The sequence below is a fragment of the Falco cherrug genome, chromosome 8 (genome assembly GCF_023634085.1).
Source record: "Falco cherrug isolate bFalChe1 chromosome 8, bFalChe1.pri, whole genome shotgun sequence".
Lineage (NCBI taxonomy): Eukaryota > Metazoa > Chordata > Aves > Falconiformes > Falconidae > Falco > Falco cherrug.
In genome coordinates this window covers 13052664-13196842 of record NC_073704.1, presented here as the reverse complement: position 1 = coordinate 13196842, position 144179 = coordinate 13052664, and the positions used below count along the sequence as shown (strand labels likewise).

The 144179-nt window shown below is 38.1% G+C and overlaps 3 protein-coding genes across 4 annotated transcripts in view; all 3 read right to left on the bottom strand.

Annotated features, from left to right (window-relative positions):
- Window positions 1–39687: 39687 nt before the first annotated feature.
- FAM171B (family with sequence similarity 171 member B) lies at window positions 39688–74908 on the bottom strand. 2 transcript variants are annotated; one of them, XM_055719101.1, is made up of 9 exons: window positions 74602–74908; window positions 55050–55118; window positions 52410–52643; window positions 51595–51687; window positions 51144–51302; window positions 49864–50031; window positions 46014–46130; window positions 45101–45224; window positions 39688–44859 (listed from the first exon to the last, which is right to left on the bottom strand). In XM_055719101.1, the coding sequence occupies exons 1-9, from the start codon at window positions 74759–74761 to the stop codon at window positions 43524–43526; spliced, it is 2460 nt and encodes an 819-aa protein (XP_055575076.1). In that variant the 5' UTR covers window positions 74762–74908; the 3' UTR covers window positions 39688–43523. The 2 variants fall into 2 exon arrangements, with proteins under 2 accessions (XP_055575076.1, XP_055575077.1); XM_055719102.1 differs by lacking the exon at window positions 55050–55118.
- A 3296-nt stretch (window positions 74909–78204) lies between these two features.
- Window positions 78205–128930, bottom strand: ITGAV (integrin subunit alpha V). Its single transcript, XM_055718252.1, has 30 exons — window positions 128627–128930; window positions 124051–124178; window positions 111999–112090; window positions 111407–111521; window positions 110050–110111; window positions 108414–108459; window positions 106720–106845; window positions 106267–106311; window positions 106035–106078; window positions 105891–105947; window positions 105369–105421; window positions 104753–104955; window positions 102460–102651; window positions 102306–102351; window positions 101631–101732; window positions 100810–100868; window positions 99637–99791; window positions 97962–98099; window positions 97145–97212; window positions 95798–95945; window positions 94527–94619; window positions 93410–93489; window positions 91150–91230; window positions 89994–90099; window positions 88922–89080; window positions 87384–87497; window positions 85723–85836; window positions 85519–85626; window positions 84359–84481; window positions 78205–83988 (listed from the first exon to the last, which is right to left on the bottom strand). Exons 1-30 carry the CDS (start codon window positions 128776–128778, stop codon window positions 83893–83895), a joined length of 3105 nt encoding a protein of 1034 aa, XP_055574227.1. The 5' UTR covers window positions 128779–128930; the 3' UTR covers window positions 78205–83892.
- Window positions 128931–141920: 12990 nt separating this feature from the next.
- Window positions 141921–144179, bottom strand: part of ZC3H15 (zinc finger CCCH-type containing 15) — an 11802-nt gene continuing 9543 nt past the window's right edge. Inside the window, exons 7-10 of the mRNA XM_055718899.1 lie at window positions 143912–144058; window positions 143649–143753; window positions 143281–143407; window positions 141921–142730 (exon numbers count right to left, since the gene is read on the bottom strand). Of these exons, the coding sequence (XP_055574874.1) occupies window positions 142537–142730; window positions 143281–143407; window positions 143649–143753; window positions 143912–144058 (573 nt within the window). The 3' untranslated portion in view covers window positions 141921–142536. The remainder of the gene's footprint in view (window positions 142731–143280; window positions 143408–143648; window positions 143754–143911; window positions 144059–144179) is intronic.

The following is a 144179-nucleotide window of genomic DNA, read 5'->3' as shown; positions in this document are numbered from 1 at the left end:
TTCCACCTTGAGTGGTTAGATCTTCGTTTCCTAAAGCTAAATATGAATCTAAGAATCTAAGAAACCTGCATTACTACCCAGGTTCTATAAAAGGAACGGAAGGAGTTCCAGTCTGTCAAAGTGCCATAAGTACTTTAATCTTCATTATGAAAAAAGTGAAATTGAAAATTGATTGACTATTCCATTTCTTAATAATCTGATGACAATTTTCTGTATTCCTTTGCATTAGCAATTTAACATAAGATATGCTTGAATTTTTCTGTTTTTAAACTATGCAAGGTAAGAAAACTTGGAGAAACAGATTGGATTTAGCACTTCTACGCTATCAGTAATCTCTTCCTTCTGAAAGCTAACATATAGCTGAGAAACCAGCTTACTGGTTATTTTAAATTGAAACTGATAGTATTTAAAGACTTCCAGAGAAACAGATATGGGTAAAAGGTTTAGTGAGGAAATATTTAATCAGCAGATATTTGGCAAATTAACCTGTAAATGAATCCTTGCATGTGTGATCTTTTCATTAAGGAAAGCAATATCCCTTCTGCCTATCATTTTCCAGCATTTTTGGTGCCAAAGTGCACCTTATCACACATTGCCCAAACAGACTTAACTGTTTTAGCAACAGCCTCCTATACTTACAGGCCAGATAACACAACCTTTTACATTAAAAAAACCCCAAACAAACAAACAAGCCAAAACAAAACAGACTTCCTGTTTTGACGCCCCATGAGGATCCCAGAGCAAGGCTCTAGTTCTGGAGATTGTCGGTTGGACAAATTCAGAAGCGGAATAACACGTTACCTAAGCAGGGATTTGGAGTGTGACTTTGATGCTCCAGAGACAAATGATTTGGGGATATGCGTCTAATCTTGCAATTCAGTGAAGTGAGCAAGGAAAAGGAATAAATGCCAGCTTTTCACTGACCCTACTGTTTTCCAAAAAAACCCACCAAACTGGTTTTCTCAAACCAGTTTTCTAATGGTCTGAATTCACATAATAGTAATACCTTACAAGCCCTCTCCATTATATTAGCTTTCAACTATTTATAGCTCACACTCTTTATATCACAGGAAAAGTATGCAGGGTCTTATACTCTGGAAAGCAGAGATCACAGTGTCAGGAAACTCAATAGTCACTTTGTTATAATGCAGTAGCTTCAACAAATAATAAAACATAAGCCTTAATAAGGCAAAGCGTCTAGTATGTGAAACCTTTTAAACTACTTTAGAAGAATTATACACCTAAGAGGTAATTATTTCACGTTGGCAGCTCATTTTTCTTATTGGCTTCCAGCCAGTCATAATTTATATGTAATTCTTGACAGAAATATATGCCGAAATGTCTGCTGAAACCCTATACAGCTTTTCTTTCCAGCTCTTACTGAGCTTATAAAATGCAACAGGTGTTATAGTAACTGTATTTGTTCCTTTCCCCTTGAGGTAACCATGTGCCACAAAGAAACTGAGAAGCTCTTGCCTGCATTTTTCCAAGCATATTAAAGGAGGCTTTGTTGTGCACATATTCATCAGAAATAAAAAAACTAATTTACTTCCATTTACCACAGCTGCCTTCCATCTATTTCACGTTAAACCATAATTATCCCTGTGATCTCCCTTTAGGGAAACCACCACTCACCATACCTGTAGCATTAAACCAACAGATTTCGGGAAGTTACAACATGACTATTGCAAAGATTAGCAAGTAGTTAATATGTCTAAGACAGGATATTACATTTTACATTATTTGTTACACAGATACCGTTTAAGAAAACTCCAGGCAACAGGGTACCCTGTAATAACAGATATGTGATCTTACAGACCCTAGCAATATGAAAAAAACCCTAATTATTGAAATTATTTGACATGTTGATCCTTGCTTATGCTTCTGTTAGCTTCAAACAACCTGAATAGAAATGGTGTACTCACGATTATACTCAACAACACACAAATGCTTGGACTTTACAGTAGTTTCCATCCAGATGACTGCTGAAAGAACAAACTGAAGTTCATAAATATTTGAGGAAAGCAGATTTTGATTTTAATGTGTGAGCTCACTGAAGTCCACAGGTCTCTGCTACAAATTCTATGCTAGAATTTATTGCATGAAATTATAGCAGATGAAGCCACCAGCTGCAGTCTCACCAACTCTGGCCCATGACACAAGGGCAATGCATTGACTTCTACTTTTTCTACCACACATCAATTTAGGAAAAAAGTATTTAATGTTGTTTTATGTTCAAAAAGCTAATGAGGAATTTTCTCCCTTATAACAGTCTACATATTCTAATATTTCTAATATTACAACGTCTACGGAAATTAGCTTTAAGGTGTGGAACATTGGCTGTTCTATAGAGCAAGATGCTGGGGTTATTCAAGACATAAAAATGAGGTTCTCGTATAGCTGTCGAAGAAACATATCCTCTACTGGGATAGAGTAATAAAAAAACAATACACTGTGATTTTTGAATGGGATAATGGTAGCCATTCTGATATGTTTCTACAAAACAAAACACAACTAGATGCCATTAACCACACGAACTCCATAGTACTAGATATGAAAGACTGGCTCTCTACAGAAGGATTAAGAATGCTTTCATCAACAGAAGATAGTGATCACAGAGGTGAGACTGACACTACAATAGCAAAGGAAACATTACCTTTGGTCGGCCAGTCACTGTTCTTTTAGCGTTCTATACAGTATGTTCACAGCTAAAGCTGTGTTTAGCCTACATTCTGCCACAGACTCTGGAAAAAAAAGAGGTGAAATTTTCATTCCAGGCTTATGTTTTACCTCTAGGCAAAAAAGCAATGCAGAAATGTTTCTAAAGTTGAGCAAATCTAGAAAACAGCAACTCTAGAAGATGCGACATTTTGATAAAACTAGGCTCCCCTAACCATTGCCAAAGCCAAAATTTTTTTTAAAAAAAAAAAACATCTAAGAGTAAAAGAGAGAAAATGCTGATGAAAGAAGGGGATAGGACTTCATACTAATCCATATGCCTCTAGGATAAGTTGCAACACCCATCTCTCTTTTCCAAGACTTCAAAATGCAGTATTAAAACTGTAGGGTTATGAACAGATCGATACCACTCTGCTGGGATTGATTACACTGTGTAAATACACTGAAATATATCAGAACCTCCTTGCACTTCAAGAGGTATTTCTCTGTGGTGTAGACAGTTCTAATAAGTAAAGCAGCCCATCCCAGCCTACATCCTTCAGAGATTCTAAACCACAATTATCCTTTTGTGTTATCATTAGGTGCATAAAGTATCTTTTTATAAAACTGTTGAAAGACACAGAATACTTCTTAACGGATGGGAAACTGTATGGTCAGATCATCTCATTGCTTTTAGAAGGAAGATAATTATGAATAACATGATGGGAACTTTCAGAACATACTGCATCAATCAGGTTCTGCATGAGTAATTATAATAATGTTTTCTAACATTATTAACTTTGCCTACAGAACATGTCTCATATTTCTGAAATACAAGATTTCTTCCTCGAAGGACATTAGCCCTCAGCATAAGTTCTGGGTAAATTACAATGACTCTGCTGAGAACATCTGAGTAGCAAAGAAACGTTTGCTTTCTGGACTAGTATTTGGATGCTGAAGTCACAGAAGTTATTGTTTGCAAGCTAGCTATTTTCCTTCTGTGGCAATCGGTGTTTTGGCAGATTTTACAAATGTGTACAAGCTGTTAGGTGTAGGAAGGTTTATGTCAGTAAGCATTAAAATTCTTTTTCCTTCCAGTGGGAAAGCAGGCTCTCTTCTTTCTCTTTATAGCTACTTGAACAAGAATCTATCCATTTCTTAAGGCTATATCTTCAGATTTCAAGGTGGTTTGTTGGTTTTTTGTTTGTTTGGTTTGGTTTTGGGGTTTTTTGTTTGGTTTTTGGGTTTTGTCTTTGTTTTTTTTTTAATGTAAGTAACATAAAGAAAGGAATTAGTAATTTCTCTGCAGAAGTCAACCAGTTGAGAATAGCTTTACTGTTATAAAAATTAACATTCATTATAAGTAAGGCTTACTTTCAAAGGGCAGAAATAGGCAAAATGAGCCAAAGAACTAGTTTGTTACAGATCACATAAACGTACAGTAGATTCAGAAATTATTACAGAGGTTCATATAAACAGTGATCCCTCAAGCGTTTCATAATAATAGTGAGAAGGAACAGATAAACTTTACAGAAAGTCCAGAAGTTGCACAGGTAAGACATACACAGGAAAACACGCAGAACCAAAATGGAGGAGAGGACTAGAAAGGAGAAAAGGAACTAATTACTTGAGCTGACGACAGGCCAACCATGGGGAGATACCAGAAATGTGAGATTACTGCCAGTAACAATATGACCTTAAGATTGGTTTTAAGCAAGACAGTCATATAATGAAACCCTCAGATTTTTTAAAGAAAGCTGCTTCTGCTTACTTTATGCAGATCTGTTTTACCACACAAGAAGTATGGTCAGGCTGACTAATATGCACTCAGGATATTTGTGAAATTAAATTCAATTTTAATGATGTGTCATATGAAGACTTTGGTAAATTATGCCATTTTCAGTTAAATCAGCTCTGAATTAACAATTTCACCAGAGTTAATAAACAACAGTTTACAAACCAATAAACTTTTTTTTCTTATTTTTCATAAGGCACTGATCTGATTTGAATGCAAACAAGACAGATATGATAGTAAGAGCCAGACCTGTTACCAAGGAATTCAGTTCAAATACAAAATTTGCTCCCTTGAAGAAAAACAAAATAACATAAAGGTTTATTCTTTTTCTCAAACTTGTATTATTTACTTCCCTTCCCATCCATTCATAATTATTTCCTTGTTTCCCCCCTACCATTGCAATACATCCCAAAGATATAAGAAGGTGTACATATTTAATTGGTAGTGCATTAGTATGAGAGTGAAAATTTTGATACATTTTTAACTTTATTCATTTCAGCCATAAATTTTGCTGATGGTCATCTTGATGATTTATTTGGCGTTTCTCTACTAATTATAACTTCTATTGCTATCTTTCTACTTGTTGTGTTTCACTGTAGTCCACATCTTTCTTGAAATCCTCGGAAGGCAATAAAGAAAAGTATCCTTCCATACTGTATTCCTTCAATTCCTCTATGTATCACAGAGGAATTAAGAAAATAACGCTCCTATGCAGGTGTAAAAAAACTACATTCTTCTAATAAATCCTAGTGACATGAAACCAATTTCTGATGACATGTAAAGTCTCCTACATTCCATGTTCATAGGGAGTTCAGCTGCCTGCCTTTCTTAGGTATGTTTAAGTTGTATGATTACCAGTGCAGTGTCGTAAAATTATATAAAGGTGCTCTCCTGAATGCAGTTAGCCTCTGTAATTCAGAATGCCCTTCAATTGCTCTCACTTGGAAAAATGGAATCAATAAACTTGGTAAATATTACAGTATTTAGGTGCTTCTAACCATTATTCTTCTCTTGCTCTGTTTATTGTTGACCATATTACACCAAAATAAGATATTTTACTCAAACTTTTAGACATCAATGAAAGAGAAAAGTTTCTTAAATATTCAGTTTTCAGGTTTTTCATGTCCCACCTGACCATGAAGTAAAATGTATTTTTATTTCTGCAAGTCACACTATTTTCACATTGTCTAGCTGTGATATCTGAGTATGTGTAGATGTGGCAAAGTAAAACAAGTAAAAAAAGTAAAACACAGGTGTGTTTGTACCACTGTACTGCCCAATTTTCAGATTACAATCTCTACAAGCATGTGATCTTCATATAAAATAGTTCTTCTAGAATCCAGACTGGAAGGCTATACCAAGATATTCAAGTGATACTCATTGGATGTAGGCCTAATGTTTTCCTTAAGATAACATATAGCTGAAAAATCCTTTCCTAGACAGGGTGAACTTCAACCTGATGGAATGAGCTGAATAGGAGCCTCAGAATGTTTACTTCTCAGTATTAGCCTCCAATAACAATTCCCTTAGGATAAAAGAAATTAGAGGGGTTTTTGAGGATTCTTTTCTAATTTTGGCATTTATTGCCTAAATTTTGACTGAAAAATGCCACATCAAGTTTTTAAAATTAAATTAAAAATTTTAAATAAAACTGTCATTTGCAGCAATTCCAGTGATAATCTACATTCCAGTTTGTAAGCACCTCTTGCAGTAGTTTGACTGCAATTGTCTATGAGACATCTTCTGACTCAGAAATATTTATCCATGTTGTATGCTATTACCAGAATAATTTAAGAAGAAATAACATATTTTCAAAAAGAGAAAATAAAATTTCATATGCTCCTCACCATTTAGCCTGGAAGATGCAGTCTCAGATCTGTATGCAGAACACGGTAAAACATTTAATCTTATATAAAAATTTATGTGAGAGTGACATTTTAAAATTATTATTATTTTTTGGTGCCTTGGTTTTATAAAATTAATTGGAGGGGGGGTTTATCTCTAAAGCAGCTCATAAATCTCTGCGAGGACACAAGAAATAATAAAGGTAAACAGTCATAGGTTTAGGACATTTAAGTTTGTAGAACATGACTCACCAGTGCAAGGGGCATGCTGCCTCTCATACAAAGCAGTCACACGCCTAAACATTGCAAGCAACCCTGTGTTTCTTTGAAAGAAATTTCCTGTGTTCCCATACAGTCCACTGGAGTTTTAGAAGAAAAAGGCATCATATGGGCCCTTTTGGTGAAGTCTGACAAAGTTTCCGTAAACCTGTATCGGTAGCCAGCTAAGGCTACAAGGAATTGGTAGCTGTAGGGTCAGGCCTGGGATGGGTACTGAGGATAACATCAGTGACCTCAAAATGCATGAAACTGCAGAGAGAAAAGGCACTCCACACTATTTGGAGGAAAAAGATGTGAAGGATGACCTGAGACTTTATTATCCCTTTAGTCCTTAGTGGAGTTGGGCATCCCATCTGGTTAGCCATTGACTAGGCTACTCTGCTGAGCACAGAACCATGCTCAGGATCTCATCCTCCAACTCACTCCATTAGAGTGGGAGGGATGCCTGGAAATCATCTGGTTCAACCTTGGGTTGAAAATGGGGCTTTAGATTAGGTTATTCAGGGCTCTGGACAGCTAAATCTTAAGTATTTCCTGTGAGAGACACTCCCCCAGTTCTCTGGGTAACCTGCTCCTATGTCAGTTTGTTCTCATGATGAAGAATGACAAGGGAACCTCTGTCTTGTCTATAAATACCTTCCAGTATTGCAAGACTGTCATTAGATTCCCCTAAGCATTATTTTCTCTAGGCTGAACAAACCGACTTCCTTCAGTCTTTCTTTTTTTCAAGTTTTTGAAAATTTTTTCAAAAGTTTTCAAGTTTTAGAACCCTCTGATCATCTTGGTAGTTCACTGCTAGATCCTTTCCAGCTTGTCAATATTTCTTGAAGTGAGGAGACCAAAACTGGACACAGTGTTCCATGTGTGGACTAACAACTAAGTGAGTATAATAATCACATCCTTTGATATGATGGTTATACTTTTGTTGATACAGCCCAGGCCATGGATGTATGAATGTGTACTCCAGAGAGTTAATGTGAAGATATAACACAAGATCATGCAACAAGACATGGGCAATGCTGGTCATGCCAAATATCCTATGTGGTTTTCCACCACTGAACTTCTCCTGTGGACTCAGGTCATCTAGCTGACCACAGCCTAGAGGGTTGGAACAGGAAGGATTTCCAGACAGACATTCTGCCTCTGTTCTGCCTCAGCAAATAGAAGACCCAGGGCAACAGGCAGCTGTTCATTCAAGGTGTCCCTCCAGCATAGAAACACAATCTTCAGATCTAACAATCCTAAGCCTAATTTCTGCATTCTGCCTAAAATAATAGGAAGGAAAACATCTGTAAAATTGTAAACCATCCCACAGATAAACAAAAGTCAACCACACAGCTTGGAATGTTGTTCATTCTTTTCTAGGTTACTTGAAAAGTATACTAGTCAGACATTTAAAATTACATATAACTATGTTTACGTATATAAATTTTCCAGAAATGGTACCTTGACATTCCCATTCTGGCTTATTCCTTACTTGGTCTGTGGAAAGCACCTCAATTTTTTGGTCTCCATGGCAATTCAGGTTTTTTTTAATTACAAGATTGAGACAGTATTTCCAGCTTGAAGTGTGCAATAGAAAAGGAAATCAACTTTGAAAATAGAAAATGCTTGTGCTGAGTAGATTAAACAAATAGATCTTATTTACAAAAAATAACGTTCTTCCTGTCCTCCTTTGTAGTTGCTTTGGTTCTACTAAATTGCTCTGTAAGAATTTTAGCTCTCAGTTTTGTAGGCAAATCACAAAGAAAATTACTTGTATATTGAAAAACTTGCCCAAGGTTTGAATAAAACATATCCACAAAATCAGGGGAAATGCTTTCACCCTTTTAGAACTCTAAGTTTTGAATCACTTGTAAGCAATAAACCAATGCTAATTTCACAAAATACACTGGGAAGTGAGAGAAGTAGGCCACATTGTCCTGTCCAAAGTAGTATTAATACTACCATGGTAGTCCTAAGTCATTGTCAGCTGTCAGTGATTAGTTACTGATGTTGTACAAAATGGTACGGCAACAGCAAAGAAAATATAAGAGACTTAGACCAGAATTCGGTACAGGATGATGGTTAGGATATTAAATCAGAAGGTGATCACAAATGGAATTTCTAGTAATTTCTTAGACTAACAGATTTCTAGAAATCTACTGTCAGTCTAGAAAAGAATTCACTTCACATAGCACAGTTAAAAGTATGTACAATTCTGTCCTTGGAACATGCAATCCTTTCAGTTTCAGTACATCCTGAAGCAGATGGAAGGTCTCCTGATGAGACTTTTCCTTCCTCTGCGTAGGAGTCCCTCACATCAAAATAGAGTTGCTTCTTTCCTGTCACTCATTGTTCCAATCCAGCGGGGTTAGGAGATCATTTTACATAGCAGGGCACCTCTTTAATTAAAGATATCCTCTTAAGAGATAGATCTACAGCATCTTCACAGCGGCTAGACTGGGTGGGGTTTGATTAGATATGGCTGATTTTAAAGAAGCATTTCCCCTTCAGAACAGCACTATGGCATGTGAAAGGAATGTATTTCAAGCTATTGCAGCTTTTGTAGGCATGCGGTTAGTAAAACTACTGACTTGCAAAAGTTTTATTTTGCTGATATCCATACAAATATTTACTGTAAGTCACATACTTTGACAGGAGGAATCCATGGCTTGCTTAAAGATCTGGATTACAATAAACATAAAAACTGGAACTGTAAATCTAATAAAAACTCTACAGATATTTTAATATCTGGTTTTTTATAGTACTTGCTCAATCTTTGGCTGTAATATTTGTGCTTAAACCTGTCCTCCACAACTTCATAACTATGTCTTTTTCCTATAAATAATTAACAGATTTCCTTTTAAATTATTTAACATTAAATGGAAGGTAGATTATATTCATTCACTGGTTCACACTTTTCTGAATTTAAACGACTGGTTTAAAAAGCAGCTGTCTCAGCTACAGAAACAGATCAAAGAGAACTTTAACATGTACTGCAAAAGACTGATTTTTTTATGACTTTACTGGAGCTTCTCTGAATACTTGGTCAAATTCATAATACCAATATGTTCCCACATTTAGTTTCTTGTTGCTGGAGTTTGATGCAGAATCATGAATTACTCATGGATTACTTGGAAGATTTCTCACATGCCAAGAAATCTGCTTTTAAATTTTGTGACTGTGTAAAAAAAAAAACAAAACACCAAAGCAAAAGTTAGCTAGTTTTGGTTGTGGTTGCAAGTATTTTGCAAAGCTGCATTATTTAATTAGGACATTTAATCAAAAAGAGATTGTGTGGTTTAATGTCTAGTTGTGCAATAAATAATACAGCCAATTTTTTTTGTTATGTTTTGACAAAAAAGTGGCTTGAAAGTGCTGAAGTTTTGCTAAAAAACCCAGTTGTATGCCTTTAATAGGGTATGCTAGTTTTATAATATAGGTCCTCAGGACAAAACCTGTCTTGAAAAAGAAACATATTTGTATCCTTTATTGAAAATGCTTCTCTGCCATGTAAGAAATATGCACAGGATTTAACATTTAAAATAATGCCGTCTAATGACATCTAATATTTGGTACAGTGAAATATACTGACAGCCACATTTAAGAAGCAGGATGCTATTATAGAAATGATAGACATTATCAAGATAAAATGAGAAAAAAAGTTAAAAGTATTCTGATTCTATTAACTGCTAGGCATAATTTTCAGTACAATACAAGAGAGAAGGCAGTGAACTTACTGGTGGAAAAGCAAAATGCAGACATTTAGGTCAAAGGTAATACCTCATTGACTGGCTTTCATAAGCAGTATAAACCTATATAGCTAAATAATACACAGTTCAGTATAAGAGACATTTAAAATTGGCTGTTGTGAGTTAAATTTTAAATCCTGGTATCCTTGGGGATGGCTTTGCATGTCTAGCTTTGATTTTAAAACACAACTGTGCTTCAAAAAAGCTAGAAGGGCATGGGGGAAACCACCTGGCACTAGTGCTACCGGAACAAATCACTTCAATGACCAACACAAATACACTGAAATAACAATCCCCACAAAGCGAGCAGAGAGCAGTACTTGAGCAATACTGTAACCTTCTCTACCTGCAATTGTTTCACATACAGCTGTAGGTATTTTCTTTGGATCAGCTGAGAGGCAGTTCTCAGTGTGCTCCTGTCTCTGCTCCTCAGTCATTTCAAAAATGTTTATACTATTCTACTTTTTCTCGGGAGAGTGCAAAGAAAAACCCTATATTCTTCTCTCATTCACAACAGTAAATCATACACCTACTGTAGATTCTTACTAATGCCTTGGTGAAAATGAAAGCAAAATTACGGCCCTACATAATAATGAGAACATACACACAAGGTTCCCATGAACTAGCATTCTGGATGCATGGCCAAAGACGGGTGTAAGAAGAGGCTGATGAAGAGCCACATTCTGAACCAGTCAGCCATGCAGGACCAAATTCTTGGAACTGTAAAACATGGTATGAACCCAGAGGCCACCAAGGGATTTTGAAGACTCAGACACTTCAAAGAGTTGCACTCACAGCTTGCAGAACCACACTCTGAATGCATCACTCCTTTCAGAATTCTCTGAAAGAATGGACCTGGGAAATCCTTTTACTGTGGTTCTAACTTACTTTGCAAATTGCATTTTACTGAACAACAGCTCCAGACCATGGAGGAACAATGGTGCCATTTCCAATCCCTAATTTAGAAAAAAAAGGATCTCCAGGAAACATAATCAAAAGATAAGCATGATGATAAGTAGCAATGATTTTGCTACATGTTTTTGTGCCTTTGGTACAAATATCGTAAGGTTGCTTAATAAACTGCAGGCCAAAAAACACTACAAAGATTTCCAGTATTAACATTAGACAATCTCTTAACCTCAAATTGTAACAGAATTTTTTTAAACACTCCAGATGTGCATATGTCTGCAGGGAAGAAAAGAGGGGCAAACATAATCTATGCCTTTTTTTTTTTTTTGATCCTGGAATATCACAATAAAAATGAACATTAAGAAAACAGTGCGTGTGTCTGGATTATTTCAAAATGTAATTAACCAAGCTTGAATCTCATGGGGGTATATTTTCTACTCCCTTTGAAAAATAAGCCAAAGGCTTTAGTGGATACTGTTAAAAACAGCCAACAACTAATGAGAACAACATTTTTTTTCCATTCATAAAGCTCATCAAACTCATAAATTAGAATAGAGGAATAAATTATTCCTTGTGTATTGGTTTAGAGAAACTTCAGCTGTTACTTACTGTAAACTTTACATGATAAGCATTATTTTAATATAAATCATTATTAGCTTCCTGGAAATGCCACAAAGTTTACATTTTCTCTCTAGTTTAAGAGAAGGTGCTAAGGAAGCTGAAGAGAAGATAGATACAATATTAAGTATAATTAACTATGACAGACATACTCTGTTATTATGGAGATACATTTTTGTAGGGCACATTAGGGAATTAAAGGAAAGCTTTGGGGTACATAATTAGTGTGTGAACTTCACAATAGCAAAGAAAAATTGAAATAAGTTAGCCAATACAATTATACAATTACTACACATAGCTGATATAATTATTTACAGGCATGGTTCATTAATCAAACAACTTGAAATATTAGCAGCTAAGTTATCAGGCAGGAAAACAATCCATCAGAAGCAATGCCTTTGAGCGAAATTCACCAAACTTACATTGCACTGTATTCGATTTAGGGGCAGACGATCTCCATTGGTGCTGATAAATACAACATTTAAAACACAGGATAGACAATTTCTGCATTTTTATAAAGCTAAATAATTATTTTCAGAAGCCAGCACTTTCTCAGACCATTACTGGTTTCTGGCACATCTAGCTGCAGTTAAAAGCAAAAGGCAAGTACCCTGGAGCATTTATGCTCCAAGGGACTCCCAGCCTCCCATACAAGGCATGAACAATCGACTCAAGACTCTGGACAGCCTTCAAGGTTTCAAGGACCTTTTATTCCAAAATTCATACTTCAAGTCAATACAAGTCAGTCTGCTGATGCTGTTTCCTCTGCATTACATACTCTTTTGATGCAGAAGCATACTTTAATAAGTTAGGTGGGGTGGGGTTTTTTTATCAGTCATTTTGAATCACCAACCAAAATAATCGTTACTTTCAAAGAGATGTTTGAGACTATGCAGGATGTGCATTGCAAAATCTTATATTACCTGTTCAGCCATTTTCAACATGTCTACTTCAATATGTTGAGGACCAATAGAGAAAAAGGTGCTAGACTAGGGAGAACATAAGAGCAAGCAAGTGTGGTATCATCTCTGTTCTGCCTAGTCAGATGCGCTGTTAGATACAAGTGGCTTTCCAGCAGCAGGGATACTATGTTTGCTTGTATCCACTGGAGGTAACACGCTAGCTGCAAAACTAATTGTGTGTGAGATCTAATGGCCATTACATATAACAGTCCTAATTTATGAAAATATATTATTTACCCCATTTAAAAAAATATCTGATATCATTTGCCTGCCTTGTAGGATTAGCTATCTTTGAGGAAAATTCATACAAGCCAGTGGAAAAGAATTCCACCATCACATCCCAAATCAACTGGCTGAACCACTATTTGGCTGATTGTGAGGCAGTTTTTAAGCTGCTGTAGTAGCCCTTGAACAAGAATGTTTGCATTTTCTGTTTTTTTCTTACTGTGGAATACTGATATATTCTTACGACACTTGCATTCCCTTTGTGGACTGCTCTTTCTGTTAGTTAGTACTCTAATGAACAAACATTAGAACGAAGAGCTGCCAGTAATCAGGATATTAGAGATTTATATATCTAGTATTATAATTCAATTGTGGTATTATGAAGAAAAAGTTTAATAAAAAAATCTGTTTAGAACTTGATGTTTTGCAGTTATATCTAAAAATTCAAAAAACAATGCACATGTAGAATTGACAGAAAATGGCAGTTTAGAAATTACTTTATGTTCTTACACTGACAATCAATAGCCTGTTACAAATCAGCTTTAAAAGTTCCTTGAACTTCTTAGGAAGTATAATGCAATAACTCTATGTGAAAGACACCCAAACTCATGTCGTCCAACTGGCTTCCATCCAGAATTCCGATTTTTCCTTAGGGAAAATCAGGAACAGCTGCTTCGGCAAAGAAAGCTCTTCCAAAAGTCAAAAGCCTCCTCTTGTGTCTGCTGTAGCCTAATGCAAACAGTTGCTGCCAACTGTTAGTTGGTGAGGGGAGAAGCAGGTGCTTCTGTGAGAGTGAGATATTGAGTCTTCCTTCAGAAAATTATATGAAGAAATAAAAAATACCCCGGGGAGATGGAAGCAAAATCTAGATTTGCCTTTCACTGTGTGATATTCAACCACCTTTGTCTAGATGGTTGCAGGGCTTGGTCAAATGAGTGTTTAGTCTGAAAATAATTTCTGAGGTGTCTCTCATGACTGTAATGCAGATGCCAGTTTTGTATCATGTATTATGTCAGGAATCACAGTCTTCATGTAGAAAAGTGAACACTAATAGTGAAGTGACAAACCTAAAAAATATATTCCTTAATACTCTTCATTCCATGTTTCCAGGAGAGAGATGAAATTGAACCTAATAATAATTTATTCATTTGGACCTCATCTGTTATATAATTTATTGAAATTTACAGGAAGTTTTTTATCTTAAGAGAAACTGTTCTTGATCTTTGCTTAAATTTGCATTGTAGGCAAAATAGAGGCCTTTTAACACTCATAAATTGTAACTGTGCTAATAAAGATATAATTAATATTCACTTGCCTTGGACCCAAATATCGCTGCACTGAAATAATGTAACTAACAACAGTATTTCTAATACTGTGACAGCATAACTGGATATAAAGTACAAAAATTTTGTACAAGTACGTGATCAGTCTAATGACCAAACAGGTAAAGACAGTTGAGCGCATATGTGTACTAGGAATTCAAGTAACCAAAGCTATCAAACAAAATAGACAGCACAACCTCGTTACCACACAAGGAGGATGACCAGCAAAGCCAAAACCAAGGTGAATGGTGTGACCGAGAAGGTGTGACACCTCTTTTGGAAAGGAGTGTGCAACAGCATAAGAACACACACAGAGTCAAGGAAAATCAGAGAAGAAATTACCACCTTGATCTCAGAGACTAAGAACCACCAAGGATTTTATCATCAGTCCTGACTATATAGCATCAGCTCTGTAGTATTTTATGCTCAGTGCGAATACAAGTGTTATGAACCAACAATTTTGTACAATTAATAAAGATAAGAATTAATCCTTATCAAGAAGTGTATTATCAATGAATATTTTAGTAAGGTTAGTCTTCTGAACTCTCATTACAGCAATCTGTATGATTCCCTTCTCTATCTGTATATATTACCTGCAACAGCAAATAAAGAAGCATTAGGTAAGATTAAAGTATCATTGGCTAGTCCTCAGTAAATCACTTAATTGTAAATCAAGCTGTAAATAACATGGCTAGTCCCACTACATGCAGTAGAACTGCTTATTGTAACAGGTGCGGCCTTAGGAAGTTTTGTTTAGCATGGGAAGTTTTGATATCGGATCTTAAATTCTAACTTTTTAATGTTTTGAATAATAATAAAAAAAAATCACTAGGACCACAAAATCCTGACAGTGACATAGCAAAATTCTAGCATGGACCCATCTTTCCATAGCCAGCAGAGAAATACAAGACCTATTTATTTTATTATCCTGGATACCTTATGCTACCATGATCTGTGAGGGCATACCTCGACGTCTCGGAAGTCTCATAACTGTAGAAGATTTATTTAAATCCAAGGTAAAAATTAAGGGATCCATTTCCGAAATTTTCCAAAAGGAAACTTTCCTCCTAATCCCTTCAGAATATATTTGCAATTTAGATTAGCTCTTTTGACTTAATTTTTGAAACAATATCTTGTTCTAAGCAGGGCCACCATCATGAACTGATTTGGAGACAAAGCAGGCCATGAACGGGCAAGAGCAAAAGTTATGGTAGCAATGGAGAGAAAACCACCAAGCCCAACACAATCTGGTCTGCACAGGTCACAGTCTTCTTTAGAATTGGGGAGGAAAGCAAGGAGAGTGGAGACTACGGCTTGATGCATATATTTTCTTTCTTATTTGTCAGGCCTGTTGTCTAGGTGAGCTGGCACAACATTAAAAGGAGCTGGGAAACAGGGGCTGCAGAGGCATGAACAGAGAGAGTCACTAACTACAGCCTTAAATATTTCTCAGTCTGCAGTAGCTGAAAAATATCGAAACGATAACAGTATGATTTTACAAGAAAGTTGAAACAGTAGTTGTGTTCTAAAATTTAGGACAGAAAATTAAAGACACTATTTTCATTTCTATTTCTTATTGCTTTGCTTTTTTTGGAAATTATCCCAGGACATTTCGTGTTGGTCTTTTTACACTTCCTCAATTGCTCTATGGGGACTTCTAAAATCCAAGCTACAAATGAAGATGTGTATTTTATAATCACATCTAACACTGGGCACTATTAATAAAGGAAAAATTGATGTGCTTATATTAGTCAGAATCACATAATTTAGAGAGGCAGGCGTAGCAGTCTGGGTAGACTGAAAAACTGTATTCTCTGTAGACAGTACATAGGTTAAAACACTGAACACTTCTTACATCCTTTCATAGTATTAGGCAGAGGCCTGACATCATGATTTGAAGACTAAGCAGCAAAGTCAATAAAAACTGTGCTCATTCCTTCATATTCCCTCATGCCATAGTTAAACAGAGAAAACTAAACTGGTAAGAAGTCACATGAAGTCATCTAGCTTATTGTTGACTGGCCACGACAACCTGTTTAAGCGATTTGATTTAAAAATAAATTACTTATTTCACCAAAATGCTGAGGCTTAACAATTTTCTGTTCCTGGGAAAATGGGATAAAAGGCACTCTAGGGTTCAAGAACAAGTTTCTTTATATGTACTTTTACGGGATTTTTTCATGTCATCTTGACCATGTAATTGATTCCTCATCTGTCTATTAGCTTCTCTCTTATGTGTAGATTACAAACTTTCTAACACAGGGCCAATCACTTGTAGTGTATGCTCCCCTGCATAACACAGTGGATACAGGGCCCAAGAATAAAATTCCTAAACACTACAATATCATGAAATACTATTGACAGTCATCAGTTTAGCTGTATTCCATTGATGACCACACTACATCAATTTAGCTTATAATGAACGACAGAACACAAACTGAAGATTATGGCCCACCTTCAGTGTAGTGCTTTGGGCCTTGATTTAAAAGCTGTGTTGGGTTCCAGCATTTTAATGAAGCAGAGCAATTACGTACAAGTTTCAGCAGCTTTGCTCTTGCTGAAAATCCATTTACAAACTGAGTAGCTATATTGTAATTTTATGGTTCCCCATCAAGAAAGGCATCTTAGCCAGAATTACAGACTATCACCAAATATCCTACAGTTGGAGGAGTAGGCAGGAAGGAGAAAGTCCTTTCCTTTGTCTGGTAATTAAAACGTAAAGCCTTCAGAGCCTGCTCAGCCTTTTCATTATGCATTTGGACAGTGCCCAGCAAAGTGAGCCCCAGAGTCCCCAATTAAAGTGTCTATGGTCCATTGCAGCAGGAATGAATATGCATTGAATACCTTCAATAGACAGTCATTCTTCAGACAGCTTAGGGTGATTTTTGTGTTTCCTAAAGGAGGAGGGCTTGAAAGGAAGTCACTCCAGCTGTAAACAGGAGTTTATCATATTCCACTTCCTTCTGAATTGTGTAACGATTTTTCTTTTTATGGCTATCTGATTTATGGCACCATACAAAGCTCAGCTGCTTACTAAAAGTGAATCTTAGCAGCACCAGAGGCTCCTTTCCCAGATTTTAACTCCATTCCCACTATGCCCCACAGCATCCATCTAGCAAATGTTTGCTGAAAGCAAACTGGTCTATAGATCAAGTAAAGATAATCACAGCACTCAAGTCTGCATTCAAGAGAAAGACATTAGTTTCCCACATTCTGAGGGTGTTCCTTTGCAATGAAACAGGAACAACCTACAGAACCAACACCTCTAATCCTTTTCTTGCTCAATTCTATGGTAGGAAGGAAGATACGGCTTATGCCAGTGTATCTAATATCTGAACTTTAAACTCACATGGACATTAAGGCACCTCTAGTCTGATCATCTGTATTTTTGTCAGATTACAAGAACAGATGGTGATATTTGATACAAAATAATCAGCTAATTTAGCAAGGAGTTGGGTATACATTTTCATAACAAGACATCTGATGAGGCTGATAAATAAAACTTCCCACGGGAACAGAATACTGGAAATACCACCCTTATAATAGAAAAATATAACTAATTAAAAAAAGAGCAAGTGAAGGTACACTTAATTATAGAAACCAGTGTTTACAACCTTTAGGCTACTAGAATTACATTTGCAAAATAGAATTGTGAAAAGGTGACTTTCCCACAGCTAATATATGCCAGTGCACAAACTGCTTTTCAATGTCACGCTCTTTACCTAGAGAATCATTTTGCAGTATATACAGGTATTATCAAATAAAATAATTGGAAATAAAGCTGGTCAGGAAATTTTTATTAATTGTTCTTCAAAAAACATTAATTTTTATTACCATTAATACTGATTTTTTGGCAGAGAAGTCTTGATTGATTTCTTTGCCCCACAAAATTTTCCTGAAGTGTCTATTTCTATGTAATTTTTCACAAACAAAATTAACCCGCTTTTTCATTACTTTTTTGTATCAGAAGAATTGTCATTTTAAAAGTTTTAGGCTAATAATTGTGAGCTTTGCTTGCTGATTTTGCTCTATTAATTTTCAGAACTGAAATATATGACAGATTATTTTTACCATTCCTTCAGATTGTATTTTTACTTGGGAAGAGTATTATAGCTATTATAATGAAGCATCTCACCTGTGCTGAAAATGAGGAAAGAAGTTTATTTAACAGAACAGGACACAATACAACTTAACTTCGTCTGATGTCGTGTATGAGAAAACACCCATTATCGACAATGAGTCAACAATGAGTTCAGCTATAAATTGAGTTAGCTGCTGCCTCTGCACATCTCAGAGAAATAAGCATAATACTCTGTGCAGTCTTTAAATGGGCTTTCTTAAACACACAGTAAATCTGCATCATTCGTATTGCATATGCTACTCATATTATACTCCACAGTTCTTACCAAAGGATATTCAAGATCACGGGATAACACTGCTTTGGCGTCAATGCAAAATCACTGGGGCTTGGTATTCCAGAGCTGAATGCTTCATTGTGCCACTATCACTCTGTTTGGTTCATTGCCCAGATTGTACACAAATTTCACCTGAGATTAACAGGATTCCACAATGCAAGAGCTCTGCCTGTATGCAGACTAACGAAAAGCAACATGAAAACAGTAACTACATACCAGGAGCAACAGCTGATGGGCCATCTGGTCTTTTATCAGGCTAACCTGTACAGGTTAAATGGGTTACTCATATCATAGAGTAACTGTCTCCAGCATAGAATAATGAAGTTATTCAGGCTGGAAGGAGCTTAGAGTTGTTGTGTAGGCCAACCTCCTGCTCAAAACAGGGTCAACAGAAAAATAATTGTACCCTGCAAATATATGTCTTAAAAGATATACAAATATAGTAAGATCCCCTGTTAACTGTCGCCCTTGTAAGTTCTGTAGAACTTGATATCTTTAATATTAAAAGACAATAAGTAAAACTAACAGCATCAGTAGGCAGGTCTTCCACACAAAATGATATTCTGCTTGGTAGTATAGTATGAAACCTGTTTCTTTGAGCTTATGTACTGATTTCTCAGCAGGAAGACAAGAAGCAGAGGTATGTTTATTTGAACAGCTGAAAACAGAGCAAACCATTTATGACAGGAAGACTGTGACCTACAAGAATCTTCCTTATTAGCAGCTGTTTTTAAAAGCTGTATAAATCTGAAACTCTATCACATGTAACAAAGAACTAGGAATTTCTTAGTAAAGCAAAAGATCTAAACTCTCTAGCTGATGTCTCAAACAGAAATTAAAAAAATTATAAAAATGGGGTTTTTTTCTTTTGTGTCTACATGTCTTGTTCTTAGAGACAGTAATCCCTGCCAAAACAATAAGATTTTGTTAGTCTTCTTCACATCTTTCAGCTGGGTACCAAGGTCAGAACAAATAATAAGCTAGGAAGAGGTAAATTGCATGCAGTCTACAGTTCATGGCGCACAGGTAGTGCCTACCCTCACATTTTGAATTCTGGGTCACAAGAAAGTAGTGCTGAAGCACATGTGCATGTTCAGGCTGCATTGTAAAGAAAAAGTGGTGTGAGGAAAAGAAAGAAAAAAAAAGAATTTGAAAAATTCTTCAGTGGAGAATCAATTGCAAATGTAAGGAAAAGCATTTCTGACTTGAAAACAAGAGGAAAGGGTCCTCGTTTTATTGACAGAAAACGGGACAGAGTTAATGACAGTATCTCATAAACTCCAGTAATGAATTTGCATCATATTTGGGTTAAAAAATATGTGTCACATTTTAAATATAAAACACCATGATGATCATAAGCAAGCATTATATAGATTCGTTCAAGTGTGGGAAAAAGAAAAGTGTGGGAAAACACAAATGGGAGGGGTAATGAAACTTGTGCTGACCTTTCTAAAAAGTTCCCAAGAGTAAATACAAAGCAAATTGTAGCTCACATTGTGGCAAGTTTTTATGATGCCCTACATTTGATTTGTGAACTCAATAACAACAGTAGAAAACAGTGAGGAAATAATCCTTCTTTAATTCTTCAGTAATTCTAAGACAAAACCCACTTAAGTGTAAGCTATTTTTTTCACCCATACAATGCCCAAGAGATTTTTTCTTCTGTTCTTTTTTTCCCCCTCTTTTTTCCTTTTTTGGATGAGATTTTCAACAGAATATCAAAGTAAACTAAACAAAGCTGAAAGGAAAAAGCTGTGTTCCTTCTCAGGAGCAAAAAATGGGCTTCCATTATGCTGTTCCTCACAAGTGATGCACAGTCTTCTGACTATATGCTTTTATATGTGTTAACAGTGTTTAAAAATTATTCTTCCTGACTTTGCATTTATTAAAGTAATATTTTTCAAAGTATATGTACTGTTACCTGGAAATAATTTCTTTCCTAAAAATACTGCATTTTTTTGCATTCTATTAGTGTAATTCTAAGAAAACTCACGTAATAAAAGTTCTCAGACACTGGAAACATTAAGGCATAAAACAAAAAAGCCACTGCCACAGCCCTGCAAAGCCACTCAGCTGTGTACAGAGATCTTTCAGGAGCATTGCTGATGTTTTAAAAATCTTGAATTGCTGCCAGACTGCAAAATATGAAAGTAGTTTATTACTGCGAGGTGAGGTTTTCTAAAGGTCCAACTCTCATAATGCTTACAGGCAGTTAATACAGACAACACAATAGAAGCACAGAACGTGGCTAATGTAGATAGGAGTGGAAAAGTTTTTCTAAGAATTAGGGGCATATAAAAAATACTTCAAAGAGAAATGACTAAGTTCTTCCCAGAATTATAACAAGGAGATTTAGATTTCCCCACAGACAGAAACAGGATTTCTGCATTATCTTTGTTGCATCATAATGATTCCCTAATGCTTGAAACAAAGTCTTTGCCATCATTTACCATTTGAGACAGCAGTTTTCTTCTCTGAACCTGGAGAATAAACCTTTCCACACCTTTTCTTCACCAAATGTGAAAGACATCACCTCCACAGTCACATCATCCTATTCCATTATGAGAAATGGAAGCTTAGTCATTTTCATATCACTGTCTGTGCTTTTTCCCAAGAGTTTTCAAGAATGCACTTCTCCTCCTAGATCTGCATATTTAGAAGTGAATGAATGAGCCAAGGATGTACAGAATCCTCTAACCTGTCAGTTTCTTCAGAGATTATCCAGGAAAAAAAACAAATGGACCTAGAGTTCTATTGTTACTTTTTCCAAAATCTGTTCACAGTGAGGATTCCGAAATAGGGCACTGTTATTTGCCACTCTACCACAAAAAAAGAGGATAGCCATTATACAGGATGCTGGCATAAACAGGTGCACAAAACATCATTCTTTCATTTACTTTAGCCTGGTTAGCTCATACTTGGATTCACCTTGTAATGATTCCCTAAAGAAATGCAGTTTCTATCAGAGATTTCCACCCAACTTCTATTCTGTGAATCTCACTGCTTAACAGTATGACCATGCCCAAGAACGCTTTTTACATCCTAATTTTTACAATTATGTATTTGCCATTGAAGTACAAAATAAAAAGCAGTATGGAATAATTGTTTTCTTACTAACTGCTCATTGTTTTGACCTAAGCTTTTCAACTATTTTATAGTCTATTATTTAAAAACAGTACAATCCAACAATAAGTCCACAATGGGAAGGGCTGCTTTTATTCTGAAAAACCCCAAAACAGCCACCAAAGCACGCTCTCCTAGTTAAAGCTGACATCAGCTTGTACAAATTACAAAGAACTCCACCGCCCTCTTGTGATAAACGATCAGAAAACAAGCACAGTGTCACGGGATGAAGCAGCTTCCATCGAAATAAAATTCCTTTAGAAAGATCGTGAGACTGGAATGAAATAACTTAGATGGAATTATTTTTTTCTGCATTCTTCCCAACATCAGAACAGATATCATATGAAGAAAAGCAACACAGTACACTGAGCGTATTCTGTTTCTGCTTGCTCTCTAGGTAATAGTTGTTTGGCTTCCTGTAGTCATGATTCTATCATAACTTACACAGAGAGGTAGCCATCAGATAAAATTGCACAAGATAAAAACAAAAAGCGTTTACCAGTCAGTATGAATTCCTACCACTTCTGTCACTTAAGGACTGTTTCTATGCCTACTATCCCTCCAAACAGAGGATACCCAAAAAAGCTCCAGTGGCTTTATATCATCTAGGAATTTTTCCATGCCACAAAAATCCTCAGGTATAACCCAAGTGATTCATGGATATAAAAAGCAATTTCAGTATAACTCCTTGTGCTGGTGTTGCACAATAAACATAGCTTTCAGGACCACTATAATATCAGCAACTTCTCTTTAATCAGAGCACTTTTAGCTTAAATTCTTCACAAACATGGTTTGCAGAAGGGCAAGTGACTAAAATGGAGGAACATATGTGGCAAAATGCCCATTAAAATTTGACCTGGTCTGACATATCTCTCTCTGTATCTGCATCTATCTACACACATACATGAAACTACTCACAGACCTTGTATCTCAGAAATCTCATTTCAACAGTGAACAGAATACCATCTTATACTACACCAGCTTACTGACTCTACAAATGGCTAAATTCAGTGCCTATGTAATATCGGTGTATTGGGAAACCACCAGCATCAATTTTCACTGCTGTTAATAGAAATTCTTCATAGACCTATGGAAGGTATGAGAAAGCTAATTACTTTCAGAACTCAAGCAGGATGCCAAGCACAGGGTAAATTATCATGGTTCAAAAGGATTAGATTGACTCTTCCTTCCTATACAATATAATTTCTAACCCAGGATTTTATCCACAGGTAGATAAAATACATTGTAGATATTCTCAGTATGCAATCTCTATACAATGTAAATTCATCCAGTTTATTGTTCATTCCTTCCCTCTTGTTGCTTGGTTTTGAAAACCAGCACAGTAGCACACAATTGCCTGTCCAAATTATAGCCTACTTCTCACCCCTTGACATTTAGCTCTCAGTCGAGGGGAGCTGTTGTCTGGTAGCATCTCCCCTTAGCTCCCTAGCAATCTGACTTTATCTCTTGGTAGGTGTCCCTTCCTTCAGCTGATTATGCTAGCAGCAGACTCACCCTTGTCTCAGCAAGTGTCATGATTCTAGAAGAAGTCCTGGAAGTGGTTTCTTTCTGCTCTGGAAGTGGTTTCTTTCTGCTATGCAGACTGAAAAAGTATTTGGGGTCCAGAACATGATCATAGTTCAGAGCTCTGATGGGCTGACAACTCTGTACAGACATACTGGTCCAAGCTAACAAGCCTCCTATTGAGCATAACTACGAAAGAGCCTATTGTTTCCAACATGCACAGCAACATTTGAAGTGCTTGTGCAAACCACTTTCTGAAAATTTTCAAGATACAAATGCTCTGAACTACCCCCTGATGCACTGATGGTATTGCAAATTTTTCATTCTAAACCTTCATAGAGATAAGTCCATTGAGACACAAAAGCTCTCTTAGTTGTTTCCCAAATAGTTAGGAAAGTGCATTGTCATCAGATGTGTTTGAAAACCTTTTTGTTCTTCAGAGCATCTCCAGTACCTCCAGTCTGCATATATAGTTCAGAGTTGTTTCACTGGAGGCTACAGACATCTGTACTAAGCAATACAAAGCTTTGAATAGAATTGCTAAGAATCAGTCTAGATTATCAGAACTTGACATGTTTAATGCCATTTCTATGAACTGCAGATAGACAAAGATCAAAAGGTTCAAAGTAATTAAGATGATCAATTGTACATTCAAACAGCTTGCCTACTCAGACCTTATCTGAACCAAATTACTGGATCTCAACAGTTCAACTCAAATTAGTCCACTGACTATCTTTGTTCAAAAGGTTGAGTGTTCAAAGCAATTCAATAATTACAGAAGAAAAATAATACCAGTCATATGTCCTGTAGAACCACAAGCACACATCCTCCAAGTATATCTTCTTTGGGTGGGCTATTGTCTCCAAATGAGCAGTTTAGATGTTCACTGAATAAAAGATCCCACTTAGCCTCAGCTCTTCTTTTTCTAGTTTCACCACATGTCTAATTTTGGACATTTCCTCACTGACTCCTTTTATCTTTTACTCTATTGGTGAGCGTAGGTTTTTCAGCATTTGGATTTTAGTTAACAAGAAGGGAGGCTGAGTATGACTTACAAATTGCTGTAGTGATGAATATCTCAGTTCGAAATCATGGAAAGGTATATTGTTTTTAGCCAAGCTTAAAGCAGATGTAGAATGGTATGGCCATACTGTTAGCTAAAACCATAACTCTCATTTAATTTTTCATTCAACATCCTATCTTCCATTCTGTTGCCTGCCCTTGCTCCTACCTTTAGCCATGCTTGACACTACATATCTACTCATCCTGCCTACACAGGCACGAGCTCTGCCATGTCATGTGGTCACACATCTCTTTTCCAGCTGGTAGATAATATTTTACTGTTAACGATCCACTTCCTCTCCCTTTTCTATCACCCCAGCAAAATCCCAACAAACTTTTCTGATGTATTGTAAAAACAGACATTTACACATCCACAAATTAAGTCTGCAGTAATGATACAGACTATAATATAAAACCACGTTCAAGCACTTTCACTCATGAGTAAAACAGAAGAGACTGACAGGACCATAGTAGGATGATGAGCAGAGGCTAGCTGTTTATACCTACAGTAGCACCTCTATAATGGAGCAGCAACAGCTACTTGCCATGATGGCCTGTTTCTCATAGGTCATGACCGAAAGCTCAAGTAACTATTATTGCTACTGTTACTCTCTACCTCAGGGCAGTGACCTAAAATAGTTTAACACCAGTAGTCTTTAGGGACAACCTCTGACTCCAGGTGGTGCCATCCCTTGGGTTAGGTGAAGAGTTTGACCGTGGTCTCTGAGCTTCAGTTGCTGTGAATGTACCGTTTCTTGCTCTTGGTGTCCCCTGCTAGACTTACAGGTGGACTAGGAACTCAGAAGGTTAGGTCTGAGTCCTATTTACTCGTCTATCGTATCTCTTCACAAGACATTCATATCAGCTTACTGCTTCCATCCACAGAGCAATCCACAGTGGCAGGACACTGGCACTGGATGCTGGATCTATACCTCTGGAAGTCTAAATCCCAACTACTGTTTTCACATTTAAAGTAATCTAACAAGCTCAGCACAGGAAGCAATTTTAAGGCCTTTCTGAAAGTATATTAAGCTCTTGGCATAGCCATTGAAAGTGTGAAAACAAAGACATAGCAGGTAGAGAGTTGGGACAAATTGCAGTAAGACAGTTCACTGATGCAGTGCTGGCAGTGCTGCACACACTGGCACTGTCACTAGAACAAAGACGCCATTCCTCACTTCCCTAAAGGTGTGGGCAAGTAGTGGGCTTAACTCTATTTCTGTAGTCCTCGATTCCCACAAACATCTGTATGTGTTGTTTATGGTGTGGCCTAGAACTTCCAGGTAGTAGCAGCACTTCTTAGTAGAGCTTCAACTGGTCCTTAGAGACAGGAGTTGGAACTCAGTGTGCTTGACCTGATTTGTTCTGTGCTGAGCAAAAGCCAGAGAATAGGAACTCATATAATATATTGGGAAGACTTTCCTGAAGCAGTAAACAATGTACCGGAAGCAGAAGACAAGCTGCAAACAGTTCCAAATTTAGCACTAATGAACATGGTTCCAAACTACTAGCTATCAGTGCTAAAAACCTAGAGCTCCTGTTAAGCCAATTTTGCATTCCAAAATTACAGAGAAGTGGAAAACCTACTTTTACCAATGCTAAGATGTCATGACCCACAGCATTTCATTACATGAACTCACTAATATATTGTACATCATTTTGATCTCATTATCAACATACTGTATGTTTAAATGAGGGAATTTAGAACAAATATAAGGCAATTCACATTCTGTTTGTTAATTGGCAGTGTGAAACTGTATCTGTTCAGATGAACTTCATCTTCAATTCATTATCGCGTAATCCCACTGCAGCTTTACTTTTTATGGAGTAAGTAACTACTCTTTTAACATTATGGAGCCCCATGTCAGATGATACCACCTGTAAAAGGTTTGAAATGGATACCTGTACTTAGGCTATAGTAATATTAAACTGATCAACAATAGATAACAGTAGATAACCACCCTTCCCCGATACTGAAACATACAAAGCATATAGAATAGCCCTATTGGTTTATAGTATTATTAGCTATATACTACCTTAGCAGAGCTCCATCAGCTTTTAACTAACCTGACGCTCTTCCTGTATTTGTACTTTGTTGAACACAAGCAGGCTCAGAGCTTCCTGTGTGATGGTGATAACATATGTCTGACTTTGTTGCTGGCAGCTGGAGTGAAGGGGAAGACAATGCCCTTTGACCTGTGAAAAGCAGTATAAAGCTTATCAGATCCTCTCCAGATATCACCGAAGGAAATGGGCTGGAAGAGTTGGCCCCACATAGGAAATATATATAAAAAAACTGTCAGTACTAATCTTTTTTTAATGTCATTAAAAACACACTTTTGCAAATCTGAGTCCCTGCTAGACAATGTCATTTGTAAAAACTGAACTGAAGCAAAAGTGGAGAGGAAGAATTATATACCACACATTAAACTTAGGTTCATATCACTTGACATGACTCAGTAGTATTAAGACTGCTTCACTTTATGGTGCCAAAATAAATTTTTCTTAGTGATTATTCCTCTGTTCCACTTCTGAAGTAGACCTTTAAAGGTCACGTATTGTATAAAACATTATACACAACTTTGCCCACTAAACAGTTCATTTGGGGGTTTTGTTTATCTGCAAGGCCTTCTAGGTGAACTGGGGTAAAGTAAGATCATGGACCAGCTCCCACAAAAACCCCATACCTAATGAAAAACATATTGGTAAGTTATCATTAAGATAACATCCTTACTGCCCTGCCAGATACTGTAAGCACCATATTAAGCATTTAACAAAGATCATGCTATTAAAAATTGCTAAAACACCTATCTGATTTACCTTGCACTACATAGTTACAAAACCAGTTAAACAACATCAACACATCAGTTGAAAAAAGAAAAAAATACTACTTGGACTTTTTTTTTCATATAATCATTGAAAAAACCAAAACCTAAACGGAACAATGACAATGAACACAAGATTGAAAAGGTTATGAGCAGAGATTCAGGAAACCAAATTCTTCCTTTGATATGCTCAATTTGTGGCTATGACAACACCAGTTAAAAAGTCATTTTTCAGCATGTCCACTGACATAACAGGGAACATTACCAGCCATTTCAACTGGAGATGGATGCAAGGAGAAAAAAAAAAAAAAAATGTAATCCATCAACTTTACATTAGGTAACTGAGAGAAAAAAAAAACAAAACAAATCTGCAGTTGCCTTACCTGGCAAGCAACTGTAGCACTCAAAAATCTTTTCAAGGAAAATAGTTTAATTTGTTGGGGTTTTTCATTGCCCCTGTACCAGCATTAATACACAGTCGCATATAATAAAGTTTCGTGTTTCACACTCAGAACCCTAGTCCTCTTAAACAAAAGTATATTAAGAATGTATCATTTATCCTAAATCATTTAGGAGTCAGGAAATCACACTGGAGATGATGCTGATGGCATCAATATAAGAATAAGTAAATATTATTTCCATATTATTTTAAAATATATTTTAAAATAACATCCATGCAAGATTATTGACAAGACTGAACACGCAATGTTCCACCGCAGATCTGCCCCAGTTTATCAATGCTGTGCTCCGTTCCAGGTATCTGTCAGAACCTAAGCGTCATACTTCTGGTAGTGAGAAAGAGGCAAAGTAGGTTTTTCTGATCTGGGGTCTTTGTTGCATTTTCTTATATTTACAGCTTCTGAAATTACATGGGAAGAATACGGCTAGCTGATGTGTGCCAGAGTTTGTTACCTGTATGGCTTTACTCAGAAAGTACTGTTCAGTTCCAGGAGCTCACAGAAGTTTGTGTTCTATTGAACAAATTCAAATCCCAAACTTATGATCTAAACAGACAAGGCAGGGAAAAGGAGAAAGGAAACATTCCAGATAGAAAACTGAGGCACTTAGCAATTTTGCTCAAGGTCACTCAGGAAGTCTACAAAAGAAGCAGGATGATTAGTCTCTCCTCAGTCCTGGTCTATCGTTAAGCCACAAAGTCTTCCTACCTTTTAAGCCTTTCAATACTTTGGTTTTTTACCACTAAGCTAGTATCTCTGACAGGAGGTATATCTTCTATTTTCGTGATTACCAGGATATTGCAGAAATTTAGTAATTCTTTTTGATTTCCAAAATTTTTGATCCTATGCATCAGTCAATATTTAATATTGTGTATCTGTCTTCTACTTACTCATATTGTGTTCAATAAAGTTTAATACCGAGAGATTATGCAAAAAACATGTGCATAGACCAGTATATAAACTAGCAAGATAAAAAGTCACCTTCCTGCTCTCTGGCGCAATCAATCTTGATTTACAACAGCACAATTTCAACAAGAGAGGGGCAGAGTTCCCTTTCCTGTATGATTTCATGTAGCTTAAATTCTGGAAATCAGACACTTGCCAAGTAGATAGAAAACAGAGAATTGATCTTCCACAGAGGTGGGAACTGAAATTTTCTTCAACTTTCCACTTCAAAATTAAATTCAGAACTGGGCTGTAGCAGTATTCAGAACTGCATCCCATAAGGGTGAAATAACCCACCATTATCTGGACACTTCCTGGTAACAGTTTAGATAGATGGATAATACCACCTATCTGTACCTCTTGCAGTCAACAAAACTTAGGAGTTCAAGAAGCTGTTATGCACTGACATTAAAGATGAAGCTCTCATTGCCTTAAAATACAATAAAATAAACCAAGAGGCACATGCCGTCCCAAAGAACGGTAGAAAAAAAAGGCACTGTTACACAAAAGTTATTTCTAAAGACCATTAATACAGCTGGATCTTGCCACATTGTGTGAGGGTTCTTGTACTAGGAATATGCTATTCAAGCTGCTAGGCATGCTGGCAAAGATATGTATCAGGTGATCTGCTTTGATGGTGAAGAAAACAGTGTCATTTTGCATTCAGTAACATTTCAAGAGGATGAGGGTTAAGAACGCTTGTACTCTGAGGCTAGTAAGCCAGACAGAACAAAAGGTGAATCAATACCAGACAAGCTCTAGAACAGGAACACTTCAAAAGCCAATTAATTTGTAAGAGAAAAATTACACATCTTGTGTCATGTTGTGGTACAGTTTGTGGCTGTAAATAGGAACTGTCTATCACATGTTATACATAATAAACAAATAGAACAACATGCCCCATGTGCTCAGTGAAAGGACTCCCTGTGCCACAACTTGGGAAAATTGTGTGTCCAAAATATATACCATGTAGCTGTTAATCTGTAACATTAACTGCAACAGTTTCTTTGCAAAATCTGAAACTTCGTCCCTTATGTATGTTCATAATCCTATCCTTCAGAAGTACAGCAACGCACATGGATTGCTAGGTATCTTTCTCAAACCTAGCATTGATAATTGCAGAAATCACAAGACCGTGGATTGGTCTTAGCTACTCTTAAAATTCCTCTTTGGTCAGAGCAGATACGTTTCTGTATGGCTGTTAACGTTATGACATCAAAAAGCGAAATGTATTTTTTTACTAAAACATCATTCATGAGAGTTGGCACAGTGGTGAAGAGAAAGAAAAGGACATGAACAAGCTGGCCCAGGAGATTTTGTAGAAAGTCTGTGATACCTAGCTAAAAATTGTACTCCAAGGACTTTGCTTAAGAATGTTGCACCAGGGGACACTGCCTATTGATCCTCTTCCAGCTCCCTACCCTTTAGCCTCAGACAGCTGGCAGGTGCCCTTAGAAATTTGTTGAAAGAATAAACTCTGAGGATTGACACATCACTCTAAGAAAAAAGTTAAAACCAGCCACTTGAGTCCTTCCAGTTCTACTTGTCTACTTGAGTCGACTCAAGTCACACTTGTGGCCAGCTTACCTACTTGCTGTGTCATATGACTATCAAGTCCCTGTGTACTTAGTGCCTTCCACAGCAGACAGTTCTTTCTGCCCCAGGCCCTAGGGTCCCCAGCTGTTTCTTTTGTGAACCTAGCACTCAAAACCAACTTTCTCTCTAACCTTGTTCTCACCTCTGCACTGATCTGAGTCAGGGTCCCGCAGCTAGATCAGTTTTTCTCTGACACTCCTGGTCTGCCGTGGTGGGTGGCATCCATTTTGCGGTGGCGCGGTGCCAGGCCCCAGGCTCCTGCTGCCTTCCCATAACCTCAGCTCAACTCCTCCGCCATCCCTGGGGGCCCCTCTGCTGACTCTTCCTGCCTTTCTGGGAGCTCTGTCACTTCCCAGCAGGGCTTAGTCACTTCTGTAATAAAAAAGCATCTCAGAGAAGGTAGCACAGGACAAGAAAAGACTTTCTTACGCCTTTGAAAAAGGTAAATGGGAGTTAGAGCCCCCATCACCACGTTATATCTGCTTATATGCCAGTAAAAACTATACAAATTACTCTGATATTATCAAAGGACTAGTAACGATTAATTGTTTGAAGAATCGGGACAACTTTTAACGTAAAGGTGAAACAAACGCATGTTTAGTCTATAGGGAGTGCAACAGTCCCCCCTAGCGACCGCGACACAAAATGGAGGCCGGCCCGCCCTCCTGGTACGTGCTTCCCGCCCTGTTCTGCTTTACGGAACGCACACGTCAAACCACGGGTATTACAAGCGCACTAAAAAGAACCGACGGGTGCCGAGGAAAGAGAGCAAAACCGGGTGAGGCGGCGGCCCTTCACTTTCGGAAAAGATCCCGCCGATAACGGAAAGCACAAGCTCGCACCACACACCGAGGGCGGTCGCGGCTTTAAGAGACCACGGCTGCCACACGCCGCAGGCAGCCGGGGGAGCAAGGGCGAGGCCCGCAGGTGCCCGGGCTGGGCACGACGACCGCCGCAGGGACCGCCTCAGGCAGCGGCGCCGCTGAGGGGAGCGGCGGCCCGCGGAGGCCGGCAGCCCGCCGGGCGGGCGCTGAGGAGCCCCTGGTAACGGTGGCCAAGCGCTGCCACGGGGACCGGCGGGCGAGGCGGGAGCGGGCCGGGGCGCTGAGCAGCGCGGCCTGGCAGCGCGGCGCCACCGCCCACCTGCACGGAGCTGCTCGGGTTCAGCACGGAAGAGGCGGAGAGGGGCGGGAGGTATGTTTCTGTCGGGGCAAAGATAAAGCTGGTGTTAAAACCAGCCGGGCCAGATCCGTGTCAGACTCGCGAAGATAGCGACGCGGCTCCCGCCAACAGCCCGCGCAGGCCGCGCGGCACCTGCCCCCACGGGTCCCGCCGACGCTCCTGCTGGCCCAGTCTTCGCCCCGTTCCCCCTCGCCCGCAGAACTGGCCCTGCACTGGGGCAGGCTGAACCAAACCCCACTTCATCAACATAAAGTTACTAGAGTTTGGGCTAGGCTATTTTTTTTTGCAGTCTAATAGAGTGGAAGGAAGTGAGCCAAAGGTAATCGTGGAGTGGGACTATGCCCTTGATTTAAATTAATTTCATTGAATTGCTTTAAATGCATTAAACCAATTTTACTACAGCAAGATTACTCAGTTCTCTCATCACACAATGTAAGAACGGGTAAAACTGTTATAAGGCTGCTCCATTTAAATTGTCAAGTTAAACAACTACCTTTAAATTGATATTTTTACGTATCAGGTATTTTGATTACAAATATAGGGCACTACTGAAAAAGCATTGATGACCAAGAGATCATAAATGCAAGTACAAGCCTCTCTGTTATGGCTTGCATGTAGAGCTTAGGCACCTCAAATGCACAAAGCACGTCCTCGCAAGTTTTCATAAAATTTCTTTACAGATCACTATCTTGTTCCTCCTCCCCTTCTTCCACTTGAAAAAAAGTTTAGTACTCCCAGTCATTTTCCAATTTGTTTCATTTTTTCCGATACAGAAGACCTTGTGTTTTATCACTGACGACAACTGCAGTTTCAAGAAAACAATAATATGCAGGAAAAGCAACAATTTAAAATATATACAGCAAAAGCTCCTGGTTTATAAAAGCATCTTGTATTGAAATTAATCTAGTGCTCTTAAGGTAGTGGGTAGCCACTTACAAATTCACTGCTTCATTTAAGAAATTAGCTATAGAACTACAATTCATCTTTTATCAGTTTTGTGTAAGCAAGTCCTTCAGCATAAACTAATACAGCTGCAATGACTTTCCTAGTTTAGGGTGATGTTTTTACTTTCACATCATGTAAACTTCAGTATTTCATGAATGCTGCAGATGTCATGGAGACTCGCCCTCAAAGCTATGGGTATCTGAAGTAAGCGAGCTGTGCAAAATGGAATCCTTTACTTATTTGACATTTGTGGCTTTCTGTCACCAAAACCACAAAGTTTACTAGTCCAGTGGGCATAATCTTTATAGCCAGGTTAGCTTTCTGGCATGAGTCAGGCTACTATGATCCAGATTCTCAACTGGCTTGTTAGATTTCATTTCCTAGAACCTTAGGAACTCAAACAACACAGAGAATAAACATCCCACAAAATAATTAGTCTAGAGGTCTTTTCCCAAGTAGTAACAAATGAGCTAAACACAAACAAACCCTAAAGAATAACCACCACTCAAGAAGTCACTTATTAAAAAAGTTACATACAAACCCAAACATAGTCAGTTGCACGTAGTCAGAACCTAGCTTGTATTTTTCTATCTGAACTAGATTTCAGAACATTTTACTTTTGGAAGTTCTGTATAGGCAAAATAAGTTCAGCAGAAACCAGCAAGTTGGCTTTCATCTTCGCTCATCACTAGAATTTGTAACTAGTTTCTGGCTACAGAATATAGTGATGTGTGGTACCATAACTGTTCCCCGTCCGAGTTTCAGAGAACAGACTTATTTGCCAAAGCTGACTGTTATAGCAGAGAAATTTCCTACCTTGCATCATCTTCTCCTTGTGAAAATAGGAAGCTTCAAGGAAGGCCCTTCAGTGTTTTACTAAAGCACTAGCATTTACGAGATTAGCCTCCTGAATCTTGAATGAGAAGCAAAACACATTCAATTCACAAGCGTCGTGAATTATATTACAGAAATTTTTACTTCTTTATTCCATGTTTCAAATGATGGTCTAGGGCGTAATTATTTGGGGTTTGAAAAGCATTTTTAATGTTTGTTTTTAACAGAGGTGACTAGAGAGAAAAACACTATGCTGTTTATCTTTCCAAGAAACAGTATTTCTAGAAAATCCTCCATAGTTGTTCATTTCCAGTACTTAGAAGCAAAAACTTTTTTACTCTGACAAACCTATTTACAAAGGCCTCTTAGGATTAAATGCTGCTTTCATCAATACATTTAATGAACCAAATTTAACTTACTGAAAAATTACTGAAAACTTCACAGTTTAGAAACATTTTTGATTTAATTTTCCCTTGGACACTATTTTAGGTAAGAACTTGCATAAGTAATATTGTTAACAGTTTCTGTGCAAGTTATTAAAAAGAGTTTATTATTTTTTGGGCTGAAATGTACTGCAAATATTTGTTAGAGAGTACTTACTGCATTTCATAAATGGCAAATTATTACAAGTGAGGTAAGTGTGGAGTTCTGCCAAAATGCTTTTAATTTTTCTGTTTACTTTTGCTAGATGCTTTTTAAGTTGGGTCTTCTGGAAAGAAATGGGAGGATAGGCTCCAGCGATTGCATCAAGAATGAACACAACCTCGAGGAAACTCTTCTCACAAACACTATACCGGGAGAATGATAGATGCATTGATCAGAAAGAAACTGATGAAGAGGATGTTTGCCCCACTTGTTGGGAGAAGTTATTAAAGAAAATGCTTCTCATCACTTCCTGCAGATTAAGTACACAATTTGTTCTTTGTCTTGCTACATTTTTAATGATAGAATAAATGTTACAAGATCTGCTAATATAGCTAGCTTCTATATGCAAGGAAAAATACCTAACAAGTGTTATAGGCCTTTTCCAATCCGGAAAAATTCAGCAGTCCTACAAGTTGAAGTGTGGGTGGAGGGGAATGAAGAAAAGGGAAGACTACTTAGCATTGCTATGTGATTTTTCTTATATGCTTCTGGAGATTAAAGAAATTGGTATTCTGTTTTGGTAGATACAGCCATGGTAACAACGTTCACATAACATGTATGAAAACTTGGCCTGACCACCAAGACCAACTGGAGAATGACTGTAGTGAAACACCCACTTTGAGAAGAAAAATTTGCACCTCTGAGGATCATTGCAGAAGAATTTAGAAACTCTAAGTAACATGTGACTGCAACAAACAAGACTTGATAGGCACCTTGGAATCCCTCCTAGTAACTGTAGAGTGTTTCCAATGTTATGTGCTACAAGTATTTTTAAGCAAGTATTTTGACAGTGATACGCCTTTGAGTATATCTTACAGCTTGTTGCCTATTTCTCTGCCTTTATTGTAAGTAACTGTTTTCACCTACAGACTAGACAATATGTGCTTTGTAAACAAATAAAAACCCATGGAAAACAAAGCAAAGGGTTTTTTTTATTTTTAAACTTGCTTTTAGCGCGACACATCTCCAAACAGTTCTGTAGTAGGTATTTGGGATTGTCCTTTTCCAAATAAATTTAACTACTACTTTATCATAACATGTTAACTGCTTGTTACCCTAGCTCCTTATTCTGTTGATGTGGGTTTGGTTTTCCTTTTAGGTGTACTCTGTGTGTTGAGTATCACCTATGACATGAACGTTTCACTGGCTTTTGCCATTCTCCAAATTTTATTTTTAGAGATTTTGCTTAAGATGTTTAATTGTATTTGCTACATCAAAACGTTAGGAAACAGATTTGTTGAATTGTTCTCAGCCTCTCTTATCATCATTTAAAAGAGTGTTTATCATCTCCAAGTTCAATTTGTCTCAATTACTTTTGCACATTACAGAAAAGAAATAAGAAATGGGGAGCTCTTCAACAGTGTTCAGAATTATTAGCCCAAGAAAGAACATTTAAAAGCTTTAACTCAGGAAATAATGCTGAAAAAGAGACATTATATCTTCAGGAGAAGGAAGATACTTACTTTTTTCCATGCTACCTATCATGACAAACATAAAATATTCTTTTAACAGTTTCTTTAACAGTATCTGTAGAAAGGGCAAAAAAAAGATTTTAAAGCACATACAGTAATTAATACTGCTAATGAAGCAACAAGTAATCTTAACATAGTTAAAATTAAATATACCTAGAAAACTAAATAATTCTCTCCATGTCGTTTAGAAATACATAGCAAAATTACTGAAAAAATATTTTAGATTTTCATAGTGAAACTATTCCGTGGCTAACAGTGTTTTTAAGAATGTTATTTTTTCACTTATATATATTTGATACAACAAATTATCAGAACCTAACTGACAGCTTTATTGCACAAAAATGGGAGATGATACGCAGAGAAACAAACTGTTGGCTACTGCAGCAAAGAAACGCATCCGATTGATGAATATGTCATATACAATCCTCTGACTTGGAAGGATATGCCAGCCAAACATTGAAACTACCCAACAGGCTCTCATGCAAATCTTAGCAAACCTGCAAAGCAAGTGGAACCAGTGGATCTACCTATCTGGAAATGTATTATTTCTCAGGGAAATATAATCTGAAAATTCTCAGAGTCGCTCCAGAAAACTTTCTAGCAAAGATGTGCCAAAGTCCCAGAAGGATTTAAGATTTTTTTAGCAACCTCCATTTAGGAGAATCTGATAAGAACAGCAGTAGAAATCAAAGTGATTTTTCCAGGCATATTAATGATTACACTCTAAGCTCTTTTGAAACAGCCTTCCTTGCAAAGTCCCGTACCATTAAAAAGGATGACATTCATAATGCTTTGAGACGCCAGCACCAGTTTGACTGTGGCAATACAAAGTAGCTATTTTCAAAAGAGATAGCTGTAATAATTCCACAACTCTAAGATATCCGAGGAAGTTGAATTTTGAAATCAATTTGTTCACAGGAAGCCATTCCTCAAAAACGGACAGTATGTGGGAAACGTCAGCCATCAATGGAGGCTCATAACAAGACCACCACCTAAACATAATAATCTGAACATTAAAACAAGAAAAATACATTTATTATTGGAAGGAATTACACTGCATACCAGTTCATGGTTGTCTTGTTTTAGATAACATTCTTAGTTTAATACTCCACATCCAGTTTTCTTAGAGACCAAGAAACAGTAAGTGACTAATAAAGTGTCATGAACTGCAAGTACTGTAAAAATTAACTCAGTGCTGCTCAATGCTGTGAGAAATGCTCATATATTAAATCTTCTCAAATAAATGGAGCAACTGATTTGGCTGGTGTAGATGTAATTTCAGAAAATAGCCACATACATGTAAAATTATCACTATTTCTTATTTGCAAGTTTTAAACCTTCAGTCAAGTAAATTACTCAAATGTAAAATGTAGAAAGCTTTTATATCCCTGAAAGACCAGTTAGGTAATGGTTCTTATTCAGAGGTATAATAAATCCAGACTCATTTCAACATTACCGCTGAAAACAATGGAGTCAGATATCCCATTTTCAAATGCGCAATAGTAAAAGTAAGATGGAAACCCACCTATTTATAGCATCAGGTACATTCTGTAAGATCTGATATGGTTTCCTGGTAGTTAATACTCAAAAGAGAAGCTAAGCCTCCAAGGAGTATACAGGAACCACCCACTTGGCCATTTTCAATCATGTACAGATGGAAAAACCAAAGAATTCCTCGAGTCTAACAATTATTCCCTAAATGGTAATATAATAAAATTTAAATTTTAGTAATTTTGGTTTTAAGGTTGACATTACCAATAATCTGGAATGAAGATTTAAACCTCAATACCTGCAACAAATGTAAAGCCTGACTGAATGAGAAATGCTTTTATTTCAACCCAGTTGCCAGCTGTTGATTAAACAGAACAAAGAGACATATATAAGAACCTGCCATTTTTAAGTTTTAGTCTAAGAATCTAAGAAAAACAGGAAATTCTTGTAGCTTAGTCAGATTTACAACTTGATTTTTTCAATTTTTTTTTAAATAGAAATCAAAATTTGATAGCACATTTTACAACTTATTTAGAACAAAAAACCCAGTATCACCTAGTCACATGTACTTTAATTCTTATTTAAATAAGTAATCTGTATAGTTTGGATTTTGCATTTTCTATGATGACACAGAACAAGTTAAACTACAGTCAATTTCGACATAAATATCTGTATTTACAGATTAGCCAATGACTAAGATGTAAGTGGAGTATGCCAGAAAATACTGTTCTCTTTTGTTCAATTGGAAATAAAATTCCTGTGATTTCTTCAGCTCCCTGTAGTAATTTCACTCCATCTATTTTGAACTATCTAATGGATTTGCAATGGTTAAAAAAACCCAATTACTTCTCAGGATGGCTGAAAATACAAAAAAAAAAAGCTGTGAAAGTAAAAAGAAAACCAATAGTTTATTAGAAGACTGTAGTTTCTCAGAGCATTAAAGGAGTGATCACACAACTCATGCAAGTGCCCCCCATGGTAGGAAAACCTTTGCAATGTGCTTGCCTGCAGTCTTGCAGGCTTTCTGAACAATGGTGAAAACACTGAAATGTGGCTTTTGTGAAGCTTAGAAAAAAAAAATGCTTGAGAAATACTACTGTCAGACACAACTAAGAATAGGACATTACACCCTGCAGTTTAGCTTAAGATCTTCTATCTCACAATATTGTCTTCTTCCACCCGTAATTAAGTACTTTGAGCTTATTTATAGCTGGAATTGATGCCTCCATCTCATGCACTGTGCAGACATACAGAAACAGTATTTTATTTGTTCTTGGAGCCACAAAAAGTCTCTAAATGAAAGAATGGAAAATAGAGAGATTAGACATAAGAACAAAACCTGAGAAAATATTCTTCTCTGGGTTCTTCTTACCAATTGCAAAAAAATCAATTTACACAAGGAATAATCTTAGCTGCACTAACCAAGAAAGAGGAATCTGATTTAATGTGGCTGCAGAAGTCTTTCTTCAGCAGAAATGGAACAGAGAATGTGACAATTAGGACTGGTAAACTTAAGGATAACAACTTTCTTTTGTCATCGGAATTATGGTGATGGAAGCAATACACAATTTTAGTAACATTTAGCAAAAAAAGTTTAAGTGAGAAGGGTATGTTCCTAAAAAAGTATGACTTCAAAGACATTAGAAAAGGCACTGATGACTTTTTAAAATCTTTATTATATTGCATAAGCTATAACATTTTACAAATCTTAGTTATAATTTCAGCAACAGATACACTGATACTGTAGTAAATACAGAGATGAAACACCACCTCCGAAAAAAGTAGAAAAAAAAAAAAGGTAGAAATACTTAAAACCGGGATGCAGAATATCAAGAATGTTTTACATGAACAATATCCATACTAGAGTGTTTTTGAAAATGATTGCCAAGGTAATGAACTGTTTGTGAAATATAAGGCTCCAACGTGCAAGGCGGTGAGCACAGTCAGTGCCATCAGTTCACCTACCTTTCAGCATCTCAGAGCCAGGCTTCTTATGAATTCCATGCTCTAACAAGCACTGAAAAGAGACTTTCTACACAGTAAGAGGTTGTAACTACTGCTCTAACATGGACTGAAGTGCAACAAGTGCTTCAAGGGAACTGAATCAGTTACCTGGGGAATAAAGTACCAGTACATTTTGGGGAGGGGGAATATAGGAACGTTCACTAGGTCTTAAAGAGACTGGAAAAAAAAAATAATTTTGTAAAATAATTTTCAAGCTGAGAGTGCCGATAATGACATTGTTGGGGTTTTTTAAGACTGGCAGGGGAAAACTACCTGAAGCTTTTTTTTTTTTTTGGTAATCAGAACACTGCTTTTAAAAGAAAATGAAGCTCAGATTAAAGTAATTTAAACCACCTTTCATATCAATTCATTAACACAAAGGCAGCTGCCTACTCTTAGAAATGTGGCACAAATTAGTGCAAACTACTATAAAAGAATGCTTATTTTTAACTCTGTAGGCTTATTACTGTGTTTTTATAATTCCACTGAATTAAAAAAAATTAAAGAGGAAAAGCTTGGGTTATATAAACAATACAAGTTAGGCTCCAAATTGAGGTAAAAATTGTTTCTAGAAAGTAAGAATTAAATACCTATCTCCATATGTTCCTTGCCATAGATGCAGAAAGTGTTAGCAGCTGAAAAAAAGGATTTTTATCATTATAATAGTTTTATATACAAACACATAGAAATTTCATTTTTGAAGTTTAAATGCCCATCAGATTCATACCTGTAAATCCAGTGGCTTCAAGACACTCTTGATTTATGAAGCTGAATCAGGTCCCATATGTGCATTTTTAAAAGATACTACTGTTCAGATTGCTAAAGATATATTTTTTTAATTTCTTTTTAAACATAAAATACAAAAAACAGGGTTTACAACAATTACCATCATCATCAACATGCAGGAGTCAGTATTCCAACATAAAAAACACTTGATCCACCTTTTAAAATATAAAAGCTAATTCTAACTATGAATTGAGGTTTATTTGGCTAACAGAAAGATGCCATAATGTGCTTTTCAGATAGTTAGGTGTCCCACTGATAAAATAAGTCTGATGAAAGAGAAAGGCACTTCAGCAGGCTAATTAATCTCCAGATTTTCCTAATATGCAGTACTAGACAACAAATGTAATATACTTTCTTTTAATTTGCACAATATTACATCAGTAATATTGTTAACCTGTTTTACTTTTTAACTAATGACAAGAGTTTAGACTCAAGCCCATTAATTTCATCCTCTTTGGTACAAATTACTGCATAAAACCAAAGCAGACAACTAAACATTCCTACAATACTGGATTATTTTCTATGCATTATCTCTAGCTCTATGTTGGTAAATAATATCCCTAATCATCAAATCAGTTTTGCTTTCAGGCTTATCAGGTACCAGAGTTCTTTTATTTTCCGACAGTAGTATAATTTTCCTGTTAATCAAATGGAATTTTCTCATATTCTGACACAGAAAAGAAGTCATGTATTTATTTTCAGTATAAAATTCTGCTTTAGAAAAGCCTTTTCAAGTGTAACCAGCAGCATAAGACATTATGTGATGCATGCTAGCAAGTTACAGACAGAAAAGTTGGTGTATGGGATCTACAAAGCAAGCAAAGACGGCTGTTGCTTGACTGGCATGGACAGAAGCAACAGCCAAAGACAGTCCCGGAAACGGTATTACCAGAACCGCAGCGTGCACACTCCAGAAAAGAACTTAAATACTCCACTACAAGAAATGTCCACATCCTCCTTAAGCAAAGGAAGAAGCTACTATCTAGTAGAGATACCAATCCTACGTATGACGAGATGCCTATTTTTCAGAAAACTTTGTTCTATCTTTCCTCCTAGTACTGAGAAGCCCAGCAGAAAGAAACTCTTGCAAGAAGATCTGTTGCACTCCGACCTGCTTTGCTGGCTAAAAGCTCAACTGGATGCACAGCCTTTAAAGGGGCCATTTTGCACTACCATAGGTGCAGGGTAAAATTGTGACTAATCCAGACAGCCAAAGGCTCCTCTAGAAGGATGGTACGGAACCCAGCTCCACTCTTGGCCCTTGATCAGCTAGCAGAACAGAAAAGAATCTGCATTACATCACTACACCTTTTGGCACCATTGCCTTGAAGTTCCAAAGTTCTAACTGATCTTTCCAACACTTCTAATCTTTTTTCTTTGGTGACCAGATACCTACTCTGGTGCACAACAAGAACAGTGGAGCGCAAAACTTCATTCCTTTGAACTCATATGAATAAAGCCATTTACAGTAGTCTGTGTTTTTTAACAATACAAGCAAGTTTGAGGAATTAGGTCTTTTTGGTACATACAATGAAAAAAATACATTAAAATCTGCAATATATTTTAAGTTACTGTAGGTGAACAAAATTACAAAGAGAGACATATCAATTTAATATCAACTCCTCAAAACCATTGGCTTGTCAGGGATTTTCTGTTATGTTCAACAGAACAGAATATTCTTTTTGAAAAGGGAACCATTCAAACTGATGCAACTCTAAGAGCAGGGCAATATTAAACCTCAAAAGTCAAAGCAGCTTTCAGAAGAAATGTGCATCTACACAAAATATAGGAATTGATTCCTACTAATTATATAACAAAGCAAAGGATGAAAATATCAGTATTTGGGACTAGATTTTTGTCACCTACAAAATCCAGTGCAACTGCATATAGAAAAAAAGTATTGTGGAAATGTATTAGGTATAAGAAAACTGAATTACAGTTACCTAAAAAGACTACCAAAGGCATCTTCACCCCTGAAGTCGATGAATCATACAATTAAACTAGTTCTTTTGGCCAATTTAATTGTAGACTTATTTGCACACCTATCTCAAAAAACTTATTTTGCACTTTCATGCTTGTGAACTCAACAAGAACATCCTATTTTGTTCACAAAGCAACTGCACACCAGAAGTTGGACTGACGTACTGCTAGTACCGTTTTGGTTACTTTGCATATTCTTCTAGAAAGTGGACCAGACAACCGACAACCCCAATGCAACAGAGATACTTCACAGTAAGGTTTCCTGAGTAAATATTCACAGAAGCCCAGCTGCACAGGGAATTTCCCAACTCTTGAGTGTACTACAGGGCAGACAACTTAGTGCATCTCACCCCACAAATCAGATACAGGCAGTGTATGTTTGGGTCTTGGTACAGAACCTTAACCAAGCTCTAAGGGAAATATTAATAAAGCTTTTTTAGGATGATTTATAATCAAACTGCCAAAGCCAAAATGCTGTAGCTTATTTCATCAGGGAAACAGCTTCAAAGCCATGGAAAGACATTCTATATACTATATGAAGCACATTTAGGGATGCATCTACTTTTCTGTTAGCCAAAGTTGAAACTATCACTTTGACAAGATGAACATTAAAAATAAAGGATAATCCGATGGCCTTTTCTTTCCTCTATACATATCTTAGTTACATTTCATGCATTCATGACTTTTGGTAAATTTAAGAGGAGTCATAAGTAGTAGTTATATTGCATTATAGACCAAATTTTGTGATCTGCTTGCTCATGCTCATAAACCTCCCCAACTTTTAAAGCCTGCTGAACCCCCTCTGTGATCCACAACCTAGACAAAAGCAGCTCAGGCTGGCAAAATGTAGGCACATAAACCTCTGATGATCTTCCATTTGTTTTAAAACATAAAATCAAAACCAACAGTGCTGAACTTTCTTGCTAAATGAAACTATTTCAAAGGTATAATTTGCCTAAACTTGCATACTTTTTCATTATGGGCCAAACTCTAATTTACAAATAGGCAGGTACTCGGGACTACATTGTGGAGCACTACGGGCTCAACAGCATGCAGAACAGAAGATTTTAACTGACAACGAAGCCAAAACAAGACATGGCGATTACAAGTAGCAGCAGCTTTGACTGCTACCAGAACCAGTCTTTTTCTACTGGATGTGGACACTTGATAGCAGGTGTCAGTCTTCAGCGTCCACAGTTCATAACAAAGCAGATTAAAACAAAGCAGATGGGTAACATCTTAAGACAGCAGGGACGACGAACTGCAGCGGCCACAGAGCTTGTACGCTTCTCTGTTCTGTCACTGCTATATGACACGCCAACCTTTTGCACATGGATGGGCACACAGGGAGGGCAGTAACGCTACAGAGCTCTGCTGATAAATCCCACAGAGCTCATCTGCTGGTGTTGTGGGACTGACGAAACATTTTACATTATACAAAGAAGTAGTAACAGATCCCTAGAAAAGTTCACATATAAAACACTGTACAGATGGTCACATTGATTAGGAACAAGGCTGAGGAATGGCTTTAACTAGTCTATCAACACATTAACATGTATGAAAAAAATTAAAATATGTGCCTACATTTCTCACCGTGCATTCCCAGAGGTGCGTCCAAGAATGACAGTCTAATTAAAATGTGGGCCTTCCCTATATTGCCAGCAAAATTAGAAACTGGAAAATCTTAATAATAGCATTTCCCTGTTTTCAATTCACATTGAATATAAATTGCCCAGTTGAAGTTTAGTAACTCAATCTGTATTTAAAAAAAACGTAACTTTTCTTGATACTAGAAAACAACATTTCCCTTGTAAACCCAACACTGCAGAATTACAGAAGCAGCCAAGAGGTCAATAACCAGCAGGGAGAGCAACACCACAAAGAACACTTTTAATTTATAGGAATAAGTGGCCTCTCCTCTCTTTTCTTCCAGATATTGGTTTTGCTATCTCTTTTGGTGATAGACAGTCTATCTCTTTTTTTAGCAGAAGAGACAGCCGGTTCATGACCTCCCGAAATAGTTTTTCTTCTTAGACCTTCTTCATCGCGCTGTTCTATGACTGGCCCATTCCCTCCATCCATAATGTGCCTCACAGCCTGGTCCTCTGGAGTGCAAACAGTGGTCCCACTTTCACTGCTACTCAGATCCAGATCTTCCAAGTAAAGGATCTTAGAATGCAGCATATTTTTAATGAAAGTTTTCTCTCTCTCCAGTTTCCTACTAGGATGATGCTCATTCATGTCCACACCAGAGTCCAGACTGGTATCATTGCTCTCTGTTTTTCTGCCCTTCTTCAGATCTATGAAAGAATGCCTCACTTGAGCGATTGGCTTTCCATCCAGGGACACAAACCATGCTCGAGGATGCGGAGATGGTTTTCCTTTAGAGAGTTCCAATAATGTTTGTTCTGAAATACCTTGAAGTTCAGATGAAAATGGAGTCATTACAACTGCTTCATTCAATGTCCCAGGAACGGAGACAGATTCCAGTAAGCTATTAGTGTACCGGCCCCAGTTTGACGTTTGAGAAGGTAAGCCCTCTTCACTATCTAAGGTACTGTTTTCATCTCTGCAGACAGAAGGCTGCGGATGACAGTGCACTGGCATTTTCGGTAATGTTTGCATGTAACCATCACGATTCATGGGTTCCATCATGGGATTATATACTAACTGCCCTTTTCTTGGCAGAGTTGCTGATTTAGCAGGATGTAATTGTTCTGGGGAGTGGAAAAGGTCAGAGGTTTGAAGAATAGCAATAGGTTGATTGTAAATATGCATTAGATGTTCTGGGATATGGGAAAGCCCATACATCTCCTCTTTCAGTGAAAGGTATCTATTTTGGTCTTGGATGTCCCTAGGAGCCTGGGAAATAGCAGTGTTACTATGCATCGGCTGCTGTAAATGCCTAACTCCAGCACTGGGCTCCAACGAATGGGCTGAATTTCTTGGCTGACCAGTTTGACAGGATGACTGATAAGGAGCATCCTCTGTGTAGATTTTAAAATTGTCTCGTGATTTTCCATCTTCTGTGTCTATGGACATCCTTCTTTGAGGGCTGTATGAAGAAGTCTTCGGTGTATATAACTGTGACTTCTCCTTCAACTTGAAAGATTCTTTGACAGCATTGATGTGATTTATGTGAGTTGTTGATGTTGTCTGGTCTTTTTTTATGACCTCCAGCTTAGTTGTATTCTTCTCCTTCTTTTGTGTCCGACCACATTTATCCCTATGCAAAAGAGATGCAAGGTGACTGCAGAGCATACTAGACTGAAGATTATATTTTGGTTAAGAAGTTGTAGTGTAATACGACGTCACAAAGTTCAGTACAGCAGTAACTGTAATTTTTGAAGAAATATTAAACTACACATTATAGTTTAGCTGAGGGAACATGTCTCAACCTCAAAAGACTATTTGATCAATCAAATTTCATTCATGCTGAGATTATTAGAGCTTCTGGTTTTGCTTACCTGCAGTAACAAAGAAGAACAGCAAAAAATCCAATGATAATGACAACAGTACCTCCCAGTATGGCTGTAAGGAACACTGTATGATAGGCTGTTATGTCCTTGGAAACCGCACTAATAATGGATTCTAAACAATCAAACAAAATCAGAACAGAATTAGTTCTCAAAAACAAGTCATTCCACTTGATATGCAGGGCTGTAGCTAATAAACCGTACTTTTCCTGTGATTTTGTGTTCTATGACACTATGTTCATCCTTCCCAGTTAACCTTGCTATTTCAGCAAACCAGAAAATACACAAATAGTGGCTACAATGGTTCATCTCAAGTACTAAAGCCTTACCATCCACTTAATTACAGTCAAATTACATTTGTATTAGTTGCCCAGGCTGACTTAGAAACATGGTCTAAATTTCCTATTTAATGCTTCTGACAGAAAGAGTTATCTGTTTTTAAATGCTGAATTCATATGAAGAATCCATATTCACCCTTCATATGAATTTACAAAACATGCAACATGTCTACGGAAAACAGAATCCACTGGGACTGTTCTGCCCAGGACTAATTTTCTTGCTGTATTTCCTCCTGTCATACATGAGCGTCAACAGTAAGGGCTATAGTCCCACTAATTTTTAGATTTTCATAATCACAGTTCCCTTGCAGGCTTCTTCCAAAAGATGGCTATAGTATAAACATACAAGTTCAAATACAGTCTGGACTTGTCCCCTATAGCATTTTAAGTTCTGTGGTTATATGCACAAAGGCACACTATCAGGATTCAAGCAGAAGTTATCCAACTGTTGAAATTATTGTGTCATTTTTCCCCTTCTGTTGTTAAATAAAACAATCAGGCTGACAGCCTTGTAATACATTGTTACTTAGGTTACTCAGTAATTTCTTTGCCAGTAGTTGCAATACCTCTTGTTCCAGGCAGTGGAGCTGCTATCCAGTAGCCTAAGTGTTGAGCAGTGTATGTCCATACTAATTGACCATCTGCTTCCTTTACCATTCCTAGCCCACGGCTTACCCAAGCACCTGGGGGAAAAAAAAAAGAAAAAAAAGAAAAAAAAGGACAAAATATTGCACATGCTGTGCAGGATTCCTCCATACCTCAAATCTAAACTATTAACAAAAATACACAAGGTCACAAGGAAAACTGAAACTTCTGGCCCATACACTATTATTACACAGCTTTAGCTAAACATGCAAACTTTGTGTCTTGACAATTTCATTGCAAATATCCCTGTGTGAACATTCACTTTGAAACAAAGCATCAACATTACTTACCAGAATTAGTTTAATATAATACTTTTTCTGTTAACAAATGTCTTTCATAGATATGCACACAAATAATTTAAAAAATCCTATTATATGAACGTAAGCATGTATGAAGGCAAAGACTGAAAAAAATCAAAATCAAGAAGCAGGTAATTAAAGCATACGAATACCAGTTTAACATTAGCTAGCAGCACTTAGTGGGAAAGCATTTTCATCTAATAGGCTACAACAGGATAATCAATGTTTGTCTTTAATGTTTCTGTCCTCCTTCCTGCCCCCAGGCAGGAACAGTTCAGTTAGCACAAGGAAGGTCTATTGCGAGGACACAGATTCCACACCATCTGTTTGGCTGTGCAAAGGTATTATGGTATGCCAGTCTCTACAATTAATAAAGCATGCAGTAGAAGAGACAGAATTATACTTAATGCACTTGAACACATTTATTGTGGGCCATCTGTGAAATTGTAACAACAGAAAACAACCCATATAAACAACCTTACATTTTCAAACTGCAAGTATTGAGGAGGGAGAACCACCAGCTTTTTTAAAACAATAATCAAAGCATACAAAAAGTATAATTCATATAAGCCCTATAATTTCAACTTTCCTCCAGGACCCTTCTTACAGCAAATCAAAGGAAATATCAATAAGACAGGAGATAAAGATGAGAACTGACATATGCCACACGTGCACACGCACAGACATACACAAAATATCATCTGCAGTAAAACTTGCAGCCTTCTCCTGGTACTTGTGATGGCTGGCAGAGGGCAATAGCAGCAGGAAACCACCTAGAGCCCTGAAAGAGGTGGTTTCTTAGTTACTTGAAAAACCACTTGTCCAGACTCAGGAGCAAGACCAGCTGGAACAGTCTTCCATCCCTAACTCTGGTATGAAGGCAACAACAACAGACCCTCAAATTCTCTGTCCTACCAACTCTAAGGTAAGATGTCACTACACTGCAAAACTATTGTTTTACAAGTACAGAGAGTGGGCTACTGCTAGGCAGATAAAATAAAACACAAAACACATATAAAAGGCAAAATCCAAATAATATAGACCTCCAGAAGTTCTCTTGACTGAAAAATCTGTAAGAAGCTATATATAATCTTTGCTGTCCTCCGCTTCAGTAAATTCTATCTCCTCCCCAATATATTCCATAGAAAATAGTCCAAAGAAAAACATTAAAAAGTGATTTATGAGTAAGCACATATTCTCTATGATTTACTGCCATTCAAACAGAAGGATATTGTTCTCAATTTAATGTTGCAATGCAAGCTTGCTTTTTTGTAATTGTATTAAAATCCACAAAGTACTTTCAGTACTAATGAGGCAAAATATTTAGTAAGAAGGAAGCCACATTCAATATACATCAACAAATTCTGCACCTATGGCAGCTGGAATATAATTACAAAGCTTATTTTCCAGGAACAGCCTCAATACTATTACACTTCAAGTAATCCCACAAACACTGCACAGACAGACATGTGAAAGCAGTTTCTGTCTTTTTTTTCTGGTGCATGTGGACCAGTCTACGCAACACCAAACACAGACCCGTTCTCTTACCACTATCGATGCTGACACTGAAGGTCTGGTTATTATCATTATGACATATTACGCAAGGACTTCAGAATTTAAGTGCGTGTCAACATCTTGTTGGGGACATCCCACATGCAACATCTTGGATGCCAGAGCCTCGTTATTCAGTGCAGTGGTAGCCCTCCATTCAGCTCCGATGAGGGCCTACTGCTACTTACGGACAGTCTCGAAAGCTTGCTGGCGAGCTAAGATGTTCAGCTGTCCCCAGTCACCAGAACCTTGACTAAGGAATGCCTTGCTATTACTCCATTTCCTTACAAAAAAGTCGCTTTGCACGTGTCAGATCAAAGGTAAAAATACAAGAAACATGTTTAAGATTAAACATCTAGAACAGCGAATACAGTTGCAAATTTTCATGGTAGAGAAGAGATGAGGAAGAGGAAGAAAAAGCCCCCACAATTCTCCCTCCTTCTCCGCAGTTCTCCTTGTCATCTCCTCTGCCAGCAGTGAAGGCTCCATGCAAACACTATGCCTCAATGAGCACCCATCACAAAATATTTACCTTTATGGAACCTCTATCAGAGTACACCTCGTCTAAGAGGAAAAGAACGTCTGTTGTAATTATTTTTATTGGGTCAGCATGCCATGCTCCTGTTCTTGCTCTGCCCTCAGTGCCAACATGCCTAAGGGGACATGTTGAGTAGGCCCCTCAACACCTGCATACCCCCCCACACACACCCCCCTTACGCTGCTTTATACCCCAACCCAACCATGTGACAGAGCGGCTCTAGCTCTGTCAACTTTTTGTTTTAGTAACATTGTTGACCTAGTTTTCTGTTTATTGAGTTAAAACAGCTCAGCATAGGTACAGATGAGCACAGGAGCTGGCAGAAGTGGCTGTGGTAGCAAGAAATTAAAACCTTTTGTTCTATTTTACCATATCAGACTAAAACTCTTTCTTTGATGAAGAATGCTTTAATCGCCAGTTACCTCTCTGAAGTCTTCTAGGTGTATTATCTTCTATATTAAAACTTACCCTATACACACTTTTCGCAAGAGACGACCTAGCCAAATTTTAATGTTCTTTGTTCTTCATTAAGATGGTAAGTTTATTTCTTGAACATGTAAACAAAACTTTGTGAGTGTATGTCCTCTCCTGTACTTCCAACAGTGGAATAACAGCTTTTTGCCTTAATAAGGAGTAAGACACTACCCTCTGCACTCACTAGCTTATTTCAAGATGAAGTGTGATGGAAAGTGTAAGGTACAATGTAAGACAATCAGTACGGTCATGCACACACACCTAATACAGGACATCTAAATGGGATAAGTGTATGCAGCTCATTACTCACTCTTGACTAAAATTAGACATGAAGAGATGACAAAAGGTCCAGAATGTCTAATCCCCAGCCCCTTTTTCCCATGCATATTCTAAGAACTGTGTTGTTCCCTTTGATAACTCTTACTTCCCCTTCATTTCACTTTATGAATTGCTTTTGTTAACTGAAGTAATATCTATTCCATTTTCTGCGCCAAAGGATCTTTAGAGCTATACTCTAGGAAAAAAGCATCCAAATCCTCAGTTCCGATTCGTTTTCCTCTAAGGTGGCATTCAGAAAATTACCAGGTTTAAAATTTAACATCACCTTTTAAGGTACATTACCTGAATCCCTAGCCTCCCATGAAAATAAAAATTATGTTAAAATTTGTTCAATAGGAATGCTAATGAATTTTACTAAAGCTTTTTGAACCAATGAAAGCAGGGAAATTCCTTTGAACAACTCGAGCTAGTCAATCAAAAACCAATACAGAACCACTAAGAAAAATTATGACTATTTATCACCACCTCATATATTTAGTGCCATCACTGTTCCATGACACACAATGTCATGTGCCCAAAACTATACACCTGTGTTAAAAGGTAGAATAACAAATAATGTAGTCCACTTACCTGTTTTCATATCAAATGTCCATGCAGGTATAGCATCTCCTGATTTTACAGTACTTGTGGGAAGAGGAAGCGTAATCTGAATGGGACCATTTACTTTCAGTTCTTTCCCAGTCAAAAGAACATTTACACATATTGCAGCAAGAGGAGCCAATTCCATGCTTTTGAAACCTGAATATGAGAAATACCTTGCCTGTAATTCTCCGTTCATAGTGTATTTTAAAGAAAAATATTTAGAATTAAGAATCTATCCTCTAACTAAAGGCAAGCCCTCATTCACATCAAGCTACACAGTCAGCTGTCACCGACTTGGTCAAGTAAAAATCAACATCTCTTCTGGACTTTTAAAAATCTTGTGATTAAAATAAAACCCAGTTATTTCTATACCATATCTCTAAAAGAGAAACAGACTTTTGAAATACACGTTCAATGCTGACTGTAGAACCAATAGTTAGGCAAAACTTTGCTTGGGGGTGGGAGAAAAAGGGTTCTTCCCCTCAGATGATTTGATTACAAAAAAGCTAACCTATGTGAAATATAGATAATATGAGGAGTTTTGTATAATTGCTATATATGTAACGTTGAATCAAAACTGAAGACATATGCAAATATGACTGCTGAATTTCTCCTTAGTTGAGCAGTCCTCTTAAACTTTCCTGTAAGGATTAACTTCCTAATTTGGCAGTTATAATTAACCGAATAGTTAATCATAAGGCTCAAAGCACTCAGAGGAAACATTTCATATAAAAAGCTTTACAATGCAGCCTGAAAGTTTGTTTCCTTTGTTTTCCTTACACTACGCAGATACTTCAGAATGCACAAAACGACAGGATGGTGAAAGCCGCTGAAACAGAATTAGTAAATACCAGAATAATGTTAAATCTATGCAGGCCCTTAGGAGCTGGTTGTGAGAAAACTCCTTGTGCATCAGATATCAATTAGCTTCCACATGCCCTGAAAGGAAGCTTATTCCTTTAGGAGTATATGAATAATTTAAAACACATGCCAGACATTGAAAGAAGAACTCAAAGGGGAGAAACAATGCTCATTCCCTTACGCTTTACATTTACAGAGGTAAAATATAGATAAGAAAAGTTTTAAAATAGGTAAGTCAAGATATCAATATCTTATTATTTTAATTCAATGAAAATTAAAGGACAGTGACAAGTTCAAACAAGCCATGTAGTGGCCTTCTCACACGCTGAAACACTATGTCCTCATATGTGTTACAATTTGAAGATTTCTTCTTCTTGGGAAAACACTTAAATACTGTATTTACATACCTGATTTATTGAGAAGAATTCCTGCTGTATAGAGAAAGCTGTCCACTTTCAAAAATTGCTCTGGTACTGTCAGATAGGCTGTAACATTTGTAATGTTGTGGTTTGGTGGAAGCTTTATTAAAGATTTTGGAAACTGAACACTTGGTTGAGATTTGGCATCTGTAAAAGAGTGATGTCTTGTCTTAGCAATGGTAAAATACACAAACAGTGTTTTTGTAACTGTTCAGAAATCAATTTAGCACAACAACCTGTTTTCACCCATTTTCTCCATGGTTTGTGTATTTCTAGTCTAGTGGTTGTCACAGCCACACATACAGCTACACAATTAACTGAAAATCTGGCTTTGAGTAGTACATGAGAATATAAATTGCTAGATTTATTTTTTGGGGGGTATGTGTACAGATGGTTATCACAAAGCGTTTAGATTATGGTCTGCATACAATGAACTTACCAGACAGCTTTCCAGTAATTAAGACTGTATCTTCAAACAGCCATATATTAGCTTGACTTTGTGGGAATAACGAAAGCGTCACAGATGAGTATACTGTGGAAAGCGGTAACATCTGTTAGACAGTGCAACCAAAAAAAATCCTGCAAGATCCCCGATTCTAAAGGAATAGTGAAAAGAGCAGTTGAAAAAAAACCAAAAGAGAACATCTGAGAACTGGATAAATAAATTACTCCTGCTGTCCAGAGCAGGAATTTTAGTGGCTAGGCAGGAAGACCTCTGTGTATGTTTGCTACTGTCTCATACCTTCTATAGATAAACAAGTGGCTAGAATTTTTAAGAGTCCATCTTGATTTTTTTTAAAAAAATCATGTCACTTTTTAAAAAGTATGCAATAGTTAAACATGAAAACTTGTGAGGAAGCACTGCTGAAAGGAAGATATAACTACAGTTATCATGTCATAGTATATGTACAAGTACTGGCACTCCAGAAATCACTAAGACAACGTGATTTTTGTCAAAACACATTACCAGCCCTTTGTTAAGTCTAGGTAAACAATCTCTCACAATACACTCGGGTATGGCATTATAACCTACTTAAGAGTTAAAAAGGTCTGTTTTCTCTTTTTACAATAATAAGAATTTTGATAACTCTAACAGATCATTCACCATTATGTCTGCATTGACAAGCACATCCCTTGACTGACTTAATTCAGTCATTTCTCAGTTGACAGTAACTACCCCGACTGCTGAGGAAGACAGAAATTTAATTACCGGCAGATACAGTTTAATAATAGGACTGTAAGGCTCTTACGTACTTGGCATTCTCCCAGTCTTCCAAGGCAAAGGTGTTAACATGTAACCATCCTTGTACGATATGATAGTTAAACTTAATCCTAATTTGTAAGGAACTTTTATTAATACTGCTCCATTGTTTCCAGTAAGGGTAGAATTTGTCTTCGTGTAGTTAACAAACACTTCTACAACTGCCTGTTGCAGGTACTGATGGCTGATGATGTCATTTACTTGAACTTTTAGTGTAAAAACAGATCCTATTAACAGAAAGAAAAACAAGAGGTCATAATACATCATAACTAAGGATCACAACTTAAATTTTTAAAGAAAACCTACAGTTTATGCCTTAGCTATTCATCATGTACAGTGGGTCTCTATCTCAACAAGGGGTAAGCTCTGGCCAAAGGGAGGGGTAATCATACCCCATATTTATATCCCATAATTATATACCACAGAGAAGAAGGAAGCAAAAATCCTTGAGATGGGGCACAAAGATGCCAAAAAGCATTTACCAAACTCAGCAAATGTAACACCTAACCAATCAGAAAAAAAAAACCAAACAAACCCAAAATTACAAAGCACTTCTTCCTCTTTTTGTTTAAGCTTGAACAATGCATCTGTGACGTGAGACTCTACGTGCCTGGCAAGTGCTCTGCAGGATCACACTGATAATAGAGACGGACTTGTTATCCAAGCGTAACCCTCGGCTTGGGTCACACATTGGAAGATGCACCTTGAGTTTCTAAAAGCAGAGAACCTAATGTCTGCAGACTGTGGGATAACATGTTTATTTTCACATGTTCAAGATCATTATGAAGTAACCAAATGCATCCAGACAATTTAACTCTTTTAAACTATGATCTCCCACCATCTCCCAGACTTACAATTCTGGTCTCGTTTTCACTCTTCTGTATTGCAACTTCTAAATAGTATTTGTCTACTGCTAATTAAAGGATTTGACATTCCTTTACGATACCTTTTAAGAGATCATAATCAGAGTGACTGTGCAGCATGTTTAAAACAGTATGCTTGAACAAGAGTCTCAAAGATGCTCTTAATTACATTCAGTCTCTCCCACCTTAATTACAAATAATTAGGGAGTCTTTTCATAGACAGCAGGTACGTGAGAATAGACAGAATTCCATGTTTCATCTAGTGTGAAATTAATTTATTACCTTAAATTAAAATATGTATAGATCACTGTTGAAAATATTTAAAATACTGATTTTCCAGTATTTTGGTTATAGACATAATGCTATTCAACACCACTGTACTACATTATACCCAAAAATTTTCAAATACATTAATTATGAATACACATTTCTATTTACATCAAATATCAGGCTAAGATTGCTTGAAATTTATCTACATAATTTCATAATGAACATAAGTTCAATTTCATTATGTTATCTCCTCTATAATTGAGATGGACATCTCACCAAGAGATTACTACCATTGACCTCGATTTAAATGAAAAGGCCTTGAGAAGCTGAGCATAATCCATTAAAAAAACAAAACAAAACAACAAACCCCACAGTATGTAGTGAAGACATCCAAGTTGGGACTCCCTGAAATAAGTATTTATTTAGACCTGCTGTATGCATGCAGCATACCATATATTCAAGCAAAAAATAACCTGCACACAACCAAAGCTACACTGGCCTTAATTTATTACTATTTATCGCATACGCAGCAAAAACTCACCAGCTGTGCCAGTTTGATTCTCTACATTGTTACAGAAAAATCTACGTGTCCTTGTGAAAATATATACTTTCAAAAAGAGATCCCAGTGGTACTCAAACATATTTGACTGATTAGAACAGAAAAAGCACAATAATCTTAGAACAATGTCATCTGTATTTTTTTCCTTATGCATGATATTTTAAGAATAAAAATGCTTTTAAACTGGTGTTGCTAGAGGGTTTTGAAATCATGTAATGATTAAAAGAAATAATTTATGTCATGTAAGCAAATTATGGCTACTAAACAGATCTTCCAGGTGTTGATACAGTTACACATACACTAGCATGATTCGAGTGGTTTCCAAAATTTGGAAGACAGGTCACTGGCCTAACGAAAATGCAGTGATGGGGGAATCGCTGCATTCCTCCTCCAGCTGTTAGTAAATTTAAAGGTTATTTTGGGCAAAAATATTTCTTTTTCTTATCCCCTTCAGTTACATCCATATTAAACCCCAGGTTTTTTTAAGAAGCTTTTGGCTGAAAAAAAAAAAAAAAAATAGACTGCAAAAATGGAGAAAGGTCTACTGTTTTCACTTTTTCTCATTGTGAACTGGCAAATATCATTGGTTGCCTGTAGCCATGCTCAACTTTCCTTACTTCTTTCTTCTACGGGTTCAGACATTGCCGCAGTTTTTCAAAACAGATACTCTTGCCTGAAATGGTGCTGAGAAGATGCTGAAGCGTAGTTGTAAATGCAGACTGAAATCCTGGGGGGAGGGGGGGAGTTACCGAGACAAAGGTCTCCCATGTGGAAACAGGCACAGCCCTATACAATGCAAGCTCTGGAAGAGCAATTGCCTGTGTATTACTGTCATATGTAAACAGCAGTAACCCAAGTGAAAAATGCTCACTTCTCACCTGCTAATATTAAGAAACAGATTAAAGGGGACTGTCTCCAGCTCTCACTGCTTTTGGCCTTACCTTTTGTGCCAACACAAGAGTCTTTCTGACAAGGGAAAGTATGCCAGTTAGCTGGGCCTTGTTCCCTCCCTGCAAGCAATATATACAAGCAAAATCGTTTAGATTTACCAATATCAACCAGAATACACTCTGCTAACAGTCACTTGAAGTTTGTGTGCAATGGTTTTGGAAAGACTTTTAAAATAATAATAAAAATCTCTCCATTCTTCAACAGTAACAGTGTGGAAGACACGACAGGCACACAGTATTATGCCTCTGAATCCAACTACTAGTGAAATGACAATATGTAAAAAATCCCAGTTAAAAAAGCCAGATTCCAACAGTAACAATAATTTTCCTCCCTCACAGCTACGTTTCACCACTGCTCTGTATACAACAGTGTACCAGAGCATCCTACGGCAGGCCAGCTTTAAGAGCCTAGTTAAAAGCAAAACACACACAAAATCCCAGGAGCTCAGACCGTGTGTGCAGTGGTTGTACCACGTGTATGACTGATCTGTACCTTCCCAAACATGACACCCCTTGACCAACTTCCTCCTCAAACCAACTCCCTCAAATGCCTTTAACATGCAAATTCAACAGACATTTAATGGCATGTCGTATTAACACTCAAGACATCTAAGAAAGTCCTGCTTTTTATTTTCTTTTTAGAAAGATCTTAACGTACAAGTCCTTAAGGACACTTTTAAGTCTCAAATATGAAGATGGCTGTGGTAGGATTTTTAAATCACAATAAAATGTACTGAAAAACATTTCAGATGCAAAAATGAACTGTTAGTTAACTGTTTAACAAAACCAAAAATTCAACAATAGATGAAACTTGTGCTTTTTTTCTGGTCACTAACACTTGCCAAACACAAGTGGGTCAGCTGTGTCTCAATATTAAACAGATCTGACAGAACTCCTACAATCAGAAGAACTCAGTCTTAGCTAATTTGATTTGTGCTGCCTCAGAGGAAGGGAGATTTGTCTCTTGGCAAGTCCACTGGAAATGCCAGCTTCTACGACATTTGAACATTTGCTGATAGATGTTCATACAAATGCAGCAGTTGACAAAGGAAAGCAAGGCCTTCTACCACATTTAGCTACTTCAGAAATGTCACAGCCAGTAAAATGACCTCATTTCTTCAAGCATCATCATCCAATGCCTGGAATTTGACTTCACATCATTGTCCTAACTCAGAAATCGTATCACAGAATTAAGCCAAAGAACTGCCTGGAATTGTAAGCTGGGTACAAAACACAACAGCGAAAAAGAATACTCTCATTATAACACCCCTATGCAATTTGTTCTAAAGTCTACCTGAAGATAAGCGTGTCATCTCATCACCATATCTATGGAGATTAAATTAACATGGTCAAGGCCAGAGACCTTACAAGTAGCAGTATATTCCAAACTACACGTATCATTAACTGTGACATATAGCAGTGAGCACACACATGCAGGGCACTGCCCTGAAAGCACCCCTACACATTCTGCAGCCCAGCCATAAATCCCTTTTCCTATTTATCAACAAGGGTCTATAGCAAAAGAGGTTCTACACCTCGAAGGAGGCAGTTACCCTCCTCAGACACACAACTACCCAATTAAGTGATTATCTTATGGAGCGGAAAGAACAGTAACTACAATTACATTATTCATTAGTTTCTTCCTTCGAAAGAGACCTTTCTCATCCTTGCCTAGAGATGTCTAAACCCATGCCAGACTAGGCACATGCTTACATGTGTTTTATGAAAACTGTCTACACTGTATTACATGCTTAACAGCTCAGCAGATAAAATGCGTGCTGTGCAATTTGCTTGGTCTTAGCTGACTGAACAATCATTCTTCCATCTTTTACATTCATAGAACACTATTTTTTGGCTTAATATAATTAGGAATTTGAAAGGTATGCTGATCTGTAAAGAAGAAATCACATGTTCTAAGAATATCAGGCTTTACTACACATTCAGTATTGCAATGGATATCACCACGGGGGGGTGGAGCGGGCAGGAATCAATGTTATATATAATTTAGACAGTCAACACACATCTGGCTTTAGTAAAAAAAGGGCATATAAAAGCAATCCTCCTACACACAAAACCCAATCATTACTTCTTAAAATTTCCTTAAAACTACAGTAATGCCAGTGACAAACTACAAAAGCATATCTATAAAAAGTAAAAGCCTATTATACCTTTAAAGCTCATTAAAAATCCATGTACATAAAGGTGAGTTGTGGCAGCAGCTAACTGACATGGAATGATTTAACGCTGAAGTAAGCTGTCCTCACCACAGTGCACCATCAGTCTGCGGTTACCTTTTGCTCTTTATTAAGGTACAATGCACTGACACAGTACAGATTTTTCTGCCTTGCATAGTGCATTAAAATGACATAATAGGTGACCCCTAAACTCCAATAACTATTTTATGGCTATATTCTGAGAGTTACTGTCAGATACTAGGATAAACTCTCCGACCAGTTTCCAATTATGCTTCATATAGATATCAAATAGCCTGCAAATCTCATTAATAACCCCTACATCCTAACATAGTCTTCATTTGCTATTCAGTGTTCTTTTTATGTTCTCTCACTCCATACAGTCATTTATAGACCCTACATACAGATGGGCATGTACATGTATAAAGACATTTCTGACTCTATACAAACAATTCTACATATTCCAAACTGGTAACAGAATATCTGATTTAAAAACTAATTATGTGATTCTTTATAAAGACATTTATATGCTATTTATATGCTGTTCCTTTGATTAAAATAATAGCATAAAATAGATGCAGAATATTTTTTCTCCCTAAAATGACACAGGAATACTACTAAAATAAAAAAAAACATTGCGAATGTTTCTCAGTATGCAATTTTAACTTTGTCTTTACTCATTATTCACAAGTAAAATCTACACATTTTATTTTGAATACGTTGTAACCAAACTGAGAAGCAAAGAACTTCGCACAGTTCACAAAAGGTCTGAGAAAATTCAACAAATACCTAACCAGGTGTAAAAATCTATTTATCTGGAAAAGAGAATGCTACATTTACCTAAAAACAACACACACACAGGATAACAGATACAATCATTCTACCTGGCTGAAAAGAGAAAACACCTGAAATCTAAGAACTAGCTGACACAGTTTCAGTCTTGCACTTAGCACAAGGTTAAAAGTTGTACTGCCCCTCTCTGGAATTACTCCAGGAGTTAAAACTTTCATCTAATTAGCAAACAGCCATGCAACTAACTATAACTATGAAGTGACCAGTAAAGAAAACGGGTGCATAATGACAGACCTGGGTTACAGTCATAGCCAAAGCCTGCCCTTGTTTAGATTGATCTTTTAAGTAAAATGGCAGAACAATTACTCTAATTTTAAAGCAAGTATAGACTGCTCTTTGAAATGCACTTTGGAGAAAGAAAAACTGACATTTTACTGCCCTGTGTCAGGGATGCTGTTCAATAGTGTTCAACTATAGAGACTTGCAAAGAACTGCTTTTAAGCAATACACAGATATTGTAAAAAAATAATATTAAATAAATCTGAACCCGAAGCTAATCAACATTTACCACCACATAATCTATACAGTACAGTTCTGTAGCTTAGCACTTAGCAGTCTCTTTAAAAAAAAAAAAATTAACACAAAATTGAACTTTAAGGTTTATATTTAGAAGATCAACTTTGGCACAAATTTCTGCAGCGGCACAAAATACATCACTGACTTCAGGGACTCGGCAGTAAAACCAGGTCTGAGAAAGTAGGACACCACAGTGTTCCCATTGCCCTATTTCTGGTCAACCAATTTCCACAGAAGCCATCAACAAAATCCCAATTATGAAGGAGCTAAGGCTAGATCCTGAGGGGGAAAAGCAGTGTCTTACACAGAGAACGGCTGTTACAGTCATTTTACAGGAGACAGTTTAACCCAATCTAGTCAAACCCAGATGTCTTCTACAAGCACTTCCTTCATATTCAAGAAAAACTGTAATAGATTAGAAATTAGAAAAAAATTGAACACACTGTTACTTAGGTGGGGGATTTGTCACCCATGAGGCTACTCTGGTGAGCTTTTGCTGGGGGAAGGGGGGGGGATACATTTCTAACTTTGAGAGCTTTTCAAACATTTTCTTTCACATTTTCTTCAAATAAACCATTCTTTCAGCTACAGAGAAATGCTTCCTTACTTCAATAATGTATATTGTGATAGGCACATGCAGACCGCAGTGCCAGAGTCCTTAAGCACCTGTACACTGGTAAGAAAAAAAAAAGAAGTTATTTACTAGAGGCTCACTCATGTAGATACATGCATTATTCCAGCACATACCGTAGTCTTCGAGTGGCCCTTCTTCCCACCTTACTAGGAAGAAACAAAAACTTTATGTCAGAAAACATTTCCTACACTATCCAATTCCTCAGTTCTGAATGAAGACTAGGCTGCATCTCTTGAAACAACTGGATACGTTTGCTTTTAAGACCTGAACAAAACAGCAGTGTAGGAAAGATGTAAACCCAACAATCTACCATAATCTCAAATAAAAACCATGTCATCCTTGCTCATTCATTGCTTTCTGCAAACAGTCTTTCCCAGTTCCTATTTCTCCATGCATTTCATAGTTCTCTTGGTGGAGCTCTGCTGTCTCCTACCTCCCAGCATTCAGAGTAATCTCTGTGATGATGACTGCCCCTAATATTTTAGCCTTTGAGATTGCTGATCATGAAAAGATATCAATACTTTTTTTAAAGGTGAGGTTTTTTTGCAAGCTTCATAAACCAACAACAGAGGAGTAACTGCATTACATAAAATTAACTGCATTGAATCAAACCCATCAGGATGTACACCTCAAATGGAGACTTCAAATCTAGCAGACTGAAAAACAACAGGGGATTGCCTGCAGCAAATCAGCACATGATCCTGAGCAAACTTCAAGGTCCTAAGTAAATTAGTAGGTCAAAGACTAATTATTCTTTTAGTTCAAAAACAGACCCAAAATCCAGTTTCATGTTATAATAAAACTGCATCAGACAGCATGGAGAAGCTGACCATCTACTGAAATACATGAAAGTGTGATGTATTTTACAGATATGACCAAGGCCTCTTTCCCTTCTAAAAGGGATTTAGGTAGCAGAGAGAATAGAAAAATCACACTACTTTAGAAATAGACTGGTTTTCTCAGTCATATATTCTAGGGGTTTTGTTCCAGCAATTTATAGACTTAGCACCACTTCCTTACATAGAAGTAACACCGAATTTTTATTGATGCTTTTGAATTTATTTACTTAAAGCAACTTTGTTGCACTTCAACAGAATAATTATTTTCCTCTTACACCAACCTATTTCAGGGGTTCTATTTTGTCTGCTATGCCTGTGCCTATATAAACACACTTCTTAAGCAAACAACAGAGGAAAAGGATGTTTACTTCTTTTTTAATGAGGAAGGTAAAGAAAATTACAAAGAAATCTTACTAGAAATCTCGTCCTTAACTATTAGTTTAAATGTATACCTTATGAGTACTTAGGCACTAAAACAATTTCCATAGTAGCAAATAGCAGTGTAAATCAACAAACTAATTTCCCCACAACTTTTGAAATCAGTTCCTCCAAACTCAGAAGCAACTTAGAAGAAAGATAAAATCTAATCAGGACTAAATATGGACAACATTCAACACTGGCAAACTTGAGCTTTCAATTTTTGATAGAGGATATACTCATCTAGCATCAGCTAATTCTTCAGAGAAGTCAGAGAGTTTAGAAACTCCTAGTATTTTTCAAATAGACATAACATTCCAGCTATCTAGTTCCGTGACACACTTGCACAGATACTGCCTGCAGCGCTACCTTGAACTCTTTATTTTTAAAAAAATTACCACACCTCACAAACATGCAAACTGCTAATGCTTGCAATCATTTTATTTGATTTGGATCAATTTAACATCTGCACAGCCTTAGAGCTCAAAATCTATACTATTGCATAGGTAAAATAACATTTCAGCTTTTTCAATTTTAAGATCTGTTGTATATACAAGTGGACTGATTTAATGAAATATTTAAATAAATAAAAACAGCAAAACAACTGTCTTCTACAACCAACAGCTGAGTAATACTATTATAAATGGTTACACTTCCAACCAAGATCTCAGACCAGATGCATAAAAAAACCTGAGTAAGCATGATATTCATTCCACAAATGTTGACACGAACCAAACATTGATGAAATTAAGGTCCAGCAAAATCAATAAAATAAAATGGATCACTATAGACTGTGTCCTTCATGATTACTACTGCATAATCAATAAACACCTTCCTGGAATGATCATGTTTGTAAGAACTACGCAAGAACGTCATCAGGCTAATCCATAAAGCTGCTAACAACTCACCTATCCAGTGGGAACGTACCCCATAACACTTTCAAGTGCACCTAGTTAGATAAAGAAAATAGAAAGAAAACAAGCATTTCCTTTTAAATACTTTTATGGGCTACCTAAGCAAGAGCTATGAAATGTAGACATGAAAGCAGCTATGAAATTTACATCAGATTTTTTTTCCTGTTTTCCTTTAACGCTGTGTGGTATACATGTCATTAAAAAAACCCACTGAAACATTTTTAAGTGCACACCGTGTTCTGTGGTAAGGTACTCATTTGCTAAGTAGCTGCATTGTGTTTTTTCACCATTAGATGCTTTCCTCATTCAATTCACATACTAAAATCAGAATGTTTCACCACTCAAGACAGAACATGAGAACTCACAGGATTTTTTGTTACAGCATTATAATTCACATGTCTTGCTGTACTGGTATATTGTCATAAATAATAAGAACTTCAATACAATTCAAAATTTACACCTGCTAGTAAAGCTATGACAATTCCAATTACCATAGCAACTTTGCATTTTTATTTGCTGCTATTTCATTGCATCAGCCAGCCTGCTTTGGTTACTATGGAAGACGGAAGCTCAGAAATTCACCTTCCTGGGGCAAGGGGGAGATGGAGCAGACAAGATGAAATGCTGCAGTCTGCAGAGCTTCACTTACTTAGAATTCACTCATTTTAAATATCATCTTCTGTAATCTCAGGTAAGTGAGATAAATGATTACTATTACAAGACCAAAAATCTTAAAAAACCTTATATATCAACTAAAGATAAATTTGCAAGTGAAAGACGTGAATGAGCAATTAAATACTAGCAACAGAGCTCCTGAAGCCTACAAAATAGAACACCTTTGCCCAGGCATTTCAGAGGCCATTATAACATTATTCTTTCATGCTCCATTTACTCACTGGCTAATACTAAACCTACGATGCTGCTCTTTTATTTTTTAGATGACTACCTGTATCATTCTACCTTGCATCATTGTTGAAAGAATGAAAAAATGAATATTCAAAATCCACAGTTTGTTATAGAATACTGGTGGAAACGTACAGAAGGAAAACATCAAAATCCACATAATGTACTATTTAAAATATTATCTTAAATACCCACCAGTGCAACTGCAAGTACCTATTAGGTGATAAGTAAACATGCATTTCCCACTCATGAACTTTACAATCAAACCTTCATTATGTAAACAGAAAAAATATGTCATTATGCATCATCTTGACAAAATGAGACCATTTCTTGTAATTTCTAATGGCTTGTCAAACCTACCCTTTAACAGTCAATTGGACAGGGTAAGAATATTCCAGTAACCATATAGCATGAATCATTTTTTTTTAACTCAGTGGGTTAGGTACCAGATTAGTTTCACGTTATTCTTAGTGGCAGCTAGTGAGTGGAATTAGCTGGAAAAAGAAAATAAAATCTGTGCAAGTTCAAACATTCCCTTAATTTGGCAGAGTAGAAAAAAACCCAAAAGGAAAACAAAGCAGTACTGTCTTCAAACATGACACTTAATGCCCTGAAGGTTTTAACCTTAAGACAAATATGCCTGCATAAACTCACAATGTTATAATATAACCTACAAACTAGTAATTCAAACGTCAGTGCACGTTACTCACTAGTCACAAAGGAAAGCTACTGTTGTATTCAGTGACATTATTCAATAACATGCTGGTCACTCTTCTTTCCTGAAAATACCTTTCTTCCCCCAAAGCTGCATAATTTCATACTACTTAAAGAAAACTATTTGCAATGTTACAGCACTGTTTATCTTCCCTTATAGGAAAAGACCCTCTAGTCCCTTGGAAGAAGGCCAGTGCGTAAAGACATATATGGAGAAAATAAAATTGCAAGTTTGCAGGCCAACATTTCCTAACTGTAGTCCTGTACATGCAGGACAGGAATTTTTTAATGCACTGGTTAGGAAATCCATACTGCAGCAACAAGAGCACCCAACAATCTACCATCTTTTCATACATGAATTTTTATTAAAGTTGAGTTTCATAAAATGAATGATCAAAAAGCATAGAACAACAATAAATGACAATTGATTTTTAGAAAAACGATTGCAGAAGAAAATGACTGCAGATTCCTACTAGTTCTAATTAAATAAAATTCCACAGATGCCGTAAAAAGAGTTTAAAAAAAAGAGAAGGATCTGTCAAATCAGATCATAGGATAAGGCAAAACAATTTAATCAAGATTACCCTCACAATAATGTAACTCTTCTGCACACATGGATGCCATTGAGGTACGTGTCAATAATGCATATATTAATGATTCGGCCACTGCCACCAAATCATTATTGCCTCTCTACCGCTCAGCACAGGATGAAGTGCTCCAGGACCCACAGCTGAAGGACAGCTGTTAGAGATGAACATGCTGCCCACCAACCGTGTCTCCAACACAACCACCACCACCACAGACACACAACTTCTCCCTTCACAGCAAGTGGCCAAATTCCTGTAGGGAATAATTGGAAAACAACTTAGCACCATGGAAACCTTTCTAAGATGATGGAAATATTTTTATTGGCACCAAGACTGAAAACGGAACAGTTTTCCTTCCCAGATTCTCAGATTCATTCAGCACCTCTGACATTGTGAGAACTGGACTGGGGGGAAGCAAATGCACTTAAGTATTTCTAAGACAATCTGTTCCATGAAACACTGAAAAATCCAGGAGGCAGAATTGTAGAGGGACACGTTATCTATACTGCGCTTAGTAAAAAAACCCAAACCAACCCAAAAACAGACAAAAGGGGGAAAAGGAACCTGACAACTTATTAAGAGGCATTCAGCCATGACAGATTCTTTTGCCCAATGCTGCACCAAAACTACACAGCATCTCACTAATGTTTTGCTGGGTCTCCATTCCAGTCAATTTAATTACAGGATTTTCTCAACATCAGTGGTCCATAATCCAAAGAAAAATCTCTCCTTCAGCCCAGTGAGTTTTCTCCCTTGCTCTCACAAACAATGAAATAAGCTCCTGTGATAAATTATCACAAGGCATAATTCATGTTATTAACAACTTCTATTATTCCAAACACAGTCTACTTATGTTGGGTAAATGCAGCACATCAAACTACTAATTTCTCCTGTTCAGTCACTTAATGAAAGCCTTCAAATAAGAGGAACATTTTCCACAATGACCCAAAAAAACTTTATAACTTCATTAGTGTCTATAATAGCTGGAGAGGGCAAGCACCTCCTTATTTATTCCAGCGAAACAGCCTATATTTTCAAATATCTTGACATCATTGACCTTTTTTCTAGTTTAGCTCGCATTAGCACAGATAAATTATTAGCCAGATTTGCTACCTCATAGAAAATAACTTACATGAGAGTGTTCCATTCAGTTTCATTTGGGAGCCTTGCCTATATAAAGTCATTAATAATAAGTAATTTATAATAAATCTGGTGTCTTAACAAATTTCATAACCAAAAGTCCATGCTACACACTAGTATCTATTTCAATGGACTGAGCCAACTGTATATATCATATTTATAAAACAGCCCCAAGTCTGCAGCAAAGGATGTAATCCCACTTTCTCCTAGTTTACATGCATTAGAGGAAAACGGCCTACCCAAAATGAAATGCAAAAGTTTCAAGAGAAACAGCAGCAGCTGACACACCCCATAGCTGTGTACAAGTCCAAGTCAGTGACTTGAGGAGGGGACAAAACGCACCCTCAAAGTCTGTAGGTGCCAATGAGCTGAGGATGCAGTCAATATGCTCCAAGGGACTTAGACAGAGATATGGACCAACAGGAACCGGGTGAAATTCAACAGGGATAAATACAAAACGATGCATCTGACCCTTTCCACCAGTACCAACAAGAGATTGACTGGCAGGGCAGTAGCTCTGCTGAGAACGCCAGGGAGTCCTGGCCAGCAATAAGCTAAACATGTCAGGAGTGCACCCTGGAAACGATGAAGGCTAACAGCACATCACACTGCATCAACAGAAGCAAAGCAAACAGCAAGAGAAGTAATTAATACCTGCCACTTAGCACTCGCTACACTGCATCTGGAAACCACATTCAGTTTTGGACCCACACAAAGAAATAAGCCTTGTTTAACCTTGCAAAAAAAAGGCTTTGGGGGACCCGAACAAGCCTTCCAAAACCCATGAGTTTACCCAGAAGGCAGATGCATAGCAGGATAACAAACAGCAACAGTCACAAATGGGTAGGAAAGGATCTGACTGGACACAAGGAAAATTTTTTTCTCTCTGAGGACAATCATTGGAATAGGTTGTCCAGAGAGGTTCTCCATTCTTGGAGGCTTTCATGGCCTGACAGCAAAGAACTCCCACAGCCGAATTCAGTATCAACCCTGCTTTAAGCAGGTCAGACTAGAGACTCCTCCAGCCTACATACCATCATGGTTCCAGATCTTCATAGTTACTTTCAAATCACAGAAAACACTGAAAGAAAAAAAAAAAACCAAGAACAAACATCATCTTCACTTGATGGTGGCTTATTTCAGCTGCTAATTTTAATACACTTAGCAAATCTGACTGGATGTTTTAGTAGGAGTACAGCATCCCATGATAATTTGGTGCTCACAACCTGATGCAAATCTTATGCTTTATTAAGGAAATGGGGTGAAAAGATGTACTTTAACTTGCTTGGCCTTACTCAATAACACTAGACATACTTTTTCTTGCATGGCCTAACTTAAGAACACCTGCAGTGCATAAAACCAGAAATACTGATTGTAAAAGTAAAATCAGGGTAATTAAAGGGTTGCTCGGACCTGCAAATAAAACAACCTACAGCATGAAACCTGAAAGCTACAGGCACGCTCCAGTGGAAAAGCTCAGTTGTTGAATACAGGTAAAAGATTCATAAGAAGTCAAGAAATAAAAGTAGTATCTCAACCAGAAGAACACATTTCAGAAGAGGCAGATGAACTACTATTGACCGTCTACAAACTAAAAAAAAAACCAAACAAACAACCACCTGAATTCAGCTCTTTCCTGCAAGAAAAACTGCATCATAATGGGTCAGTGCTCCAATTTATCTGACTATAACTACACCATGTTTAGTAAATGTGCTCAAGCAAATACTCAGTTGTACAGGCTAAAGCGCTCATTAATCGAACGACACTCCACAGACCTTAGAGTGCTTTTGGGGTGCAGTGGTCATGTCAATAATGCATTTCAACAGCAGCCTGTCAGGGACATGATGAAGCAGTTGTGAATTCTCTGTATTTTGCAGCTTTATGACCTCTTAATGCACATGATTCCATATGAGCCTCGCACTCATACCTGTAACTGCTGCATCATATTCAACACAGAAAACCCACTCCCCAGCACAGCTATCCACCACCATTTGCAAGTTAACCTGCTATAGGTGTCGGTTGTACACCTAAGACCAAGACCAAAACAGACACATTTTTCAAAATAAGACAAGGAAAATCAGGTTGACTGCCAAGATTTTTTTTACCCTCTAACCCATCAACAGCCACAATTTATTTCCACGTAACCTCCATGAGAAGCCACCTCTTGCCTCTTCCACTGGTAGGACCGCACTGTCTCAGGTACCTGGCACCATCAGCAGTAAGTGCAGAATGCTGAAGTGAGAAAGGTCATGTGGGAAGTCCAGCAGGAAGATCTGACCCGGTGATCCATCTCCTTCAACTGTCTCATTTCCATATTGTAAAGGGTAACAACTCTGCCCTGAAGTCTGACTTACATCTTTCAACCAGAAGAGCCCCCACGATGAAGCATCATCACAACCTCAGGGAAGAGAGAGAAGGACAAGTAATTGAGGGGGAAAGAATAAGGATAGCATGGGAACCCAACAGGATTCATGTTTGCACTTGGTGAGCTTTAGGGGGCTTATACATGCACAGACAGGAAAGAACATCGTTCCTCAGCCCTGCCAATCCCAGCAGGTCACACAGGATGGCTTCTGGGAGCTACACCAGACAAGAACACACATCAGCAGGATTGAGCCATGCATGCACCTTCCCAGGTGCTCTTGCATAAAAGCTATGAGGCTCTGCAAGTGGAACTGAACAATGACGAGGACGATGGTTCACCTAGCACGGAGGTGTCGCCGAGGTAAGGTGTCCTGCATCAAAACTGCTCCATCAAGTAAAAGAAAAGACAGGTCACTGTCATGGCAGGCTCCCTTCTGAAGGGAACAGAAGAGCCAATATGCCGGCTGGACCCACTTCTTTGGGAAGTCTGCTGCCTCCCTGGGGCCTGGGTTAAAGATGGAAGAGAAAGCTGGAAAGTTATGGCAGCTAGTCCAACTGAGATGGGAGGAGATTGTTTTCACATCATCTACAGACAGCTGACAACTGCTTGTGAAATTCATAGCGTACAAGACAAGTTTTTTTGACAGAACTGCTGGTGCCACACATTAGTCTTGTGTTCTGCCCGAGAAGCTATGCTTAAGGTAACTGGTGCTTTTGGTGTGTCCTCCACACACACTGGATTATGCCTGTTGATGTTTATCTCCTAGTCACAAGAACCTGCTCATAATACGGTATATGTGTGCCTTCTCATACGGAAGGTCTGAGCATCATCCCTTCCTGATCTATGTCCCTCCGAAAATGACAAGGCAATACATTCTAACCTTAAGGTCCCCAGCACAGGCTGTTTCAGCAAATGCACTTTCATACTGCCAACTGTAAAGCTGGGCACCCTCACATCCTCCCCTCCAGCATGTGTTGGCATCAAAATTGCTCTCAAGCCTCATATACTCCTTACAACATGTAGTGATAGAAACACAAAGCAAGAAATGCAATAGTTGCCTTGCAGCTTGCTGAATACAGTTTCTTGTAGAGATGTGCAGCAGATGACAGTTTAGGAGAACATGAGGTGTACTGGAACACCTCTAGCAAGTTGCGATTAGGTAGGAGGAGCTAGATGTGGTAGTTCTACCCTACTGAACACATAAGCATTATTCAAGAGTACACTGACCCCTACGGTGCAATGGAAATTCCTGATCACGGGATCTGGGTGCTCCTACTGCACACCAGATTGCTAGATCTATGAATTAGGAATTAAACGGAATACCAGGAATAATACAGAGGACTCAACTGCTCTGTCACATTGTGCTTTAAATCCCCATTCATTAAAGAAGAATATAGTCTATAAAAAAAAATGCAACTTTCAAGACAACAAAGCAACCTGCACTATATTTATAAGTTTGATATGACAAAAATAAAGTTTATTTTGATTAAGCTTTCTTCTCAGATCTTTGTCTGTCTTCAAAGACTTCATCTACTGAGCTAGTTCACAGAGAAAGCAAGCTATAGATCCCCAGTGACCCAGATAGCAGTTGCGTTCCAAATCCCGAAAATGCCTTTTTCGCAGCCTGACAGCAATTCTGTGAATGTTTTTACATATCAATTGGCCTTTGATGCTGTGTCCTCTGCCAACAGATTGACAAGAAATAGTGAAACTTTAATAAAATAAATAAGCACCGCAAAACCTACCACCTTGCAATAGGTAGCTTCCTGATGTTATTGATTACCCTTGCTTCCTGCCACTTTCTCACCGCATAACTCTGGGCCCCATTTCTGTGAATACTAAAACACATTTCTGCCCTTGTCTCTCTCAGTTCTTTATAATGAAAGCTACTATCAGCACAAGTTTCTTGAAAACAAGTTTTCTGAAGTACAGAGTGTGATGCTGTATAATACATTACAAGCTTTAATAAAAGCAAGCTTTCAACTCAGGAGAGCTGCCTACGTCTTCAGAACTCCTCAGTACCTTTTTGTTTATACTGATTCTCATCCTGAAAAATAAAAAAGTACCTGTTTTTTCATTTGTGCTCTACTGTGGAAAACCCCAAACCCCTCTTTTTCTTGTATAAGCAACTGATTGACCTAAATCATGGAACACATGGACACATGAATGAAATTATCTGTTAATATATCTTTTTCATTATTTATTTCTGTCTCAAACTGCTGACGCTTTATCACCTCTCCAGTGTCCTAATGCCCTTCCTGATATTTTGTTGCACTACTAAGCCTTAGATCAGCACAGAAAGCTAAGCCACTTAAGAACATCAGCTCAAATAAATCAGGACAAGTCTAAGTCTTACATTCTTCCTTTACTTTCTCACCTAGCCGAGAAACTATTATTGCAAATCCCAGAGGCTGAGAATGCTGAGAAAAGTGAACAGCAAGCCAAAGGACATTTTCTGAGTGTATTTCCATAGGTGAAGTTGCTTGCATTAAGCCATTTTGCTGGGGTGTGCATGTAATACTTTTGGAGTTCTACTTCATAATGAAAATTATTTTTCATGCAATCAGAAGTCAGCTTTCCAAAGTTTCATTAAGGTTTTCCATATAAGAAACACATAGATTCCCAACAAATGTTTACATCTGATATACCTAAAACAAATCAAAAGTCTTATTGTAAAGACTGCAAACCATCTCCTCCACGTCCAAACAGAAAACAGTTACTACAATTTAACCCGTAAGCTTTGACAACTTAACAATAAACCTTTTCCCGACACCAAGTATATTCCATTAGCCACTAGAGAAGAAGGCTGTGCTGTTGATTGTGTATCTATTAACCACAGTGCTGATCAGAAGTCCCTAGTTAGACAGCCCTGACTTCTGGAGCAGAAACTGCATCCTACATAATCCCTCAGTGAAAATTACTGTATTTCCTTCTTTATAGGAATGCTACAGAATCTCCTATATAGCTTTTATCTCCTCACTCATTTTCTTGGGGTCTGTATCTGACTGCGACAGCAGCTCCAGAACAGAACTGAATTTTTTGCTGCCATACTCATCCCCTATCCAGTGACTACAGAGACAGTAAACCATACAGGTTGTTCCACAAAGGGACAATCAAGCTAGTCACACAGCACTGGATACTTCATTTTTTAAAAAAGTGCATCATTATGTATTATCACTCAGATTCCAACCCAGATTAACAGAACAAGATATCAAAACCAAATGTTCCTCTAAATATCCAAGTACCACCTACACACCAATATGCAAGTTAGTAGGAAAAACATTTCACAACTAGAATCACTGAAAACAAAGATTACCAAATCAGTAAATCACACTTACAATGTGTCAAAGAAATATTTCTGTTGCGTTATCTCAAATAAAAAGGAACCACGAGAAAGTTATGTCCTCCTTGAATGATCAGGAAGACAACATACATAAGAGTTTTTAGAAAAATCTTAAGTAGAAATCTCTTGTCTGGAATACTGGTTTGCATTAGATAGCAACTCATCATCACATGCAAGCAGTCACTATTGACAAATGGGCACAGGATCAAATTCACAGGCAGCATCCAAATAGCGTATTTGTTTCCAACAGGTACAAAAGTAATCTCTTATATTCTTCTGGGTTTGCCAGCAATCACGTATTTATCTGATCAGTCTCAACAATTAACTGCAGAAATGTGTACAGCTATTCCAATTCTCTCCTCTCCTTTATTCAGGACCACCATTAGCTGCCACCACTTTTTAATTTCACCCTATAAAAATCAAGCTAATCTTCCCATTGTATGCAAAGTCACCTGCATTAAAAAAAAATAATAAAAAAACTAATAAAAAAATTTCTTCTTCTCTGAATTCTGGGATATAAAGCAAATTGGGAATGGTCTATAACAAACCCATGTCAAGTCTTCTTGCTTATACTGGGATTACAAAAGGTATAGAGTACCCACAGCATAGAACATGTAGTTATAGGACAGAAACTTGAAGGAATAACACCTATTTTAAAGCATAGTTCGAGTCTAACTTAAGGTCTCGAACATGGAAAAAAAACTTTCAACACTTCCAACATTAAGATGGCATATGTCATCCTATGTGCTGTCTATACATAATGTGACAGCTTCCGTTTACACAACTGCTGTTTTTTCCAGAAGAATCTTGTACATTCAGCACACATCAGATCTGCCATGGAACTGATGCCGTTAAGTATCCCTTATTCAATTAGTGGTCTCTGCTCTGTTTATTGCGCTGTATCTGCATTATGAAGAGAATAACAATGTACCACATCCAAAATATCCCAACCACAGTGAATATTAAAGAACACAACTCACATCTCCTGTAAAGAATGCATCTCAATAAAGATAAACAAAAGGGAACAAAGAAAACCAAAACAGATTTGCCTGGATCAAAGCCAGGACTATAATTTACTGAATTCTGTGCTCAAGCCCACTGACTTCAACACTGACTATTTGAAGCTCCCAGCAACTTCTCTTCAATTGCTTCTGCACATCAGAGTCCAGATTTCTGAACTGCCACATAGAAAATGGAAAAAATGAATAACAAGGAACCAAGACAGGTTCTCCACTTCAGGGCAAAAAAAAACTGAGGAGAGAGAGATGGATCTCTCTGGTTAGGGTGGTGATGGCTGAATTTTGGAATAGCTACATCCCTTAGATAACACAAGTCAGAGTAACTCCTTGAACAGAGTTCCTCTTGTGCATGTCTTCTCTGCCTTGCTTTAGAATTTACTTATTTCTTTTGGCAGCAGTGAATTTGTTGTTGTTTTTAAGGGAGGAGAAAGAGGAGATTAGCAAGAAAACCTATTCAGTCATGATGTGCAACTACCTTCTCACTGCTGCATTTACATGTCAGCAGTAGAGTCCGCACTCAAAACTTTTGTACACAGCTGTGCTGACTTTAGCATCTCTTCTAGACAGCACAATTATTACACTGGCAGAAGCCTGTGTTAATCCAGGAGGGAACTGATCTGTAGAACTGAATAATTAGCTTCGACAGAACAGGGACATCGATACAGGAACATCAACTGAGAAAAGGTTGTGAACTTCAGCCTTAGCACAGCACCTTCCCTATCCTAGGAGGATAAGGCTCATTTGCTCCAGCAACACCGGGGTCACAAGCACGCAGCATAAATCCAAATTCAGCCAGGCTCCTCCTTACTTCCAGAAGCCGCTGCCTGCCTGGGAGTTCCCAGCACAGGACCTGCAGCTGCTGCAGGAGTGGCCTCTTCAGAGCGTTCCCCTTAGGGATTACTCTGCTGCCAGTCTTCTGCTGCAAAAGCAACAGCCGTTTATCCTCCCTACCTTTTGGCTGTAAACCATCAAAAGATAATTTCATGGAATAAGACATTAGTATCCGATAAATACATAACTGGAGTCAGGCTCTTCCTTTTTAAAATTTCAAAAACATCAACATAGCAAAAATTACTTACATGCTTTACTGAAAGGAAATGCCACACAAAACTCCAAAGGTTATTAGCAGCTTCTTCATAATAATGAAAGTTATGAAGACCAGCTAATCACTGCTACGAAAAAGATTCATCACTATTGCCTTTTTTCGATTTTTTATGAAAGAAAAAATTAATCAAGATCATTTAGAAAGCCAGCCAACCAGTAAAATAAAGCTTTAACTGTATTTAAACATAACATAAACGAATGCTGAGGATCAGCTCAAAAAATACATTTTTAACATTCATAAACTGGGATTGATTGTGAAAGCTGCATACTACAAGGCACTTTCAGGACTCTCATACCTCAAAACCTATGAAGCAAAATAAACAAATAAAAGAAAGCAACAGCAACTAGGCACGTGGGTCTGCAACAGCAACAACAGCAAACCAAGAGCATCAAATTGTTTGGTACCAACAAAGACTTCAGCCAGGGCTGAAGGCAACGAAGTAACAGAGCTTCTTGAAAAGAAATCAATAGCTGAAACCAAAGAAGATCACTGAATTACAAAAACTGTGTCGTCCCCCCCCCTTTTTTTTTTGCCACTCAATTTTTAATGAGAAAAACATTCACTGCACAAGTCAGAAATGCTGCCAATGCCGTCTAAATGGGGTTTGCTGGTGATTAATGGTATATTCCTCTAAAAGCACAGTAAGAAACAAAATAATGAAAAAGCATCAGCTGAAAATGAAAACCAGGAACCAAGCTGTTTATCAAATACCCTTCTTTAAGGCCCTATATTTTAAACGTTTTGGGGAAAAAAAACCCAAAAAACAAAGCTACACAAGAAGGAAACCAAAAAGCAAGTCAAGCAAGGCATTTTAAAGAGCCTATCAGGAAGATTTAAATGTGTTCATAGTCTACCAAACCTAGTTTCTTGTTCTACATCTTTAAGAAGTTACAAGTAAAGACCATAACTCAAGATCTTTGCTTATATTTCTTAATTAACATACATACTTTGGCAGCTTTGCAAATTGGCTTCAATTCAGCAAAATATTAAGCATATGACTAAAACGAAGAACATTTTATACCTTCTTGAAGTCAACTGGAAATAGAAACATGCATACATGTTAAAAATGAAACATATGCTCCAGTGATATGCCCAAACAGAGCCTTGGTGCTAGGTGGTCTTAAATAATTCATGTTTGAAACCATTTTGAAATTCTTTGGTGAAAGGCAATACGTCAAGAAGAACACTGTTTTTATCCCAATTGAGCCTGAGCCTTCAGAACAGACACATTATTTTTTACACCGGGTGACAGAACAAACACCTCATCACCTGCCCCAGTTCTGCAAGGGGGTAACCTCACAAATCTGACCGTAGCACCACGGCCTAATACTGACATAAGCACATGATTTCCATACTCTCAGCTGTTGGATAAACGACGTGTTTCCTCATTCTGCAGAGGAGACGCAACAACCAACGAGCTCACCAGCCCCATCACCCATTTTTGACAGGCTCGAGACGCTTACACACGTTATCAGCTGGGGTTTTATTTATTTTTATATTGATGCAAATGTACATCCAAATAAATAATTGAACATTACATATATTTTTATACGTATATTGCACCTCTCGCCCTGGTGACTCCTGCCAGCGGGCAGGAACGCACCGGGCCCTTCCCCGAGCCCGTCCGCCGGGCCCCGGGAGCGCCCCCCGCCCGGCCCACCGGCAGATCCCGGGACATTAAAGATGGATCCCGCTCGCCCCGCAGCAGCCGCCGCGGCTCCGCTACCTGCCTCATGCAAAGCACAGCGGTGGACCCCCCCGTCCGTCCCTCGCACGGCAGCGCAACCCCCCCGGTTTCACAGCCCAGCGGCGGCAACGCGGCCCCGGCCTCCAGCGGCGCGGCCCCCAGCAGCCCGGAGGGGGGGCGGCGGAGGGGGGCGCCGAGCCCCCACCCCGGAGGAGCGGGACGCGCCGGGTAGCGGGGGTCCCGACGGAATGCCCGCAGGGAAGGCGGGAAGCGGCTATGTACCCGGCGGCAGGAGAAACGGGGCGGGGATCGGTACCTGAGGCCGCCGCGGCGGCGGGGGCGCCCCCCGGCAGCGCCGCCCGCTGCTGCTGCGGGAGGGTGGCGGCGGCTGCGGCGGCGGGAGGCGGCCGCCCCATCAGCAACGCGGCCGCCAGCCCCAGGAGCAGGGAGGAGAGGCGCCCGCAGGTCCCCGGCATGTCGAGCAGCCCGAGGGCAGCGGAGGCATATTGCGGGCGAGGGCGCGGGCGGGGGGCCGGGACCAGCGGCTCCGGCGGCGGCGGCGGGACTGCGGCGGCGAGCGGCCGCCCCCACGCACGGCAGCTGCCGGCCGGGCAGCCGTGAGCCCGCCCCGCCCCTCGGACGTGCAGGGGGCGGGGCCTGAGCGCGGGGCGGGGCCGCGGGGCGGGCCGGGGGCGGTGGGCGCGGGCTGAGGGGGTCCTGTTCCGCAGCGGGGGGCGGCCGCCCCGGCGGGAAGCCCCGCTGCCTGCGGGCCCTGCGGAGCGCGGGGCGGGCTAACGGCTTTCCGAAGGCGCCTCGCCGTTAACGCCTGGCGGTAACGGCCGAGGGCAGGGAGAGCCGGGCCGAGAGGGGAGGGCGCGGGGCCGGCCGGCGCTGCGGTCTGTAGCCGGGTGGGCGCGGACATCAAACCCGCCGCGCTCGCTGGCTTTCAGCCCCCTCCGAACCGGCGGCGTTGAAGTCGGCTGCGGCCACGCTTGTTGCTGAGAGCGCCAAGGCGTATTTGCAACCCCGGAGCATCCCGTCGCGTTAGAGGGCAGACGCCTCGGACTGCCGCGTGCCCGCTCAGAGCCGCCCGTACTCCGGCCCTGGTGAGCGGCAGGCGCGGGGGTGAGCCTGCTGTGTTCGTAGCATCTCCTAAAGCTTTCATTCCACACACAAGCGTGCCTTTGCCTTACTTAGATGTTTATTCACATTAACGGTCCTGATATCAAACAACACGTGTGTTAGAATTAAGGATACGCATTAACTTGGGTAAAATTGGAATGGACGTTACCTAGGGTGGGCTCACAGAAAAACTCCTGAAGTTGTTGACCGGCAGCTCAGACTGCTACACCTGAGCAAAGGCAGCACATCTGGACACATGAAACTTGCACCTTCATCAGCACCAAAAAAACCCTCTGCCACAAAAAACTATTTCATTTGATGGGGCCTTTCTTTTACATAAGCAAAAAAGCACAACAACGAGGCAAATATTTACTTGATGTGGAACTCTCCTCCAGCAGCTCACATGGAGAGATTCTGTTTTGTTTAGAAACGTTTGTTCAGTACCTACTTGCCCAGTTAACAGCCCCTCAGCCAGCTTCCTATTTCAACCTTTTCTCTGGGCACTGCAAAGAAAAAGAGGCTGCTTCAGCACAGCCAGCATCGCGTGTTCTCAGGTGGAAGAAAGGGGTCCAGGGCAAGCCAGCTGGTGCCTTCAGCAGGCTGCTTCCTGCAAGAAACTTGCCTGACAAATGGGTATGGGGTATTGAGAAAGTGTGGTTCGCATATTCATTTCCATATGTTTTGTAGACTTGGGCTCTTCGAAAGATAACCTATAAGTTTATTCGGGGGGGAATAGCTGAACCAACGTGGCAGCTGCAACACTTTAAGTTAATATTGATTATGTGAATATGCACAATTATTCATTTATAAAGTTCTGAAACAAATTCGTTAAATACGTGATAAAAGTTTTATTGCAAATGGCTCCAAAAGAGGAATAACATGTGGAAGTTAATTGTACTGCATTTAGATAGATTATTAAGAAGGGATTAGAGCACACAATAGCACCCATTTCAGGAAAGAAAAAATCATAATCAGATTTAAGTTTTCTTAACCAGATTTTCTTTGAAAAGAGATGAAAGTCATTTATTTCAACTACCTGAATATTTACTAGAGGAATTATGTCCAGCATTAACTCCTGCAGTCTTTAAAAAGGTTGCTTACCCACTCAGCAAACAAATTACATCCGTTACCATCAACCACTGAAGGGATGCGACATGGCATCTGCTATTTTGTCAGGAACTGAAAAGCATGTACAGGAATGACACAGAAATGTAAACGTAGGTATATTCTGCAAAACTCTCTGAAAAACAGTAACACACACACATGGTCTACAGGTGAAATTATAAAGTCCAGTAATGTGGTATTTTACTGTCTGTTGGGTTTTGTTTGTTTGTTGGTTTGGTTTTTTGCTTCTCACACTTGGAAGGTCTGTATTGTGCATTTGTATCCTGCAAGCTTAAGTCTTAGCACATCCTCTGTCTCTGTCAGGAGAGGTAATGATTCAGCACCAAACTTTTAGAAGGTTTATCAGAAAGATGAAGTAAACCAGATTGATTGTGAAATATGATGTGAAAAGATAGGCCGCTGACAGCACTAACCCTAATTCTTTATGTGTAAGAGACAATATATTGCTGAGACATTCATACAAACTTTTGTTAAAAAAAAGGAGGCAGTCTCTGTAATTTTTACTGTGTTCTTAAAATTACTTGAACTGGCAATTTTAAAATATATTAATGTACTAATATGTAATAAAGTATTAATGCATTAGTAATTAAATTACAAACTCACTAATGATAAAAGCATGCAATAAAATACCATACATGTATGCAAAGAGTCAGAAACCTAGACACTGTAAAGGAGCATAATTCAGGTCAGGCGGTGGAGTTGTGTTTATGTAAATAACCTCAAGACATGGACCATCATTTTGTTTAAGGTAGTTATGGTGTAAGATGGGAATTCGAAAAACGACTCTGTTGCCTTGTTGCTGTTATGAGACAACTGTTGCCACTAATTCCTCAATAATCATTAATTTGGAACTGCTAGACAGATGTAGTGATCACTGTGCTCGTACCTAACTGAAGGTATCATATTTAACAAAAACTAGGCCTGCATTAGCTGCAGTGTGTATTGAACAAATGGAAGAGTCATGCTTTGACTTACTGCTGTGATGTATCTTAGGCATATTCAGTGTAGCTACTGTGAAGCTGCTGGAAGTGGTTAATTAAAACACAAATATCAGTTTTTCATCTTTTCAGTGTCCCTTTTTACTATTTTCTTTAGGCTAACAAATTCTTTACTAGCAATCCAATGAACCCAGCAGCGTGGAGTTTTTCTAAAGGGTTCACAAGCACCAACATTTATTTCTAAGTAAGTGTTCTAGCAATGTAAAATAAACATGTATGCCTTTATTGTCACCCCATTCACAAAGATGAATATGATTGTTAATCAGAAAGAATGCAATACTAACATAAAATTAGTCTAATAATACAACAAGAAAAGAAATACCACCTCTGTGAATTTTCCTAACCAAAGGACAAGAATTCACCATTTTTTACAGTGATGTGGCAGGTATAAAAATCTGAAATACTTGCTTCTGGTACACAAAAATTTTAGTAGGAAATCAGTTTTCTGGTGACAGAATATAATTTGTGCCTAGATCCTCTTTTTTGCTTGTGATTACAATTTTTTTTGATTGCAGGTTAATGTGTGCCACTTTAGCTGAGAATGTGGAAGTTGTGTATATGTGACCTTTTTGTATTTAGTAGATAACTGTGAATTACAAACATATACTATGAAATATTTTCAGGTGAATTAAATGTTTGTTAAAAAGTAGGTCAAGAATTAAAAAAATCCAGAATTCTTGTTAATTAAGAGGTATTTTATTCCAAAATTCTAAATATCAGAGTCAACTCAATACATACATTTTTCAGTTTATCCAATCATAATATTTTGAAATTGTATACATATATAGAAAAATACAACCTAATAAAATCAATCAAATCTGAATTAGGATTAAAAGAATGAGTTGAAAAGATAACCATAGCTTAATAGCTATGTATTTGATATCAGTACAAAATTACTGTGCCACAATACCCACTTTTTAAAAAAAATTATAATTTAATAAAAATAAGGTGACTTGAAATGCATATTGCTCTCCTTACGTGTACCGAAAGCCTTTGAAACAAGTTCATAGTTACTGAAAATATTCCTGTTTATTTACTACACGACTAAAAAATCCAAAATGCAGTACTCTCATTAGTATGTTAATTTTCTGCTTGTGCAAACAATGCTCTACTGATTTCATGCACGAGCAAAAACAAAAAAGGCAAAAAAAAATATCTATTACAAAGAAACAAAATGTTACATTTTCAACATACTTTTATCATAGCAAATAGAGGTTTCCTTCATGGACTAGAAAGGGCCACCTAAACCTGTAATAAAAGTTTTTTGAAGATTCAAATGCTACATCAAATCTTCATTTACTTTGCAAAAGCCAACGGTCAAGTTATTCAACCTTAATGCAGCATATTTGGTGAAGGTAACTGCATGAAAGTTTAGATTTCCTGTGTTACATTAAAATTCTACACAATAGAAAAAAAATAGACCAGAATACTAAATACCATAATCACATGAAACAGTAGCAGTACTACAAATTCAAACCCATTATTGTATAGTCTCTAGGCGAATTTTCCACAGTGGACCTAAAGAATATTGTACCAATTCTCAATAACTCAAGAGCTAGTAATGGATACACTTCAGAATATACATCATGTTTCACCCAATGTGGGCGATCAAAAACTTCTTATACCATTCATTTATCACCTCAATTTAACACACTGGTTTTGTCAACATCCTTAAAAATATTGAGCATTGCAAGTCAACAAATGCTACATCCCTTCTTAGGCAAACAAAAATAAACAGATGACTTGGCAGTGAACTAAATCTGATCATGTTATATTGCACTTGGGAATTAGTAGCTACAGATTCAGTACCAAAGAGCTCAGATCCCACTCAAGTCAATGAGAGTTACTAGAGAGCTCAGCATACAATCATGATCCAAACTGTGGATTTATTTGTGATAGGATGCCACTGCCAATAGAGAACTAATGGGTTCTTCCCATCACAGAAATGGACAAACAAAAAGAACCATCTCTTTGCTGTAAGGCTTATATGACACCATCTTTTTATTTTTTATATGTCAATATCAGTATCACTTCACTGCTGAAACCTGAGACTTTCTTGAAGTTCATCATCCCCCCTCCATCAATATTGACAGAATCTGAACATAAATCTTTTCAAAACTTTGTATAAAGGTGGCTTTTAAAAATTCCTTGATCAGTTAAGCATGACACTTCCATTCTACTTTAGTGCCAACTCTTTTAAAGTTAATAACAATTCATTTCTTGGGCAATTAACTTCAAATATTTCCAAGGGAAATCGCTATTTCAGTATTTCAATTTTCCTTTTATAAAATCCTATTTTATTTTTTCCCCCTCAATAACAGCCAGCAGCATTGGCCACAAAGGATCACATTCAAAGCCAGCTGCAATGAATGTCAGGTTTTCTGTGACTTCATTAGACTGCAGAATAGGTCTTAGTCTGGACAGAAGACAAATACTGACTAGATTTTCACCAGGCTAGTGCTGCTCTGTGACTATTTGTGAGGGTGTAGGAAAAAAATACTGCAGGGCATATGCCAGGGTAACCAACGGCAAACCTGAATGTTGCAAAAATCTAAGTGCAATATGAATCCTTCAAATCACCAAGAACATGCTGATTATAGCCGAAATATTTTCAAAATACCCGTGAACGTTTACCTTAAAAACCCTTTAAGCATGGACACGAGTTCAGAAATCTTTGCTTGGAATAAATGTTCTATAAAGAAAGAGCATATATAATAAACTTTTTTAGAGTTTCCACAAGCATTATGTGAATCAAAGATCAACATGTAAATCAAGATTTAAAACATCCATATAGGACAAATAAAATTATAAACTTGTTATTGATACCTAAAAACATTTCCGCAAAGATTTCAACTTATGTTGATAAATGTATCCCATATGTGACTTTACAGTCATGCTTAATCAAAAGCTATCTCCACAATTTGGTAGTTTCTTGAAAGAAATATAAACCTTTAAATTAGGTTCCTTGCTTTATGTTTTCTAAATATTGTCAAACATAGTAATAGATAATGTGCATTTTGTAATATAAATCACTTTCTAATATTGATCATGAGATGCTGCAATAATTGCAAACTGGAGTACTTACAGAATTTCATACTCATTATAAAAGATATAGCTCTCTTAAAATGTTTTCATTGTCTAAATAATTACATAGCCATTGATTTTATATTAATAAAAAATATGTTTCTGAACATAACTCTGAAAAGAGGACTAATTCTTTGTTACTGTACTTGTATTTTTTTAATGCTTGCAGTATGCATCTTATGCATGTCGATCTTGACTCAAGGGCATTACTTTAATTCCAAAATACACTTCTAAAGTTTCTTTTAAAGTTTTAATATCATTCTACAACATCTGCTATAAGAATACATTAATGCCTCTAAGTCAGTATGCAATTTATACTGACACAAGTACATACATAGTCTGTGATTTTATTGCTGAATCTAGAATGTGATACGAAGTGTTTCCTGCACCCCTGTTCAGGAAAACATCCTGGGCAGAATCTTCCTGAAACACAAATGTTACCTTAAACTGAATTTGGGTTGTTATATCTATGTTCACTAAGTAATGTGTATACTCCATTTACATATGCTACTATTTTCTTTAACCAAAGTGGAAATTAGTGGACATGGGAGAAGCAACTATTTGGATTTATTCTCCAGTAGAATGCAAGAAAATAAAAATCACTTAAGTCTTACTTTATATAACTTCAATAAATGGAAGAAACGGTCTATAGCTACAGTAGTTGTACCAATGAAATGTACCTTTTTATCCTGACAATGAGCAAAATGAGAGTTCCAGTTGCCACAGTAAAATTAAGATACAATTAGCACTGACATTAACAGGCTAAAGTACCCCTTCCATGTGAGCTAAAGAGATCTTGATCGTGCTTTTTTGTTTGTTTGTTTTCACCTCCTTATAATGCCTAGACATGCAAGTAGTCTCAGAAATTTCAAGTCACCTTGGTGTGTACATGTAATGAAAGCACACATGTAAGAATTAGAGCTATAATCTGTTTGACAGTCTCTTAAACCTCTTAACTGACTAAGATTAAGATTGGGTAAAACCAATCTTGTTGCATATAGATAGTAAGTTGACAAAGAGTGTCAACTAGAAGCCTGTGTTAAGTAACTGAAAATGTGTTTCCCAGAAGTCACATTTTGAGGCCAGGATCATATCCTGACTCCTGATTCCTTACTGGATTACTAGTAACAATACTAGAAGCAAAGAAAAAAACCAAAACGTTGGCCACAATAAAGACCTTGAAAATTCAGTGAAAGCAGAATGATGCAATATAACCTTTAAAATAAACTAATTATATCTAAACATATTGTCTAAAACAAAAACATGTATATGGGTAAACAGGCAAGCCTGTGTCCAATCCATGTAGTGGCCCCTGCAGATTTTGTGCTGTCTCACTCAATGACTCAACGCCATCACAGTTGAGTAAGAAAGGACTTTTTTTTTTGAGTTTTGAGTAAGAAAGTTTTGAAAGAAAGTAAGAACGGAAGCCACATGTGGGATTTTAAATCCCAGAAAGGATGCAGAAATAAGAGTTGAATCAAACTTCATTTCAGGTAATTCTTGGTTTACTGGGCTTTGCAGTATTTGTGGGGGAAGATGCAGCTTTGAACAAAAAGCCCCAAGATACAAAACCAAACCAAACCAGAGTTTTTGTCCTTTTAAAAACTTGTCGACATAGAAATGTCACTGGTATAATTACGGTATAAATTTTTCTTTCTGGATGTGGCTGCATATGGGGAACTTATTATGTAATTTATTCCCTTATTGGAATAGAGAAAAAACAAATCTCATAAAAGGCACCTTTACTTGCAAGCCAAGCAACCTCCTAATTTGCTGCTGCATGTCTACAGAAATGCATACAGAAAATGTTTGGTTCTCTCGTAAGTGTAAGAAGCTTCATCTTACCACACCAATGCTGAGGGAAATAAGCTAAAAATGATGTAAACCTCTGGACTTTTGGTATGTTTAAAGAACAACAATGAAACAAATTTTGGTAACGAAATGTATTGAACCTAATGAAATGTCTTGTGCAATGAAATGTCTTGTGCAATGAAACATACAATGAATGAATTAAATAAACCAAGCCAAATCAACCTTCTCTTTTCAAACCCTTATGCATTGCCAGCTCTACTCTGTTTCATTTGACAAGCTCAGTGTTCTCTCAGGGCAGGTGGCAAGGCAGACCGGAGTGTGGCTGAAGTACTGATGTAACCTAGACGCATGGCTGGCAGATAGTCTAGTCTCCGTATTACTCCATCCTGCACTTGACATGGTCAACTACAGAATGTGACAATTAACACATTACAGTGCATCAGGTAACCTGTCAGAAAATATTCCCTCCACTGTTTTGCCAGAAACTGAGATTCAATCCAAGTAATACACAGACTTAATTTCAAACCCTGTGGGGGTTTGACCTGTGAACATAGAGGCTATGGGTTTTCTCATCAGACATTTCTGTTGGCAGCCACAGCCCAACATCTTGTCTCTGGCAGCACCTGAACGGATCCATGCTGCCAAGAATTCTGTGGAACACCTGGATTCTGCTCCATGGACACACACAGCAGAGTCTTTGGATCTTGCCCTGGATCTTTTCGCTAGGTCCCACAGAAAGTACATCCCCAGCTTTCTACCGCTCGCTTCCATTTCTGCAGGCTCAATACCTGCAGTAAGAGACCTAGGACCTGGAGAACAATATTTTTAAAGTCTAGAGGGAAACCACAAGACAGATGAATGAGCAGTAAGGGGAACAGGCATGCAGAATAGGTATCAGGGAAGAATGATTCCACTGAATAATCTCTTTCCTATTTTTTGAGCAGAAGGAAAATCATCAGCAGAGTTCATGGGTCAAAGAATATTCTTCAGTTTTCTAAAACAACCTATGCTCATTTTTTTGTGCAGTTAGCTTTCAAGAGCTAGGAAATGCAATGTAGTGTCATCCTGCAAAAATCAACTGGAACTAAACGTGTAAACCAGCAAGTATCTATGGAAGCTGTTGGCTTCAGGAGCAAATGCAGAATCTGTGTAGCAATGCATGTAAAGTTGGTTTGTGAATCAAAAAAGACGATGACTCGTACATCCCAATAAGTAAAATCATAGCACTACCTATTACTTAATTTTCTCACACACAAATTGGCACAGATGCGTTAGTCACATGTATGAACATAATTAATACAAAAAGGAGGATTTAAATATATTGCTATTATTTTGTACGTGCTGATACCTTCTGAGACCAGCACCTTTGCAGTCATGAATGTTTTTTTCTTGAGGGGGAATCCAATATTTGTAGCCAAGATGCAGGCATTTAAAAATTTCAGAACATCTTACAGATAAAACTCTGCTTAAGCTTCTGATGTTCCTTCCCCATTCTCATGTGGTTGCAGTTGTTCTCTTTCTTGTTCTTCCTGAGGTGGTCTCACACGTTTGAAAAAGCCCATCTGTGATTCAGAGAACAATAAAGAAATTGCATTGTGATATTCAAAACATACACACATCCTTTCCCTTTCCTTCTTGATCAGATCTTAACTGATTTGTTATTTTATTTTCTTCCCTTCTAATCTCTTATTTTTGACCTTCAAAGCTGATAAATATCAGGTGAAAAATTAAACTAATTCAGCACAATCACAGACATCCACTTTTATTGAACCCCTTCCTGACAAAGCTGAAATTTTTTAGTTACCCAAAAACTTAATGGATTCAGATGATTAGGGGACCAAGGTATTTCTGCAAGCTGCTGGTACTATTTTAAGTAATGTGTCACTAGTAGGGAAAAGAAAACAATAGAAAAACCCCAACTACAGTACTTACCCTGTACATAACAAACACTAGAACAGCCAAGAGCAATAATCCTGCTAGGACAGCCAAAATTATAACCCATACAGGCACAGGCATAGGCTGTGGTTGAATGCCCCATGTAATATTTGTAGTAACCTAACAGAAAAACACAATAAATCACACTTTGCATGGCAGTGGCATACTAAATTAATTCATACAGTTTAAGTCTTGTATATCTTTATTCTATAGTGTTTAAAATATTCTTAATACAGCATAAATTATTTTCTCCCTCCAATGTGAGTAAAGAGCTACAGATTAACAGTGACATAAAGACTTCACTGACCCAAATAGGATTTCTAAATTAAATAAAAACAAGGGGGTTTGGGTTGTTTTGTTGTTTTGGGGTTTTTTTTGATTGGTTGGTTGGTTTTTTGCTATCCGTCATGCCAAGGCAACATGTGTTCTGTAATGCTTGATGATTTTCATTAAAACTGTAGGAATCTGACACAATAGTTGGGAATTAGAGAAAAATAATTCAAGTCTTTTCCTTTTTTTATTAGAAGGTAGTATTCCTTGAAACAAACATCAGCTCCACAAAGCTTAGAAGAGAAAAAAGTTAATAATAGCCATTAGAAAGCATATTAAAAAATAAATCAATCACGATCCTTTTTCAACTCCTTTCTTAAGATCTTTTATGCTGTAGTGCCTTCAAATAACTTTTAACTGGGCAGCCCAAATAAATGACCTATATCTTCCTTTCTGTTTTCACCCTGTCTCCTTTCTCTTTGAAACTCTCTGGGACACAGATGGTCTTTTTGTTCCACATTCACACAGTATTTCATATAACATAATAAAGGTTCATTATTCAATTTCTAATTGCTACTACAGCAGAAGACAATTTTCAAGTAAAATACTTCTCAAACAACAGTGGCATTGACAAGAAAATCCAGACTGTTCATCAGTTTTTTCATTTTCAGTTAAGTCTTCAAAGCTACAAGTCTTGTTACTCCGGTTTTAGGACAGAAATTTTTGTTTTACCCTCAACTGTATCTGTATAACGAAAATTCATAGGTGAATAGTATTTGATAAAATTACAATTATACCGAGCCACAAAAAAGCTACTCAACAATTGTTCTTATATTAATTTCAAAGTAAGTATGTATGGTAACTCAAGCTGCATGTAAATGACTTACTACTGTAGAATTGTGGATATCTTCAAAGGAAAGGTTCTTGTAAGGGAACTCTATAACATTGAAAGAAGCAGAAGATTTGAGAGAATAGGAGTGATTCTGATTTTCTTTCTGTGTAAGAAAAAACAAAATTAGCATTGCACGTGGATACAAAAAGCACTTTTTTTATGTTTCAGAAGCAGGGACAGAACATTCAGAGTCACTCACATTCATGAAAGTTTGGGTCCAAAGGCGTGATTTTAAATACAATATTGCACTCTTTCCCCTTTCCAGGTGGCCAACTTGACAGACTATCTTTAAACAATCAGCATTTCCACAGCCCTGCATATAAAAATAGGAAGGATATTCCAAATACAGAAATACTTGAAAAGTTGTTAATGGCATTACTTTACTCATGCACATACTTTTTGTCCTCTTTTCCTGGCAAAGCACCATAGGCTATTCAAATATATTAAGTAACCCCCAGTACTGAATAATTACTTAGGATGTCCCAGAAGTTTGCATTCAGAAAAATACTATGGAAGCCAGTTGGATCCCAAAGGTGAAACAGCTGGCAGTAGCTTAAGGTATGTGTTTTATCTACATATGTAGGAAAAAATGTTGGAGGGTAGGTGGCAGTGCCTGGTCAATTCAGATTACAATCCTCCACATGTTTTTTGATAGGAAAACTCACGGCAATTAACTGCAGTTGGTGCCAACAAAATACACATTGTTGCATTCAGTGGAAGTCTTCAAACTTGACTGCCTGACCTAATCTATAAGCCATACTTAGGACTACTACAGTTCAACTGGCCTTTCTCAACCGCATTTCCACTAAAATCCATCAGATAATACTGATGCTAAACCATCAGTATTTCTAAAAGAAAGCAGAGCAAAACAAAGCCTCATGCTATAATTGTGATTTTAGCTGTACTATAGATAAAAACCAATGTACAGTGTAGGTACATCTGCCAGTGTTAAGTACAACTCAGTGTAATTATTACAAAGAGTGATGTTAGTCTCTGTGGTGAAATCCTGCTAAGACATTGGGAAGATCTGGCAAAACCCAAGCCCTCTAAAAACTCAAACAATTTTTAGAACTGCATTTACAGATACTGAAGAATATTTGAAGCTTCTCTCTAAAAAAATTAAGTAACTTTTCTCACCATAAAATAAGAAATAATTCCTATTTTCACTTTCTTTGCTCAGCCCTTCTTTTTTTTTTTTGGATCGGGGCTGTACTGCCTTAGTCCCATTGGTCCACCCTAAACTCCCAAGCCCTTCTCTGAGCTGCCTGCCTGTCCTGTCCTGCCCAAAGCAGGGATGGTTCATGTCTGCAAGCACAGTTACAAAGGCAGTGATACGGTAATATGTTTACTTTCTATTACAGATTATTTCCAATCTTGCTTAGAATGACGGGTCCTCCACGTGTGTGATTGCAGAATGTCCACTGATCAGCTAGGAAACATGTTGTGAAATCAGCTGCAATTTGTAGCAAAGATGATGACTGCAGCAGTCACCTGCTTCCTCTCAGTTAATTTACCAGCCTTCCTGCTATGAAGTACTGATTTTCAATTTCAGGGAATAGCACAGTATAGAAGGCTGACACTGAACAAAGGGCCCAACTTGGCCTTCGTTTTCAAGGACTTAAAATGTAACAGCACAAAACTGTAGGCATATGCCTCACTGGCTGACTACCCTGAGGAAAACTGATGCACATTGGAAGAAACCCCAGAACAGCTCCAGAGCATATGACATTTTTGTCTGTTAACTTTAAATACCAAACATGGATTTTCTGAAATTATTCTTCATCTCATGGAGCTTTCATCTCCATCTTCATTTAAAAAAACCCAAAAAATATTATCAGTATATCAATGCTGAGAGCTTACCAAAGTATGCACATCTCCTTCAATGGCAGTTATATCCCTTCGACTGATACGATGATCGTGGTTATCTTCCCTGCTAAGTGTTTCATTCTTATCATCATCTTTAGAAGCAGAAATCTAGGATATACCAAGAAACACCAAATCTTAAATAATTCTTACATTTTGATACTTGTGGACTTCAAAGTTAAGGTCAAGAGGACATATACCTGATCAGGTTTCTCTCTTTCCATCCTAGCTATTCTTCAGGACCTGGCTTTACCTACAGCTGTAATTAAAATGCTGCTCCTGCCTTTTCTAGATCACTAATGCAGATTTCTACTAAGAACACAGAGCTTTGAGTATCTTAAATTTTCTTTAACTCAAAACTTTTTCATATATATAAAAAAAATGTTCTTAGACTGCAATAAATAATTCAATTTTGCAATCTTTTATTAAAGATTTTTCCTTGACACTTCAGTTTTTAATTCTGAAAAAATAGCACTAGTGTGGTACTGATGTAACACATACCACTGTACATATGTACACATGTCCAGACACACACAAACCCTTTTTTTTAGGAGGGGCTTGGACAAGTATACAGTAGATCTAACAAATTATTTCAGTAATCCCTTAGAAATTCCCAATGTAAGATTGCAAATTTACATATGGGACTAGGCAAAGCCATGCTATTTGTCCTCTACATAACAAATTTATATGGCAAAACTTACAAGAGAGTTGTAAAAAAATACATTATTACAAATGGTATAGCAAAAGCACAGGGAATTTTTATTTATATATTCACTAAAGTTGCTTTCTGTTTATTAAAGATACGAAAGTATTTTTTTTTGTTCTGTACATTGTGTATCTTCCCTGAGTCTTTTTACATGTTTGCTTAAGTTCTTCTAGAACGACTATACTGATTTTTACCACTTGTTCTAATTGTCTTAGAATTCAGCTCTCTGCTCTCAATCAAATTTGCTGATTTTTATCTGATGTTTCTTTGTCTAGTCCAACCTCGGAAAAAGGAGTTTCTTCTGCTCTGTGCTGTGCAAACTGCATGTTTTGCTGGCAGCGATAGCGTACTTCTAAGCCCCACTGAAACACCCCCATTGACCTCTGATGGCATTGGATCAGCACCTAGACAAATAAGCTAGAAACTGAAAAAATAGTGCCATTTTCCTCCAAGAAATAAAGCCTCAACAATTTACATAACCAGCCCAGAAGCATCTGAAAAATTTTTGTTCACAACCACATTCAATATAATTACATTGCTTTGGACTTAGGACTCTTAGGGTACAGTCTTCAAGGGGAAAAAAAAAAAAGAGACAAATTTATCTTTGGGATGATAATCTGTTGTCTGCCTTTTATTTCAGCTGCTATATACTTTGACAAGTACTGTCAGACTTGTGCAGACAGCGCAGTCTTCTTCCTCAGCAACAGATGAAAACATAGCTCAGTGAACTCAGCGTTAGATATTCTCAGGGACTTGGGTATTTAGAGTGCATTTCCATAACAAGCAAACATACTTCATTCCACTCAAACAAAAGGAAAGTCCTGCTTACCTTGATTTTCAAGGGATTGATTTCCATATCAGAAGTGCAGTTCATGGGACCATCGATTTCATACTGAACAATATACAACAGCGTGTAGTTTTTATATTTGTAAGGCCACTGCAGAGTCATCATCACCTTGCTGAATGCACTTGGACCATTGTTTCTTAGCTAATTATGAAAATAAAGTTAACAGATGTAAACAAAACCAATGCTGCCTTCTTTGTTAATCCACATGTAATTGTTATTTTATATTTCAGCCATAAATGATACTGCTGCTATACCCACCCCCAACCGCTTACAGCAATAGCATCAACAACTTCACCTAAAAATGGTAGCTAAACATCAGACTCCCGATAAGCAAGATTTAAAATTACTTCTGTAATTTGACAAAAATTACTTTGAAGAAAAGCTATATGGCATTTTGTCTTGAAGAAATGTAAACATTTTTTCTTGAAAAAAATGTGGAGTTTTTTGTAGTCTATTGCATGAATCACAACCACTGTACATGCCTCAGCCAAGGGACTCTGAGCCAGACACATAACAGCCATAAGTTTTGTTAGATAAATGGTCTCTTAAGTTCTAGAACAGCTGTTAACTATTCTCATTCACACAGCACTCTCAGTAAGTTTTGTTTAATTAAACAGTCTAGATTAAAACTATGATCATTCTAAGGAAATTTTAAATACAAGTTTTCAAGGCAAAAGACTTTACAATAATGATTCAGAACAGTTGGAATACAAATGAGGATACTAAATAATTTACAGTCATGAGTCATTTTCTGAGTTCAAGTTACTTTAAATGTTTCATCTAGATTTCAAAGGGCTAGAAAATAAAATATGTGTAATGACGTAAAAAATCAGCCACTTCTATTTGGCCACTCTTGTCACATTAACTGCAGGCATTCCAACCCTTCCTCCAGATATCAATTACTGACCCAGCATTAAATAAATAAAACCTTTATTTCCATGGAGGAACAAAATGAAGACAGAACTTATCAATTACTCCAGAGAAAAGCTACACCAAAAGATTAATTTTCATTTATCAGAGAACTGTGTAACTGAAGTCAGTAGTAATTGCATACCTCATAGATATGCTGAACTAGAGGCCCAATATCATCTTCTGTTTCTGGATTCTCCTTTGGCTGCCAATTTGCAATAGGAAGGAATATGTGATCAGGAGACGATACACTAAACAGTGGAGCAAACAAGTCATTATTATAAAGTAAGAAACAATGTCAATCTCCAGAACATCTCAAAAAAGTCAACACACTTAAAATACAATCCGCAATTTTTCATCCTTTGTATATAAAACCATAAAGAGCAGAGCCTGAGTGGCTTGTATGTTAAATGTTCAGTTTTCTTCTCTACATGAAAAGATGAACCCTGTATTCAGAAACATTTTTTTCCCTGTCCTAAACTTTGAATTCATCCTACAACATCTAGTAAACCATTAACAGAACTAAGATATATGCATGTCATCCAAAATATACAAACTGTGAAATACTTTGATGATGAGAAATATTGATGATGCAGAGACTTATCAGTACAGTCACAAAAATAATTCAGTGTGCACCGAAAACAGTGAAGCTAACAATAATGCTTTTCAGTTGTGCCACCCGCTCATCTCTCGGATATTAACAAAATTAGGTCACAATAATGAATGTAGTAGAAATTTTAAAAAAATATGACTTGGGAATCCGAGTTAACTAGCTGAGCAAAAGAATTGTATAGCTTTTAGGTATCACGTACAGATTCCTGGTAAGCAAAAGCAATGGACGTAATGGAGTTGTTATGGTATTAATGCTATGCTTAAGACTGAAAAAGATGAGGGCATTGCAAATTTATCTTCAACAGGATTTTCGAAACCTTTGGTTTTAGAAAAGGTTTAAGGTTTTTTTGGATGAAAACTGAGTCAGTTAGTGGCGGAAGAAAGTGACCTGGAGAAAGGTGTGCAACTGCAAAAAGGAGGGGTGAAATTTTTTTGTCTTCCAAAAAAACCTTCTAGTAACAGAGGCACGAAATTCCTTTTTGGAATTCCATTTGTAATTATTTAGAATTATTTCAGAACTGAAAGCCCAAAGGGTGGCTAGAAGGAACCATATTTTCTTTATAATTAAAAATTCCCTATGGCTTCCTGGAAGCTTAGGCAGACCAGAAAGAAAGTTCATTGAATATAAAGAAGCAAACATGCAAAGCTCATTTGAGAAAGATGCTTATTAAAAAAGTATCAATGCTTACCCTCTAATTTCAACAGCTGCTGAAATTGCAAGGTCAGCCTGATAGAATGCTACCGGACTTAGATTGTCATACAGGTTGGAGCTGCAGAGAAATCAGAACTTAATGTCTTACATGAAATAAGCTAAGTATTCAAAAAAACCCTTGAAAAAGTAATCTGTAACAACATGACTCCTGAGCCATTGTAGGAAAATACAATTGCTAAAGACTAAGGAGCAGATTCCAGCAAGTTCTCACTTAAATGCATGACAGTCCCACCCTCAGCACAGTGTGGATGTCCCTTAGCTGGGAGAAGTCAATAAAGGACACAAAGTAATGCTGGCTCTGTTATTTAGCTGCCACATTTAAGAAAATTCAAATGCCAGGGCTGTGGGATAACATCAACTATATGGCTAGCAGGGCCTTAAGTTCCACTTCAAGACATCTGTTTTGCTCAGGGAATTCTTGGCTTCAAACTAGGCCCTGGGCAGACAAGTACATTAGGGCTATTTTTGCCTACTGCTCTACACAGTGTTTAAACCATTCAGTGAATACAGTTGACATCAGATTCCTACACTCCAGATACACCAAGATATGACAGATATTAAGGCACATAGAGTCATTCATATGTAAAATTTCTTCAGACTTTCTTTGTAAGCAGAGAAGAAGAAATACAGAGAATACTCCTATTCCCCTCAAAGTGCAGCTGGGAACAGAATCCTGATCTCCTTAGACACACGTGATTATTCTGTCTACTTAACTAAACAATTTCCTTTAGAAAGATCTTCCTAAATCCACTAATTGTTCTTCAAAACTGGTGTAATAAAAAAACACATGCAACAGTGTTTTCTTCCCAACCTGTAAATACCTCATTCTTTCAGAGACCACAGTCGTCATTCTAGGAAATGGGCCAGCTTCGGAAATCTAGCTTTGTGAGTTTAAGACAACTAATATGATCTTTAAAACCTCTTCACGATAATACCTTGATAAAGCCTGTCACTATGAACTGTGATTGCCATATTTGCCTGCATCACTGTTCTTGCACTCAGAAGTCACGTAAGGAAATTCCTTCCATAAAATGTGTAAAATGTTACAGGAACTTCCCTTCTCTTCCATCATGACTTAAGTAACCTCACTAACTTTTTTCTCCCTGTGAAAGGTAGTTTGTGACCACTGTTAGCCCAAGGAAGGCAACTGACAAAAATTATTTTCTGCAAAGAACTGGAGTCATATGCCACTGGCACAGCTTACTAGCTGATGAAGAGGGAAAAAATATTGAACAGACAGCAATGTGAGATCAAAGAGATATTTAATGCTGCCAAGGCCTTTGATCAGTATGGCAAACCACTGGAACACTAAAACAGAATGGCAGGTTTAAACTTATTTAACTCTTGTAGATGAAAAATGTGTATGTGGATGAGAATAATTATTCATTACATTTAAAAAAATGAAGCCTTTAAATGGAAAAAACACCACCCTTTTGGTTCACCATGAGGGAAAAAAACGCAGCTGTATTTGCACTGTCCATTAAGCTGCATAAAAATGTATTGAGTAAAGATATTCCTATTGATCACATCTCTAAATCTTTAATATCATGTCCAGTAGGCATAAATACAGATTTATATACCATATTTATATGAAAGCGCTGGTGCTTATCTTAAAAAAAAAAAAAAAAAAAAAAAAGAGAGGAATGCTACTGCTTTGTTCCATTTAAATTTTCAGTCTCTCTTATGCTGGCTACTGTAAAACACTTAAAATGGCTCACCGCATGTTGCTTCTGTTTAGACCATGTCACGCATTGCCTTTTCTGAAAGACTTACACTGCTCGTCCTTAAAATACATGAAATCTGAAATTCTGGTTTTACATCAGAAAGATTTCAGAGTTCAAACATCAGTTTTTAAACAGGGCTAGAAACCCAAAGACACAAGTCACTCTGTGACACTGCACAAGTGTCAGGAGACCACAATGGTATGAAGGTACAAAAATACGAAGTTTTACTTAAAACACTGTAAACGGTTTTGTTCCTCTTTATTAGTATTTCACTTGTGCTACGGTCCGTCTAAAAGCTGTAAGCAAAAGTGACTGCATTCACACAGAAAACTCTTGTTTTCTTACATTTATCCCCTCTATTTTAGAACATATTTCATTAAAAAGATGCATTCATTTTTTAAACAATTACGAGGCAAAGACCAGAGATTTAGTCCAGAGTGAAAATAACTGCTTAGTTTACAGTTTTCTTAGTGTTTTCTACCAGGTGAGATACATACTCATAGATTTCCATACCTTCGGATTTGCAAGGCAAACTTCACAGAGGTATCCATTTCAGACTGCTGGTGCACACTGAACCGCAGGCCAGCTAATAGCTTTAGAAAAAAATCACTGTGGTTCAGTGGAAGTGCAATAAAATACATGAGAACAGCTTCTTAATACTGTTATACTACAACAAAATTGCTTGTGGTCATAAAAGAACACACACAGACAAATGGAAAATAAAACTTATCCAGTTCATCAAGACTAGAAATGTACTGTGCTCTCTGTAGATTTCAGCTGATGCATCAATGCCACAAAACAGAAATGTAAGGTTTACATCATGGTCACCCCTCTTGCTTCAGCCATTTTTACACGTAACTGAGGCTCCTTCTGTGTTGCAAAATGTATTGTAGTCTAAAGAACAGGACACACTTTAATGATTCTAAATTCAGTTCCCAAGATTTGTTTTAAGTCAGTGCATGACAGTTGCTTCAACTTCTGCACTGTTCAGCTTGATATTCTTTGAAAGACTGGAAATAGCATTTATTCACCTATACAAAATGTGTCTTGGAAGAAAAGCACCATCAAAGTGTTGATAACTGTGACTGATTTTCACTGTATTTCCTCAGAAAATAAGACTTATTATGCCATATCATCATAGTATCTGCCAGGTCCTACTAATAATTTTTTAATTCTTCCAATTTCAGCTACATTTGGTGGAAGCGCAGAGGTCCCAACTAGACAAAACTCCCTCAAACTTGACTAAGTAAGACAGAAGAGAGAAGCACTATTAGGTTTCCACTAAGAGAAAGGTGTGTTAGGAGCTAGCTCTTTATTATATACTAAGAAATACTTACCAGATAAATCTAAAGACAAACTCATGAAGGATCAAAGTTCATTAATTCTACTGTTTCATGAGCTACTTTTGAGTTGCATCATAAAACTCAAAAACACTCCTGTCAGCCTGCAATTTCACTGGAAAGTTGAAACCATTACCACTGAACTAACCAAACGTGGGCAGCTAAATATGAGCTAGATCTAATCTTAAATTCCTGTGAGTAAACATCCTGCCCAAACAGTACTGTGAGTAAGAAAAATGCCAGCTGTACTCTTCTATGAGCCATCAGACATCTGTCAGTCCAAACCTTACCTTAGTTCCTGCTTTCATGGGATTTCCCAGGTCACAAACTACCATGCGAGTTTGATTCTCTGTTTTAAATGCACAGGACAGTCTTGCTAAAGCCTGCAATAAACCACAAAGACATATTATAGAATGTCATTCTTTACATCTGGACACCCAGATGAAAGTCTGGAGACAAGTTCTAGAAATGCTGCATTAATTTGAATATAATTTCTTAGTCCTAACACAGTCGAGTACTAAAATTAAATTAAATCTTAGTATGAAAGCCTCCATGGAGACAAATATTTTTGATACAAGATAGATGCTCTTTCCAAGGTTATAAAAAGAAAAATTCAATACTCGTGTCGGGTAGCACTGATGATTTTCGTAACATTAAGCATTGATCCACATGATTCTTTAAAACTATGTGAAGAAACTTTGTCAATCTGGCAAACTCTCCATAGGAAAATGAAGATCGGAAGGCAAAATAACATGAATACTTACTAGCTTACTCAAAGAGGTCTTAAGAGGAGCTATAAGATTTTGAATAAAGCCACATCACAAAGCTCTAGAATAGCAGAGGCAAACTGGAGAACCAAGCCAAGGCATGGTCCAACATATGTGAAGGATGTAGTATCAAAGTTGGAATTCTTTGATATAGGGTAAAAATAGTCTTCCCCTTAATATTCTGCAACTTTACAGATACACCGATTGATCATAGATTCTATCAAATAAAAACAAGGATGAAGAAAAACTGAAAGTATATTATTTATATATAGCTATAATGGGCTAAAATAAAATTTGGACTATACCCATATATCTCCAAAGAAACAGAAGTTATACAGACATTTTAGAACACAAGGGAAAGTCAGGAAATTAAAGTAACAGTCTGTATACTCAGGATGACTGACACCTACATACTTAGGTGGAAGAGAACAGCAATACTCAACATCGCTTCTTGCTTCACAGGTGCCCAGCTCTTTATCTAGCACATCATACGCTAAGTCCACATTTAAAGAAATCAACAAGGGCACTGTTCAAATGAAGACTTGTAGCAGATAAACTCTTTGTGTCAAAGTCCATCACACAGATGATTCTCCTTTGTTGCTAGCACTAGGCTATTAAACTGGAACCGTCCAGCTGGGTGTCATATAGCCTTGGGGCTTAGAAGAACCTTATCACTTTTTCAGTGCTTTAAGATTGAAGCATAAAACCCACCACTGACAGACCCTCTTCCACACACTTCCACAGCAACACCTGAAATATGACTATGTAAAGAAGAAAGAGAGTTGGAATTTTACCTCATTGTTACGAACAACACCAATGAAATCTGCTTGGGGTGGGACAATGACAAAGAGTTCTGCTTCATAGGCTCCTTCCCCTTGATTCTCAGCACTGACAATCAGTGTCAAGGGATTGTCATCACCAATATAGATCTGCTTCTGATCGCTACAAAAAAACAAGTGTAAAAATGAGCTCTGCATTCAGCTTTTCAAGTGTATGGAACTGGTTGAACTTAGAGAAACGAGACATTCTGAGATTACACAAAGACACTGGAGAAATCTAGAGGCAATACTTATGCTCCAGGAGTATCAGGAGAGTTCTACACTAAATTTAAAAAAACCCCACTTGTCTATAATCACAAAAATGGAGTAAATACTACATGCTGTTTTGTAAGAATCTTTTTTTATAACATATACAATAAACCACAAAACCACCGACACCTTTTTTTATCCAAGAACAACCTATGAACAGCTAAACCACCATGTACACTTTGAATTACACGCTTGCTTAGGAGAGGTAAACGCAAGCATACATTTATAACAAAAACTGATGGAAGGCTCAACTACAGAATACAGCTGAGACCTCTGTAATACATTTGTTCCAGACACAAAAAGAATATCTTTCCAAGCACTTATTTTCATTTCACCAACTACAAGGAAACCTAACTGTACCTGCACCGATTTAAAATGTCTGTGAAGCATATGCATTAATTAGTATGTTTGTGAACTGTACTACCTACATACACATGCATATGCTATAGCTCTGCACTAAGGACATGAAAATAACCAGATGACGTTTATAAGTATAGATAATACATTAAGAAAGGCTTTTGGGCATACAAAGCACAAAAAGCCCAAACTCATGAAAGATTTTTGAGTTACAACTTGTTTCTTTTCTTCAGGTTTAATAAAAGGTACTTCCAATACCAACAGGGTATTTTTCATACATGTGACAACAGAGCCCTAGTCCACCCCTAGCTGGATAAAATCAGGCCTGTTCACATCTTCATGTGTCTGTCTAGTGTCAAATAACAGAACAGTGGTACAATTGCAGCTAACACCAGTTTTATGCCTGCTATGCATGCACAGCTTTGCAAATATACAAATAAATACTGTGTACTTATAGTGGGGGTCAGGGTGGGGATGGTGGTGTGTGCTCTCCCTGTATTACGTACTGAAGACATTAGGTTACAAAGCAGAAAATGGGTTTTCTTTAAAACAAATAAGCATGAGTTTAGATTGTATACATTCAGGAGTCCTATTCATTTCAAAACATCCTTTTATTAAAAGTATTACAAGCTCTTGAAGTTTAGAATTCAAGTAGAGAAGTTAATTGCCCCTGTAGTATTTTTCTCATGTATTTACCTTTCTACTGAAACCTCCAGCTTTGGTTTGCAGACATTATCATCACCACAATCCAGCAGAATATGTGCCTATGCAAAAATCAAATGCATACTGTTGTAATAATTCCTCCATCTTTTCTAACACACATTTCAATAATACTGTTTCACCACCAAAATTTTTTTTTCTAAATAGCTGGTTATGAGACACCTTCATCTCATTAACCTCACAGAACAACTCAGTTTTTATCTAGGCAGGGGGTGTGGTGGTGGTGGTTTACTGTGCCTCATCCTGCCACACTGCAATTCTAGGACTCATGTCTACATATCTTAATCCTCTTTCAATACTTTGAATAATCTGTTCACCTCGAGTTGCATCTCTACTACCCTCTTTACAAACAAGAGTGAAATTTTGTATAAAGGGCAGAAATAGGAAAAACTGTATTTATTACCTTAAGAGAACTATAGGGATAAACATAATATACATAGAACAGCATACTATGAGCAATGGATGAAACCCTCCAATTCTTCAAATTAACACTTTCAACACTACAATAACTGCTTTTCTCCAGAAAACTGGTAATTAGCATGCACGAAAAGGAAGTCCAGCACTAAAGAATAATGTGTCAAAAAAGAAATTTGACACAGAGAGAAGAAAAAAAAGATAAGACAAACATACAATAACCATCAATTTTCCCATAATTCAAAGACTAAAGCCTAGATGTCTATTTTGGTATCTTAATTTTTTCAGAAGTCCTAACACAAACATAAGTATTGAATAAGTACTGAAAGCTGAAAATATGTTGTAGGATCTCTCATTGCAGATTGTGTAAGAAGTGTACCTGTCTGCTCATATTTGCAGGAGTGAACTGGTTGAGGATAGGGTGCAATCCTGTTGCATCTGCAGCTGTTCTGTAATCCAGACGATATTCCATAAAAATAGTAATGGGAGTTAGTTTGTCTCTAAATTCAGATTCATCCTGAGGAAACCAAAGATTTGATTACAATTAAAACATGCAAAGAAAACAACTACAATAAAAATATCCTTCAAAAGTCTCAATAGGCAACAAGCAGTCATCCCAAGAGCAATCTGAGCAGTATTTTTATTTATTGTTCATGTTGTAGAAGGAATGAGAAAGCCAAAACAACATTAAAACATCTGAGTTCTTTTCAAACTAGAAAATCTCGTCAGAAAACCTGCAGTGTAAATTTGAAGAACAGCAATTTTAGTAGTAACCTGTTTTACAAATGGAAAACTATAACAGTGAAGAGCTTAAAGGGCTATACAATTCTGCTTTTTCTTGTCAGACAAAATTCAGTATGCTTCTAAGATATTAATAGATATTAATCTCTGGACTTGTGGTTTTTTCCTTCCTAAAATTATTAAGTTGAACTTGGAGTTACTGACTTTCCTATTGTTAATTTCGAATCACTCTGTTTATCAAATGTCAAACCTGCCTTCCAGAGTACTTACAAACCATCTCTTAGCTTTGTATTAGCCATAATTTTATCTGTGTAATTCGTTACTATTAAGTAGTTAGCCACTGATTTTACCAGTGTAAACTCCGCTTCATTATTCTCAGAAATTAGAATAATGAAAATTACTGACTCTACAACAGCTCATTGCAGGGTCCTACTTCAGAAGCTATTTTCTATGGCCAGAAATCTATTGCTAACTTAACTGGCTTTGCATCCAGTTTCATATAGGTCACGTGTCATTACTGTCATTGGTGGAGAAGTGTTAAAGCTTTACTAACACTGGGATCTGGGCTATTTCCATACATATCCCACTCAGAAGGCCAAAGAAAAGTATTACTTACCCTCCATGAATCCCTAATGATTACTAGTATTCTTACTGTTTGGTTTGGTTTTTTTTTTCTGGAGAGGGGAGTAAGTATTGTTGATGTTTGATCTGTAAGTCCTCAGAGATAAATGTGAGCTGCATCTAACTTACATAGCTGTATTTTCACATATCTTTCCTTATTTCAGCCAGTGTTTGTTCTACTGGGTTACACTTTTTAATTGTGTTAGCATCTGTCCACATTTGTGGGGTCTCAACCAAAAAGACTGAAAAAAAGCAAACTTCGTATTTCAGCCTTCTCTGTCGCCTCTGTTATTTGCTCATCTTTGCTTTTTAGCGGCAGCTCCGTATTTTCCTTTATTCTTTTCCCTCCAAAGCAGAAGCATAACTTCTGCTTACTAACTTTCAATATTCCTTGGAAATTATAACTAATTTTCTGCCTAGGTGACTTGTCCAAGAAGTCCATAGCAAAGTTCACAATTGAATTTCTAACCCATTTAGTGACCAGGACCTTAGTCACCATAATATCCATCATTCATCCTCTGACAGCAGTGATAGCCCAGGACAGAGACACAGCTTAAATAATTCTAGGTCTATCCATTGGGCATGAAATTCTTCTAGCATTTCTTTTTCCTATTTTTTTTAAAACACGTAACATGTGGAACTTGTAATAGACAAGCAAAAATTATTTGCCTAAAATGTAAATGGCTACTTACCCTCAAAAAGGCATCAAGTTCTTCACAATTCATTTTGCCTCCTTTCGTAATAGTCATATTCTTAGAGTGGCTAGGCTGTTTGCTGTGGAGAAAGAGAGCTCTCCTTATAGCTCCCTTCTGCTTAAGTTTATCCAACAGCAGCTCCACTTGGAAATCTGTCCAATCCAAAGCATTTAGGTTAGGGATATTTCATTTAATTAAACACAGTGCAGATTCCCATCAGAAATGGAGCTGAATGCTGGTTTCAGCTACAAGGAAAACCTAGTGCTTGGAACTTTCAAAACTTCAAGTTATTTCAGTATAAAATCTGTTACTGCATTAGTTCTCAAAGTAGTAACTAACAAGCATTGTTGTTTTCCTAAATTGGACTCTTTTTTCCTTAAAAACTGGAAACATAGAAGAGCACCAGTACATTTGTAATTGCTATAGAATTGGAGGAATAAAGGTTAAATTATTTCCTCCAGATAATTTTAAAGCAATCTTGCACATAACACTTATTTAACTGTACTGCTAATCTAATTACTTCAAATATTTGATATAGATAATGACATTTAAGTAACAGCTATTCATAAGAGTCTTCCCAGATCATACCACCTCTATAAATGCCATACAAAAAATAAGGATAAGCTTTTATAAACAGTGGACAAAGCCTGACTGTAGCAGGCTGCCCGCCATGTTACAAAACCTCTTAGAGACAACTTAAAAAACTGTTTAGAACAATCTTTTCCTGATTCTTATCCAGAAAACCTGATGAAAAAAATCAGTGCTATCAATCAGAAGGTCATGATTTCAAAAGAAATGTGAGAAATCCGTTGTGGCTTGTCTGTATTTTTCAGGCCTAACAATGCACATGCTTGAAAGTATTCTAAAACTCCCCTCAACAAGAGTTGATCTCATTTCAGTAAAATACAAAGGACTTTCCAAGACTAGTTCCACCAAGTGGTTAAACAGATGCTTAAAGTGCCAAGTATGCTCAAATCCCACTGACTTCAACACAACGTCAGCAAAAAAGCGGCTGAAGACAGTCACATAGATGTATATGGTTACTGAACCGGTAGGACTGTGCTGTAAAGGACAGCCAACTGTTTCAATAATGAAAAAGAACAAAAACCAGTGCTCAGGTCTGCACACAATATAAAGAGACTTTAAAGTTTTAAAACTAGCAGAACTTACTTAGTGATTTAGGGAGCTTTCCTTTGCCATCAGCTTTTAAGCAGAACTTTACTTTGAAGCTGTTTTGGGGGAAAAGAAAATATTAATTTTGCACACTTTTTCTCTCATTTTCCTCTAAATTTTTTTACTGTTTTTCTCAGTTCAAAGGTATTCTCTTTTGAGACTCTAGCTCACTCCCAAAAGCTATTTTCTACTGGCTGGAGAAAAAATATAACCTATTAATAAATAGACAGCAATGCAAGAAATGCAAAGTTTTGGAGTCTTGACTTATGTAGAAACAGTCACCTGTGAAGCTGAGTGTTTATTCCAGAAATCAAATGTGGCTCATTTATTTTTAAAGCTAGAAGGAACTGGCATACTGCGTTGAAAAGGAAGTTAGCACTAGAAAGGAAAATTGGCTTTGCACAATAGTCCAGGAACAAGAACCAAAACCAGTTTTCAGAGCAGATCATTTCCCAAGTGGTTTCCATAAGCTCACCTAAAAAAGTAAGTTAATGGGTAAAAACACTAAATAAGCTGTGTGATCCACTACCATCTTGGGAAGATCTTTCTCTCCTCAACACAGACAGCTGGCAGTGTGCAGGTAGGGTGTAACTTAGGAGTCAGTCTAGCATCTGTTGAAGACAATGTGGGTCCTCCCAGTGTTGTCAGAGAGTTCTTATTTTGCATTGTCTGTTCTTTCAGAAAAATCTGTTTGATTGCCTTTTTTTAATTAGCTGACTAGACTTCCTGAATCCTTTCAGAATTGAAAGCTTATGAAAACAAAAACAAAAAAGTCCCCCCTCCTCTACCACAAAGGAAAACAAAGATACCCCGCTTACCAAGAAACTTTTACATCTGACAGTGAACAGGCTTTGTTTTCTGGGTTTAGAATGGTTGGATTAACTTCCAGGGCAGCATTTACTCTAATAACGGGTCTAGCCCTGCAAAGAGAACATCCTCTTGAACAGTATTCCACACCATGTTAGACCATACCCTTCCCATCAGATTGTGAAATATACACGTACACACTTAAACAATATTCAGGGAAACTGCAAGAATAACAATCATTGAGTAGACTAGGGAAAAGCAGGAAGCTTTTCCATACCTGTTCATTACCATCAGAGTCAGAACATGGACAATTGTGTTAAGAAGTCCTACTATTTCTAGCACAGAGAAATAAGGTATTTTCCCAAATTGAGCAAGTTTGGATGAGAGCATCAGCGTTGCAGTGTAATAGCTAGCAGCACCCTGTATGTGTCAGTATCTAAAAACCTGTCACTCAGAAAGCCTTGAAGACAGCTTACTTCCATTTTTTCTTAAGATTACTGAGAAAGATAAATAGCAGATGGCAGATGTAGATTTACTCGGTGAAAATAGCAGTATAACCTTGTTTTACCTCCAGCAGTTTGGAAGGTCGAGTGGCAGAATTTCAGTCTTCCCTGGTCCTGCTTGCTTTTGTAACTCAGGAATGCCACTGAGCTCTTATTTATGTAAAAACATAGAGTGATACTTACCTATATAAAACAGCTGTGTCAACACCAAAGGCTCCAACAATCAAATCTAGGAAGAAAGGAGAAATACTACATATTACAATTTTTTAAAATATGCTGTTAGTCAGAGGTGGGACTACTCTTAAATTATTCTGAAGTGACATTTAAAGCAAAGGACCTGGATATCCATTTTTGTCCACATCTGTGGCTCCTTTCAGCGAGTACCCAAAACTGGGTGGCATAGTGCGAGCAGCCCACTGCCCTTCAAGAATTTGAGATGGGACTGCATTCAAACCATTTGCTCTTCCATTGTAGATATAGACAAGTCCTCTCTTGTCCTCTCCACCATATGGTGCAGCAACTGCAATATCTGTAAACCGAAAGAACAATTGTCAATGTCTCCAGACGCAGACTAAAACATATTTGTGCTTACATCAATCAATCATTTCTGATATTACAGTTTCGATATGTGTCAGAAAGGAATAAATGCAACCAGCCTTTAAAATGCTCATCAACAACCTTTTTAAAAAAAAAAAAAATTGTACACTGCTTTTTCTAGAAAGTATAAATGTTTAACAAGAACATATATTATAGATTTTTGTATGGGGTTGAGGAGAGAGAGAAAGGAATAGTTCTGCAAATACTTCTGCACTGCAGTAACTGAGTTGCAGCCAAATCATATGGATCTGAGATGCTTTTTAGTGTATTACACACCCAGAATTAGTCACTGTTGGCGTCAAATCACAAACCTAAAGTGGGACTGTCTGACCATTTCATTAACACAATCATGATCCTCCAAAGGGTGTGACATTTTAATAATAATCTGGGAATTTTAAATCAGCCTAAAACAATAGTAGATATCAAATTCCAGTCTATCCCGATCATGGCTTGGCCATATGTTTTATGGAGAACTTTCAGTTACTGCAATTATGCTATCTCTTAAAGCTTAATAAATTTGAGAGTACTCTTATCAATGACTAATAAACAGTAAGAAAAAAATGCTAATTGGACTATCCGTAAGGACAGCTTTAGAAGTGTACATATGATCTAAATTCAACATTTCTGCGGCTGGTTCAAATACCAGACATGAAACTCTATACAAAGTATATTACATTACTTCCTCCACTTCCCTTAAATTTGAGAAAGTTGCGTGAAAAGAACAAGGACTCAAAAATTTACCGTTTCGTGTTTTTGACTCATCTTTGCAAACTTTATGAAAACAGTAGAAATTCCAATCTTGCGCGACACTGCGACGGAAAGTGTTTTAATTAACACTCCCCAAGTGAAACAGAGCCGGGGGTGGGGTGGGGGGAGCTAAAAACCCCAGACTAAATAATGGCAAAGTGATTCAAACAAGGCAGCTTTTGTTATGATTTTCTCAGTTACAGTGTATTTCAGATTGAAATATGATAGTATCAAAACATTTTTTGGATAATCTCATCAAGTGACCAGATTTTTGACTATCAGCTGTAACCTTTCCAATGTCTTCTGTAAATAGTTGCAGTGATACTGCATCTTCACATGAATCCTGTATGCTATTAGCAACTAGAAAGGTCCGTTCCAACCCAAAACTATTATATGATTTTATGACTTAATTAAAAAAATAAATTAGAGATACCTGGGAATTTGAAATATTAGCCTGTTATAATTTTTGATCTTCAGAAAATACTTAGCCTGCAAGCAGAATGGGAAAAACAAAAGCGAGTATTTTTTTCAGGAAATACTGGAGTATGACCTGCAAAACAGTTTTCTCCCTAGGATTCCTGGAAGTCTCTGTCCCAAAACTATGTTATTCTTGTCTGTTTCACTGTTCTCAGTTCCTAAGTGAAAGTAACAAGAAGCACTAGCAAGGGGTTTGAGAGTCTACAGCTTCAGTTATATCAGACTTAGGCTTCTCATCCAAACAGTTGCTCAAGACACACAGCTCTTGGTACAGTTGGCTGTAGTTGTTATGGGATATTTTCACCAGAATCTTCCATTTTGAAATAAATCATAAGTAAAAAAAAAAAAAACCAACAATATCTAGACTTTTCTGTCAGAGCATTTTTAACCAGCTCTCTGAAACAAAATCTTCTTTTCAGTCATCATTGCGTTTCTGGAGAGGAAAATTGGCTTTAAGCAATGAAAAGAGGAGAATTATACTGAAGATGTCCTAACAAGTCACAACGGAGAATCAGATATTTCATTGATGTTTCTACTGTACTTGTCACTTAGAGAGTAATAAAGTGATCAGTGTAACAGCTAAGATAATCCATGCTGTAGTTTAAATGGTATAGTCTCTGCTCGATGCATACATGTAACTCCTGTTAGCATTCTTGGGAGTAGCATACAAGCATCGAAAGGAGTCTAGACCTTCGTGTCCAACATTAAGTCATGGTTAGAGTGCCTACTGTTTGTGTGCAGAATACACATTCAGTGTGCTGCCGAGATTTCTACAAGTGGAAAATAGTGACCAATAAATGACGTCCTACCGTTGAAGCCATCCTGATCTAGATCCCCCAGAGGTGCAATAGAACTGCTGAATCTTGCAAATATCTCAAAACCATTCAGCTTTGTGATCTGAAACCCTCCAGAAGCTTGTTGAAGGCAAATGGAAACTTGGCCGACCTCTTGAAGCTTCCCGTCAGAACCTCGATCCATAAAAAGAGGGGCTCCGATAAACAAATCTGTGTAACTGGACCAAAGAAGGATAAGGTTCTTCAGTAACAGCATGAAAATTCAGTTTCATTCTCTTAAGCACCTGTTAGGAGGCCTAACTCATCAGTGAACTCAATATGAAGATGAAAGTTATCTATCTTTAAATTGCAACTGAAGGCAAAATTTATTGACAAAGTAAACACAAATATATGAGAATTTAATGCATTTAAAGCACGGGAATACACCCATGTACGTTTATGTAAATAAATATAAAACCAATTCTACAGTTGTCAAATGCTGAGTGCTAGTGAGGAAGTGTGTCACACAGTTACATGTTAAACCAGTAATGAAGACAGAAATATATATTGTAGGAAAGACTTTTTAATAAAAGCTTCTTTTTTTTCTTTCCAGAAACAAGTTGGGTAGCAGCAGGGAAAAGAGGGCACTTACTTGTCCCCATTGATATCTGTGGCAGCCACTGAATACCCAAAATAGGCAGCCATCTGGAAAACAAAGTTCAAACCAAACTTGTGAGTTGCAGCAATATAAACACACAAAGAAGTTTATACAAGGCTGTATAGAAAAGAAGTTAGGGAGATGATAATATATACCACAAAAATTTTTTGTCTCCTTTCTCCTCATGTTTTCCTTTGTCTTCCTTACTCTATTTGCAAGTAAACCGATCAGTTACCTGCCCCATTCCCCCTTTCATGATCCAGTCCTCTTTTCCAATTCTCTAAATAGGCAGCATATCTTAAATTTAAGTAAGTTTTTCTAAGGAGCACTACAAAATGGGAACTCACAGAACATGTATTTTTAGGATTCCTACAGACTTTGTAAAATTTTTGGCACATAAGCTAGTAACATTCAGAATATTATATGTTCTAGTACCCCCTAAACACTGTCTCAACGTGTTACCTTCCTGTAGGAATAACCTCCTGGACACTCACCCTGCTGAATAAAGCTACATACCTGCTCTCCAGTGAAGTTGTACATGGAAGACATGTTTTTCCCATTGTAAATAGACACCTGGACGTGAAGAAACACACATTACGGCATACCAACAATATTCATCTTTTTTATTTATTGTGAAGCTTAAAGTTTCAAATTTCCTACCATGCCCAGAGTTCTTGCTGCTCTTGGGACTCCTGATACGAAGTCTGAAATATAAAGCAAGACACCCAGATAACATTCAGGTCCTAAAGCGCAATGACTTTGCTTGCACAGAGTAGTTCATTCCTATGCTTTATGCCTTTTCCTGCACACTGTATCATTTTTTCTGTAACATTTATTTGAAAGACCTGCTGAGCCCATTAACAGGATTTTTTTACTGAAACAAGGGTCTTACCTTCTATGCCATCACCACTGAAGTCTCCAACAGCCACCGAATAACCTGATAAACAGACAAAATCAGTAAATTACTTTAGTAACCTTATTCAGTAACCTCTAATTCAGGGATGCTGATGAATTACAGTCTACTCATGCAGCTGTTCATAGTCTAAGCTGCTTAGAGACAATACTGATCCGGTTGCGTTTTAAGATGAAGTGAGAGGACTGTGCACAGAGCACAAAAATTCATGGAAGTATTTCCATTTATTTTGTCATCAGGTGCTCTTCGAATCAAGCCTATGACAAGATAACTAAGCTTCTGTCATACATAAATTACTGCATTTTCAGGTATGTAGCTCTTCATTTATCTGTCAAATGTTTAATTAATAGCAGCGTGATTTAATCTTAAATAGGAAGAGTGCAAGGGAGTTTTTCAAATGCAGCTAGGTTTTCTTCCTTTCAAACTACGCACCCAAGTAGCTGTCATCAAAAGCAGCACTGGCAGGTCTGGTTGCTAACTGGTCATCATACTTCGTACTGTAGACTTTAGAGTCATATTTAGCCACAATCTCTGCCACTCGATCGGAAATAAGTTGGCCTAAAGAGAAAGAAAAGAAAGAAAACAACTTTAAACCACAAGTAAACAGGTATGTACTCTTTCATTAAGCAACAGGACTCCAAGAGAATGCTTGCTTCTAAAGCAACAGCTGTTCCACAAAACCAACCAGAAAATAGCAAACAGCAGCAGCACTAGAAAGGATCTAAGTGAAAATCTGGATCCTACTTCAGCAAAAATCTATGCACATATTTAATCAAAAGCACACAAAGCGTTCTCACTGAAAACAGAAGCCACTCCTACATGTAAACCACGACTTAAACGGGACTGGTCAGTTAGGTAACAGTAAGCATATGCTTATGGTATTGCAGAACTGAATCATTGCTCCTTGTCTAAATACCACAACAGGAGAGCTTAATATGGCAGACAAGAAGCTATTAAGATGAGCACAGCGTATTACCGCCTTCTCTGGTCACACTTCATAGCCACTAGGTGGTGACTGCACTCCATTTTTTCCCCTTCAGTTTAAATTAATTCTTGACTCACAAAAAATTTCTTTTCAGAACAGCACTTACTGCACATACATATTCATACCTGTATGAAGTATAAGGAGAACTACTCCTCCAGCATCTCAAAACGTGGAATAAAAGTTCAGGGTGAAAAATCTCATTTTTAGAAGCACACTATTGTCTTCTATTCAGAGCCAAGAGATTTTTTTTGGGGGGTAGAAGAGAATAAAGTTGTTTTGGCAGATGAGCTGCCACTTTTGCCAAAAAGCAACAAAATGAGTATACAAACATCATCTATATTATACCGTATCTGCAGTTTAGTTTCAATTGTTCCATTTTGTTCAGAATTTAAAACACAGGACTGGAAACAAGCCTCCTGTGCTGCTGCATCTACAGCTAGGCTACTGTGATACAGAAAATCTTTCATGAACATTAGTATTTACTTTAAAAAACAGGCAGCAGAGTTTGGCAGCTATGTCCTGATTGTAGCAGCACCAACTTTTGAACAGAAAGCTGTAGCTAAACGCTGAATGATCCTGCAAACAAATACTGACTGAAGCCCACATGACCAAAATATGTAGGTAATGTTCTGTGTAAACAGTGCAGTTAGAGGTAAAATGTGCACCACGGCACAAACAGATCAACATAAACAAGTGCAATATGTCTTTGCTGTCAGAAGAAAACAATGATAGTTCTCTTTGGACAGTACTGTTCTCATTGAAAGAAAATACATCCTTTGTATGTGTGTTTAGAAATTAAAAAACATGTAGATTATTAAAACAACAAGCAAAATATCCTAGAGGAAACTTACCCTGCTGGTGGAAACAAATTCCACATTCCTGAGAAAATGCCTTTAAATTACATTAGAGTTATTTAAAAGACAAAAGACGCATCTATACAATTATTACTTCAGCTTTAATCTATGGTTGCCTTGATTATTCAGGAAATATTTTCAAAGATGATGAAAGATTATTTCTGTTAGTTTTCTTATTGACAAAGACTTTTGACAGTGGTTGGAGGAATGCGGATACAAATGACTAAGAGGATAAAGAGAAAAATCGAAGAGGTCAACTTCTCTGTGACTTAAATGATATAACTCACCTTGCCAGTAAAAACTTCCAGGTCCTCCAAGCAGCACTCTGTCTCCCTTGGAGGTGGCGGGGGGGGAAGAAAAAACACAGTGCGGGCGGGGGGAGAAAAAAACACATTAAGCATATCCAAAAACAAAGAACATGTCCTATGTTTATGGGAAGTAATTCCATGCATGTATATCCACTGTAGCTTCACTGACCCCAATACATTTTATTTTTTGAAGGAATGATTAATTAAAAATGCATCTTATAAAAACCTAAGATAGCAAACAACACACCTTCAGTGACTTGCTTCTCTAGTTCACCCATTTAAAATTCTAGGCAGAATTCTGCTTTTATTGCAATAGATCCTTCTACCCACATAAGACAACAGAAATACAATTAGGAGAAAATTTTAAGACTGCTACAAGGCAATTGTAACATGTTTTTAGGTCTGTACAAAAACCAGTTTCATCATCTGCCCCTGCCTCTGTAACTTATCTTTAGAAAAGTTTAATTCAGAAAAGTTGTCATGCTATTCCCCTACTCTGTGTTCCTTGGTACAACTGCAATCCCCGAACCATTTGAAGGAGCTTTAACCACATGAGCTATACCAGTGCTGGGAATTTGCTCTGTAAGTACTGAATTGGGCCACAGGCTTTGCTGCATAATTAAACCACTTATTCAGGTTTTAATCTTAAAAACTCCCATACTAACCACTCAGAAAAAACTAGGTCAGAGATTTGGAGATACCGTATACCCTGGCCTGCCCACTCAGCTAGGGTTTTGGATTAGACCCCAAGGCTGGTTTTAACTGGGGCTACAGTCTGCACCGTAAGCCTGAAGGGTCCATGCAAAAAAACCTCACTCACAGCCCTATACTGCACTTTGCAGAGTTTCCTCTGGAGGCAAAACAAGAGCCTCCTCGGGCAAAGAGTGAAGGGAATGACCCAATCGTAAGATGTAAAAAAACCCCAAAATTGCCACATCACAAATGGAATTTGTGTGGTCTTAACATGTCCGGACTACGCTAAACAATTTCACTGTACAATACAAAAAACTACAGTTAGTCCTCAGATTTGTGCAGTTTTACTGTGCTTAGATTTAAAAAGTAATTGTGATTTTTTTTAAAAAAAAGGAACTATAAAAGGCAGCGAGAACAAAAGTAGAAGAAACTTAAGACAGACAGCAAAAAAAGTTCTGTTAGCTGATGAGAAAAGCAAAACATATTTCACATTGTTTACCAGTTCCCTTTAGCAGTAAGTTATTCTTCCTCAAGAAGTAATACTAGCTATGCACCCATCCCTTCAAAATAAGCATCTCAAAAAACCTGACTACTACAATTTATTTCACTTGAGGACTGGCTGCAGCAGAGATTTGGAGCATGAGGCTGGAAAAGCGAATTATTTGTTCAGGACATGATTCCTACGAGAGATTAAAGCATGCTGCTGTGAAGATGTAGGGAGAAACTGGTTTATAATACTGGAGTGGTTTGAAGATATTTTTGTTTATTTACAAGGACGTGTTTGGTTATGATTTTTCCCCCCAGGAACGGTAGCTTACATTTAGTTTCATAATAGCTGTGCTTGCATGTGGTCTGTATCAGGGTGACTGTTAACTTGCAACTATCTGCTGACTCATAGGAATCGAGAAAAAAAATCACGTACCTTTGTAAAGTCAATACTAAATCCACCTTGACAAAATCCCTGTCCATCTGCATCGATAGTGGCTATAGAAAAGAATGAGAGAGAGAAATAAATAAATTATTATCAGTACTAGATCTGATGATTCTGTGGATACTTCCCAATGCATCTTTCTAAGTAACCTTGCACTCTTGAACTTGATCTCAGAATTTTTTTCTCCTAAATTACTATCTTCTCTTTATCAACAACTCACAACCAAATGCTGTAACGCGTTTAGGGCTGGCCTAACATACATAACAGAACATTAACATATATTCTAGCCTTATAAAATCAAAGTAAATAGTAACTCCATATTCCTTTACTATTTAGTATTTAGAAGTCTTTAATCTTCAAAGGTTCAGGGGAAAATATTTGCAATTTTAATTCAGGAAATAAGGTATCTGAAAAACGGGGAATAAGTTTTTCTTTTGGAACGGAATAAAAATCTGACAGGTACGTAACTGTAAGCTGTGTCAAGTACTCGTTTAAGACAACAACATGCAGCATACCTGGCTGAAAAAAACCCTACATACTGAGACTCATCCCAGCAAGAATTGTTATGGCTCAGTTAATCCTACAACTATAGCACTCCACAGTAGAAATGCTGAGACCCCTTTATCTGGAAGTGTGACTACTTAACTAGCATGATTTAGTTTAGTATATGCTTATTTAAATAATTCTTGTTAGACCACACTGGATTTCATTCCTGCTATTCACCAATGATTTTCAGAAAACAAACAAACAAACAAAAAAAAAAAAATCCTAGCTTGAACATTCAATTTTTAGACTTCGGTATTTTTTAAAAAAAAAGGTTTTAACCAACTCAGCTACATGATACAGATGGAAAGCATTTTGAAAATAAGACTCGAAGTGTTCAACAATGAACATAATTAAAACAATACATCACTAGGTATGTATGCATACATGGAAATAGAACCTACCTGTGCAAAACCTTGTCTTCTAAATTGAGCTTTCTCTTTAAATTCCTCGAATAAGAATAATTAAGCTTCAGAAAATTCTCGAGTTGGTCTCTGAAAAAGCACTTGCTACATAATTTCACTCAAGTGATTACTGCAGAAGTATCACCTTTCAAAGACTGAAGTCCTCAATTCCAGTGATACTAGGGATCTAAGATTTTCCTCTGGCCCACAGTAGAGAAAGCCAGGTCTGCATCCTGAGCATCAACTGGAGGAGAACTCAGATGTGTGGACCTAGCTTAGGTTTTTTTCTAATTGCTATGAGGCTACATAGGGAAGGCAGAAACACCTGTAAAACATCCCACTTCAAATGTACACAAAATACAAAACAAAAGAAATTCCAAACAGAAGTGCTCTATGCTTACTTGACCTGCAGGGTGCATATTCCACAGATTTAGATCCAGCAAGCAGGTAACAAGTTCCCACAGGTTCCCTCTCTTGTTTTGTTTCAGTTCTCCAGTGGTACAATGGGGCACAGGCCTAAGGAAGAACACATGGCAGTGAGGAAACAAACTCCTCTTCAAAATACTGGGGTTATAGATTAATACAACAGAATTCCAATTTTTTACAGAATAGTAACCAAAACCAAAATTTTGACAGGTGTACCATGTTTACTAAAGATTTATGCTACCAGCACTGGGACAGAAGTATCACCAGTTTGTACTTTTAGAAACAGATGATCTATTGCAAGAATATTTTCTTAAAGCAACAGGTGTAAAGAGTTTAAAAATGTGTAACACATTCTACTTCAGCAAACTAATTCCTCAAAAGCAGACAAAAATGCTATAACTTTTGTTTATAAAGAATTAAAAAAAGGCTAGCCAATAAATTCTGAAAAAGACAAGTCATGCTGATTAGTGGGATTTTATTTAAATACTGAGCTATTTGGATCTTTTCACTTTTTTTCCAACTACAATAACCCAGTGCTGAGGCTTTTGAAGTGCATCAAAAACCTACCAGAATTTTATCATTTTTGGATCTCACAGAGGCACCAAACCACTGGTGAGACTTAAATTCCAAAGGATCATCAGGAGCAAAATCTCTATTGCCTGCAAAGAAAATGAAAAAGCAGCATAATTTCACAGGAAGCTGTACAGCAAGAACTTTTTTTCAAAAAAAGCGCCCAAAGTCATTGGTTTTGATGCATACAGAGAAAAGCAGAAAATAGAACCATTGGAGGGTATCACCCTTTCACAGAAATAGGCTTTAAAAAGGATTTATTACTTGTTTTTACACTTAGGGGCAAATGCAGCTATTTTTACATACAAAGCATTAGCACAATACTCATTTGTTCTAAGAGCACAAATTTTATAACATCTTTGACAGCGCCACAGTAAATACCTCATACTTAAGATATTTGACTCTCAAGTCAGATTACAGCACTGCTCAAGAATCCGTTCCAAAGCCAAGTTAGGACTAACGCTTCTAGAAGAAATATTGCCCTGATGAAATTATGTGAGTCTTGCCTTTGGCTAGAACTGGGACAGGAATTTTTCTGCTCTTCTACCATGTAGTAACATCTCTATTCTGAGTGGCAATGAGCATACTTACAAGCTACAAGTAAAGTGAAAGAGTATTCAACAAAAATATTGCAGTTTTCCATACAGAAAAGTAAATTAAATAAGGGGTAATTTGCACTGGTGACTGTATGTTGACGGTTCAGTGATGAAGGTTGGTAGAAGCAACTTACAGAGCGGCATTTTGTGAACATTAGAAGTCTTTAAATCATTTAATGTTTCTTACTTCATTGGAACAACAATGGAAACTTTGCCAGCCTAATGAGAAAATAGATGTAACACTCTGGAAAAACTGTTTTACTTTACAAAAACTTTAAAAGTCACCTAAATCGCTGGTTACAGTGTGCAAAGCTAAAGGAGTCAGCAAGGTCAACAGCCACACATGGCTCCCACAGACCGGCTGCGAAGCACAGACCCGTGGCCACTTCAATCGAAACTCCCTCGCTTGTCTTATACCTTGTGAAGAATGTTTTGTCTTGAGAGACTGAGTTACTTCTATTAGGAAAAACCCATGAAAAGGACAACAAAAGTGATCCTAATCTGCAGAATCAGCCAAAACAGGTAAGTATCTGGACTACTTCTGCTCTTAGATTAGAACTATGTAATCAGTTCCAACCACATAGAAAAACCACTATAGTTCTCTACAATGTTAATTTCATCAAAGGTAATTAAAGAATGCCCACTTCCATCCATCACCCTTTCCTCTGCTCCTTGATTAGACAGGTGCCACAGACACGGAGGACCGGACACCCAGCACATCACACAGATTTATGTACACTTGAACATTTATACTGTCACTCTTGCAGACAGAAATGCGGTTTGGAGAGCTGCATGTCATCTTCTCATGGTACAGGAAACCAAAACCAGACCACAATGTTTTCCAAATAGGAACCGTCTTCAGCACACTTCCAAAAACCCTGTTTTATCACCATCTTTTCACTTCCTTGCCTCTAATTCCTGAAAATCCAGCTAAGGACAGTTTTAACAAGGGATACAGTTGCACGACAGTTCGTTTCAGCTGAAGCTGCCCCAAAAGGGATGGCAGTTCCCATTGACTCCTGTCCCTTATGGTCCTGCTGCCAGTTTCCATGCGGCAGTACTGCCTTCTGGTCACACAGTCACAACCTGAACTGCCTAAGCCTGAACCTACCAAACCAGTATCCAGCTGGATCAGGGACCAGCCCAGCTGACTGCATGGGGAGGGAAGCAGCGCCAGCCTGCTGAGGCAAAAACATACGGCTGGGAACTCTTTTTGGCAGCATCAGGGACTTAAAATTGGTTTATTCTGCTTGTAACCACACCCAAGGTTATGGAGCCTGGAAGGACAGATTTGGCTTCTGCCCCATATTTGTCCAGGTACTCTCAAAAACAAAGAAATCTCTTGGCTTTACTTGCCAAACAAAGCTTTAAAAAATGTAAAACTTGAGAAGTTACTGGATACTTACACAATGCTACGTATCTAGGACTGAAGCGAAAGGTAGTATAGCAGTTTTATAGTGTAAAGGAGAGTGCTATTCTGCTAGGTACCATAAAAGCGTCTAGGATGTAAATTTCCCATTTAAGTTTAAAACAATAGGCAGCAAGTGGAAGGAATGTTCTTGTTGCAATGGCCAGTAAGCAGCCATCTGGCATTACCAGCAATCTGATTTAATCACAAGGTGTCAAGGAAATCAGTTCCTTCAAGTTTCAGCTGAATGCATCAGCTGAGACAGCATAAAGAAAACCCCAACAAAACAACAAACAAAAAAAGACAGAATACTGGTTACTGGTGCCGCCTACCCATAGTCTACGTTGCTTGCACTGGAAAAGAGGGGAAGCAGCAGAAGAGAAGTCATTTAACCAGCACACGCAGCCAGAGCAGCCCCCCTCTGCCTTTTCCATGTGCATTCCTGAGCTGCAGGTGCCGCCCCTCATCAAGGAAGAATCAATGTCCAGGACAGCACCTACAAAAGCATCTCTCTCCCTCAGTATTTAGGGGACAAAATTATTTCTTCTACAGTAATCAAAAATCCTTGATTCAGCATTGAGGATAATAATAGAAACCTCTCTTCCGTTTGATTTTAATAGGTAAGCATCTAGGCTTTGAGATAGAGTCAGAAGCTGGCATATAAAAAACTACTCTCCAAATCAGAATGCAAATGAACACAACCCCAAGTTTATTATGTTCCAAATGTAGTTTATTATGTCCTAAATGTCACGACTTCAGAAGACAGCATCATAATTTCTGAAGGCCTAAATAACAGATTAGGAATTCTTATGCTTAACCCACACACACACACACCACAGAGTAAAACGTGGTCCATTAGCCAATCTGGCTAAATAAATGTTCTTTATTTGTAGTGTGCTACTATGGCAAAAATATTTTACATACATCTTAGTCAAATTGTCTAATGTCAGTGCAGATGCACGTAACATAAACCAACTTCTGCTACAAGGTTAAGGTGCCTTACATTGAGTTTATCCTGTGTTCAAAGCTCCTTTAGGTTGTCTAAAACTAAGTGGGGGGTCTTGGGCAGAGGGGGTTGCTGTTCAGCTTGCAACTTGCTGTAACACAGGAAAGTGTGTTAGGACACAAAAGCTGATAAAGTAGCAAGTACTACACTGGAAACATGGACTTTTCAGATAAAAAAATGCAAACATTAAATACAGGACAAATCTGACAGTAACTCTCCATTAAAGAAACATAAACTTTATTTACCCACACTTATTCAGAATTCTCCCCAGGAAAACACTGCATAAATAGATTATGAGACATTCCTTCAGGTCCAGAAGAGAAACTCATTCTATGAGGGAATCTGGAAAATACCCTGTCATCAGAAATCCCCTTGCTTTAAATGAGAAACCACTTGGGCTTCTGTTCCTGACTGAGGAAAACAAACATAAAGGACACCTACATGGGAGCTCTCACTAAAGCAAATCAGAGTTAAATAAGGTGTTTTAGCTATACTCTAAAGTAGATTTGTCATGGGAAGACACAGGAGTAACTTCAGATTTCTCTGTTTTAGTATAAAGAGCCAGACTTTATTATTATTTTATCATGGTAGAACTTTTTTATTAAAAAAAAGCCTTCCCCCATACCCTTTAAAACCAGTACCTACATTAAATGAAGCAAACTGTAATACAGGTAGGATTTAAACACAGGGATTTATAAATCCGCACCAACATTTTGATATATTATAGTCAGCCTTACTACCATAATTTTCTTACAACCACTGTTGGTTTTCCTGTATTTCTAAATTCTTTTACAGTGTCTCAATAATACCTTAGAAATGTCTTTAAACCAATGATACACATTTTAAAGAGGCACTCAAATAAATATACCTCAGCAATACAAACTACGTTCTGACCAGATTAATTCAAGAAAGCGTTCAGTTTTTACACAACGCTATTTGTCAGACTAATGCAGCTGCCACAGGGACTTCTGCTTGATGGGTCATTAATTCCAAGATTATGTCATCTGGCCATGGGGTATTATTTCATATCTGTAAAGGCAGCTTATGCCATGTTTTTTCCTTTGCTCCTTCTCATTGTAGTAGACATCACATGATGACTTAACATAACTTTTTCATTAGGGAAAAAGGGCTGACATGCCAAGTCAACAGCGCTTTGTCTCACAAATTACTTTCCAGGTGGGGTGATGGTGTTGTCAAGGCAAGAACAGAAGTGCTTTAAAAAATCCATTACATAAGTGCATTGCTGCTGCTGGACCAATGGAACATCTTCGCTTTACTGCATTACGTAGGATCTAAATTTATACATGAAAACTTATGTGGAGAGATGCCGAGCAGAAATTGCAGAAAAGGGCGGGGGGGGGGGGGGGGGGGGGGGGGGGCAAATAGCCTAAGCTATCTTCAAGTATAATGACTTCTATTGGCAATCAGCTTCTGATAGCTGACACCACCTTTTTTCACTGTAAATGTTATCAGTTATAGAAACAATGGTGTTACTACAAAGCGACTGCAGCTGAGTAAGTTGATCAAGTTGTAACTTGCAGCCCGGCTGTTTGCATAGTAATGAGAAAACTGAACTAAAACATTTGCCCTGATCCTGAGTGCCAGACTTAACTGAGGTAATCATGAGTCAAGAGGCAGTGAACCGACAAGCCTGGTTCAGTGGCACCATACTATCAATACTTAAGAAATTGTAAAATGTAAATAGTCACCCGATTCACAGAACTTCCATTAAAAAAACTGTTCTTTGTAACTATGCCAATTCAAAGTAAATGATGTCACCCCTGCTAGGTAAAGGGAAACTTTATGCAGCTAGCCAAAAGAAAGACAAACTTATAAAGTATGCAAGAGTGCTGTTTTCGTAATATCAGAGCTTTACGTGGGATAAAGCTAGCTATCTTCCATGCAAAATCTCAGCAATTTCAAACTTAGTTAATGAGCTAAAAGCAAGTGAGTACAAGCTTATCTTTACTTGTAACTCCCCATGCTGGGAGGCAGATGATGGTTTAGAAACCTTGGTTTAGCCAGAGTGTTTTCTTCATGACTCAGGGAGGCTGGAATACAGAGCTTCCCACTATTCCCCTTCCCTCTTCTGATACATGAATCCTGCTTTTTTCCCCAGGCAGTGCTAGAACAAAAGCATCTGTTCCCTTTGCCGAATATAAATAAGACACTTTTTTTTCCCAGTAAGTCATACAGTTGATATCCAGCTACACACACACAGGCAGAGCCAACAGTATTCACACAGGAGCATACCTAATCACAAAAGCATGAGCATTTTTCCACTGTCAGCTATAACAACATGTGGAGGAGGTTTTATACATTCTGCCACCCTCTTTTGTATTTGCCGTACCCAGCGCCCAGCACAGACTTCAGTTACCAAACTTCAATGGGACTAAGATAATGGTAGGTTTAGTGAGATAAAAATCAATCCATTTTACTACAAATGAATGAATGGTCTTCACAAGATTTATTGTTTTACTGTTGACTAAATCAAGAGCCTTTGAGATTGAAATGCCCATATAGATTACACCCTAATACCAATAAAACAATCTGCTAAAAATAGAAAGCTTGCTATTTACACAAAATACCACCCTATCCCACACTTCCTTATCCATCTCCTTATTCAGTAAGTGGAAAGGATAAGAGTTACGAACAACTGACTTATTTGCACAAATGATCAAAATCTCCAAAAGGCAAATATAAGCTCATGACACCCACTTCAGTCATAACTTCCCAACATCAGCAGAACTTCTGCTGCACAGTGCTACAGCATAAAGCTGCGCAAGGCAGTTAAAATACCCACTTCAAACTAAATAGGTCACAGATAGATACAGCCATGCCAAACTGGTGGTTTAGGCTTCTAAACAAAGGCTCCTATTGTCTAGAATCACCCACTTGGGGACGGGAAAAAAACCCAAAAACCCAACAACGAAACGTGGAAACATGAGGAGGAATCAGGAGAGTTTTCTCTATGTATCTTCCTTTTCAAAAGCTTCTTTCTCCTCTTTTAGCACAGATCAAAATAATCAATCTTATAAAGAATTTCATCAAAAAATACTTAAGAACAAATCATTTCTCTAAAATTACTCTGGTGTGTCAATACACATAGGAATGGGGGAAGAGAAGGGACACTACAACTGTCAAAGTGACAAAACTTTATACAGCCAGAGGCTATGCTGAATTCTTTTTCCAAAACAATAAAAACACACCACAGAGCTGAAAACATTTGCGATGTTTTTAGTATTCAGCAGCTTCTGTAAGTTTCCCCAGTCTGGAGGTTTGAGATCTGATACAGAGAATTGAGAGAGGGAAAGCCTTTAGCAAAAGAAGGAATGACAATTTTGCAGTGCATTGATCTGCTCTACTACGTGTCTCAAAAAAGCAAAACAATACATCATCTGAGCAAGCAGATCTGTGCTAGAAACTAAATCTGCTCAAGAAATCTGCAATTCATTAGCATAGAAGTTCAAAGTTGTTTTATGAGCATATTTTCCTTTGTAACAGTTTGTAGATCTGTCTGCATTTCATCAGATTATTTTAAATACAGAAGCTCTTGAAACAGTCTCAGTGCTGTACTTTGTGATGCTGATAAAGAGCTGCACTTTCAAATGTCCTGTACCGCAGCGGGTACGTCTCTCAAAAGTTTTCTTTTGTGAGAGACACTTTATCATCAGAAAGGCATTTTGTTATATTTTTATGAAAACCCGTGGAAGCATGAAGAAATGCTATTTCTACCAACCCACTTCTCACTGTTCTTGACTGATGAAGAGCTAGGACCCCAAAGCTGAAAACTGAAGTAGTATGAATAATTATGAAGATTGTTTCCTTTTGGAAAACAAGCACATAGGAAACTTACTTGGTTTACATTAATTTGCTACATATTGCTCACATGTGTACCCTCTGATTAACTCCAACTGGTTACATGGGTCTCTGAAGAATTTTTTGTTTATTTGTCAGAATGAAAATTCAGAGCGGTCCTGCTCTCCAAAGTTCCATGGCCAAGTAATGGAGGTATTTATCTAGATGTCAGACAATTAGCTAAGTGTATCCACCCTGGTATATTCCATGTATGCCAAACTGTAAAATACATAAATTAAAATATAAAGATGACTTGCTAATTTTCCTAAAAAGCATATTTGGCCAGCCCTCTGCTCGCTGCTTTTTGTCTGGCTTTTCAGCTTTTCAGACTCCTCTTGCACAGAAAAAAAGTGTTTAATTTTATACACAAAAAAAAATGACACCTACACAAAACAAATATATCTTGCAGAAAAACCTTTAACCTTACAAGAATCTTTTCCCTGAGCAAGATTACGGAAATACTTTCAGTAATACTCAGTACTACCTGTGCAATCCTTGCTGCGCTAGTCCACGAAGGCTGCGGAAGGAGAATAGGGGAGAGAACAGACGTGCCTTTAAAGCAGATGGGTTTGGACCTTTGTCTCAACACTGATCAGAAACAGAAAATCGACTGCTATATTAGGTGCATTCCTTTTAAAGTTTACCCACAAGAAATATGTTTTTCCTGGATAAAGCTGCTAAGTAGCTGGCAGATGAAGCCAAGTGCTAAGCTTTCTAAGAGAGGAACCACCTCTTCAGTCAGTCCTGTAAAAAGAGTGGTACTAGGGCTCAGTAAGCTGTGCGAGCAGTTTTTCCACCAGTTGCTTTCCCGGATTCTTTCTTTTTTATAAGATTCAGAACACTCTCTTATTGCTATGGATTAAAACAAAAACTATATTTTCAGTCACAGTTATCTGGTGTGGAGAACGGGTAAGAATGAAGACAAATATTTACACACCTTGACCTGTAACTTGTGGGGTTTGGTTATTCGAATGTGAAACATAAAACATCTTGCTAAGGAGAGGATTTACTAACACTGTTTATGCTTATGACAATTTTGAAGAATATACAGTCTTGAGAACATAAATTTTTCTCCAGTGCTTATCCTGAAAAAAATACAGCCTCCTACACATTCTGAAACTCTGAACGTTAACTGAGTCAGAGGGGAAAAAATCCCAAGTATTTTACATAATAATTCAATTGAAATTGTGGCAATGCTGTGGCAATTGTAGCAAGAAGTGAAGATATACAAGGATACATATACCAGAAACTTCAGTTTTGTGACAGCGGCATGTGTAGCTACTGAATTAACAAGGCAAACAGTAATAAGGCAAGAAAAAGTTCAGCACTTACACAGGACTGTTTAATCAGATCTATTTCTATCTAGATTTGCAGGATAACCTGTTAGAGTAGCAGATCCAAGCACTGCTTCGTATTTCAGTTTTGCAACAGGATCAACGAAAGTGTGCAAGTGATGAAGCTCGCTCTGGTGGTTGGTTCCCTTTTACCTTTAACCTTTATGTGTTTCTAAAAGCAAAAGCCAGCCTGAAATGCATGCATAGTGATACTTGAAAGCCTTTAAAAAAAAAAAAAATTAACTTTCTGCCCATGTACACACAAGCGCATGCAGCACAGATCCATGCCCCCCTGAATGAGGGCATTTTCTTCCACACATGTTTGTTATGCAATTTTCACATAGTCATAACTAAGTTAAATCAAAGCCAACTGATGTCAACGCTAAAATACTCAGAAGCCCCACAGCGAATCATCTTTACATTTGGAAAGTGTTAATGTGCGATACAAACATTTTGCCTTCCAAAGCCACCATGTATACCAGAACGTCAAAAGCAATTAGTATAATATGCACAGAAACACACACGCACAGACATATATACAGCATATTCTCTAGTGTATTTTTACATGAGTGTAACCGCTGTGATGGGAGATCTAGGACAACGGGAGATCCCTCTTCCCCATCGCAAATATATTGCTCTTTTAAATGAGAAAATACGCTGTGTAGGAACAGTGAAAGAGCATTTTTTTCAGCCAGCATTTAAATTTTGTAATATATGCTTTAATGAGTTTTTTTATGTTACAGGCTGGTGGGGAGGGCACTGAAAAGGGAGAAATACATCTATTTTCAGCATTAAGAGCTACACGAGTTCCATGAATGGACTCCTACTACCCAGCTCCCCTCCCAAAAGAGCTGAGTTGTCATGCACAGAAGAAATAAACAAAGCAGTGGATTTGGTACCACAGGAACTATCAGCTTAATGACTTATCATTTTCCTCTAGAAGAGCTGGGGTGAGGGTAAATGCAAATAACTACCAGTGCTGTTGTAAGGTAAGGGCTTGAACAACTCCTGCAAAGATTAACATAAAGCAGCTGGTACCTTCTCTCCTGGGCTATGTAACACCTGTTGCATTTGCCTCATGACTATGCTTCTGTGCTAATACGGCACTAAAGCCAAAAGAAAGTGTTTGAAAATAAAACCCAGTTCTGTGCAGGCACTACTGTGCAGCTGAGCTCAGTGTGGCCTTTGTACAGACGAGGAAGAGAAAAGGACCCATAAAGCTGGAGGAAATTTGACTGAAAAGCAAGGAATGTTTAAGAAGAAAAAGTAGCAATAATTGAGAGAGAGAGAAAACCCCTGCTTGCTGAACCTCTGTAAAACCCTGCTCTCATATTTATCTGTGACAGAACCACGAGACAAGTAGACAAACACAACCTCACACAGTCACAGAACAAGACTCACTCTTTCCTCCGTTCCCTTGTTATGTTCACAGCACAGAAACATGGCCTCTTCTTTGCTCTCGGGCACTGTGTGCAAGACGCAGTGGCCCAGCCTGGTCCAGGACCCACCAGCTCTGCTATCTGGCTCAGGGAAGCCGGAGGAGGAACAGGGGGCATGCCTTCTAGTAATTATAATTTTACAGCTCCATAGATGGAGTTTGGCAATGACAGGTAAACAGAGAAAATAAACACAAGTACAAATATTGTCATCATTTTTACAGCTCAGATTTCTCACTAGCTGTAAAGAACTAGAAAAGAAACCCATCTAATTAATTATGCAGAACCTATGCTGCTTTTACTGTTAACAAAACAGCTAAATGATCTTGGAGGGAGGGTGGGGGATGCGAGATAAAAATCTGCCTTGTACTGCAGGACTCAGCAATACCTCTGAGGTTACAAACCATATTCCACAAATGTTGAAGTAGTGATGGATGAACCTCAGCTCTCGCAGAGGTTGCGTTTAGTCATCTACAAAAAGCACCTTTGCATTAGCACCACAAGTCAGCGGTCAGATGTGCTTCCTATTTTCTGCAGTGAATCACAAGCCTTCACTAACTCATTACCTTCTAAGGCAGGGGCAGGCAGGAAGGGGGTTTACACTGTGTCAGCAGTAAGACATTGTCATCATAACATAGGGAATCAACCATTGTATTATGCACAGAGAAAAAAACATTTTGTCTCAGTGCATTTATTATTTTATTATGCCGAAATACAATGCCCCTTTTCACTCAGAGAATAATTGACAAATGCATTATTTCCCAACTCATTGCCACAAAGCTGGAACGAGTTAAAATGTGCCTGAAAGAAATCCTCTTAAGCCATTATGACCTGCTATTTTTCAATTTCAAGTGATTAACATGCCCATTACTTAAAGGCAAATTACAAGCAAAACTCTGTTTGTTTGCCCAGTAGCGTATACCTTAAGCACAGACACACAGCAAAGCAGCGTGGCCTCTGCATCTGTTTCCTCTGCTTGGCATATGGAAAAGCCTACTGCAAACATTCACGGTGCAAACAGATGAGTGCACTACAATTCTCATTGGAAGATGCATCTAGAACCTTTCTCATCTGTCCCTATCAAGAAGTATTTTAACTATTGTATTAGTGATGATTATTAATTAGGGACATTAGATTCTTTCTTTAAAAACAACCAACCAACATATTCATTTTCTAGTAAACAATAAGCCCAAAGTAAAAATAAATTAAATAATTAAAAACAATTTTTGCTGTCTCACACTGATGCAGACAAAATGTCACACTTTGCAGCTTAGTAGAGTAAATAAAGAGACTGATAATGACTTGGGGTTTGTGTGTACCATTATGTACTACTTCCCGCTCCCCCTGCCTCCCTGAGAACTGATAACATAATAACTTCCAGGAAAATATATAGAGATTTCAGAAATCTGAATACCAACGACATTTGGTGGTACACCTAGACAATGGAATTGAAAGAAGAGTTTCTCCACTCTATCACACACGATTTACGAAGGCTGCATAAATCTAGTATCCTTTGGACTGCCAAGCCAAAATACCAGCAGAGGCAAGAATGAATTACAGCCAATTAGACCTTAAAAGCACAGGTGTTTCCTCTGCCCTACACAACATGGGTCTTACTAATCCACACCCGTGACATGGAAAGGTTTTTCCACTTGCCTGAAACATGCTGTGGAAAACAGGATTCAACACGGAATGGGCTGAAGCAGAAATGCAGTGCGTTCCCATATGACCTGCCACAGCCTATGGAAATCACTGTGTGTACCAGAGTGTGAAGACCGAGTGAAATGTTTTAATGTCAGCACTGTTGCTGCCCAGCTGTAGTACACTTCAGAAATAAGTAATGCCCTTGACCTGAGGCACCCTGAGTGCTGCTATCATAAACACCACAAATACTATGAAGCTACATCCAAGGGGAAAAGGTAAAAAAAAAAAAAAAATCTATTTTTTCAACAGCAAGTTTATACTCCCAGTTTCACATTAAACTTCTGAGTATTTCTGCCTCTACCATCTTTGGTGATAACTAAAAAGTATCTTTCATTACATGCCCTGTTCTAAACAGGCAATAAACCCCTTGGGATTTATTGGGAATGAGGTTGCTAAAAGTTTTAGGATTGCTGGAAAGTACAGAGGAGAAATATAAACAGGTTAAAACAAAAGAAGAATAATGTATGCTCACTCAGGCTTTCAGCACATACCAAGGACAACAGAATTCTAAGAGAGGAGGGGAAAAAAGGGAAGTGGAATAAAAAAAGAAACCAACAAAACCAAGCCTTGACTACTTGCCAGTCCAAAAATGGCTGCATTCACATCGACCATCAAGAAATCCCACGAGTCTGAATCCCTTCTGCTCTCTCCACACTAGGATTAGAGCAGAGACACCCCATCTCCCCTCACAGTGAACTATGTGTTACCTGTGGAGTCAAATATAATCGGCTGGCAGTTTCTGTTTGAATTCCAGTTACATTTGAGCACCTGGCCACCTTCTACGATGTTGTGCTGGGTAGTGTTTGCTTTTGGAGCTCCCACCAGAAGAAATATTCTGCAGTGAAAAGAAGAAATAAAACAAAGGTTTTGACACTTAAGGCACAAACATGACCGTCAGAGTAAGTTCTTTATGACATCTAAAGAATTGCTAAGGCAAAAGCCTTGCCCATTCAAATCTAAATCTGACTAGAACTAATTTGAGTTTCAGATAAATTCATATTAGGCTTTAGGTCTTGCAAAGCAAAAGCAGGCAAAAAAAAGAGACACATTTATCATAAGGAAGAGACAAAAGATGCTAAGAGAAAACTAAAGTATTAAAACTGTATTTGAAATGAGATAAACACCTTTTTTATTCTTTCTTTCCTTTCAAAAATATGTAGGTATGCAGCAGAACAGGAAATCACGTACTTCTGTAATTTAAGTCATCAGCTCGCATAATTTCTCGTTAATTTTGTATGTAAGAGTCATTCACAGAAGTCAGTCAAAAATAGAAACAATATATAAACAAAACAGTGCTGCTGAGCTCAGAAGGTACTAAGTGGTGAGTCAGCCTAGTATTGGCAAATGCTCTTAAAAAGAATTGAGTACTCAACTGACTGTCAACCACAGGTTTGTACATTAATGAATCTTTACTGAAATTTATGACATAGTACTCTCTTATTAAGATCTGTTGTATTTCTATCAATCTCTGCTTATACAAACACGTTAAGAGACTCTGAGCAGGAACTGCTATGAGATTATTATGCCTGTGCAGGTGGTAAAATTCAGAAGTTGCACAGTAAGAAACAGACCGAGTACAAAGCCAGACCAAATGAGGTTCCTAGCGTCTTCCAACAAGGCTATCAACATCTTCCAAGAACTCTGACATCTCTGAGACACACTTGACTCATTAGCAGTTTCCTGAGGAAGTCAATTTGAAGTATAGACAGTCATTGACACAAGGCATAACACTACATGCTTCCTTCATCAGAATCTGCTCTGTTGTTACTGATTAAGACTGTTTACGAGAGAACAGAGCTTGCAAGAGCAAGTCTTATCATCCTGTATTGGGCATTATGGTTCTTTAGTTTTGCAACTGGGTTAGCTGCAGAAGCTGCGCAAGACTGGTTGGGAGTGAAAGTCTACGGGTAGGCAGATCCAGACTTCTAAAACTTGCTCTGGTTTTCAGTCACCTTCCAGACTTCATTTTAGTACAGCACTAAGATTTCTTAACATGTAAATACCAGGTATAAACACACAGCAGCTCATCAAAGCTCAATTAATACAAAGACCAATGTAAGCTACTAGTTTTCAACCTCAGTGATTTTCAGAACCTTAAAAATTTCCTGGTGTGGACCCTGATAGAAAATCCAGGCTAGCTGGCACCCATTTGTTTTCCTTACCTGCCACTCATAGACTCTCTAGATTCCAAGAACAAGAATTTGAAATGCTTTCATCAACCCAAAATGTTCTCTCTGGTCATAACAGAAATGCTTAAAAATAAATGCCAAGAAACACATTAATTACAATAACAGCAACCTATTAAACAAGTGGTAGCTTGCCTCCCACTTTCGTATCACTAGCTTTTGAGAAGCACCCCCATAATTAATGTTTTAAAATGTGTTTTTTTAAAAAAAACACTCCCATACTAATAATATATTTTAAATCTTTCTTAAGATAATCTTTGCGATGAAGTTTATTAACAAGATTACCAATAAAGGAATCATTAACTCTACAAAGGTTTAGTCACCTCTTTTCCCAAAGAAAAAAAATAAAAACAAAAAAAAGCGTTGTTATCATCATAGACCAAATGAGCAGATTTTGTCACAGGTCTTATAACATACAAATTACCTAAATATAAAGAAGTCTCTAGTCCACATGCTTTGGGAAAGGGAACACAGAGGGAAGAACCATTATTTCTGTATGCTATGCTCTGATACTACCGATCTCCTACATGATGCAACCATCTGCCCCAAGACAAAGCTGTGGATGAGACTGGGAGCACACTGACATCCTCAGCAGTTCAGCTTCGGGAGGTGCACTTACAGGAGTAATCCCTTCCCACTGCTTTGCCATAGGCCAATAACGAGAAACTGGTATCTCCACGGACTTGTATACTGGAAGACAGACTATGAAACGCAGTTCTTTTAAAGCACAGCGTGTATGAGAAACCTTTTTCAGTTTCTGCAAAGTTATGTTTGGTCACTTAGTACTACAGTTAACTTAATATTACAGTTATGCCCTCTGTCAGGCACCGCATAGCACCCTGATACAAAACTACCGCTTTGACTCCTGAAATAGGTCTTTCATACTGGACTTCTAAATACGCTTTATTTTATACCCAGCAGGCCAAACCAGACTATGGAACAGCAGCTGGAACGTTCAAGAATTAATAACACTCCTTTGTTGTCAAGCTAGTCAATCTAAACGGCTTTAGCTCAACTAAATTTACTTAACTTCTAGTACTTACTTAAAGAACAAGCAATAAATAAAAATTCACCAAAGTGACAGTAAAGGTGTAGAAACAGACAGGTGTAGTGACACAGAGGACACGCAAGCAAAACAACCTAACAAGGCTTATTTTACTAAACATCTTTCGCTAAGCATGCTGCAAAACAGTTCACTCAGCTTTCTACCTAATATATAATTGCAGGCATCGCTGAGCTCGCTGTTCACCACTACCCTTCTTGCCCCTCCAACAGCTTAAGGGAACCTGCAGGCACTTCCAGTCTGCGTTGTGTGAGCATTGATCCCCCTCAGATGATGGGGAAGACACAGGTCTGTGTCTGGAAGACACCACATACACTTATTTCTGGCTATTTCAGGAGGCAAAATACCAGTCTCCATAGGCATGAAGTCAAAAACTGAACACCTTAGAGCCTGTTCCTGTAAAACCTACATAGCTACTGTGTTTCAATCATGAGCCTACATTTAAGATAAGCTAGGGCTGATCTTAGCAGATATAGACTAACTCCTAGTCACACCAAAAAACCGAGAAAAGTCCCTGAAAAATATGAAGGTGTCTTCCATGCTGTCTGAAAAGCACTAGTGCCCAAGTTTAAAAAAAAAAAAAAAAAGCAGCCAACCTTTTCTTTCACAGACATGCACTTGGAGGTCAAAAAATAATGGAAATGTGCCAAGCAGGGATTTCAATGAGAGCTGAGTCACATCATTCCTTATCAGGAAACATGGAAGAAAGTTTACTATATGTATTTAGCAGTCTCCTGATAACTTTGCAGCCACACACGCTGACTTAAAAATAAAGGGAGGGACACAAATAGAACCCTTTTCCTTTTAGTACTAAGAATTAAAGGATTAAGATAGCACAGAAAGATGTTGCAACACATGCAAGTTAAGACAGGATGGCTTCTAACATTTGTAGGCAATAAAGAAATGCAAACAAGGCTGTCCGATGTACTGCAAAAAGACTTGCTCAATCGCTATAGAATTTGTTTATAAAGTTTTACGAGTTAAGGATCGCGAGAGAAATCCCCTCGGCGAGAAGGAAGCCAGCATCTCTTCGAGCTTAACAGCCCTTTCTTACGACGGAAAGGAAGGGAGGCAAAAGCTGGATCTTAGCGTAGCCTGCACTTGACAAATACGGCCTCGTTCGTTATAGCAACAGCACGACTTCGGAGTTATCACAGGTCTACCCAGCGGCCCGAACCGCACCGGCAACCGCACGTTGCGCGACGCCCCTTTCATGCAAAACGCGCACGTCTGCGGGCGGCAGCTGCGGGGGGGGGGGGGGGGGGGGGGAGGACGGACCGGCCCCGGCCCCCGGCGCGCCACCGCGCAGCCGAGCGCGGCGCCCCGCCACGGAGCCGGCATGATAGACAGCGACCGAACCGCTGACGCTTCACGGGACAGACCCTCAGGTGTGCCCCGTAGCGAGACAAAAGGACGGCACCCGCCGCCATCCCTCCGCGCCGTACGGGCCACCCCCGCCACCGTGCGCACCGGAGAGCGGCGAGCCGCCTCGGAAACGCCAGCGGCGCCAAGTGTACGCCTCGTTCGAGCCCACCGGCCGCACGACATCAGGCTCCGCTGCCGGTTGAAGGGGTCCCAGCAAGCAGGGCCACCCCCGATGGGGGGGGGGAAAAGCAGCCCGGTTGGCGTGCCGGCCCTGCCCGTGCCCCTGCCCACGAGGGTCCCGGTGCTCCGGCACGGCTCCACCGCAGCGCTCCCCATCCCCGCCCCGGGCCCCAGCAAGCGGCTCCCATCAATTAATCGCTTCTCCCCGAGAGCCGCCCAGGCGCCGGCTCTCCCCCCGGCCCGCAGAGCGAACGCAGCAGCGGCTCGGCCGCTGGCACCGGGGGCTGCGCCTGGCCCCCGCCTCGCTCTCCTCATCCTCCCCCGGGCTGGCCGGGCCCATTCACCTCGCCGGGACAACGGCACCTCGGCCGCGGCGCCGCCAGCAGCGCGGAGCGGAGTGAGGGTCCGCCGGGCCGGGCCCCTCGCCCCGGGGAGCAGCAGTCCCGGCCGGGCCGGCAGCGGCTCCACGGGGCGGGACGCGGCACTTACGAGGAGGGGTCGGGAGCGAAGAAGTCCACGGCGAAGCCGAAGTAGCTGCCCTCTGCGCCCGAGTAGACGGCCGGGCGCTCCACGTCCAGGTTGAAGGCGCTGCCCGGGGCCAGCGCGCCTCCCAGCACCACCAGCAGCCACAGCCGCGCCATGGCCCGGCGCCGCGCAGCGCTGCCCTGGCCGGGGCGGAGGGGCCGCGCGTTTCCCGCGGCCGGCGGCGGGGCGGGGAGCGGAGTCACTTCCTCCCGCCCTGCGCCCAGTTCCCTTTTCTCCTCGGGACAGGGGCGGCAGGAAGGAGAAGCGGCATCATGTGGTGCCGGGGGCGGGCCCTGCTCCGCACCGGGCCGGGGCTGCCGCGCCGCTCCCCGCCCGCCTCTCCCTTCCGCCAGCAGCGAGCGGGCAGGGCCGGGCCCGGCCCACGCAGGCCCTGCCCGAGGGGCGACGGCGGCTGCGGGGGCGAGCGGGGCACGGACCGTGCCCCCGGGGCTGGGGCACCTGAGCCTGGCCGCGGCGGCCCGGAACGGCCGAGTGCGAGGGAGCGGCGGCGGGAGCAGGCGCGTCCCTGCGGCCCCTGAGGGAGCCGCGCCTGGCAGCGCTGCCTTGGCGGCGCCTTTCCGCCAGCCTCGGGGACGGCCCGCTGCAGGGGGGCGTCACGCAGCACTGAGAGAAGTTAAGTGCCTGTGCGGACCCATCCGAAAAAAAAAATAATTTCCACTCCAATAGCATAGTAAATGAAATCACTTCAAATGGCAGGTGGCAGCTGCGCACGAGAGCCCTGCCAGCAGGAACAGGGACACTGAGCGCCCTGTCTGAGACCTGGGTACATAAAACCTCCCGGAGGGCGTCTCACCTCCCATTTTCACCTCTCTGGGGAAGATGGGGCGAGCTGGACCCTCCGCAGTCACAGCTGGTGGCCCTTGGGCCATCTGCCAACAACCAGAAGATGCTGTCACTGTCGCTGAGGTAGCCGTGGAGCCCTCACGGCCTTGCCCACATCAGCCCACAGCCCGGGTCAACAACTCACTAGAGCAGCATTCCAAGGGAAGGAAAACATGCTGGAACACCTGTAAACTGGAATTAATTCATACGCATTTACAATACTATTCCCTAAAACCCAACACCGCTACCAGGTAATCAGTTTCATGCTGTGGCCACCACACATCTCACCTTTTTAGCCTTGCTTTGCTCATGGGAGGGTGATGAAACATAAAGGGAACAAATCATCATGTTTCAAGCTCTAAATACAAGTTAAAAAATATCCCACGCATTTAGCAATGGGCCAGATTCAGAATTAAGGGAATCCTGAAAGAACATGGTTTCTAAAATAAGCATATGAAAACCCACAAAGCTCTACAAGAAAAAGCCTCAGAAAATGCATCGCTTGGAGAGATTATGCTGAGGCCTCTTTAACAACAGTGAGGAATTCTAGCACAATAGCTGCAACAAAAAGTTGAAAATCCTGTCTGAAAGGGCTTATTTAAGAATGGAAATTACATCAGTTACAGTGTCTTCCTAAATATTGGTGTAAGTCCCCACCCTCAAGCTTCTGAACTGGATGTGGGAACTACTGGTGAAGTTTTGGACTTGCATTCAACAAAAGGTCATCTTACTTTGAAAACGGTTGAAGTGACTAAGTGGGCTTCTACAGACTTGTTTCTAAAAAGAAATAAAAAAGGTGCATCAGGTAGAGCTAACAAGATTCGGAGCAAGCAAAATTAGAAGTCACTTACTGAGAAAGTTTTCAATGGAGAGCAATCATCGTGGCAGAAAACAAAACTATCAGGAACACTGGCAGGCAACTCAATACATAGAAGCATTAAGTTTGTGAAAGAACTGCTAGTTAACCTACTGAAGAGAGATGGAATTTAATAATCATGAAGTATTCCTGAAGTTTTGATGCAATTGGCTTAATTCAATGTGTACAAAGTAGTGTATTAAAACTGAACTACGTGCATTTAACATTGTCTGTCATCTTTTAATGAAATATTCCTTCAAAGAACCCAAGGACTTCTGATACCAAAAAAGAGAAGTGCTTTTTCCATCACCAACTCATGAATTACTTCTCAGAATTAGTATCAAGTTTCCTGTTTTCCCTTGGCATGCAAATTTACCGTCACTGGTGGTGGTGGGTTTTTTGGGGGCGGGTTGGGGTTTTTTTGGTTTTGTTTTCTTTTATTTATTTATTTTTAAAGTGCTGTCCAATCCGCCTACATTCACTGATACTATGGTATTTAGGCTTACAAGAAAAAAAGTATGATGTGTAAAGGATTCCAAGAGAAAGAACTGAACATTGACGTTAGGTGATCATTGATTTTTCACCGAGAAAGTTTCATTAAAAACTTCAGTATTATCATATCTTAATACAGTCAGATTTTATGATAACAGACAAGCTAAATGAAGTAGTATTGAAGCCAAGAGAAACTACTACAGACTAAGAGAAAGAAGCTGTGTAACGGCAACCTTTTTAAAGCTGGATGTAACATACATGCATTGTATTCTACACCATGGATTCTTGACAAGCTACTGCTACTTACTGTTAGTTTTTTACAAGTTCACTTGGAAAAATTACCAATATGAGGAGAAAAAGAAAACAAGGGTAGAAAGTGAGGACTGCACAATAAATAATTTTCATTGAAGAAGGGTTGCTACTTCAGTGTTCCATTTAAAAAAAGCTTTACAACTGAACTGTTTCCTCTCATCTAGAAATACACACGTTACCTTCGTATTTGTGGCACTGTTGCTGTCCTGTAATAAGCAAATAATACATATTGTTCATATCTCTATTTCAAAAAATGTATTTTAAATGTAGGTTTTTCAGCAGTCTCAGTCTGCAAAGGAAGAACCCGTCCAAACATTTCCATTTATTTGTTCTCACAACTTCCCTGTCTACAGCAAAGTGTATCACTGCCTGGCAAACAGCAGCATGCAAGGTAAGTGGTTTATTCAAATAAATCCATGGCAGAGCCAGAAAGAGGAACCAGGTAATCCTGTTTTCCAGTCACTTGTTCTTGACACCAAATGATAATTCCTTAGGGAAGCCAACTCAAAAATTCTTATCCTATGAAGAAAAGGAGGAGAGTTCCAATACCTAGGCTTGATACTTGTTGCTCTTTTTCCTGACTTTGCTGCCGCTTCAAAGGTAAAAAAAAAAAAGTCATTAACAAAGATGGACTTTTATTGTTATTTACAGACTTCTCTTACAGCTGTTGTACTAGACCCGATCAAAGCACAACTGCAGATGAATTAATAAGTTCCAAAATTCTAGCAAATAGGGTAATAAACTAAAAGAACAGAGTTGGTTTTATGTACTTTGATGAGTAAGTCAGTAGCTTAAGGAAAAGGAGGATTTATTTTCTTCACTTGATTAACTTTACAACATTAGACAAACAGTGAAGGGCAAGTTATTTTTAAGGTATCAGAATTGTCTTACCAACTGATACATTTTGGCTTCCTAAGGACAGGTTGTACAGCACTACTGCTTGTCGTCAGCAAATCGCTAAAAGACGGGCCAGAGAAATAACTCAGACTTTACATAGAGTCAGAAGTTACTCATCCCTAGGGAAGTCTTTTCTTCAAACCACTTCCTCTTTTCGAGAAGATTATTTCTTTTTTGACAGCTGTTTTGTGCTTATCTGCTTTCTCCCAGCATCTGGGCCGAGAAAGGTGAAACTGCCTGTTACTGTCCTGACTCAGCACCAAGCACCCTGCTCTGCCCCCACCGAGTTTAGTCACCAGTTGCAAGCGGAAGCAGTGGCGTCGCTGCTGTCTGGCCTTAATTCAGAACACAATCACAGTCAATCAGTCTAGACAGCCTGAGAGCATAGCCAGATCTCCCTACATGGTATTGTACACCCCCCAGCCTCAACATGGGGTGGGGGTGGAAATGAAGTGTACAGGCTTGGGATTATACTTCTAGTCAAAGGCATTCTTACTGTAAATGAAGGGAAGTATTTTCTGTTGCAGAAGAGACTGAGCAAGCGATTCCATTGCTTGCACTGAGCTACTGTGTCAAACAATCATGAGCAGAGGAATGAAAGCCTAAACCAGACTTAGCTGCTAACATAAAGCAGGAAACACCGTTCCAGTGAAGATGCATTTTTTCTTTACTAGCTGGTTTAGTTCTCAGCATGACTAACAAATAGATAACAGCTACTAAGGTCATATTACAGGATCTAAACAAATGAATTCTATGTTTCTATATTTATTCTCCTGTTATCTCTAGTTTTCAGTTTATAGGCTACTGGCTGAGGTATTCAGTGGTGAAAATTAACCACTGAGAAGTTGGCAGGACTGGGATTGCTTTTAACAAGGCACAAAAAATTTTCTCTGTATTTATAATTGAATGAAATGATTTTGGAATTCTTTGGAGTCAAAAGAACTGCTTTCCATTATTCAATAGATAAAACAAACTTCCTGTACCAAGTTGTTAGTCTTGTTAGTATTTACTCTTACAACCAGTTATTACACAGTTGAATAAAATTTTGCAAAACACAAAGCACTTTTCAGTACACAGGCACTCGGGTTTTTTTGCTGTTCCTGAGTTTCCAGCCTGTAACACGGATAGAGTATTTCAGAATATTTTTCCTTTGCAATTATGGTTCCTTCTCACAACATTACACTCATCAGCAAGAAATGGATAAAGTCCTATAATTTGCTAGAAATTGTGAATGTGTAAGCCAGCACAGTTCTACTTAAAAGGCTCAGGAAGATGTCCTGTATGCAAGCAATAATCTTCAGCCTCTTAGCAAATCCACTACTTGATAGTATCAGTAGTATTAACATCTGAAGCAGAGAAAGGATTACCACCGATTTGTTCATCGATAGATACCGCTGTTAGTCTCCCAGAAAATCCTTTATCAACATGAGAGTTCAAGTACATATTTTGCTCTTGTGCCATCTAGACACCTGGGCTTGTACAGAGGCTTAGCTGCCCTGGACAGATTTTTTAAGAAAACACTCAGTTTCTAACAAGGCAGTAGAAAGCAAGACTAACTTGACCAAAAAGATAGACTTCGCATATTATTTTGGTTTAGTGAGTTCACGTCTTATTTCTATTTCAATATTAATATTTCATCTTCAATTTCTTGAAAAAATATTAATCTGAAAAGTATGGAAGCATTACTGGATGGAAAACCCGAGGAAACCACCACAGCTATGTTGTAAGCTTGATGTGCCTTATTGCTCCTATGAGCAGCCCACCACATCAGCAACATCTCATTCATTTGTCAGGCAAAAGCTGTTACTGCCCTATAGCCTTGGGCTAAGGTTTTCTTCAAAACAATGAGGGTATGACTGTGTTTTGAAATCGGCTCCTGGCTGGTGAACAACCCTCAGCATAGAGTTCACAATCTTCCAGTCTAAAAAGGAAATGAATCATACCAGGATTTTTTTCCTGATTTGTTCACTACTGATAGCTGTATTACTTCAATATCAGTCAATGTCTGAATGAATGAAACACAATCCCCTTTGAGTGATTTGTAGAATGCTTGTCACTTACCAGGCCTTTGTTTTTGTTTTGTTTTGTTTTTCTTTTAAGAGTAGCATTTCATAGCATCAAATTCAGGGACAGCTCTGATTTATAAAAGGATTCATATTTCTTCACTGTGACAAAATTAAGCATTATAAATCATGTGAGGCATTATAAATCATGTGTTTCTCAGTTTTTGCTTCACAGAGCACTTCTGCAGCTCTAACAAATGTATCCAGATGTTGCTCAGTAACAAAGAATTAAATATTTTTTAAAAATATTTTTAAGCAGTACTTTTACTCTAGAGAAAAGGATCGACAGGAAATAATGTAATAAAGAAGCAGCAGATCAGGAAAAAACCAATCTCTGTAGTATTCTCTGCACCATCTCAATAAAAACGTTTTAATAAAATCCATGCGTATATGAGATGTAACAGAAAGTTAAATACCACCCTATTCCATTAACAGATGGGGTGTGGGAACACACTAGCCCAAAAGGGAAAGCCTGGGAAGTCACCACACCTACCCCCATAGTCAGCGTGACGCCTTGGGCTAAGCACAGAGACAGGGGTCTCATATCTTCTGGTGCAAAAGGTCTCAGCAGAGCTTTCTAGAAAGAGATGGGGAGAATTTGTTATCTAGAGAATGTAATGGGTGTGGCTTTGTGCTTTCTAGAATAGGAAAAGAAAACAGATGAGAGGAAAACATCTAAATTGCACACTTCCTTTGCTCTTTGATCTCACACAGAATGTGCGTATTGTGTACAAAAGATGTTTCTGTATTTGTGTCTCCTACTCTACTGGAAGATGCTATGCAAGGTCAGCTCTGTGTAGCCCACAAGATGGAAAAGCTCCAGCTCCCTGTGCTAGTGACCACTGCAGCAGCAGCTCCTTCACAGCCCAATTCCATCGGACTAACCACACTTAGACCTGTACTTCTTCCTAATCCACCCTTCTGTTTTCACCCTGCAGAGCTCATAGATATGAAGCAGGCACAATTAATAGAAGAGTGCTAATATTATGCCTGATTAAATAATCATCCCTTCTATTTCTTCATCACTCTTTTCTCCATCTTTTCCTTCCTTTCCAGAGAAGGTAAATTGATTGCTATATGCCACAAATTTAACTCTACTCTTTTGCATTCACAAAAGATGCTCCAGAACACACTGCTTTTCTGCAGCTCCCCAAAGATGAGGAAGAAATAATTATTTTTTCCATTATCTGGTTCTTTAGCTGCATCTAAATGTCTAACCTAAGAACCTTTCCCCTTTCTCCTTGTCACTGTTTTCATATAATTTTAAGTACTGTCCTTTCTGAGGAGCCCATCAGCCCTTGAAAGTGCATACAGATCACAACACACACTGTTTTTATTTAGAAAGTGGAAGTGACTATGCTGGCAGGAATACTTGTGAAACAGTATTCTGCCAGGAGGAAAGAGAAACAGAACACTTCCCAATGACCAGGATGTATAAGCACATAAGACAGGGGTCACTTTCTACAAGTTTTCCATTTATGGAGAATTTCCAGAAGACAAGAGGCAATTTTGAGTTTTCTTACATTCCTGCCTGCTTCTAGTAACATAGAAATATAGGAGATCACTTCTTCCTGCTACAGAGATGCTGCCATTCCTGTGCACTCTAGGGCAAATAACCTATTTAGTAAAAGTGTGACAGTTCATTATGTACAAGTTTATTTGTATTCCCTAGTTTTTGAGCATTTGTCACCGATTTTTCTATTTTTTTTTAAATCGTGCATTTCAAAAGTAACCTAATAAAGCTCAGTCTCAAACAGCAGTCATCTTTGCTTTTTAGTTTACTGTTCCGGAAACGTAATGCCACATCTTGCACCTTGAAGCATCTGTCCTCCAGTGCTCCTGTATTACAGTAACACTTCCACGTTCCTGCTAAAGGACTTGGAACAAAGCCAAGTTTAAAACATAAAAATTCCCTGGTTATCAACAGGAAAAAAAAAATATATCTTTGGAAACCGCTCTATGCTTAGTAATGAGTTCAGACTTTAAAGGCTTTGAGAATTATACGGCAAAATAGTAATCGGGTGCAGAGCAAGTAGGATTGAAAGGCAATAAAGTAAAGCCACGCTCCTTTCTATCTGATACTGTAACCTGGTATTTCTGTGTGGGATAGAATCTAAACCTGCTATTTATAGAATACACACTTTTTGTATTGACAAGATTGAAGAGCTTGTGGTATAAGTGTAGTTCTGACACCTGCTAGGTTCTTGTTCGAAAGAAGAGTTCAAAGTTAGACAACAGCAGTTAAACTCCTGTTGATCCCTTATAGTTTATTCCCTCTTATTTTGACTCTAGTCTGACAGACCCTTGAAGAGACAAGATCTTTGCTGTGTCCTTTCTGACCAACCTTCCTAACCCTTCTTCTCTCCATTTTCTAAACAAACCCTGCAGCGTTTAGAGCCAGCTCAGGAGAGCACACTGCTGGGCAATCCTGTGCTTGTGCCCGTGGTGAGAGCCCAAAGGGAGAACACTGCCAGCTAGTTTACACAACCATTACTAAGCTAGTTGATATGGATTAGAAAGGATAGTCAGGAAAGCCTCCCTTATGTAGTGTTTACACTTGGAAGAGACAGAAGACAACAAGAAGTGATGAAGAGTAAACATTTCTTAAATAGGAACTTTGCTGTTATCCAATTATAAGGAGGCAATAAGTTGCAAATACAGATTTAAAAAGATGAATTGACCTTGAATTTTAAAGTAGCCTACTGTTCCCAAACCACAACATCTAAACTACCTGACATGTCAGACATTACTAAGATTGGTAGAAAACATTGACTGAGAGTTTGTGATGGGTTTGTAATTATCGTATAGAGACTAAACTACCATAATGTCTTTGACACCATTTTTACACACTGTGTTCGGAGCACAAGACCAACAGCCTCAGCATCAGAAGGTAAACCAATGAATAAATAAATAAATAAATAAAACAAGAACGGAGATAAAACATGAACAGGACAGAAGGTCTCCTAGAATGGCAAGCCTGCTAAAATTTATTAGAGGCTTGGGAAAGTAAGGTTTTAGCAGGTTTTCTACAACTACAAGAAGTGGACTACAGCCACATTACACACTGACAAGACAGTTTGATTCCAACACAGATCCAAGGATGCAGCAGCCATAGCACACATTTCCCTAATGGCTGGCTATACAATGAATACTGTTTTGCCTCGCGAACCTTCTGCAACAATTTGCTCCTCTTCTCTTCAGGAATGCTTCTGCTTCTTTCCAGGCCTTTTTTTTTTTTTTTTCCCCTCCCCTCTTTTTTTCTTTTTTTTAAGCAAAGCCACGATGCTTTCTTTTCCCTTGGATCTTGCTTTAATTTAGGAGTCCATCTCATTTTTGAAGTCTGATCGAGTATACTTTGGGAACATCTCTTCAATTTTAAGCCAGACTTGCTCAAATTTATGTCCAAATGTATTACAAAACTTTGTAACCATTTTCCATCACAAAATGTAAAACAAAGAAGTTACCTCCGAGGTATCTCTCACTGAAAAAATTTTGATATTTTATGATCAAAATAATTGATTATTTTTGCTATACATTTCAATAATGTGTTATGAAGGAGCCTATTGTGGTCACATATTAGGGCTATAACATCATAAATGAATAAAACATCTCAGCCTTATTGCTAATATCAGCAACAGCCACTCTCTGTAAAAAGACAGAGCATCTATTGAGACGAAAGAACTAAAAGTGACAGACTAAGCCAAGATCACTTCCAAGCCTCCAATACTAGTGCGAGGGAGAAAGAGAAGGGCGATTTGCAGATATCACTGTAAAAGCACTTAAGGTGATCATAGCTACATAAAATACACCTAGTACAAAGACTATTTGCTCCATTAAAGATTTTACCAATTAAGGCCTGTTCATAGCAGAGAATCAAGCATCTTAGGAGGAGATAGTTTCTAATTCTGTAAGGGGGGAAAAAAAAAAAAGTCTGTAGCACTGAAATACATCAGGAGAATGTGTTCTTCACAAATGAAATCCATCAGCTCCTCCTTTGATATCCACTTTCTCTACTTAGCATCAAGTCAAAGCAGAGGAAGGCATAGGACATCATTTCCTCCAAGTATTTTTTCCTAGAGATCCGATAATGCAAGCTAGTAGGAGTCACGTTCAAAACAAGATGTAACAGAACTGTGGAACTGTTGGGTTTCCAAAAGATGCTAAAAACATATAAGGATTCAAGGGAGCAACAGCTCACAATTACTTGGAAGCAAAAGCCATCATGGGCTACATCTAGTAAAGGAAACTTAAATTTAGAATTGTTGGAAGCTACACATGACAAGCACTCCTGAGAAGTACATGGGCTTGTCCTTTTCTTACCTTTCTTCCCCCGGTGTCTGGTTTCTGCAGCATGATAAATGGTCTTTTGTCCTGATGCAGTGGGGCTTCTGTTACAGTGCTTTTTTGAGGTTCCTCTGTGCTTCCCAGATACCATTTTCCCAGTTATCTTCCTATTCTTATTGATACCTTATTGATATTCTTATTTCTCCTGAGATACTTCAGGTGAATATAGGTGAGAGATATCTGCATGAGAGCCATGTCACCCTCTCAATTTAGGACTGCAATAATTTCACTGTGAAGGAAACAAAGATCTAACCTTGTAAGATTTTTAGTTTATCACTTTAGTTTGCAATCACTCTACAGTTTCAGTAAGTTATTAAAAAGAAGCACATGGAACAAGAAAAACAAACACTGTTTATGAAACTTCCAAAATGTTATTTGCAAGATATGTAAGTCTGCAAAACATTTATGCCTGTGTTGCTTATTATATTCATGTAGTTTTTAAAGAGGCACAAGCATTGCAAAGTAAGTAGAAATCAGTATTCAGAATGTCTGAGACATACTTTGACACTTTAAATTCCATGCAACTGTGTAAAGATCTGTTAAAGGAAAATACTCCTAAAAATATATCAGTATGTATGTAACTTCTTTCTGTACAATCTATCTGCTAAACAAACACAATCTGTTATGACAATACTCAATTGCCAAGAACAGTACCACTGCTTCCTCCAAAGCTTATCAATAGTAAAACCTCTCCTTGATAAAAACCAGTTGGGGAACCTTATCCATTAAAAAATGGCAACATTTCTGTTCCAAACAACTAGTAGATGTAATAATTAGTGTCAGTATTTACATTTGATTTTTGTCCAAATTTTTTCCAGGCCTTTACCAACAATGTTTGTTACAAAATAAGTAGAACTCTGAGTAACAAAACAGTGGCAAGCATAAAATTCAGTCATAGAGACCTCAAAAAAAAATTCCTATAAAAAATTAAAGCTGGTCAGTTTCAGCAATTTTTGTATGTGATGGAAACGTGTGATGGAAAAATGATGTGATTTTAACATACATCAAAATTTAAAGCCAACAAACACTCTACTCCCACAACAGCAAACACTAGGAAGGACAGGCTTAAGTTTTCTACAGCATTTTTTAAACTGGTTTTGTCCACACAAATGTCCAGTAACAAAGGTGCTGTGAAGGCAGAGTGCTACAACAGCATATTTACTCAAGAAACATTGAGGCCGCCGCTATATTACATTTGTCACTTAGTACTCATTTAAGTTACACAAAAACCAAGATGATGCCAACAGTGGTGCAGGCTGCAAAAGAAAGGAATGATGTTTATTGTGGAGGGGTTTCTTACCCGGCTCATCCTTCACAGCCTGACCTGGACCCATTAAGTGTCTTGGACCAAGCCTTCCTGCTCCTCCCAACAGTGAAACGCTGTACTTTTGACCGATACAAACCGGATGGTCACAGAATACACTATTTTTGGATTCATATTATATCTAACTTTTCCATAAGTGACTCGTTCACTTTGTATCAGATTAATTTTTGGAAACTTGCATCAATAGGAACAACTCAGTGGTAAGTCACCTTCAAGCGGACTCCATTCCATCAACAGTGCTCATTTCCAAAACATTAATAAATTCATCTACCCCAAGTAAGGCCTTTGCGTTCATTTTTAATTGAGCATTTACTGACTGAAACTCTGTCAGCTGCTAGTTTAGGCTTCTTTAACTAACAAGATTAAAAAGTTTTAACAGGTTATAGTCACACTTCAAGCAGAAGAACGAGTAGCAACGTATTGGTACTAAACCTTAAAAGTATGCCTGAATGCTACATTAACAAAAACTTCTTTGAAGGCCGTCACCTGCTTTCACAGTTAGAAATCTAGACAGACCAAGTTAAGAGGCTAGAACAAGTCCAGTCAGGAGAAGTGCCAAAGGTAGTCAAGAGGAAAGGGTGAAAACAAAAAGGGATAGCAAACTATTGCTTCACGTGGTCAGGAAACAATCTGTCAATAATAATATACGAAAACAAGTTTTTCTTCAACTTACAGATACCCAACATATTTAAATACTCTACAAGGTCACTGTCTTAACGTTTAAATGATGCACGCACAAATGAGTTATGCACTGTAACTGAACCCTTTAAACCTAAAAGAGGTCACACACGCTCTCTCTCTGCCCTTCTAGCTGTGTTTTATTTGCTGAAATTAGTATGAGTTACCCTTTCATTCCTCCACTGTGAAACACCAATAATTAAACATTGACAAATGTGGCAAAGACTTAACTTACTTCAATCAGTTAAACAGATCGGTATGATAGAAATCAGCACTATGTACAATACAACAGCCTCTAAGACATGAAATATAGAAAGCCACTTTCATCCTTAATAATGATTAAATTACTTTTATTCCCATTTAAAATATACAACTTTGAAAAATTATGCATCATACATTCAAATGAATTGCATTCTTAAGTGTCCTGATATCCAGGTATCCTATTGCTGGCCAGTATAGTACAATAATCTGTCAACACCGTTTATGGAGATTTTACTCCTATGGCCCTAAATAAATAAATATTTCTATCTGATATTGTAGCTTTTCTTTAAACACTTACATTTAGAAGTCAATTTCAGTAGGCCTCTTTCTCACAAACATTGCTTCTTGTTCCTATAGGAGAAAAATCCGCAAAGATCCCAAAAAGGGCAAAAAATGTCTAAGTCAGCTATTTCAGAAATAGCATTCAAGATACAAGAGCCAATTTAGCAGTGTAAAAAATAACCATTCAAGCTAATATTACCAACCAAAAGCCATTTGAGAAAACTTACTAACAATGCCATAAATCTTAATGGTGTTTAAGTAATAATTTAAAAGCTTTATAAAAATAGATACAAACGGTATCATTAGTACAGCAATACTGTTGCAGATACTATTAGCAGTATGGCAAGGATGCATAACCTACAGCCCCCTTCAAAAAGCACCACTGAGAAACTTTTGATGGCAGGAATTCAATGAATTTTAAAAGGACACACTGACTTCACATAAGCCTGACAAGTGCTGCCTGCAGGGTATAACACTGCTCCACTTTGAGGCAACTTCATACTGCATAACTTTGTGTTATTTATAGAACACCACAAAGACAGAGCAGGCATTTTATGGTTTTTTTTTCAGACCTCTGCAGAGCCTGAAGTCTTTGCTAATATACAAAACAGAGTGGGGAAAGAATGAGACTCAAATAGCAATGAGTGATATATAGTATGTATTAAATCAGTTAGCGGATGCGTAGGAGATAAGACAGTAGGGGAAAAAACTCAGCTGCTGAGTTTTACACTGCATAAAGTGTAGAAAATAAAAACTGTAATTTGTTAGCCCTAATTAAACTGAAGCCAACATCACCCCTTCCATATCAGGACTGGAGAGAAAAATGTTTATCACTGGATTAAAAAAAGAAGCAATAAACAGTTTGGTATGATATCCTAACTTAACAGAGAAAAATCAACACAGGTATTTTAAAGTTGATAGTTTTTATTTACAGTTTTGTTGGCAAAAGGCTGTGGGAAAGTTTAAAATATTTTAAACAGAGGGCATCATATTGTACTGTATGATGTATCAGTTCACAATCTTCAGTATCCAGCTGATCAAATAAAGCTAATTACCACTTAAAGAAGCATAATCTGCATCAGCCCCATTAGAGTATACCGCCTAAAAACACTTCAGGCAGTTTCTAATCAAATACAATCACTAATAAAAACGTAGATCTGGTGAAGAACGTATACTTTGGGTTTTATACTGTACCTGGTATCAAATTGCCCACTTATACTTGCATACTGGCAAAGCAGTTACACTTTCTACTTTTAGTTGAAAGTTATAATCTCATTTTCTGCAAATTCAGCTGTCAGGTAATTCTGAACTACTCTGAATATTTTACTGTGAGCATAGTCAAGACTGGAGTAGATGAGACTGAAGGAAAATATTCCTGATATATGACATGCCCATCAGATTCAGCTGGGTAACCATAAACATCCTGCTTAAGAATTTTATTCAAAAAGGAGAAAAAAAAAAAAGTGTAGTCAGTTTTCATTTTGTCACATAGAGATTCAACTCCTCACTTGAGCTTTTTAATTCATTCTTCTAAATCAAGGGTGTTTAGTTCTTCTTCTAGTTCATCCAAGTCCTCTCCAGTAAAAAGATTTTCATCAACTGGAACTGCATCAATAACTCCATTTTCCAACTCCCCATCTCCATCGTTATCTTCTTCTAAATCATTCTTCTCACTGCTGTTTATATCACCACCAGAAGCTTCACTTAATTTATTATCTGAAAATAAAAATAATTCTTACACATTTCAGTGTCACAAGCTTCTTAATCACCAATACACAATCCTACTGTACAGGCTTTAAAGTTTTAAAACTATAAAGAAGGTACCCTATTTGAAATTTACATAGACTTACATTGGTTAAATTGCATGTAATGGATTAATATGCAGGTTTGGATCATTAATTATTACAACAGTTTAAAACCAAATGTAACTCAAACTCCCAGCTCCTCAAACTCCTATTTTCATAACTGGGTTTAACTTAATGAGCCGTTTTTACTTGTTGTCTGCACTTAGAAGACTCCAGGTCTTAAAGAAAAGGGTGTGCATTTCAGAAGTGCACCAATATCAAGACTGCTCTAAGAAATTAGAAGCTAGCTAGAAATTACAAAGAAAAAAAAGAAAATGCTTCAAACAAACAAACAAACAAACTTCAAGTGGCCATGACCACTACCTTTCATTTACACTTGACAGTAATTCACGTCTATCTACCTCTTGGAAAGCTCTTAACAATTCAATCCTGTATTGGTGATGCCTAAGTCATGGACTTACCATCTTTTTCTATTGAACTGTATGTGCTGAATCGCTCAGGACTAGCCACAGTAATGCCAGTTTCATCAACAGCCTTTGGGACATAGAGGCTCAAATCTACATCGTTTATACACACAGGGTCTTCCATCTGCAAAACAAACCAAGATGCTCTGCATGAATTACCTTCCTACAGAAATTCTCATTTCTGCATCATTTCTAGTAAATTATTTTAAACCTCCTTTTGACACAAAAATTTTGACAAAATACACTCTGCAGTGGTCTGAAATTTGAAAACTGAGCTTATTAACTGCACTGTAAGAACTCTCAAATTAAAATTTTCAAACTTGAATATAACTTGATATATTCTTCCAGTTAATACTGTTCTGTACCTCATCATCTTCTCCCGTTCCTTGAACATAATGGGTGTCATCTGCTTCTTCATCATCTGCATCAACCAACTCTGGTCGGAACTCAAATACTTCACGCCCACTGATCTATTCAAAGAAAAAAATAATAATCTTAATTTATCACTTAATTTATACTGCTGTAAAGAAAAAAAGCGCAAAAGCAAAGCAATTCCATGCCAGCTAACTTATCACAAAAACTTATTTACTCTTCCTTCTTACATTAAGAATTGGACTATAGAACATACCACCAATGCTTTGCCAGCTTTAAAATCTGCTTTCCTCCGCTCCATATCTTGCTCAGCCTTATCAATTTTTTCTTGTCTTTTTCTTCTCTTCCATGCAATAAAACACTCTAGAGTAATTTTGGTAACATTTGGTCCTAAGGCAGCACGCTGTCAAGTAAAGAGACTGATTAATGCTAGAAATTGTTTCCTAAGGCTATAACAAATTAAGAGATTTAATTATTCTTTTCCAGAAATAAATGAAAACATTCCTTTCCAGTTCCTTCCTCAC

What these genes read in the sequence shown, in the direction of transcription:
- FAM171B (XM_055719101.1), bottom strand. Translation starts at nt 74,761, where the DNA reads ATGCCGGGGACCTGCGGGCGCCTCTCCTCCCTGCTCCTGGGGCTGGCG. An exon ending in CGCCGCCGCGGCGGCCTCAG is followed by an intron (nt 55,119 to 74,601) that starts GTACCGATCCCC and finishes TATTGCTTGCAG; the next exon opens with GGAGGGAACAAGGCCCAGCT. An exon ending in TCCACTGCCTGGAACAAGAG is followed by an intron (nt 45,225 to 46,013) that starts GTATTGCAACTA and finishes TTGATTGTTTAG; the next exon opens with AATCCATTATTAGTGCGGTT.
- ITGAV (XM_055718252.1), bottom strand. Translation starts at nt 128,778, where the DNA reads ATGGCGCGGCTGTGGCTGCTGGTGGTGCTGGGAGGCGCGCTGGCCCCG. An exon ending in AAAGCTCCCTAAATCACTAA is followed by an intron (nt 99,792 to 100,809) that starts GTAAGTTCTGCT and finishes TGGATTGGACAG; the next exon opens with ATTTCCAAGTGGAGCTGCTG. An exon ending in AAGGAGATGTGCATACTTTG is followed by an intron (nt 85,837 to 87,383) that starts GTAAGCTCTCAG and finishes TTTTATATGCAG; the next exon opens with GGCTGTGGAAATGCTGATTG.